At 40.8% G+C, this 144179-nt stretch overlaps 4 protein-coding genes across 9 annotated transcripts in view; 1 reads left to right on the top strand and 3 right to left on the bottom strand.

Moving 5' to 3' along the window:
* The window catches only part of tnxba (tenascin XBa), a 14122-nt gene extending 2010 nt beyond the window's left edge, over nucleotides 1-12112 (bottom strand). Inside the window, exons 1-14 of the mRNA XM_084052978.1 lie at nucleotides 11978-12112; nucleotides 9537-10486; nucleotides 9265-9396; nucleotides 8081-9142; nucleotides 7816-7938; nucleotides 7093-7236; nucleotides 6295-6414; nucleotides 5859-6014; nucleotides 5439-5551; nucleotides 4122-4254; nucleotides 3392-3543; nucleotides 2426-2522; nucleotides 1604-1765; nucleotides 713-876 (exon numbers count right to left, since the gene is read on the bottom strand). Coding sequence (XP_083909104.1) covers nucleotides 713-876; nucleotides 1604-1765; nucleotides 2426-2522; nucleotides 3392-3543; nucleotides 4122-4254; nucleotides 5439-5551; nucleotides 5859-6014; nucleotides 6295-6414; nucleotides 7093-7236; nucleotides 7816-7938; nucleotides 8081-9142; nucleotides 9265-9396; nucleotides 9537-10371 — 3393 coding nt within the window. The 5' untranslated portion in view covers nucleotides 10372-10486; nucleotides 11978-12112. The remainder of the gene's footprint in view (nucleotides 1-712; nucleotides 877-1603; nucleotides 1766-2425; nucleotides 2523-3391; nucleotides 3544-4121; nucleotides 4255-5438; nucleotides 5552-5858; nucleotides 6015-6294; nucleotides 6415-7092; nucleotides 7237-7815; nucleotides 7939-8080; nucleotides 9143-9264; nucleotides 9397-9536; nucleotides 10487-11977) is intronic.
* A 3923-nt stretch (nucleotides 12113-16035) lies between these two features.
* On the bottom strand, nucleotides 16036-44742 carry c4b (complement C4B (Chido/Rodgers blood group)). The gene is made up of 41 exons (XM_084052365.1): nucleotides 44631-44742; nucleotides 43201-43390; nucleotides 42493-42682; nucleotides 41811-41881; nucleotides 41042-41130; nucleotides 40561-40649; nucleotides 40159-40246; nucleotides 39666-39789; nucleotides 38964-39105; nucleotides 38414-38526; nucleotides 38084-38251; nucleotides 37782-37952; nucleotides 37103-37294; nucleotides 36706-36852; nucleotides 36186-36312; nucleotides 35444-35515; nucleotides 34634-34849; nucleotides 34418-34529; nucleotides 34110-34180; nucleotides 33875-34014; nucleotides 33416-33631; nucleotides 31742-31796; nucleotides 30805-30897; nucleotides 30152-30364; nucleotides 29966-30041; nucleotides 29349-29538; nucleotides 28793-28912; nucleotides 28181-28346; nucleotides 27457-27680; nucleotides 25900-26061; nucleotides 25731-25790; nucleotides 25454-25544; nucleotides 23459-23642; nucleotides 22600-22690; nucleotides 22370-22444; nucleotides 21703-21805; nucleotides 20814-20903; nucleotides 18343-18438; nucleotides 17707-17790; nucleotides 16611-16743; nucleotides 16036-16378 (listed from the first exon to the last, which is right to left on the bottom strand). Exons 1-41 carry the CDS (start codon nucleotides 44696-44698, stop codon nucleotides 16237-16239), a joined length of 5244 nt encoding a protein of 1747 aa, XP_083908491.1. The 5' UTR covers nucleotides 44699-44742; the 3' UTR covers nucleotides 16036-16236.
* Nucleotides 44743-57358: 12616 nt separating this feature from the next.
* Nucleotides 57359-94159, bottom strand: LOC311041637 (macrophage mannose receptor 1-like; the record flags this gene model as incomplete). Of its 4 annotated transcripts, none has more annotated exons than XM_084052108.1 (8): nucleotides 57359-58989; nucleotides 82937-86236; nucleotides 86388-86732; nucleotides 88435-88794; nucleotides 89849-90022; nucleotides 90186-90518; nucleotides 91383-91742; nucleotides 93963-94159. In XM_084052108.1, 8 exons carry the CDS (start codon nucleotides 94000-94002, stop codon nucleotides 58610-58612), a joined length of 5292 nt encoding a protein of 1763 aa, XP_083908234.1. In that variant the 3' UTR covers nucleotides 57359-58609. The 4 variants fall into 4 exon arrangements, with proteins under 4 accessions (XP_083908234.1, XP_083908237.1, XP_083908235.1 ...); XM_084052111.1 differs by having other exon boundaries at nucleotides 86012-86236; XM_084052109.1 differs by having other exon boundaries at nucleotides 86400-86732.
* A 5778-nt stretch (nucleotides 94160-99937) lies between these two features.
* On the top strand, nucleotides 99938-141072 carry LOC311041450 (retinoic acid receptor RXR-beta-A-like). Of its 3 annotated transcripts, none has more exons than XM_084051827.1 (11): nucleotides 99938-100084; nucleotides 109490-109654; nucleotides 111427-111580; nucleotides 119366-119545; nucleotides 128031-128188; nucleotides 129229-129376; nucleotides 134779-134905; nucleotides 136041-136082; nucleotides 137228-137319; nucleotides 137661-137766; nucleotides 138622-141072. In XM_084051827.1, exons 2-11 carry the CDS (start codon nucleotides 109526-109528, stop codon nucleotides 138767-138769), a joined length of 1284 nt encoding a protein of 427 aa, XP_083907953.1. In that variant the 5' UTR covers nucleotides 99938-100084; nucleotides 109490-109525; the 3' UTR covers nucleotides 138770-141072. The 3 variants fall into 3 exon arrangements, with proteins under 3 accessions (XP_083907953.1, XP_083907954.1, XP_083907952.1); XM_084051828.1 differs by having other exon boundaries at nucleotides 128028-128188; nucleotides 129247-129376; XM_084051826.1 differs by having other exon boundaries at nucleotides 128028-128188.
* Nucleotides 141073-144179: the final 3107 nt, after the last annotated feature.

Raw genomic sequence — 144179 nt, 5'->3', positions numbered from 1 at the left:
TTTTCTTCAAAACACACTTTTAGCTCCTCCTCCCACATATTTTGTCCAAATTTCACAAAAATCGGTACACATGATCTCTGGACCCATGCAATAAACATCTCCAAGCGGAACTTTGATAGTCCATACCATTCGTCCGTAAATGGCTTCCAAAATTAGCGGGAGGGGCCTGTTTTACAAAAAAGCCCAAAAATCGAAACGTCCAGTCAATCCCAAATTTGAATCACATGTCAAGGGTGGTTTACTCAACGAATCCCCAAAAGTGTTTCTACTTTGATCCATAGGGGGTGCCACAAATGCACAAAATGTAACCGTTTGATGCATAAACATTATTTTGGGGGGGATCAATCCTCTCAAAATGAAACGCAAGTGATCTCAGGAGTGACGTGACAACGTAATTGTCGCAGGCTCCGACAGTATTCCTCCCAGCGTAATCCTCGAGTCCCGGCGGCCGTGACTTGCGTCGGCCCAACCACACTTATCAATTTCCCAGAATTGCGAATATTCTAGGTGGGTCTGCTCTTTTGTCCCTCTACAGCAAACCTCTTCACCGAAAATAGCCGATCTACAAGCTCAGCGATGCGTTGTTAGCTTGTAGATCTGCTATTTTGCGGTTCCCCGCAGAATACTGTAGATTGTTCATGTAAACATGTACCTGATTGTTGCTGTTCATGTAACTATGTACCTGATTGTTGCTGTTCATGTAACTATGTACCTGATTGTTGCTGTTCATGCCGTGGAGGCCATTGAGGTTGGTCTTGTAGCAGTTCTTGTACCACCAGCCACCCATGTAGGCCCTGGCACAGTGGATGCCCAGAGGGTCCGGGTCCTTGTCCCGGGTGGAGAATGGACGCCCGTTATGGTACTTCATAGAATCGCCTAAAGCACAGCAAAATTATCAGACACAGGGTGTAAATTATACAGGCACAGCTGAATTCACCTTTTATCCAATAGTAAACAAAACGTACTTGAGGAAAATATATTTGTGAGTATGTTCGCACAAAATGCAAATATTAAACGCCATTTTTATATGGAGCGATGTAGATCTTTGTATTTATTTATTTTTTGCTTCCACCCCGAGAATAAAGATCACCCTGTATAAATGAGGCATCGACTACTGTATACATGTATGAATAGAATCACCTAAAGCACAGCAAAATGAAAACTGCATGCATTTCCTGCATAAGAAACGTTATTCGTTTCTTATGCAGGAAATGATCAGACACAGGCACTGCAGAACTCTCCTTTTATCCAGTAGTAAACAAATCATACTTTAGGCCCTTTTTGTGCAATTCATTTAATATATTTGTGTCATCATGAGTATATTCACACAAAATGTGAATATTAAACAGCGATAAAGCATTGTCATTTTGATATGGAGCAAGGTTGTTGTTTTTTTACTTGCGGCCTGAGAATAAAGGCATCACTCTGTATAAATGAGGCATCGAATACTGTATATGAATAGTTTTGATGCTAAACATTCGGCGGCAATTTCACATTTTGGGGCGGTTTATTCATCACGCCCCATGGTGTGTAAAGACCTTTAGAATAAATCAAAAGTAAAGTTACAAGCTGCACCAGGACAGATGCTATAATGTAACTGCACCTGCTGTTCCGGTGTAGCCGGAGAGCGCGAGGGCGTAGTGACGGTCCTCCGAGTCCACGGTGAAGTTGGCGTAGTGGGCGTAGACGGTGTCTGGTCCTGACGTCATGTCCACCCTCAGACTCACGGCGCCCATGGTGGTCAGGTTGTGCAGCAGCCCGTTTCCTGATGGTGGAATGGAGAAAAAAGTCGCTTGAATTGAATTTTGTTTGTGGAACGACTGTAGGAAACACTCTTAACAGTAGAGATGTACCGGTACCGTTATTTTCCTTCCCGATACCGAGTACAGATCAGATACCAGTGTGTAATTTAAACAAATCTAGGCAGGTCCCGGGACTATCTGGGTCTATCTGGGACTACCTGGGTTCCTTGAGGTGGTTCCAAATGGACCCTTACAGGTCTGTAACTCTGAGAGTGTACAAATGGAACCAATTGGACCCTTACAGGTCTGTAACTCTGAGAGTTATGAGGGTCCTTGAAATTAAAACGTTTGAGAACCACTGATCAAGGAATAAATAAAAATGCGATTAATAATTGTTACAGTACAATGCAGCTACAAGTTAGTAAAATAATAATATAAATAGTACAGAAAGAGTATAAAACAGTCATGCAACATCAACTGAAGCATTCAAAATATGAATAATATGTAAATGGTACATAATCATGTGATAAATGAAGTGGTATCGGATCGGCATAGACTGACATACTAATTGGATCCTACAAGTTAGGTGTTATAGTGTACTGCATCATCATTGACAAGCATTTCTTGTTTTGTTTTTTTTAACAGAGGATGTAATAAGAATCCGGACGAGCCCCCAACTGTACCGAGCCAGAACTCTTCACTGATGTTTCCAAAACCAGTGGTGTATTCACTCCAGGTTCTGTAGAAATCTGTTTTTCCGTTCATCCTTCTCTGGAACACCTAGATAATGATTGCAAAACAACAAATTAAGACACTGTACAAACTAAACATACTCCTTATCAACAATAACATTGCTAAATCTTATTTAGCTTGCCACTACTTTTTAGAAGCAGCACTTACACAGTGTTTTGGTTCTTTTATGCAAGGAGACTGTTTACAATGTGTTAATTATCTCTGCCAGGCCCAGAGGTAAGGTGGGATATTTAGTTTTCACCTCTGTTTGTCCGTTTGTCTGTGGGGCTGCCGGTCGGATCGGGCTCAAACCATAATCAAATATGAAGGCATAAGTCACAAGATGACAGACGCCATAGACTTGCCCAAATATGGAGTTCCACCAGGGCTGGCAGAGATATTCTTTCTTAATGTATGCTCTGTAAATCGGGATATACACAGGTGCGCTCCATCGAGTGCACCTTTCTAGTTGTTGTGTTGTTTTATTCAGGACACCAAAACCGAATGCACTGGGGATCGGAACCCCCAGGGTGGTCCCCAAATTATTTTGGGGGGTCCCCAGATGATTAGCTTAATGTGCAGCATTGTTTTCTCACTCAACAGTAAACAAACCAACATACAGTATAAGTGTATACAGGGTATCTGCACATTTCTAAAGTTACAATTTAGTGACTATTAAGACCTTTTTAATAACAGATTGGCCAAATTGTCAAAATAATAATACATAAGAAAGAGGCAAACATTGTGAAAATACCCGATCTACAAGCTTGTTGTGAGCTTGTATTCCGGCTATCAAACCAATTGTAATGCCTACAATTCCAAGTGCTTTTCAGGGTGGGGGGTCCCCAGTTCAAATATTATTATATTTGGGGGGTCACAGCCTGAAACGTTTAGGAACACTAGATGAGCTTCCTCACTGTCCAGCCGCCTCCGTCTGTCTCCATGTCACAGTAGACCCTGACAGGGCCTCCCTCTCTGCCGGACGGGAAGATGTCCACCTCTCCTGACTGCAGCGCTCCGTTCAGCAGCTCCTGAGCACACTCCGTGGGGAAGGGGAAACGCAGCTTCCCTGCAACATGACAGTTGGTATATAAGTTAGAGCTCCGCTACTCTACGGCACGCTAAGAAAGAATCACAATGAGGTTTATTGCCGCGTCACTTGCCAAAAATAACACATTTTCAACTACACTTCACTTCACACTTCATCTGCATTGCACCTACTTGTCTTGTTTTCAGCGAGCGACTTTGGTCGTATAAATGATTAATTATTAAAATATTACTTGTATCCAATCCAATCCACTTTATTTATAGCGCACATTTAAAATAACAGCATTGCACCAAAGTGCTGTACACTCAGTAAACAAATATATACTAAAAATACTAAGAGTAAAACAATAAACAATACATGGGGGGGGGGACACACACTAGAGGGTGCAACACATAGACACATTGCCTAACGGAAACAGCTTGAGACGCTCTGAGATGGGATGGAAGCGCGTTCCACAGTTCTGAAGAAACAGAACTGTGATCTATCCAGAAATGACTGTTCAGTAGACCTCAAGACCCTTGGGAGGTTTTTGGGAGGTAGAGGCTCTGATATGTGTGCATTGGGTGCCAACCCATTTAAAGACTCCTATAATCATGTACCTGTGATGAACTCTGTGGTGATGATAGAGGTGTAGTGTCCATCTCTCTCTCCTTGGACCAGAACAAAGTACTTTGACATTGACAGCAGACCTGTCAGCTTATACTCTGTGATGGTGGACTCCAACGTCACCTCCTGAACACACGCACGCACGCACACACACACACACACACACACACACACACACACACACACACACAGACACAGACACAGACACACACACACACACACACACACACACACACACACACACACACACACACACACACACACACACACACACACACACACACACTTATTAATTATTAAACCTACAATACATCGTCACCCTCTTCTGGCGGAGCGAAGTAACTGCTACAATGTCTGAACTGCAATAGTTGGTGGCACATTTAGTGTCCAATCTGACTCAAATAACTTTACTGACATTGTCAACCAGTATGTGTCCTAACCAGACACCACACCAGGGTCTAAATGTCACAGTGGAAGAGTATAGGAGACCACCTCCAACCACTGACACATGTGCTGGTTCTCATTTATTAACAGTTTTAAAATGTGTTATCCGTTCAACAACAAAAAATCCCGGATTGTAGCTTTAACATTCAGACTTAACAGGGGATGATAACCCTAGGCTGATTTTGTAGTTTCTTTTCTAGATCAGGATAGAAAACTACAGCAGGGTAAAACATGGAAGGCTGCATACAGTTGACCTTATAGTACACCGTGATGTACTATAAGTTACAGCTGCAGCTAATCAGATTAATAATGGGCGTGTTACTGTAGATGTAGGTGTGTGAATCATAGGTATAGAAACCTAGATACCTCATTGGCCTCTGCAGTTCATTGGAGCGACCTGTATCGCGGCCGCCATGTTTGGCAAGGCACGCTTCCTGACTACTGGCCAATCACAGCACATATTTTCCGGGACTTGTCAGAATCTAGCTGTATAAACATTTCCTGTTATATTTTTATACAATTAGATTCTGCCAAGTCCCGGAAAGGACGCGCTGTGATTGGCCAGTAGTCACTTTGAGAGGCAGTTTAGTTTGCCTTCCCAAAAATGGCGCCCGCAGATACAGACGCCCCAGAGTCGGAGGAGGTGTCTACCTTTATATGTCTATGGTGTGAATGAGCAAGCATTGACCAGTGGAACACCCATGGCCCTGGGCACGCCCATGTCTAACACGACCATTATTGATTTTATTAGCTGCAGCTGCGTTGCTTACTAGTCTGCCTTGTTTGTTTTTTTATCTGCCGCAGTTTTGGACCTCAAGTGGAAAACAAACTAAGGGTAAGTGTGAATGTTCAGATGACTCTCTGACCTTGGTCTCTTCCCCTGCTACCTGGTACGTCACTCTGTAGCTATGGAAAGGAACAGCAGTTGCTCTCCATGCGATCACCGCAGAGCGAGCAGACACCTCGCTGGCTTTAACCGCTGCGGGACACAATATTAAGCAGTTAGTTCAACTAATAGTCGTACAGATTGTTTTTCCCAAAATGTTCAGGTTGTCCCTTGTCATAAGAGAACTGCCTTTGGGGACACTTCAAGAGTGTGGGGCCCCTGACAACATCATACACCACAGTGTATGCCCAATCCTTAATGATCACACAAATCTATAAACCGTGGCATCAACAACAACAACAAATTTGACATGTTTTCAGCTGTAAATAGTTGCATCTGACACATCTTTAAAGGGTCTTTGTTAACTACAGGCCCATGTTAAGCCATGTTTGTTGTTCACCATTAGCAGTAGTGAAGGTGGTAGAGATGGACGTGCTCTGCAGGCTGTCCTTCTGGCTCAGGGCTTTGACGGTGTACAGAGTGCCTCTCTGCAGGCCTCTCAGGTGGTGTTCCACCGAGTTCCCAGACACCATCACAGTCACCGTCACGTTGGGAGCTGCAGAGTGTGGGGAGGGAGATCAAAACAAAGAAAGAGGTCGATCTCAAACACAATTCATACTACCATCGCAGGCACAATGTTGTTGGCTGCCGAAAATAGCCAAGTTCACAACGTGTCACAGACACAATGCGTTGTGAGCTTGTTGTTCGGCTATTTTCAGTCCGTGACACCATCGTGCATAATTGTATCATGGGCCCTTTCTAATTTAAAGGCATTTCTTCATGTAAGGGTGGAATAGTGGTAGGATTGTGGGATATCGCTAAAACACTTCACTCACTCTTTGAGGACTCGTAGCTGATGATGAAGCGGTCTACCTTCCCCAGACTGGGGGTCCATTGTAGCACAGCCCTAGTGTCTGTGATGTTGACCACTTGGAGATGCGTTGGAGGGGCGGGCACTGCAATCAGGAAACATGACATGTTACTGTCTTGAAGTTCTTCCATGTGTGTCACTGTCACTGCTCAGTGTGTGTTGGAGTTTTATGACAACCACACATTATCACAATATATACAACTATACAAAAAGTTATGAATTATTGAATGTACTGTAGGGCTATCAGTACATTGTGTGCGCTCATTTCCCAATATATACCCTAAAAACATATGTATTTGAACCACTTTCAGTCTAGCGTAGTTTTTCTGTGTTTTTTCACAACTTTTCCATAATAGCCAATCTTGATCGGCTATTTTCTCTATTTTTGAAAATGTGTGCAAGTATCACATAGGGCATAAGTAGTTAAACTTTTTGATTTGGCATTAGTAAATAAAAGTAAACATTTACAGAGTGATAAGAGTTGATAACCCATGTTATAGAGGCTATTTAGCATGGACATGAATACAGGTGTGTGTTGAGATTTCACTTGACCTTTGGTGTGCCACAAATAGTTTTAAAACCACTGAGCTAACTCATGCCAAATGGCTTTGGGAAAGTGCATAAAAGAGACCATAAGGCACACTAAGGTAAGGTGATGAAATGACAAAACAGGACTGATCCCTGAAGGGGAATTGAGTTGCTACAACTAGCAGGAGAAAGATCTGCATAGACCACTATGGAAGGGTTAACCAATTAGGCCTACCTGTGGTGATGGTGGAGGTGAGGGCATCACTCTGGATCTTGCCCTGAGTGACAGTAACACTGACCATGTAGGAGGCCCCAGCAGACAGCTGGGACAGAACCACATGGGACTGCTGTGGGTCGACGGTCACAAAGCTGCTTTGGCCTGCATGATTGGGGGATATGCACACAGCGTCGCAAATATCACCAATAAGCTACTTACTGCAGTGTCAGTACATCATTGTTTTTACACTAAGTAATGTGATCAATGCTGGCAGGTACTATTTAAATCTCATATAGCCCTGTTTGGACCAATTATTACCCTTTTACGCACATCGTATCTAAAAAGTAAAGGTAGTCCGAGACCCTTACAAATGATTGCAAAATAGTCGGAAAGAAAAATGTAACCGACGGGTTGAAACAGACGTTTAAATCGCTTATTTAGTCAGCCTGCTCCATGTTTTCCCATTCAACCCCCGACCACAGGTGTCAGCACTGCTGCCAATTTGGCTGCAATGGGGTTGACATGGGGTTGACATTGGGAAAACATGGCACAGGCTGCCTAAATAAGCGATTTAAACGGCTGTTTCAACCCGTCGCTTAAATTTGACTTTCGGTGACTTCCGCCGGGTGCAACCTCCGCCGGGGCTTGAAGCAGCGGATCCTCATTTCGGAGCTATCGTGGAGAGTGAGGTTCCAAACGGGGCTATAGAGCTCATATAGGTATGAGGTAGTTGTGACAGACCTGTGACAGAGTGAGTGTAGGTGATCCTGAAGCCTGTGAGCGTGGTCTTTGGTTTGGTCCAGGACACAGCCAGAGAAGACTCTGTCACATTGCTGAACACAAGCTCTGTGGCAGGCTCAGGTCCTGGTGTGAGAAAGAGAGAAAAGAAGGTGGTATGAACTAGAGTGGATTCAACTTCACATGTCTACATAAAGTTCTGCAAGAAACTATCTCTAAATAAACAAGTAGTTTTTGAAAGATTAACTTTTATGATCGCTATGATTACCTGTCATCACGGTCACTCTATGAATCTTGGACCTTCGTGCGGCGGCAACACCGTATATGTGCAGAGAATAGCGGGTCAGGGGACGGAGGGAAGTGAACTCCACAGAATGCTCAGTTCCAGGAACAATCACAGAGAATCTCTTGCTCTCGGCTTTACCTCTGGTGGCGGGAACTTTAGTGGTGGAAGTGGTAGCGTTGTTGCTGTTGCCGTGTACCTGGACATCGGTGGCATTCTTGGCTGTGCCTGCCTTGTCGTCAAGAAGTCCTTCCTCTACCTCCTCTTCTTCGTCTTCTTCCTCTTCCTCGCCCTCTGCTCTGTACTCCCTTCTGTTCACGGTGAAGGAGTTGAACATGTCCTGCGGGGCGGACCATGATAGAGTGAAGGTGTAGGAAGTGATGTTTGTGACCTTGACAGAGCCAAGGCCGGTAGCTGGTGCTCTCTTGGTGGCGTCACTTGTTGAATTCACTAGATACTGACTCCTCTGTACGCCTTTCCCTTTCCCAGAAGCTGTCTTCTCAGCCAAGGTGGACTGTTCAAAGGCCTCTTTCCCTGATCTGGTCTTGTTGTTGGATGCTCCGGTAACCTTGGTCAGAATGGTCAGGACTTTAGCCGTACCATTGGATTTCTTCACCACACTCTGAGTCACGTTGATTTGAGGTTGGTCTTTTAGTTGGCTGGTTCTAGCATTGGCTTTATCTGCAGCTCCCTCTTTAACTAGTTTGACATCAGTTTTGGAAAACGTTTTAGCAGTCAGGACTGTGGTTTTGCCTTTGCGGGCCTCCTCGTGCTTTCTGCCCTCGTGTTTCAAGAGAACCTGGCCAACGGTTGTGCGGACGGTTGTTCTGCCACTTGCAGAATCTTTAACAGTTGTTTTGCTAACAGAGGCTCCCTGATTTGCTTGTGTTTTAATGAGACCCACTTTTACATGTGTGGCTTTCTGTTTGGTGTCGACCTCTGTGGCCTTCTTCTGGTCCTTCTTCTGTGTGGTATCCCTGATGGCGTTGCTTTCCTGGTTCACCTGCAGTGTCATGGAATCCACGGTTACCTTCTCTTTCGCAATTTCTGGAATTGAACAGAGCAGAGGTTGGGAGAAGAAGATACATGGGATTATATAAACCTGTCTAATAGCCCTCCCCGGCTCTACCATGTTCCAGTGCATTTGGAAGCTACAAATGAACACTTACTTTTGTTACAGTCGACTCCAGGGGCACATTTATTGCAGTCTGGACCTATGAATCCATGCTGGCAGACACATTTGCCCTTGTCACATCTGCCATTGCCACTGCACTCATTTGGACAGTTGAGTGAGCACGGACCTTGGCACAGACAAAAGGAAACTTGATAAGAGAGGTTGCTTATGAACCAAAGAGAACTGTGGATCATGTCAGGCATAAACCTTCCTCTTTAATGTGTGTATGCGTATTAAATAATTAACAATGAATAAAAAAAATCATACATTTCATCTTCAGGGTGGACATCTCTTTTTCAAGCCTTGCCACGCGTCCTTTGAGCGCGGCCATCTCCCCCAAGCAGCTCCCTGTGCAGGATCCAGGCACCAGGCTGATCTTATGTGTCATCACCAGAGGAGCGCCAGGCTTCAGCTTGATCTCCTGCTCCTTGGTCTGGCTGGGGTCAAAGCCACTTATCACCACCTGGATGGGCTGCACTGGGGCTGGCTTGTCTTTGGCCACCGCAGTCTGGTTGGCGGAGGAGGCGTTGGCCTTGTCTTTGGTGGTCCTTGTGTCTGGCTTTGTCTGGACCTGACTAACTGTGGCTGTGCTCTTGTCTTTGCTGACGGGCTTGTCTTTGTTCGTCTTTGTTTCATCGGTTGTAGGGGACTTGGCGGCAGCCGTCTGGCTGGCTTTGTCTTTGTTGATTGCTGTGCCGCTCGCTGTAGCAGCCTTCAAAGGAGTTGAGTGAACTGTCTGGACCACTGTGGGAGTGTTCTTGTCTTTGACAGTTTTCTGGACGCTGGTCGCTGCAGGCCTTGAGAGAGCGGTTTGAATCACTGTTGCCATGGGCTTGCTTTTGGTGGTCTTTGCTGCGTTGACCACTGGAGGTTTTTGGTTGGTGGCTGGGGTGGCTGAAACGGTCTGATTAACTGTGTTTGGCTTTGGGGTGGCCCGAGGGGTCTGTCTGGCAAGAGTCACAGTGGTTTTTGGTTTAGTGAGGGTGAGCGCGACGTTGGATTTGGTCATGTCACTTCCTGTGGAGTCTCTCCTTTCATTGGCCGGGGTTTGAAGGGAGGGGAATGGGGTGAGCAGGAGGAGAAGGCCTAGAGTAAACAACATTTTCACCGGCCAGTAGTAACCTGAGATGGAACAGCCTTTGGAAGATGTGTATGTACAGTATGCTGTAGGGAAAGTATGAACTCCTCCCTCAGAGACCAGGAGGTTAGGTCCTTTCCTAGGAAAAACAAGAAGTTGAAGATAAATTGCTGCTCAGATGATTGCTTAACTTTTATTACAAGCCACTGAGGAGGTTTGGCTGTGCTGTTTTCACACACCTAAGATTCCATTAATATATAAAACACAGCTGTACGTTATCCACAATGGATATTTCTATGATAGCATACTACAATGTTTGTTGCACGTTATAGATCAAGATCAGTAATTAAAAGAACATTATTTGTTCATACTTCTTTCTCTGCATCACGCTGAAATGAACCACTGATGTTGGTGTACTGTAGATGATGTTCAGTATATACAATTTTAGCAGATAAAAACAAAAAAGCATATATAAAAGCGTATATATAGTATACTATATATACTGCTGAAGTCAACTATGGAGGTTCATTGAATGGCCTGGCAGGGTCAATGAAACCTCAGTGAAGCTGGCACCAACCACGTATGCCCTTTATACTTTGCCATACGGCAAATATGAAAAATCGCCTATCTGTTATTATTTATACTTTTGAAAAATACATACATTCGAAAAACTGAAGAATTGTGTGGCGAAACATATTTATAAAAGTTGCTCTAAATGGAGAAGGCCAGGCAGGAAGGAAAAAGGCTGACTGGTGCCTGTGCTGTGGAGAGGCTGTTGGCTGTCAGAAGACAGAGTGTGCAGAGCGCTAACAGAGCCGTACTGTACGGACCGCTGGGACACTGTATGTCTTTGACTATACAGACCCACAGTTACATAATCCTCTGCACCCGCATATCATGAAACCGCTGGGAGAAATATGTTGCCGTCTCGGTCCTTAAATCTCTCAGGGAATTAAATAAATCGGGTAGTATGTTGGAGATCCATGAAGGAACTCCTAACATCTAGCAAGCAAATATTTTCTGAGCCCACGCATGCAGGGGGTTGTTTATGTTAATTGGGCTTAATGGCTAATTCAGTTTTACGAGTGAATTTACAGTGAGTCACCCTTTGCTTCACTTTACGGCTGGAAATGGACAAACTACCACAGTGATTGGTATATGGAATGTGAAAGATAATAATCAAATTTCAAATCAAATCAAATAAGGTCAAAATTACAATTGCTGAAGCATAATATATTGCAACAAACATAAAACTATAAAGATTGTTACCTCGCACCCAATTAAGTAAGTAATTATGTAGAAACAGTGCTTTTGGATAAATAAAACTGGATTCAAAGTATTGTCCCCTTCCTATTACAGAATATTAAGTCGGAGTCTAATTTGTTATTCACATCTGTCTAATTTGTCATAATTTATCCAAAAATATTACTGTTATCTGGCCACAAGCAATCTACACTACACCACACAGTAAAATCCTCTGTGTTGATTTATCCATTTGTAACTCAGAGAGTTACAGTTGACACTGAGGGATTTATACTGTGTAACTACAGCAGATCAGTGCATTGATTCAGTTGATCAGTATTACTATACTATAACACATACTGTATAATAGAAAAGATCATTAACTCACCTGGATAAGGATTGTCTTCCCCCTCTTGACTTATACTTGTCTTTCTGTCTATCTGCACATTGCTCCCTCCATCTGACAGGGACAGCTCTTAGACGTAGACGTGCTGGAGACTGACGAGGAGAGGAGAGGAGAAAGGACCACCACTAGAAAGGAGGCGAGTGATAAAGTCTGCTCCTACTTAAGGACCCCCCCCCCCTCCTCCTCCTCCTCCTCCTCCTCCTCCTCCACCCTTCTGGTTCCCAACTCTCTGCTTCATGCAGCCACCACAGAAAATATTTGTATTGGACAGGTAAGAACAGTGGCATTTCTGCATAGATTAGCACTCTGTCCGAATGTAATCCTCTGCAGTAAATGTGATTTACAGTAGAGACAATTAATTATTATTTTTTTTTTAATTTGGGGGGGGGGGGTTGTAGTGCTTCCGCAGAACATGGGTTGTAAATTCAATCACATACGTAGTTTGATTATTATTCTCAAAGCAGTGATTTGCTTTTAACACATTAATGCGTTGTCTGTTTGGAGTCAATAGTGTTTCATAAAATGCACAGTCATAGCTGAGTGGGTATAAAGAGGCCGCCTGGGAATTAATCAGAAGGTCACCGGTTCAAAACTTGACTTTCAAAGTGCCCATGAGCAAGACAATAAAACCAATAACTTCTCCCCGGCCACTGCATTAGCCACTTAAGCCAACTTGTTTTTTTCACCTTTCCAAAATATGCAGATCTACAAGCCCCAGAAGGGCTCACAATGTGAGCGTGTAGACTTGTTACGTTATGAACATTTTTGGAATATAATTTCGCTTAGTGGAATGTTTGGGGAATGTCACGTTCTGTTGGGGAAAAAAAAACTGCACGACATGCATACGTGTTTCACTCAACAATGTTTTGTCACAGAACATGAACATGAACATGAACAGCATGAATCCACTGGGTACGGCCTGTATCAGTTGGGAGTTACGTGACTAACACCTTTAGGGGCAGCTTTTTTGATTGAATAAAGCCCTTAGTCTGCGAACCATGATTCAGCTGGAACACATACCTTCACACCACAGGTATTCACCAGCGGCCCTGGCGGACAGGAACCTCTCCTCCATATGAATCGGCTGTTTGTTGGAGCTAATGAGATGTAACTACGTGGGAGTTATGTAAGTGACCAAATATCCAGCAGCCTTAACGGATGCTCTATGAAGGGCGTTGCGTCTTGGACCCAGCGGCCACCCACCAGCCCACCTTTTGTAGACCACATGAAGATAAGTACACTCTGCTCATGCATACTGTACAGTACGTGTACACACACGCACGCACGCACGCACGCACGCACACACACACACACACACACACGCAGGCACTCAACCCTGAAAACATGTGCCAGCCCACATGGACACTGACACGTACACTATGCACGCACGTGTCCAAACACGCATATGCATGCACAGATGTGCCCATCTTTGGCGCGCACGCTCACACCTCTCACCTGTCCAAACGTTATTCATAGCGCCATACGGCAGAGCCAGCTTCATTTAGTCTCTCTTCGGTGGTGTTTTGCTTTATTTACTTTCTTGTATCTTTTCATCACGTTTGATTTCCAGCCACGCAGCTGTTGACAGAAGCTGCCCCCCTGTAAACTTTGTGACCCGCGCTAGAAAGTGGAAAAATACTGGAAAACAATGTGTCCTATCATGTCCCCTACAGGCATGATAAGGTAGTGCATCAAGATTAGCCCCGCATTCGCATCTCGCTGGGTCTGTGACGCGAGCGACGTGCCAAGTACACTTCACGCCGAGATGAAACGGCACAAAGAGCACTTGTCACTCCGGTGCGGACTTCAGAGTGGGTGGTCCCATCTCATTAGCGCCTCCATCTGGTGGCGGCCTCGAGGAGCAGCTCCGCCCTCTCCCTCCCACCCCTCGCTACACCACGGACGGACCACCATCACACCGCTGACCCTGCCTTGGCCTTTAGAAAAATGGCGGGTGTCAGAACCTTCGACGGTCACATACAGAACGTTACGCGGCGCACAGATTTCTACGCGGTCGGTCACACGTGTTTCAGTCTTTTGGCCATAATTCACAGAAGAATGATTTGTACTGTACTTACTAGCTGGGAATAATGGAGGATGTATTTCCCGGATATTCACATTTTGGGTTCCTTTATCAACTGCTCATGTTTTACCATAAGCTCTTATATCTATCAAAGGATTTTGTCATCATTTTGACATACCGGTAAACATGACATGCAGCAGCATTATTATTGGGCACTCAGTTTAAATAGAAATCTAGTAATTTATAAAGAATCATGACGGTGAGAAGGTTTACTGTAGGCTACATATTGCCTTCCTCGTGTAAGCACAATAGGAGACCATTTACAAGCTCCGCTTACCGCGGGGATAAAAGGTGCTTACACACACACACACACACAAAAAGAAGAAGTGACGAACGTTGTGACGCGCTGACGGTGTCGGCTAAGGTCTCCTGAGCCGAGAAGTGTGATGTTGAAGGCAGCGGACTGGCCTGCCCCCTTTATTGATTCAAATTTAATGAGAAGTCTAATGGTAAAGGCTGAAACAGTGCGGGCTTTGAGCGAGCCTGTGATTAAAGTGATGGTCGCTCCTCCGCGTTGCTTACGTTGGACTTGGCTTCACAGATTAGAATAATACACGCACATAAGCCCCGGCCTGTTCCAGCCTGCTCAGCCCCATAGCCCACTGCCCCCACCTCACATTGCCTCCTTCTCATTATAATGGCTGTCTTTAGGGTTACCTGTATACTGGATACATACTGTATGGTACCTTTAGTATCCTCTAAAGCACTGATTATTGACCCTTTTTCATGCATTTTGCATGCATTAATTAGGCCACAGACCCCCATTTGATTCAATTTCTTCTTTTCTCTTGTATCCCTGGGACCCTGATCTACATTGCACTATCCCCAGTGTTAACTTAACTATGACAGTGTACAAATGGAACCAAATGTAAGGGTCCATTTGGTTCCCAACTACCAATCATTTAGCTGTGTGGGGGACCCCCTGGAACCCGCTCAAGGACCCCTTGGGGGTCCCTGGACCCCATGTTGAGATTGGTATGTGAGAGCAGCATTTTGCGTGCTCTCGTGTCGCTATACGAGGCCACCTGTCACTCTGTCACTCTGTAACTCCACCTAGAAGCATCTCAGGCCAGGCTCTTAGGGAGCGCTTGATGTCTATCTGCACCAGTGTTGCCATGTCTGCTTATTATAAGCGACTTTGATTTTTTTGGGGCTTGTTTCTAAAGTGTAGTTTCTTATTTGACATTTTCATGTCAAATTATTTTGTGCTAGGGACCACGTCATACAAGTTTGGTGTCGTTAAAATGTTTCAAAGATATTCCAAATATTTCACTTTTTTTCCTCCAAGATTTATTTTGAAAATAGCCGATCTACAAGCTCACAACGCGTCTCATGGCGACGCGTTGTGAGCTTGTAGATCGGCTATTTTCAAGTAGCCGATGTAATATATCGGTTTAAAAGTGCTTATGTGGCCTATACTTGCTTCTTTTGGGCTTGTTTTCGTAGACCCATGGTTGCTTATTTCTCACAAAATCTGGCAACACTGATCTGCACCACCTCCACCAGCACTCCTCGCCACTCGTCCTCATCTAGCAGATGTGGGGGGAGGGAGGGGGAGAGGGGAGAAAGGGGGGGGGGGCTTTCAGCACAGAGGCCTCTCTCATGTCCTCCACTGCCAAGCAAGAGAAAAAAAAATATCCCGACATAAAAAATAAACACATTTTGGTAGGAAAGCTAAATCACACCAGTAAAAAGCCAACTGGATCTCAACTCTCCGCATGGCTGGACATCAAAGAAAGACACCATGTTTGTGGATGCTCTCTAGCCGGCCCCGTAGCTGTGCTGCGCATAGCGGCGCTAAGCTGGCCTGTTCTTGAGTATAGCCAGGAGCGAGTGATTTGTTAAAAGTGGGCTACGGTTCTGTTCCATTCTAAATATTATGTTGTGTGTTGTATATCTCAGATCACAGTGATTTACTGTACCGACACCACAGCATTTGACAAGATGGCACTTTTTGTATTGGTTAGCATGAAATGTGTTTTGAAAATAAAATGCAGCCCCACAGTGCTATAAGCAGTACACGTTTTTAAGATATGAAACGTTTAAGTCATATTTCAGCAAGTGGCAGAAGTGTTTTATAACTAAATATCCCAGCAGCATTAGCAGTCATGTAAAGCGTTCTGGTAGATGATGTTCTACCAAAGCATTGGGAGAACGTTCACTGTCTGCAGCCGTCTGTTTGGTACTCAGACACAAAGGTGTTAAACCAGAGGCAGGAACGTTTGAGTGAGGACTTTTTACATTCTGTTGCTCCAGGCCTTTGTTCAATCCAAGTGTTAGATTCCAATAGATACTGCATCCTAGAGAGAGAGAGAGAGAGAGAGAGAGAGAGAGAGAGAGAGAGAGAGAGAGAGAGAGAGAGAGAGAGAGAGAGAGAGAGAGAGAGAGAGAGAGAGAGAGAGAGAGAGAGAGAGAGAGAGAGAATGTATGTGAACAGTAGCTTAAATACATATTCAGTTAAACAGTAATCATATTTTTGCTTTTTGGATATTGTTTATCCAAAAAGCGTGTGTGATTGTTGAGGACACTTACTTTCCGTTTGAGTCTGTGGTTTCGCCATCTTTGCCCATGATCAGATATTGTTTGCCTGTGACCAGCTTCCCTTTACACATCAGCCTCTTGGCAAACACACGAGTGTCGCTCAGCTTCACCAGTGTGTCTCCGTCTGTAAGGCACAGTGCACACCGTCACTCACCACCCTTCACCATAGAGTTAAACATAATAGGTGTTGTGAGGGGCGGGGCCTATGTGACGCGTTTGCGTCACCTCCGCACGCAACCCTGTGCGCAAGCTCGTGAGTCGAGCACACTGGTCGAAACCGTTTTCACTCGTTCATCACGTGTCTGGTCCCAGCCATAATAAGCTGCAGTACCTATGATTGGCCAGCATGTCCAATGCTTTTCACTGCTCCCTCTCGGTTCTGGGGGCTTGCCCTTCACGCGTTGGCAACCATTAGGGCCAAAGAAAAATGCTGGCCATGTAAGTTTGTGCAATACACATATATGTTGTTGATTCTCGATGTTTCAAGGTACAGTAGACACGCCTCAGCGACTTGAGTACCATTCTAGATGCTTACAGATAGAGTGGGAATTCAGTCTGTCTATTTCCAAATAGACTTCAGTCAATGTTCCACATTTAGTCCTGTATCACTGGCGTAGCGGTCCAGGCACCTAGGCTCCAAAGTAGCCTGACAGCGTGTCACGGATTCGAGTCCCGATCCCGACGGCCTTTGCTGCATGTCACTCCCCATCTCTCCCCCCCTTTCCTGTCAGACTACTATCCTATCAATAAGGCATACTGTAAAAGCCAAAAACAAAATCTAAACATTTTTTTTTTTTAAACGGTTCAGAAACGTCAATGTACAATGTATGACATACAGCAGTGGTTCTCAAAGTGGGGTCCGGGGACTCCCAGGGGTCCTTGAGAAGTTACGGGTCAGAGTTAGGATTTTACAATGTAGATTGGGGTCCCCGAAATTTTACGAAATGAGGGTCCATGGCATAATGCAAACTGGGGGTCCTTGAAATTAAAAAGTTTGAGAAAGACATACAGGATGAAGGGATAAATTAACCCCCTAAATTACGTGATGAAAATCTCTCTAACAATATGTCTGGTGAGTATTACTTACTTGCCCTGAGTAGCTCCAGTACTCTGGTGGTGTAGAGCTCAAAGTTGCTCTTCACAGAGACATTGAGGACCTCAACGATGAATCCTGAAATAAACAGAGTCACACAGTATCAGCCATGAAAGGATTTTCACTTTACCAAACTCTTTAAGAGTCTGTATTTATAACTAGGCATGTAACGATTCTCTCAACTCACAATACGATTCGAATCACGATACTAGGTTCACGATATGATTTGTCACGACACAAAATTATTTTCCAGACAAAATGACTGAAAAATCTATATATTTTTTACATTTATCTAACACTTATACAGTATTTTTTTTTTTTTTTTTTTTTTTACAATAATGCGTTTTTTCTTATCCTCTTTTCAATACTGTAGCAAATGACTGAAAACATTTTCTTTTAATCAATTCTCTTACAAAGATCCTGTATTTTCTTCTCTTTTTTTTACGCGCCCTCTGCTGTTTGCATTGCGATACATTTTTTATTAAATAGATTTAAATTGTCACCAGTTTGAATCGATTTACGATAAATTGTTACATGCCTAATAATGAATGAATGAATTTCTTATGGATCAGTTGGGGCTTTTGGGGGGAGGGGGGGCTTTTATTTTGGACCCTTCCTTGCTGTACTTACCATAATCTACTGAAGGGAAGTAACAAGCATGTTGCTGACGCTCGAGCTCCTTTGGTTTTTGTGCTCCAGATATGCTCCTCTCCTTATGGCAGGGTCCTCCAGAAAAGAAAAGAATGTATGAAAGAAAAACAACAATAAACAACGACCCTGTAGGTCTATATTCATGTTATTACACTAAGGACGTTTCTCAATAGCTGTGATCTGTACTCGTGTTCTCGTGAACTTATGAAATGTCATCAGTCGCAGCCCAAGCACTGTCCCGATTCAAAGGTTTGCGTCTAGACTCTAGCGTCTAGTGCAGGCCGAAGGCCCGGATGTGAACTTTTATCTTCATCTGGGATCTATCGGGAGCTGTGGATGTGGGACGGCCTAATCTCTCAAGAACAGATTCTGCCCTGCGGTGGAATCTGTCGGGGAGGTTCGTCATAACGTGTGCGCATTGGCTACAAGTGGGCGTGCCTTCAGATCAGGAAGCAGGCCACGCTTTACCCAATCAAATGTAGTGGGCGGGATTCACGTGTCCGTCCACCCTTCCCCCCTCGAAACTAGCCGAAACTAATTTAACAATAGCGTCCTCGGAGCGGACAAAACCACGGAAAGATATTCACATTTTAAATTACTCTTTCATCATAGAAACAAGTGGGCTTATAACCAAAACCATCCATGTTCTCTGGGAGAAGTGGTGTTAGTGTTCCGTGTAGAAATATTGTTAGTGGGAATGAAGACATAGTCGCACCAACCGGAAGTGATGCGCTGAAGGCAGACATGAAACCCCGGTTTCCCTGCGCACTGGTGTTCCATTTGCCTCCGGCCAGACCCCACAGACAATATCACAAACAGCAGAGGTCGCTGTTTTTCATTTTCTGTTGGGTCTGGCTACGCGAGACTAGGGACGGCCAAACCTCCCAGAATGCATTTCCCATGAACCAGTGGCAATGACAAAATGCTACTGTTGTCGTGTCATGTGGTTTTGTCAATGTAGTTTTAAGATTTTCTTTTTTTTTTTTAGGTGAGAATTATTTGTTTAAACTTCAAATCTGTCGATTTATCAGCCTACTTGAAAATTTGCTCCCATGTTTTCGTAGCTGTGAGGTACCGTCCCGCAGCTCTGTTTTGACCCAGGGCCCAGCATTGGCCTTTGAAATTGAGTCTATATAGGAAGTGACAGTTCATATGAATGGCCTAGTTTAGCTGTACCCCTGCTGGTATCAGAAAAAAAAATTCTCAATGCAAGCGGATGGGTTTTTGATGAACTATAGACTTGATTTTCTTACCTTAATAAACATTGTCATAAATACTATATGCTTCCAGTCGCTAGTTTAAAGTGTTCTTTCAATTATCACGATATGCGTTTTGGTAAATTATGGTCCCATTTATTTTAAAATTGACGATAAAGTAGGATATGCTCTAGGAGGGGTCGGGATGATTTGATTGACAAGCTACACAACCAAAAGCATTAATTTCCGGTTGCACAGGATATGGCGTGATATGACGCGATATAGAAAGATGGCGGATTTTAAATTCCTGAACAATCGGCTTCATTTACGGTCTGCAGAAACCAATGGCGTCGCTTTGTCCATTCTTTTTACTGTCTATGGTTTTGACAGAGACACATGCGCGCGCACACGCACACACACACACACACACACACACACACACACACACACACACACACACACACACACACAGCTCATTAGAGATCAGCAGTGTGTGATCACGTGACCTATAGCAGTGGTTCTCAAACTGGGGGTCGGGACCACCAGGGTGGTCCCCTCATGATTTTGGGCGGTCCCCAGATGATTAGCTTAATGTCCAACATTGTTTTCTCTCTCAACACTACACAAACCAACATATGAGTGTATGCAGGGTATCTGCACATTTCTAAAGTGACAATTCAAGGACCTTTTTAATACCTCTAAAATAAATAAATACATCAAAATAAGACCATTACTGCGTCAAAAGTAATCAACAAACTATACTATAAAAAGTGGTCATACATTGTCCAAATTGTAGAACAGAGTCAAACTAAATAAGTTTAAACTAAATGAGTAATGCCTCAACTCCTACAGTACATTCCAAAGTGCTTGTCAGGGTGGGGGGTCCCCGGTTCACATTTATTTTGGGGGGTCGCAGCCTGAAAAGGTTGAGAACCACTGACCTACAGGAACAAGCAAACTAGAAAGATGTGTTCTCTGGTCTCCTGAACTTATACAACGTTCTCCCCCAAGTTAACGTTATGAGTGCATTCTTCCCGAGGACGCAAGTCGGTTCTTTGCGTCGTTCCTGGTATTGAGAAAGGACACACACACACACACACACACACACACACACACACACACACACACACACACACACACACACACACGGTGTGTGTGTGTGTGTGTGTGTGTGTGTGTGTGTGTGTGCGTGTGTGTGTGGGGGGGGAAGGTATGCATGTCTGTGAGGATAGAGGTTGGAATAAAAAGGCCTACTTTCTGCACATTGGCACACATCCCCTGAACAAAGTTTAGAGACCATCTTGCTTCTGTGGGGGGCAGAGTAGAACACAGTGCACTTTCTGTCTGTGGAGGAAAGGAAAACACAGAGACGCAGTGTATTCCCTGGTAAATTAAACACAGATGACCCAGTCCCTTTTTAAAGGTGATTTCACAGAGCCAGAACATACAGTATATCGTTGCTGTCAGGTGGGAAACCTTGTACAGTATAACACTTACTTTTCAGGAAATTGAAAGAAAATGAAGAATAACCTGTGTTCCAGTCAATCCAATGTAGTTATACTTAACTAACTAACTTACAAGCTCTGCTTCATACTTTGCACTTTTAAATTGGCATCCCTATATTGGATATGCCATTACAGGCAAAATTATCTTAAAAGGTAGAGTAAGTGATATTTTTTGGTTAAAACAAAAAGTGTTTAAAGCACTATATTCTAATTGTAATCATTGCTATAGAGTGTTTGTTCAGTAACAGCTCTTTAATAAACAGAAAATATTTTACATTTTCAGGAGAGACTTAATAACTCAGTTAACAGCTTAGATCTTTTATAGTGTTCCAGTTCCAAGTTTGCCTCCTCGCTGCTTTGTGTCATCACTTCCAATTTCCCTTGTTTACCCTGTATCCTGACTGACTTCTCTATCCTGATTGGGTACAATTGGTATCCTGACCTGAAAATGCATTTTTGGTTTAATAAAGAGCTGGAGAGACAGGGAGACTCCTGTTACTGAACAAACACTCTATAGCAACGATTACTATCAGAATATAGAGCTATTTTAAACATACTTTAACAAAACCAAATCACTTATCCTACCTTAAGTACAGTATTTGAGTAAATGTACTTGGTTACTTTGCACCACTGCTTACCTGGCTCATAATAGTCATAGACTGAGGCTGGGGCAGGCTGCAGAAGGCCTACAGGAACACGCTGTACTGCCCCAAATGTGATGCATTCGGTGGGGTTCATGAGCTAGCATGGAAGAAGTACAAAAAAACAGGAAAAAAAACATTTAACATTTCGTTGTTTTCGGGCAGAAACTTCCTATCTCCATTATTTTTGTGTTTTTTCGTAAATTAACACCCCACTTGAAAGCGCCACGTTTCGAGCTTGTGGATCTGCTACTTTTGCTGTTTTTGAATTTGAAGCCTGAAAAGTAACACTTTTGGATATATGAGGTTTCCACCCGATTTACTTTTTAAAGTAAAGTTTCAATGAGAGTGGGCAGTTTCCCTCTTTATTTCGACAGAGAAGAAGCTGAAAGTATTTACGTCGGTACGTGAGAAACACAGAGTACTTGTAGGTATAAAAGCGTATTCCCTTCTGAAATACTGTTGTAAAAATGGATTTCCCAACATAGTTAAAAAAAAAGAAAGAAAGAAAGAAATGTAAATTACAATTGGCACAATAGCATTCATATATTTTGAAACGTTTAAAGTCTTATATATATATATATATATATATATATATATATATATATATATATATATATATATATATATATATATATATATGTGTTTTAAATGTCTCTCTTACCTCGTTGAAGTAGAGCACCACTCTTCCCTGGTTGACTTCATAATGTGAAATGTATTGTTCTGGCATGTCTTTCAGCTGTGGAAACACAGACAAGAAGAGTTCAGAATGGGGAGTGCAATCATTCCTGTTTCGTTTTTAAAAGCTACAATTTTAGTATTGGTCGAGGAGAACCCTAATGATGATGATGATGATGATGATGATGATGAAGATGAGGATGGTACATGACTCACCTTTTCCAGGTCTGTGGTTTGGGCCTCAAAGCCACTCAGCAGTCTGATATCTGCGATGGCCATTCCTGTGAGGTTTCTACTCAGACTGTAACTATACAGACGGACAGAAGGAGAGACAGACAGACGGACAGACAGACAGACAGACAGACAGACAGACAGACAGACAGACAGACAGGTTGATACAGGGCAGTAAAGACAGACACAAAAATAAAATGTGGAGGTACTTCTGTCTGTATAGCCTTGCTGATCAGTCCAGTGGTTTGTGCCATTAGCATATACAGTAGATGGCTTATAGACAGCTAAACTCCTGCAGAGCCACCACAAACATGTGCAATTATGATATAAATACAGTAGCCGCATAGATTAAACATCTGTCAGACAGACAGACAGACAGACAGACAGACAGACAGACAGACAGACAGGTACTGTAGGTGTGTGGGAGTATGAGGGTGCGTGCGCTCAGGGATGCTCCGATGAGGCTCTGTACTTAACCCCTATATGGTTGACCGGAGTGCCTCAGGGCTCTATACTAGTGTATTTTCTGTTTTCTGTTATTGTGGGGAAAGCTTTCGCTGCAAATAGCCGATCGTCACGTTGCGGCGCGTTGTGAGCTTGTTGATCTGCTATTTTCAGCGAAAGCTTTCCCCACAATATGGATGCTAGGGTTTAAGTTTTTAACTGACCTGATACAGACTTCATAGTCCACAGCATTGAGTGTTTAACTGACCTGATACAGACTTCATAGTCCACAGCATTGAGTGTTTAACTGACCTGATACAGACTTCATAGTCCACAGCATTGAGTGTTTAACTGACCTGATACAGACTTCATAGTCCACAGCATTGAGTGTTTAACTGACCTGATACAGACTTCATAGTCCACAGCATTGAGTGAGCTGAGGCTGTGCTGTGTGTCTCTCCTGCGTCTGGTCCGAGCATCGAACCACTCGATGGCTGATGATGGGACAGGCTCCTCCCTCACAGCACCAGCGTCACTCTGATAGTCTTCATCATCATACTCATCGTAATTTTCCTCGATCTTAGCTGGTGAGAATGAAGCAGTCAGAGCATGGGTCATCAATATGTCCGTACACGGACAAATGTGTCAACAAATGTGTCGTTGTCCTTGGCAAATATTAGATTTTGTTTTTACATAACATTATAATGTTCTTTTTGATCATAAGACCCAACTACTGAATGTCAGTCTCCAGGTTTTCTTCAGAATATAAATAAAGGGAACTTTATTATGACCATATTCCATTTGTACTTTCTCAGAGTTACAGACCTGTAATGGTCCATTTGGACCACCTTCAAGTAACGCTGAAGGTCCCTCAACCCACTTTTAGGACCACGGTGTAACACTCTGAATTGATTTGAGTATAAAGGAGAATTGATTTGAGTATACAGGGGAATAAGCTGTTCACTAATGGAGAGGTCGTACCCTCCTTCCGACAGTAGGGGGCGCCTAGCTGCAGGGAACTACACTGATACAGTGACATCTAACCCGGAAGTGAATTCCTAGTGATGCTGGTTAGAGGTCATTGTGATTCTGTGCAGCAGAGTGAACCTGTACCCCTTTTCTTCTGTTTTTCAGGTAAAGTGTGATTAGTTCAGCAAGAGAGAAATGTGGAATAAGTTAATAATGGGAAAGAGTAGTCTGTTGATCTGTTTCACTTAAGAGTCCTGTCTAAAGGCAACATGATTGTTAAGAAATTATCAGACTATGTCTGTATTGTAATTGTACTAGTAGACAACTGAGGTAATATACTAATGAGGTACTGATATGAATGAAAAGAAATAAGACATGATTGGTATGTTGAAAAGTGAAATGTGAAAAGGTTAAATTGGGGAAATACTCAGTTTGAGTATTCAGAAAAGAGAGATGTTAAAATGCCTTTGTTGTTATTTTAGTGGGTAAGATTTAGATTTACAATTCAGAACGTCATTAAGGATATTTGGGAAAACTGTAATGTGGTTAATTGTTCTTTAATATAGTTATGACTTTAGTCAATGTTGATATTGTTATCTGGAAAAAAGGTAAAGTGTCTGGTGACAATTTAAACTGTTTACACTGATACAGTGACATCTAACCCGGAAGTGAATTCCTAGTGATGCTGGTTAGAGGTCATTGTGATTCTGTGCGGCAGAGTGAACCTGTACCCCTTTTCTTCTGTTTTTCAGAAATAATAATAAAAATAATTAAATATGATACAGTGGCTGGCTTATTCCACGTCAGACCTGTAACAACAGCACCAGTATACATTTAGGACTAGCTCTGTTTCTGGTAATATTTGTATGTCCAGGGCAAAAATAGAATTTTGACTCAAATGTTCACCACAAGCCGGCATGGCCATGAACCCTACAGTAAGTCAGAGGTATTAATGATTCTCTCTCCACAGTGCATACATTTCAGATTTGTTTAATTTTTGATTGTGTTCTATGCAAATGTATTATTGTATTGCAATCATTAAAATGATGATGTATGGCTTTATTGAAACCGAATGGCAATGGCACCATCAGTGTCAACAAAATTGGGCAAAGAATAGCAGATGGAACTGCAGCTAATTTGCTTTAATTTGCCTCACTCTGATAAAAAAAACCAAATAGTATAAAATTGTTTAAAAAACTTTTTTGTGTTCTATGCAAATGTATGATTGTATTGCAATCATTAAAATGATGATGTATGGCTTTATTGAAACCGAATGGCAATGGCACCATCAGTGTCAACAAAATTGGGCAAAGAATAGCAGATGGAACTGCAGCTAATTTGCTTTAATTTGCCTCACTCTGAAAAAAAACAAATAGTATAAAATTGTTTAAAAACAATAAAGTCAAATAAATGCCCTAAAGCTCACCAGTATACAGCACTTTGCCCTCCACCTTGACTTGGATTGAAAGGAGTTCACACTTGTCCTTAGGTGCCATTAAATGGTAGACCTTTACAACCTGCCAGAAAGACCGCTTGTTAATTGTGCTATGCCAGGCACTTTCAATAACTTCTGCATCTACAACAACAGGGACGATAAATAATAACTGGAAAGTGATGGATTCAAATGAAGACCTGCATACGCTCTAATATCCATGATGCATGACGGAGATCCACAGACATACAGTAAATCAACACTCACTCACCCTTATCTTGGTTTCCCCCACTCCTGTTAGCTGCATAGTTATCTTGTTCCCCATTAATTTCTAATAACAAAAGACAAGAGAAAAAGAGTGAATGCAAATCCAGGGGTAGACAAATAATTTTCAAAACACAAAAATGGCTGCAGTGTAGGTGAACAGGATGGGACAGGACCTTCAGTTCGGTTTCCACCTTCTCGTTGTTATTTCTCAGTGCCAGGTTGACAACGGTACTCTTTCCGGGGACTGAGAACTGTATGTCCATGTTGGTGGGTTCTAGAGGGGTGGTTCTGGACAGATCATACTCTGAGAGGGCCTCCAAGGCTATGAGGGTATCCTGAACACAGTATTTATGCAGTGTTAACAAACACATATTCCTTTGCACTAAGACTGTGAATGATCCAAGCACCACCGAAGAAGAGTACACCCAGAAACCACGTGATCACAACAAAAATAATCTAGGCAACTTTCATAAAGGATTTATAAAAGTCAAATGTTCTCGGCTTTCTGTTGTTTTTCTGCTGTTTTTCACAAAACAAGTCACATTCAAACGGCCACATAGCTCTAGAATGGAGAATCGCGACCGGCCAATTTCCTTTTCCCTCTACTACGACACCCCCGTGCGTGTAATGAGCCGATCTCCGCGAGGACGGAGGTCACAGAGAATATTCCATTCCAAGGTACAGTAAAATCGCTGTTTTTGCTGGCAAGGGGACCGGAGGCGGATGAATTAATGAATTAATTAATTCCTGGCAGTCAAAGAGTTAAGTCTCTGAGCTCTGTGCAAGTCCAAATTAATTCTCACATTCAAAGGTCATTTTAGACAAATCTGATAGTCAAATTTCAAGAAAAGCCAAGTCATGCATCACAATGTTTGCATGTTGCATTGCATCCATCTCATTCTCAAGTCTATAGCTCTGACCTTTACTTCCCCATAATCGCATATCCATGACATATCATTTGTTTTAATTGTTTTAACAGAAAGGCAGAACTGTGCATAAAGCACTAGGCTACAGTACTAACACTAAGTGTGTTACTGATACACAGACATTTGCATTGTTCTTTGAATAAGCTGTGCCTCTGTGGATTTACTGGATCAAATATGAACACATTTCACACAAGACGAGTCGAGCTGTAAAGCTGTCAAGTTCCAAATAAGTCAAGTCCCACTGTAGAGGAGACCAAGTCTTATCACAACACCTGATTTCAGAGTTCAGTCTAAGTTTTAAATGTGTACGTGATATTCTTTGGTAAAAACTTTGGTAAACGTTTTTTTGTGACAAGTTTAAAGTTCTATATTCTGATAGTAATCTTATTGCTAAAAGTGTTTGTTCAGTTCCAGGGGTCTCCTGATCTCTCCAGCTCTTTAATAAACAGATGACACATTTTCAGGTGGGTTGCCAATTTCAGCCAATCAGGAGAGTGTACCCATTTATCAGCTTCAATCTGATAGTGTTCCAGTTCCAATATTGTCTGCTCATTTCTTTGTGTCATCACTTTCAATTGCACTTGTTTATCCCGTATCCTGTATGAGTTCTCTCTCCTGATTGGATAACATTGGTATCCTGACTTGAAAATGCATTTTCTGTTTACTAAAGCGCTGGAGAGACAGGGAGGCCCCTGTTCATGAACAAACACTCTATAGCAAGGATTTCTAAGACTATTTAACACTATTTTAACCAAAACAAAATAAAAAATGTACGTTTACAGCTCACTAGCACATTCAAATGACCTGTGTTGATTTGAAGCCTCCCCCGTAGTTCTCCTGTGAAGTTAGCCAGCAGGCGGCGCTCTTTGCCCACGCCGTGTCTTGGCGTGCCACTGCTGTGAGGAGGGCGTAAGCCGTGGTCTCTACGGACACGGCCTCCGCCGACGGCGTGCGGGCCCATGTGGTTCTTAACACCTCCTCATTCAGCGCTTCAGCACTGGCTGTCCATGACCTACAACCGTCTTTATCTGGTGAGTCAATGAAACAAAGGGGGAAAACCAGGGTGACCATACAGTATTTTCAAAAGCACAAACATAAGTCTAATTTCAAAAACAGCGATTGTGCAGTAGCGAAAATTGCGTTTGGCTATTTAGCTACTTTTGACAATTTCTTTGACATTTTTTTGTGGACAATTATTTGAACGCTTAGTTAGCACACCTAGTTACAGCACCTTTTAACAGAAGAGAACATGATAGCACTCAAAACAAGTAGGCCTATTTTGATTTTAACTGTGGTGGAAAAAAACAGGACAATTTAGTAGTGAATGAAAACCGGGATGCGGTACAGCTTGGAACTGGGACGTGTGCATGGTCACCATAGTAAAAACGAATGTCACATTAAGACAAGACCGAGTTGAACTTCTATTTCAAAAAATATAAATCATTTTCTGAAATGTTCAATATTCTGGATGTACTTCCTTCGCCCACTGGGAGCACGCACAAGATGTTTACTCTAGATGGAAACGTGCCTGGTTCCGTGGCCAATTTCTGGAGTTTCTTCCAGGCGATGGCAGCATCCTGGCTGTCGGGCAAGCAGATAGAGATGCAATAGGCTGTCATGGCAACAGCATAGGGCCTCTGCAGTCCATCCATGTTTCTCAGGAGGTACGATGTTGATCGAGAGATGCTATTCTCCTAATGAAAAACAGGCAAGTTTTACAGTATACTTTTAGCCACAATTCAGGACTTATTGCTTTAATGAATAAAACATGCTGGTACAGTATTTTAAACAATATAGCTAATACATCTGCGGTTGAAGGTGGTCTCCCTTCTCTTCCACTTATAGACAATTTGACCCTGGTGTCGGGTAAGAACACCTACTGTATTGGTCGACAATGTCAATAAAGTTATTTGCACCGGATTGGACACTAGATGCGAATCCATCTATCTTATTGTAGTTTGGACATTGTTGCAGTTACCTCTCTCCGTCAGGAGAGGGAGACAACGAATATAAAATGTAGTGATGGCTTAATTTGTTTTTGCAGATTTCATATCATTTATTATATTGAAACACAAGAAAACAAAACTAACAAAAGCATCATTGCTGTCGGCATCATGTTCAGAGAGATGTTTCAGCTCACCACTTGTCTTCTCTCTTCCGCCGATGAATTGTATGAATGTATGAATTCCAGGGACCGTTTCAGCGCAATAGTTATGAAAGCAGTCATGGATGCTTCTTGCTCTTTGCCTCCCATGCCTCCCTACAGCAAAAACAGAGAGATTAGGTCATACTTCACCTCCTCAATTACTCACATGCATGTTTCTTGATCACACCACACAAAAACTTCCGCATTAAACCCGGTAAATCATATATGCGTAATTTTATATTTTAGCTAGAATATATATCGTCTCTGTCGGATGGAAAACGTATATGTCCGAAACTGTTCCCTTTCAGGATTCAAATAAAAAAATAGCAAAAGTAGAGCGAAGCGGCTTTTGATGCTTTAGTGTGCAACTGTAGCATGATCAAGTAGGGCGTTAATTTACGAAAAAGAATATGAGAAAACTGTTCGGATTTATAAGTTATTTGTAGAATCAGCCTCGGGTCGAAATGGGTTAAAAGTGCTCAAAGCACTCACACTAGGCAAATACAGTGTCAAAGTTGCATCCACGTTTTATTTGAAAAAGGAGTGTTACCTGCATCTCTCTGTGTAAGACGGGATGTGGGTCGTTGAAGGAGCCGTCTTCACTCTGCACAGAGACCAGGTATCTGGCAGAGAGAGTGATCTCCTCTGGAGATACAAACCAAGTCCTCCTCCCCTGAGCGTCCCTCACTGTCTGGCGCGCTGCCACCATGGAAAGAACTTTAACTACAAGGCCTGTAAGCCTGAGGACGGAGGCAAAGGCAACGAAGAGAGGAACCAGAGAAACAAATGAGGCGGGAAAGAGAGAAAGGAAATGGGGAGATTGGGTTTAGGTTGTGTAGATTAGGGAATAACAATAATATTGTTCTATATGAGGCCAGTGGTTCTCAAACATTTTCATGTGAAGGACTCCCAAATTGATATGTATTAGGTCGTGGACCCTCATCAAAACATGTTTTTCCCAAGAATTTGTTTAAAAAAAATAGTCTACAAGCTTGTAGATCTGCTATTTTTCAACAGCCGAAGTATAGAGTTGTAGTGGTTAAACCGATTGCGATGCAATATTACATACTTTTGCTGGGGACCCCCTTGGAACCCCCTCAAGGACCCCTGGGGGTCCAGGGACCCCACCTTAAGAACCACTGAACTACTTTGAGCAACTTTACTTACCAATAACTTGACGGCCTGTGAAGCCATGCTCCATAAGATCCATCTCCTTTTTTGAAAGTTAAAATTCTCATATAGCCTGAAGAGGAAGAGAATTGTAATTGTCATTGTCTGATTTCCACATACTTTAAAACAATCACATTAAACATGTCTCCCCAAACTGTTTCTCCAAACACGAATCATCCTCACCTTGCTCTGCAGTGTGAAACGCCTTGTCTCTGGTGCCGGCTGGCAGCTGATGCCAAAGCTGACCAACATCAAGGTAGCGGAGGGATATGGCCGTAGGGGCCAACATTTTCATAGTCTGTTCCGCACAACCGTAAGGCAGCCTGAGCAGACCAGAAACGCCCTCGGGAGAGAGGAGGGTCCGGGCAGTACTCTCACCAAAGCCATCGCCTGTCCCTGATTAGATGAGAGCGTGGAACAGAACCATACAGTTAAATATCAACCTCAGAGATGTAACTCCTCACCCATAATCACTTAAACCTGTTGTATGTCAATTATGATCTGCTACAAGCTCAACGCGCTGTGAGCTTGTAGATCTGCTATTTTCACCGAATGTTGGCCTATTTTTGCCGAATGTTCACCCATTATCTCTGAATGTTTGCCTATTCGCCCAGAATGTGGACACTGGGGTTCATGGGGTGAAATCACACAAAGTATTACAACCAGTGTTTTGGTAGATGGAGAGAAAGGAGAATCTACTGAGTTAACCTGCACTTACGCACTGACAGAGACACACACACGCACACGCACGCACACGCGCACGCGCACACGCACACGCACACGCACACACACACACACACACACACACACACACACACACACACACACACACACACCTTCCATCTTGATGAAGATGTTGGAGGAGGAGTCAGGGACAGTTTCAGGTGGCAGACCTCCATCTATGGTGAAGATGGAAGACCCGCTCCTCCCTGCCAAGACGATGGAATAAAAGAGATTTTAGGCAGTTGATTGAAATGCACCGTTGAATCTTTGGGAGAGAACAATGACAATTGTAACTGCTGTCATCGTTTATAAGTTAATAATTTGTTTTATTTCTCTAAGACCAAGTTCATAATAAGGCTGTATTTAAGTTAATGTGTTTATGTACATTATTTCATGGTCATTTGTCAAGTTGTGGTAGTAGGCTACTTTTATTTTGAAGTGTTAAAGTCACGTTCTGTGTCTCGTTGGTCTGCTCTCATGTGAATGGGGTTCACAGGACTTTGTCATTAGCAACTAGCAGCAAGCAGCAAGATGCAGGAGCTCTGTGTCATGCTGGGCACAAGAGACTGTCTAAACTTAAAAGTTTTAAGAAAGGTTACTGTCTTAAGTCATAAGAAGGCTGAAGAGTACTCCCTTTGTGTAGCATGCAGCCAACGAGGTATTTGTTTGTTTGTTTGAACTGTCTGTATTTTACTTTGGTAAAATGCCTATTTTACATGCTGTGCATGACGCTATCTTATGTAACATGCTTATTTTATGTTTATTGTTTATAGTTTTCATGGTGGATTGGAGGGATTTGAAGTCACCTTCATTAAATCAGTAGCAAGGAAACCACTTGTGTCTGTATGTGCTTGGAGGGAGTTACAACAATATTAAAGCACTACTGTCTGAAAGATGAGTTCATTCATGGCACCACTCAGTTTACACACACCTTTGCACTCAAAGGGCCACAATGGAAATAAGCTCTCAAGCTTTTTGTGTTGTGCTTTTGACAGATATATACAAATACATGCTCATGTGAATGCACAAAAACAAATAAAAACATCTCACCATCCAGCTTTACCGTTTTAGCTCCAACTTCCTCTCTCTCCACTATTCCCTCCGTCTAAAACATGAGAGAAATGTGTTGAATACTTCTTTTTTGCTATCGTTGTTATATTTGATGAATGGGTATTTATTTCTAGATTCCTAGCCGGTGTTATTGGTACTTCAAAGAGATTTAGCAATAAAACCAATTCTCATTTGATAGAAATATATATCATGATGAGGTTATCCTACTGAGGGATTATATCTGATGCAGTTAGGCCAGAGGTTATGGGAGGTTTTTAAGAATAGATTATCTGCACAACATTCTCGCTGCTGCCAAAGTACATTTTATGAGTACATTTGGACCTGTGTGGTCTCCATCAAAAACCTTAGCCCACCTAAACCCACATGCAACTAGTTTAGTAATCATTACTACCTTGAATAGTCAGTACAGTACACAAGACCATTTCCTTCTGTTATCAGCTAGATTGTCTTTGATCTACTTTGTGTCTTCTTCATCATTATTATTCACAGGGTCTATTTTATTTGATTTTATTTTTTTATCTTGTTTTATTTCTCCCTGGTTATTGGCTTGTGCTTTCTTCCTATCTGGGTTTGTTTGCTGCGGTCGGACTTTCTCATGTTTGTATGGACTTTGCTGTGTACTTGAGTTTGGATGTGTGCCTTTTCCATGTGTTCACCTGTATTCAGACTGCTTACATGTGTATCCTGCTTCTTTTTCTTCCCTTTTTTCCACTGTGAGTGACTCTGAGTCTTTCTCTCTGCCTGAGTCTCTGATCTTCTGTGTCATTACCATGTCATTTAAGCATCTGTACAACGGTTTAATTTGTACTTTGACACTGATTGTGACACCACAGCATTTGTATATACAAATTGTTGAAAAACTAATGTAAACCGAAATGTTGTTTATTTTTGTTTTGTCTGTTCTGAAATGTAATATTTGAAGCTCTGTGTTAGTTGATTTTCTTTTGTTTGCTCTTGCGTTTTCTACTATGCTACTATGATAATTTATTTTAAATGGCAATAAGGTGGGCAAAATAATCAGCCCATACCTTTTTGGCCAAATAGTCATCTTGTTGACTAAGTTGTACTGTATGTTCAACTGTTTTGTTTAAAAAATCATGACTGAAATAAAAATAAACTAACTAACTAACAGTTATCACCGGTATCACTGCACTACAATGTTTTTAACACTAGGGTGCCGTGCCCGGGAGCTGTATTTAAATTAAATCAGTTGTGTAAGCAGTAACACAGCTAATGGATATTTACAACACACAATGCAAATCAACAGTCTGTGTGATAGCAACATCAGGCACATTATGTAGGCGAAATAGGTCCTTCATGTTAGTGTTAATGGGTGGATTTTTTTTACAGGGGTGTCTGCACTGTTATGCTACTTTTAGAAGTGGGGCAGCGCATCTATACAGCTTTTTTCCCTCTACACCAAATCTCTTCACCAGATCCACAAACTGACAATACATCACTCTGTGACGCTGCTATTATGTGTCACCCTCAGCCCCCCCCCCAACCCCCAGAATATGGATGCTGCGGTTCAATTGGTTAAATCAATTGACCAAAATCAAAATCCTTTAAAAATGTTTGTGCCTGCACTCCCCTTCCACTACACCCCTGGATTTTTATCATAACTATGAATAGAGGGACGTTCAAGCTACTTACCGAAACCTTCAACATCCTTTCAATGGCGTCTATGCCCCACTCATGTGTTATACTGTAGAGGCGTATTTTGACAGGTATCTCCCCCGTTTCCATAGGGACAGCAGAGAAAGAGACCAGCTGGGAGGACTGAGGCTGCACTGTGATGTTAACAAAACTGGTAGAGGTGGCCGAGCCTGGAGAGCAGAGACCTGGGGTTTGAGCCATATGCACCGCTATCTGCAACGAAAGGCAAGTACAGTATTTAGAGCAATTTACAATTTACAGTTTAATCATTTAGCAGACACTCTTATCCAGAGCTACTTATAATAAGCAAGGTGAACACATACATCAAGTGTTACGGGTCCATTTGGTTCCATTTGCACACTCTCTGAGTTATAATACATAACAAACTGGCTGGTGGTTAAAATGTAAAGGATTGAGAGGCTACATTGTACTACTTTGCCATTAAGTATACTGTACCTGCACTTCCTCGCCCAGATAGTTGTAGATGACCGGCTCGATGGCTATCTGCTCGTATCGTCTCACTGAATAAGGCAGTCTCAGAGACACGAATACCTCCTTAAAAACTTTGAACTCGTAGGACTCAGCTACACAAAATCCTGAAGAGATGCGGGGTGAAGCATTAAGTGAATTGCAGTGAATCGTTTCATTCACAGATCCAACTGACGATGAAACAAAGGGGAATCCATCTTACCGTGAGTTGCAGACAGACTGACAGCTTGCATCTCCCATGTGGTGATGGAGTCGGGCAAGATAAAAGAGTGACTAAAAAGAATGTAGTTATTTTGCGTGTGATGATAGTGATTCTGGTATGAATTGTGAATAACTTGATATTCCAGGCCTTTACGGCACCACCTAAAACTCTTTTACAAAGCAATGCTACTGTGCATGCAACAGTAGAATAAGCTTGAATTCCAAGGTCACTCATATTGCAACAAACTACTGTATTTATCTGTCTATTTTTCATTCATGTTTTGTAACTTAAAAGTGTCCAGATCCTACCTTTTTTCACCCTTTACATCTAATACTGTGAATTCAAAGCTTGGAGGGAAATGTCGCCGAATTTCTTGACTGGTTTGGTCGAAGAATTCTTCAACGTCCGACTCACTTGCAGCTATAGGGACGAAAAGGTATTGTTCCGTGATTAAACTCTCTTTAATGATGTTGAAGTTGAGCTCTAGAATTTTAATGGCCTGTGATATGACAAATCATTCTCACTTCGTGCAAAATCTCTCTGAGCGGCCTCTTGCCTTCTCCTCTCTCTCAGCTTTTGTCCTTGGTGGCAGCATTCAAGGAAGGCCTCAGTGCAGCCGTCTGCGCGTGTGTTGAGCCGAGAAACCCTCTGTGCTCTTTCTTCACACGTTCGCTTCATAGGAATGCGCTCAAGACCGCTGGAACAGCACTTTTGTAACGTCTCATCATTGTAGTTTGACTCTGTAGTGAACACATGGGAGAAACATACATGGAAATACATTTAGTTTTGTTTGGGGTTTTTATACGGTTATAGAGTTCAAATCGATTATATTTTTAGCAGTCCGATCTTATGGCAAGGTCCAAATATTGCAACAGTAAGCAGAAGGGTCTATTCAGAACCAGTTTTTATTGTCACTTCTATACTCAGCATACATGGGAGCGAAATAGCGTTCTCTATGGATCATGGCGCTTATCACATTAAAAACACACACATATTTAAAATGATCAGGAACCATCTCTCCATGTGAGATTGGAGCTGATGCTTACTGTAGTTTTCAAACACACTTGCTTATGCCAGTCACACATGGAGTATATAACATGGTTCACATTTATACAACTTAGCCGGGAATCGACCATGGTATAATCCAACTTAATCTATGGCTATAGTTCATACTTGGTTGCAGCAGGACACTTAGTTGTATGACAATATTGTTACTCACCTCTTATTATCAATATTTTGTTTGTTAAGTTCTCTCTTTCAGTTTTCACATTATGAACCACAGTGTAACCTTGGTTTACAAAGATGCCATATATTGATAATAGTGCATTACTTACTTAAGTTTTGAAATGCTTGTCGTAGGTCCAAAGAGCGACTTTTCCGCGTAGGACGTGATTCACAGCCAAACCCTGGGAAAGACATAATATGGTTACGATTTGGCTAGGCCTACTTGGTTCACATCAAAATAATAACAGCATTGGTAACTAGTGTAGTGACTAGTTGATCTACATCTGCTTTGACAAAAATTATGATTGTGATCTTTATAAATACTTCCCCTATAAGTACAAATCAGCTTCACAAGGACATGAAAAACAGTTTTTACATGCATAGATGATCATATCAGCTTTAATACAACTTGCACACTATAATACGAGTTTCACTTTGGCATCATTGCACACGGCGGAAGGAGAAGTGATTGGTCTGCTTTAGTGGGAACATATCAATATTCCTGTATGCCTACATACAGTACATAATGTAGATTTATAAACATTTGTTAGAAGATCTCTATATTTTAACAAAACACTTTCTGTATGGGGAGGATCATAGGTTCAGTCCAATATATCCAGCTTCCCCAGCCAATGTGTCCATGAGCAAGACACCAGAATCCCTATTTATTCACTTATTCTCAGTTGCTCTGCACTTGAATATCAGCCAAATGTTTAAACTATAAAAGATCTGAATATAAAGTGAAACAGCCTGCTGGTCATAGCCAAGTTGTTTCTTCTGTGTCAACCACATATTGGATAGTAAATAAACAATACCAATGTGAAACATAAAGCAGCAAATTAAAAGCCGTACCCTTTCTGTCTACTGACAGCTGTGATGGAGAAAGAAAAGCGAGGCCTGCATCATTCAATGTTGAAACTAGGCCAGATCCTCCGCTATATGAGCAGCCCAGGTCATAGGACATCATAGAGGAAAACACCTGGACACACAAGAGTAAAATGACACACACACACACACACACACACACACACACACACACACACACACACACACACACACACACACACACACACACACACACACAGTCAGTGTAGTTCCAAGATCTGGGCTGTCTAACTGAAATAATAATTACAATAAACATTGTAAAAATTGTATTTGGAAAAAGGGATATTTACACAAACATGGGTGCACGACCCAAGAATGAGTCCCGACCCATTGTTTGGGAAACACTGCCTACAGCCAAGTGTCAACTAGGAGGGGGGTGACTAATTAGTGAAATCACCACAAATCACCTGCTACTGGTTAGAATAACAACCTGCATACACTGAGCCTTCATGATTGGAACTTGGAGGTGAACTTGACCATAGCTTACCTGTTTGGCGGTGAGCTTGTTGTTGGCTTTGAGAGCGTAGATGGCCTTGTCCACGGCCAGTAAGGCTACTTTGGCCCTCTGGCCTTCTAAGTCAATCTTAAATGCTGCTCTTTTCCCAGGCTTAAAATCATGTTGACTTGAGGTGACCTGGTATTTGCAAGCGGTGAATTAAAATCAAAATATACATTTGACATCATCATAAATTTGTGCACACTCATGTCCGTACATTCACACATACTTGAATATTGCGACTCGGTCGCACACGACAAAGTATAAAATAGGACATGGTATTAGGCCGATCACAGCCCCATTGACTTCCACAGTGAAATGAACGATAAGTATTTCAAAAAGTATACAATTTGGGGGAGTTCCCCAACCCCACATTTCTCCTCCTCACCTTGAGCTTGCCCTCACATTCATCCTTGACATCCACCCACACAGAGTCAGCAACGACGTCACCGTTGGAGTGGTGGTAGTAGCCAATCACACGGAAGGATGGGATCATATCGGCTGTGATCCGCAACAGGTGTTTTGATAACGCTCCAGAAGTCAGGGAGCCATGTTTAACGAGCGCCCCTCGGCTAATGACCTGCAACACCCGCACATGTTTAATTAATTCCCTTATTTCATCACCTGTTTCTTGGCTGTGTGTTTTCCACTTCCTGTCGGATTTCATTGGATATCATTTGTCATCTGACCGGTTTCATTGGATTTCATTGGATCAAAAGACAGGACGTGGAACACAGTGAAAAGCCTAGGAAACAGGTGGTACAGTACCTTCCCTTCTAGAGAACAATAACATTTCACAAAACTATGAAAAATCTGTATTTTGGAGAAAATATCTAGCTTAAAATATAACAATCCAAATGTTTTATTCAATTTGTAATTTCATATACATAATAATGCAAGTCTATGACGTATTTATATGTTGTTGTTTTTCAGTAGGTTATTTCTGTTTATTAAAGAGCTGTATAAACAGGGAGACCCCTGTTACTGAACCTTTTAACAATAAACTCTTTGTTTTTACAAAAACGTATCCCTAACTATTAAGATTTAAATAGATTAATAAGTCTTACCATGTAGTATAGAGTCCCATCCTGTGGCTGCCCATTAATAACTTGGTACGTGACACTGAGCTCTTCCCCCACGGAGTGAATGTTGTTGCTGATGCTCATGTACAAGTAACTGTTACTTTGTGAAGGGGCTCGTTCAATTACTTTCCTCTCCTGCTGACCATCTACTGTGACCTATAGGAGAAACAGCGGGAAAATGTAAAATAAAAACAAAGGAAGTGAGGGAACCAAAAAGGTAATCAAAACTGTCAGCAGAAAATATAATCATAGATTTTGAAAGCATTGTATGATTTGACTGCACTGACTTCAACATTAACAGCATTGTTGTTAGAAGTGGGGCTGGCGAGATTAAAGGTGGAAAACACTGCCCCCCGCTGGTCTGTTTCTGCTTGATGAGGCATCTCTACAGATGATACATTAATATGCACTGTCACTCCATCTGCTGGGGAACCATTTGGTTGACGTACCAGCACCTATAATATTACCATATTGAGACACACACACACACACACACACACACACACACACACACACACACACACACACAGAAACATTTCCTTTAGGTGATTAGAAGTCTTATAACCAGCCCATCTTTCTTTTATTGTTTTGCTTTCCATTTGACTAGTCATGCCTACCACCACATCTAGCGGGACCCCAGGAATGAAGTGGGAGCGGGTTCGAGACCAATCAATGGTGTAACGTTGTGAGACGATGGGGAAGGAAATGTCTGCTTCTTGTAGTTCACCACCTGTGTAAATAACGCAGAGTCATGGACGTCATGAACATGCTCCATATGGTGCTGTGAGAACAACTACACAAATTAAATCAAATGGACCCTTATGGGTTCTTTGGTTCCATGTGTACACTCACAGTTACATTAAGACTCAGGATTTGACAGTGTGGATTTAGATAAGGAATGATGTGAGTCCCCACTAAGAGGGGCTCGGACTCCAGGTTCGATTCTACTGCTATCAAAAAGCACCAAAATGCTGTGCTGTGCTAGTGCGGTGCTTGTGTTGTGTTGTGTTGTGTTGTGTTGTGTTGTGTTGTGTTGTGTTGTGTTGTGCAGTGCTGTGCGATGCGGTGCGGTGCTAGTGCGGTGCGGTGGTATAGTGCGGTGAGGTGCTAGTGAGGTGCTAGTGCTAGTGCTAGTGCTAGTGCTGGTTCCTGCATGCAGGGCCTTACTGTAGATGTCAGTGACAGACACGGCCATGTAAAGCTGTGCTCCGCTCTGCTCCAGGTCAGACAGTTGCTGTTTCACTTGATTCTGTAGATGCTCGTTCAGTTTAGCTGTCGATATATTGTATCTTGCTTCACCCTGCTGGATCTGTAGAAAGTGTGTTTTAAAATGAAGTAGATTGAGGAGTCACTTGAACACAAAGTGCACAGTCTACGCAAGCTGGCAAGATTCCAAGACTAAGAGCCTCTAGAAAGACAGTTCCCTCTAATGATCTACCTTGTCTATTGACATGACATTTGAATGTTTGATTATTGTGGTTTATCAGCTCAGTGGCCTTGTGGTTAGTGTGTCCGCCCTGAGGTTGGAGGTCGGCCCGGGTCATACCAAAGCCTATAAAAAAAACTCCCATCAAGGGTTGGATTGGGGGTCCTGTAACATAGCGTCATGTCCAGGGGATGTACTTGTACATCAAGCTGCCTCACACTACAGAAGCAGGAGATAGGCTCCTGCCCTATGGGCCGCTAGGCAAGGCTTACTTTCTTACTTTTACTGTGGTTTACTGGACAAAACAGAGAGGCATGTTTCTAATACATGTGGATGTATACAGTAACTTGATTCCAATTTTGAATTTGTTTAAGTTAAAAGTTAAACTAACAGGAAGTTTCAGTGTGTAGATATTTTTTGGTGTTTAATTTAGTTTTCCTCACCGAGCCAGTCATCTCCAGTCCCCTGATGAAGACAGGCTTTACTTTTGGTCCTTCATCAGAGCCTGGTATTATCACTCCAACACGGCTATGGTAGGCTCCTTTCACCTTCTTACCAAACGAGTACCTGGAGGTTAACATGTTTAAACACTGTCAACAGTGACATGAAGTAAACATGTTATTAAACACTATGAACACTGACATGAAGTAAACATGTTATTAAACACTGACATGAGAATAAAACTACTCTGGTACTTGAGATGAGCAGCCCAACAGTTAATCTGTCTGCTCATTCCTACTTGCTTTGTCTTCTTATTTTACCTTATTTCTGTTCTTTATGTAATTACAATCTGGTATTAGCGCTTTTATTATCTTGTATTGCTGTTGTTAATCGACACATTCAATATTGTGATACTTTTAAGTCATATTTCCCAGCACAAAGTGATTTGCAGGGTAGTCAGGTATGTAATATATACACGTTAAGTCCAGTACTTACAGGGCTGTGATGGTGAAATCCAGCCACTCTGCGTTCAGGAGCACATAGCTCTGCTCTGATTGGATGTTCACCTCGAAACTTGGCATCACTGACGTGAACGACAAAACATTGAGCAACGTTACCTATGTGTTCACAGTGTGCATGTGAACGTTACCTATGTGTTTGTGCGCGCGGCCGGGAATTTTAATGTTAGGCTTAGGTCGTGGTTAGATAAAATTTAGTATTTAGACCAGCAGGTTAAATAAAACTGTATTGATCCTCTACCGTATCTTTCCACATCAGAGGATGTGTATGAGTCTGATGAAGAGGATGTGTATGAGTCTGATGAAGATGATGTGTATGAGTCTGGTGAAGAGGATGTGTATGAGTCTGATGAAGATGATACCAAATTTATCTACTCACCAAATTTCTGGACCTTGAACTCTCTAGTTGCAATGTTTGATTTAGAATCATCGTCTTCATAGTGCGCCTCGATCTTCCATGTACCCATTCTGTACAACAAACCATACATCAATGATAAACCTGACACATGCAATGCATATATATCATTGCTGTCGGGCAGAAACATCATATCTCCATATTTCAACTTTTTAGTTTTTTTCCCGTAAAGTAACGCCCTACTTCGTCATACAAGAGTGTCGCACAAAAGTAGTGGAAATAGCCGATCTACAAGCTCACAACGTTGTGGGCTAGATCTGCTATTTTCTGCTATCTGCTATTTTCACTCTCTTAACGAAAAATAGATAAAAATAGACAATATAGACTTTGTATTACTGTGCATTGTATTACTGTGTCGATTGCTAAAACTGCGATCAACGCGGTATAGTACGATAACGTCAACTGTGGCTTGTGAGCAGATCTACAGTATAGGTCATCAACATACTCTGACACATCGGGGATGTTGAACGAGTCACTCAGTATCCCTCCGTTGGCTAGCCGACTGGTCTTCAATAGTCTGTTTCCGGCGGCATTCTGTGGGAGAAACGTCAAATTAGCTGAACTTTACTGTAAAAATGACTATTTACTAATTACTATTCAGTCCGGGAACACTCATAGCGTGGCACCAAGTGCCGCATTATGAGCTTGTAGATCTGCTTTTTTTTTATCGTGAAATATTGTGCAAATCTTTGAATATAGATCTTTTTAAAGTGAACATTTGTAACTATCAAATGTCTCAACAAATGTCTTAATTTTTCTGAAAAGCTATTGTTGCTATATCAGTGGTGCTCAAACCTTTTCTTGTCATTGACCCCCCAAAATGATTTGTTTTTTGCCACCGATCCCCATCAAAATATGTTGTTCCAGGGACCCCCCCCCCCCCTCCAGAAGCAAAGATTTTAGTTGAAAATGTTGTACAAATGTTCAAGATTTTTCAAAAATAGCAGATCTTTAATCTCATAGCGTGGCACTCGTTGCCACGCTATGAGCTTGTAGATTTTTGAAAGTATAAAAATAATGGTTAAAGCTAAAATCTAAAATGACACAGATGCGTTCCCGGATTGTCGTGTGTCCCCCCTCCGAAAATAGCGAGCTGCAAGCTCGAGCTTGTATATCTGCTCAACACTGTTCTACGACAAAATAAATCAGTCAGAAATTGCATTTAATCAACAGCAACTGTGAACCAATCAGTGCACAAATAGTACCGTACTCACAATTATAGAGAAGTGGAAAGGTTCCTGGTGTGGTCTCATGGTGTGGTCCAGGGTGAATATCCTGTACCTCACTAGCAGATATAAAATTGTATTAATGGTTCATTTATATTCTCCAAAGTGCATTACATGATTCATCCATTCACACACCAGTAATCTCTCAAGAACAGATTCCGAGCTGCGCTACTGTCAAAAAGTCTAAGGAAAAAAACAGCAGAGGGCGCAGTTTTTTTTTTTTTTTTTGCACGATGCAGTTCCCAGATTGACACATCAGTGACAGCCTGCCATGCAACTTGCTCATCGGTGAGCAGTATAGTAAGTGTCTTGCTCAAGGACATATCGACGCTAACCCACAGGGGAACCGCGGAATCGAACCGGGAACCTTGCGATTCCCAGTCCAGTCGGCCGCTCCACCTCCTGAGCCACTGCCACAATAACTATTGTACAGTAGTTGAAACGACTAGCAAACATTGAAACATCAACCTGATGTTGTCACTCTCGTACTGTACATTATGTATACATCATTGGTTCTCAAAGTGGGGTCCGGGGACCCCCAGGGGTCCTTAGGGGGGATACCAGGGGTCCCCCGGCCACATTCATATCAATTTGGGGGTCCTTGGCACAAATACGTTTGAGAACCACTGGTATAGATCAAACCTTACGTCATTTAATTCTCTCTCCTTACCTTTCTGTACGGGGGTGTAGATGGGCTGGTCGGTCTGGATAAAGATGTAGCCCCTGTGTTTGGACAATAAGACCCGGGTTTGTTTGACTCGTCTCCCGTTAATCTCAGGGAAGGAGTCACTCTCTGCCACCAACATGAGGTACGGAGTTCCTTTGAAGGCGGGCAGGTCTGACATCTTCTCCCTGTTTATCTATATAAACAAGACATTGACCTTTATGTAAATACTTTGAAAAGGACAAGGCACCGAGTGAAGGAAGGAGGGCAAAGACAAGGGAGGCCCTCACATCCAGAGTTTGGGCCGCTTCGTGGCCCTCACATCTATGTCGCCGAGATCCATATATGGAGCTGACTGATTTGTTTGCGCCTGATGTCTAAAAGGTTTCTTTTTTCTGTTTTGTCAAAAAAAAAATCCTTGCGGACTTGTTTCCATTGAGGTCCTTTGAGGTTAGACAACACACTCCATATTTGGGCAATTCTGCATTGGGAACTCCTTCATAAATGGTTATGGCCAAATCATAGTGACATGAGTGCGACGACAAGGTCCATTAAATATAGGATTTCCTATATTAAATGGACCACGTCGTCGTATGTATGAGAAGAAGTTTTGCTTGAATAATAATTTCGGTAGGATCCGAATCATCCGATGCGTTACATGTTTGCAACAATGTGTGTTATTTGTGCTCGTATGATGTGGGTGGTGTCTGATACCATGAGCTCCACTGTTTTGATCTCCACAGCCTTAGAACAGGAGGTGGAGACTCTGTCAGACATCCGTCTTCCATTCCTCTCGTCCTCCAGGTAGAGGCTGACCGGTCTGTTCAGGTGGGACCCTCCCATCTGGACAAAGACCTTCTCTTTGACCCCCAGGTGGAACACATTGGGAGCTGAGATGAAGAATCTGGACATTTTGGACAGAAACAGATTAGCCTTTGTGTTTACACGGTCAAATCCCAAGTGTTCATTCATCCATTTGTAACTCTCAGAGTACAAAATGTAACCAAATGGACCCATTTGCTCAATGACCCATTTGGTTGGTTACATTTGTACACTTTCAGAGCTGTGTAAAAGAGATAGTTCACCCAAAAAAAAAAAAAATCTATCGGTTAGTCCATGGAGACTTGAATTCATGGATATTATTTTAGTTTTTGTCGCATTTCTAAGCCAATAATTTGATGACCAGCGGACCGGTAGGCAGCGGTTCCGTTAGGAGACTCAAAAGAGACTCTTTGTGTCTCCTACCGGAACCGCTGCCGGTCATCAAATCATTGGCTTAGGAATGCGACAAAAACTAAAAAATATCCATGAATTCAAGTCTCCATGGGGTGACTAATCGATTGAAGAAAAAGTAATTTTGAGGGTGAACTATCCTTTTAACACTCGCAAATTGTGTATAAAAGAACCATGCTTCTCTGCCTAAAACATGAAGGTGCATGATTGTGTCCAACCTATCTACATGTACCATGTACATAAATCATTTTATATACATGGTTTACATAAAATGTATTCTACATGTTTTTTTTACAAGTAGGTACAAGGCGCTTCAATAAAAGTAAATAAATCATTTACATGAAAACAAATGCACACAAACACAGGTGCAAACAGTATACTGTACACTGTACACATGCACGCACGCACGCACGCACACACACACACACACACACACACACACACACACACACACACACACACACACACACACACACACACACACACACACACACACACACACACACACACACACAAATAGGGACTTAGACCTTTGACATTATTGGCAGCTGCAAATTTTGCAGCTGCCAAAACTGTTGCAAGTGTGTTTTGCATGGACAGATTAGCCTACTAAATTTAAGAGAATACCACCAAATATAAATGCAATGTCTTTGTCTTTATCTAACCTTAGGAAGCATTAGAGGAATGAAGTATGGAAAGTTCTGAATTCAGACGCTTGTGGGCACCTTAACATGATACTGCCAGTGTTACAATCCTTTGCCTGTTGTGTTTTTTGAATGAATGTTTAATTTGTAATGACGCTTGTTAATTTGCACTTTTTATATATCTGAAATATAATGCCATGCCATGAGAGTAAAGGTAGAGAAAGTGATATTTAACATAGAGCTAATAACAAAAGCGTTAACATTTACCTGTCCTGTGCACTCACACAGCCCAGGGCGAAGATGAAGACCAGGGCAGGACCAATGGGAACCTCCATTGTCGTCCAGCTTCTGAAAGGTTGTGTTCTTGTGATGTGGTGGGTGTTGGGTTCAGCTGGGTGCTTTTATAAGCTGTTCTCTCTCTACCCCTCTATTTCTCAATCTGTGAATTCCCCCTCTGCCTGCCCCTCCCCCCAATGTGTCTCTGGAAGCAGATGTTGTGTTTGTGTTTGTTTTCGTAGCTGGTCATGTAAACAGATGTACCTGTATCATTGGTGTAAAGTAACCAAGTACATGTACTCAAGTACTGTACTTAGGTACAATGTTTTGGTATGTTTTACTTTACTGGAGTATTTCCTTTACTAGTTACTTGCAGATATATATTATTATATTATAAAACATAAATTAACCACTTTAGCCCTATTTTATACATCGGCTATTTTAAAACATTTTAGTACTTTTATTTTTGGTACTTTAAGTATATTTTGATGCCAATACTTTTGTACTTGAGCACAGGCCTTTTACTTGGAACAGAGTATTTTTATATTGTGGTATTGGTACTTTTACTTAAGTAAAAAATCTGAGTACTTCTTCCACCACTGACCTGTATAGGCTACCTCACAATATACGGTTCGAACAGATGTGGGGCTATAGACTTGAGACAACACATGTAGCCTACTGCTTTAAGACTACAGTAGGTTAACTGATAATCACTGATGATCCACTTGGTTGTAGTTACTTCTTTATCCTGCACTTTAGTGTAGTTGTTGTTGGACAATGGTTCTCCAGGGGTCCTTGAGGGGTTCCCAGGGGGTCCCCAGCAAAAGTAGTTAATATAGCATAAAATGCAGTTCAACCAGTATAACCCTGCATGTGTACCTGTGGCTGTTTGACAGTAGCCGATATACAAGCTAAACATTGTAACAACCCAAATTGTTTTATTGTGGTCCCACTCCCTGGCACAACATATTTTCAGATGGGGGTCTGCAGCAAAACACATGTTATTTTGGGAGTCCTTGACATACAATACTGTAAGGACCACATGGTGTTGGATGTGCACACCAGTAACCTTTTGTTTTGTCAATCACTGAACTCATAACAGGCCAGACTGTGTCTTTTTTTGGATGCTGTGTCTGTCATTTCACAATCAGTACACAATCCCTTCAATTTCGATTTCCCCAAAATCATGTGACATGAAGGAATTCTGAAGCCATTCCACGTCGCCCCCTGTTGGACAACTGGGTGATTTGCAAATGATTCATTCACCAACATGTTTTCATGACTTTATATGAAATGTAGCCTATATACCTATCGCACACGTTAGACCCCTTTACCTTTGTTTTCTCTCTCAAATCAATCAGATTTATTATATTATCTTGTAGTAGTACTACTATATATTGCAATTTTACCGTAGCGCTAGGTATACTCTTAGTTGCTTGTTTTTAAGAGAATGCAAGACTTATGTTGATTAGTAGTTTCCTGGCCTACCTATGTTGAATGCACTTATTGTAAGTCGCTTTGGATAAAAGTGTCTACTAATTGACTGTAATGTAATGTAATGTACTATTACTACTAATAACAATAATGATAATAATACACTTTATTTGTAAAGTACCTTTCAAACAAAACATGCAGCTAAGCATTTTACATTAGAGATAAGAAAAAAAAGAAAGAAAAAATTGAAACCGATTTAAAAAATGCAAACAAGAAAATCTAAGTGCTTTGCATTCAAAGAAGAAAACAAGAATATATATAGTTTTGAATAGCCAAAGACATCTAAAATGACAAAGATACTTTGTCTAAATGGGTTAAGTAGAGTAAATAATCACCCAACAAGATTGTGACATTTATAACACAGGTCTTCACAGCTGATGCACATTGAAAGCTTTATTCGTGCTGAATTCATCGTGTCCTTGTATAGTAGCCTGATTGTGGGTCAAAGGGAATTGAACAAATATAGCAGTGCCAAGCTTTGCTGACCATGTGCCGTCCTGCCAAACCCAGACAGGCTGAAAGGAAACGGCTCAGTAGGTTACTCTTACCAAACCAAATGGCTCTGTAATCAGTGGTGGAAAGCAACCAAGTGCATGTACCCAAGTACTGTACTTAAGGTCTTTTCTTTTACTTGACTTGAGTATTTTCAAATTTCAAATACTTTTACTTCTACCCCACTACACCTCAGAGGGAAATATTGTACTTCTCCACTACAATTATTTGCACACTTTAGTTACTAGTTACTTTGCAGATTTGTATTATTATTCTTACAAAACAGCCCTATATTCAGCCCGATAACTTTGGCTGTTTGAAAATAGTCATTCTACAAGCTCACAACGCCTGTGAGCTTGTACATGTGCTATCAAAGGATTTTCATACATTTTAAAAACTGCTGAAATGGGACATTCTGCATAATGAGTACTTTTACTTTTGGTACCTCAAGCATATTTTGATGGCAATACTTTTGAACTTCAAGGTAGAGTAAGTGATTTACTTTGGTTAAAATAAGTGTTAAATAGCTCTATATTCTATAACCACCCCTGACTGTAATACTGTTTCCAAGTTCACGCACAAATTCAACCTCAACTTGCAATAATGAAGATAGAGAAACCTGAGACATATAGAGACTTTATTTCTTTAATGTTTCCACGTTGCAACCTCAACACTGTAGCTGCAATAATAAACAATAACAAAGAAATGATTAAAAAGAAAAAAGCAACAGCGTGCAAATGCACTGCATGTGTGTATAAATAACTATTTTACATGTTTAGTCTATGTTTATGTACAGTCACACGTGTACAGTATATATATATATATTGTGTGTGTGTGTGTGTGTGTGTGTGTGTGTGTGTGTGTGTGTGTGTGTGTGTGTGTGTGTGTGTGTGTGTGTGTGTGTGTGTGTGTGTGTGTGTGTGTGTGTGTGTGTGTGTGTGTGTGTGTGTGTGCGCGCGCGCGTGCGTGTGTGTGTGCTCCAGAGTCAAGGAAAGGGTTAAACCTGGTACCAAACCACCAGATTTGTAGATTTAAGTGGAACACTTTTAACCACATGAACCCCAGCGCCCCTATTTTGGGCACGTCATACTAGTTGAACATTTGGCGTAAATTAAAAGGATTAGTGCTAAGACAAAGACCGCTAGAAACATTGGTTCTCAAAGTGGGGTCTGGGGACCCCCAGGGTCCTTCAGGGGGTTCCAGGGGGTTTATAATTTATAAATATGATGAATAAAAATCTGTTTAACCACTTTAATCACGTAGAAATTGTCTATTTGAAAATAGCCGATCTACAAGCTCACAACGTGTGGCCATGCAACGCATTGTGAGCTTGTAGATCTGCTATTTTCTTTTTTTTCTTCTTTTTTTTTATCCCACGATTTTGTAACCCTTAATTTTTCACCCAGTGCCAATCTTCTAAGTGATCCTGGGCACTACACTCCCCTCACCAGCCTAGGGAGGCCAGGGCCGAGCTCATGCCTCCTTCAATGCATGAGAGCCAACTGACCTTCTTGTCACCTGACAGGAGGGAGTTTCCCTGGTTGGACGTAGCGCGTGGAAGGAACACGTTATTCCAACCAGTTCCCTTCTCCTCCATCAGGCGCCCCGGCTGTCATGGGGGAGGAGTTTAGTGACCAGGATTACTACATGTTTTTGTGAGGGTATCAACTACCCTGAGAGACATGGGGAGAACATGCAAACTCCACACAGAGTGGGCCCTTTCACCAACCCCACCTAGGCTAGATCTGCTATTTTCCCCCAAAAAATTGTGAAAAACATTTGTTGAAACATTTGGAATATTTGACACATTTTTAACAACACAAATCTTGTATGGGGGTCCCTGGCAAAAAATATTTTCAGATGGAGGTACGCGGTCAAATACATGTAGAGGTCAAAAGTATGCGCTAGAAACATTGCAAGATGCCACCAAGATCGGTCCGTGCCTTCTGTAACTCTACAATGTAGAGATCTTTTTCATTTGCATGAACAGATGGGGAGATAAATCAGGTTAAAGTCCTGCAGTATTAACAGATGTAATGAACATGACTTGAGTGCGCGGGTGGTGCGGGGGTACCCGTCCACCACCGTGGAGTCTAGGGTTCGAATCTGGTTTGGCCAAGCGTCTATAGCATGTACGAACATAATCTCAAAACTGGAGATAGATAGCCTAGATATTAAAAAAACACATTGTCTATCGGGTGGAAACGTCATATGTACCTCAACTGTTACTATTCAGGATGCAAAAGTAACTTTTGATGCTTTTGTGTGATGCTGTAGTAAGCTCAAGTAGGGCCGTTAAAGTTGCACTATGTAACTTTCCTCTTCTACCCCGGATTTGAACCTGGTTTCCTGTGCAAGTGCTGACATTTTGACCATTGAGCTAACAGAGCCTGCCTGCTTGCTCAGGGGATACACTTAATATTGACCATCAGGTTCAAATTCGTGTCAGATCCTGTGTCAGGGTGAGACTTGACCTTTGACACGATCTAAATGTCTCAATAGAAGAGCAGGGAGACAAAATACAACCACCCCATATATAAGTTATATTGTATTAACCTACTCTACCATACAGATTGGACAAAATTACATTTTATTCATCAAAACAAAGTTGCATAGTGCTGCTTTAAGTAAAAGTATCAATACCACAATATAAAAAGTATTGGCATCAAGCACCAAAAGTAAAGACACTCAGATCTTTCAAAACCATTTTGAAAACGGATCTATAAGCTCACATCGCGATGTGAGCTTGTAGATCTGCTATTTTTGAATAGCCAAAGTATAAAGCAGGGCTTGATTGGTTCATTTGTGTTTTGTATTAATAATCTAAATCTGCAAAGTAACTACACCAACTGAAGCTGTTAAATAATTGTAGTGGAATAAAAAGTACAATATTTGCCTCTGAGATGTGTTGGAGTAGAAGCATAAGGTATCATAAAAATGGAAATACTCAAGTAAATTAAATGCATCTCAAAATTGTAACTTGAAGGAATAGTTCACCCCAAAAATTACTTATTTTCTATCAATTACACAACCCATGAAGCCTTGAATTCATGGACATGGGGAAAAAAATTGACGCATTTAGGACAATAATTTGATGACTGTAATCAATCTGTTGGAGACTCAAAGAGTCTCCTTTGAGTCTCCTACCGGAAACACAGCCGGTCATCAAATTATTGGCTTATAGGAATGTATCAAAGACAAAAAAATGTCCATGAGAATGTCCAAGGCTTCATGGGTTGTGTATTTGATTTCGAAATACGATTTTTGGGGTGAACTACTGCTTCAAGTGCAGTACTTGAGTAAATGTACTTTAGTTACTTTCCACCGCTGTTATCCATCATGGTCCTTGTGTCAGGTCGCCGGCCCGGGGCTATAGCGGAGGGCCTGGGGGATGATGTCCATCCACAACTCCTGAATATGCATCAAGGAACACAAGAATTGCGTTTGGACAATCACACCCTGACTCCCTGTGGCGTGGTGGGATGATGAATAGAGTCCTCGAGGCCATCCATACACCCCCCCGGCTGTCAAAAACCTGCAATGCATGGAATTATTAAGTATATTAACCTATTATACTGTGTCATTTTAGATGTTTAGCTATATAACCATTATTTTATACTTTGGGCTCTTAAAATAGCAGATCTACAAGCTCATAGCGCGGCACTCGTTGCCGCGCTATGAGCTTGTAGATCTGCTATTTTTAAAAAATCTTGAACATTTTGTGCAAATCTTTGTAATATATATATATTTTTAAAAACAACATTTTTAACTTAAATCTTTGCTTCTGAAGGTCCCTGGAACGAATATTTAACAAATGTTTGCTTTAAAAAAATATATATTCAAAGATTTACACACATTTTCACGATTTTTCAAAAATATCAATAGCAGATCTACAAGCTCACTCGGTGCCGCGCTGTGAGCTTGTAGATCTGCTATTTTTGAATAGCATGGGTTAAGGTATCACATACTGTAAGGTTACACCAACAACTATCACTATATACAATAGACACATTAATGTAGAGTAGAGTAGGTATGTAGAGTATTGGCTTAATATGAAATTCAATATGATCAGTGAAAATGTTTGTGAACCAAAAGAAAAGAAAAGCACAGTTTTAAACATTATGATTGGAAAATAAATCAGAGGATGGAAAAAGTCAACATAATCTACCAGCAACTTGTCTTAATTGGGAGAGAGACATTTGGTTGCAAAGGTTTCTCTCTCATTCAGCTATCAAATGAGAACGTCACATAAAGCCATCACTGTTTTTTGTCTCAACAAACTAATATAAGTTTGAGTGATAAAGGTATGATATCATTCCTTATAGCTGGCTTTCAACATCAATTGAATGGATGACCCGCTGATGCAAAGTGCACAGAGGCCATGCTCATACTTACATCTTGGTTGCACACAGTCAATACTCAATAATAATCCTGAAGAAGTGTTTGTTTGTTATCTAGCTCTATGTGCACATGAGACAACAAAATGCCTAACTTTTCACACCAATATAATATAGTCCCAAGTCGTTGCACAGCCTGCACTGTCCCGCGTCCGTCCCGGAGAGCTGTGTGTCCCGTCTGGCTGTCCATGTCCTTCTCTCTCTCTCTCTCTCTCTCTCTCTCTCTCTCTCTCTCTCTCTCTCTCTGTCTTCCCCTCTGTCATCTCATTTCATGCAGCACTGGGGTTACCTAAGAGACTGGGCCTCAATGGAGAAAATCTCTTTTGCTACAATTAACTGTGAAAGTGACAGAGGGCGGGGAAGGAGGGAGCTACTGAGAGAGAGAGAGAGAGGGGTGCAGAGAGAGAGAGAGAGAGAGAGAGAGAGAGAGAGAGAGAGAGAGAGAGAGAGAGAGAGAGAGAGAGAGAGAGAGAGAGAGAGAGAGAGAGAGAGAGAGAGAGAGAGAGAGAGAGAGAGAGAGAGAGAGAGAGGGGGAAACATGGAAGTGCACATGGCAGTAGGAGAGATGATAACTTAAACCTTAATATTTGCCCTCATTTGGGCGGGCTGTACAACATACAGAGACTCCAGAATCATAGGGCATTGGCAACAGAAAAAGTCTGTTAACCTGAGACCTGAGACCAATTCTACAAATGCCTTCTACATCAGTGATTCTCAAACCTTTTCGAGCCAAGGACCCCCAAAATGATATGTATTCGGTCACAAGGACCCCCTGCTTGTGCCAGGGACCCCCAGAAGAGAAGATTTGTGTTTTTTTTTTTTAATAAAAAAATAGCAGATGTACACGCTCACGCGCTGTGAGCTTGTATATCTGCTATTTTTAAGAACCACTGTTCTAAACCAGTGTTCTACATCCTAAGAGTTCTATGAAAAACTTGTGCTATAAAAATGTTGCTATAACATACAGTACTGTAGCTAAAATCTAAAATGACAAAGATGCTTTCCCGGTTTTAATTGGTTAACCACTTTGAACCTGGTATCCCTATTTTGGGCATGTCATCATTATTGGTGACAATTTAGTCAAATTTGAAAATAATTCATAAAAATAACTACAATCAAATCAAATGAAAAAAAAAAAAGATTTACAAAAGACAAAAAAAAAAAGTTCAGAAATGTTAAAAAGTTCAATTATAGAAAAAAAACGGCAATGCGACGCATTGTGAGTTTGTAGATCTGATATTTTCACTATACGTCCCACAACGAAGTATTTATAGGGCTTAAGTGGTAAAAGCTGATTTTATGATATTATGAATCAATGATCAGAAACGTGTCTTAAGTTGTTGGTTTCTCTTTAGGTTTGACACCAAGTCCAACGAATTCCAAACCCAGAAAAATAGACGAAAACTCAGTCAAACTGGTTGATCTCTGATTGTTGTATGCAGACATGTTTTTGTAATTTTAAATAAATATATATTTATATATGAGCATATTGACATAATAGCCTAATGGCATTGCTCGCTTGTGATTTAGGATTAGGCCAAATTAGGTTGCATTACACTGATCCCAGTGAGGGCGAGTTAACGCCTGGCGCGCTTCGATCTCCGCAAGCTGTGGAGGGGAGTGACCAGCGGGTTACCATGGAAAGGCGGGCACAAAAGGGTGTGGCGTGGGAATGTCTCCAAGGGTCAGGAGTGAGGGTCAAGGGGTCGGGAGGTCACAGCTAGCCGGACAGCACACAAGAGGAGATGAGGGTGAGAAAAGGGGGAGGGGAGACCGACCGACCGACCGACCGGACCCGATGGGACATTAAACCCACATGAACCCCAGCGTCCCTTTTCTGGGCAGGCCACGATGAGCGAACATTCGGCGAAAATGTGGCGAACATATAGCCGATCTACAAGCTCACAACACGTCCGCGGCGCGTTGTGAGCTTTGTAGATAGTGTGCTTTTTTTTGGTTGCTATTTGACGTACAAGAAAGTGTATAGGGTTTAAGTGCTTAACATTGAACTGATGGGAGACGAGCCGACCAATGAAACGTAAGCTGTGACACACTGGTGTCTAATGGTCCGTGGTAATTGACAAGTGACATGCATCTCATTATGGATGCAAAAACTGCTGCTGCCAATGCACTGCGAAATCCTGAGTGTCCATTTTAACCCTGAGAGGGTAAAGATGGACCCTCAGGGTTAAATCTACATTTCACAGTGTACAATTTTTACGAGAACTTTTCTTCGGAAATGAATATCACTGCAAAATGTTTGTGTTGCTTTGGTGTGTATAGCCTATTTCCAGTGTCTATTTTTAAATGGGACATAGCTAGATGATTGTTCTTTAGGCTTGAAAATGACACTGCAAGGGCAAGTTTATTTTATAGCATATTTCAACAACAAGGCAGTTCAAAGTGCTGTACACAAAACATTAAGCATTAATATATTAAGACAGAGCATTAAGAGTGTATGTATCATCTAAGAACTGGAATATGTGACATATTAGCAAAGACTGGAGCAGCAGCATTTTGAATCAACTGCAGGCGTCTGATCAATTTCTAGGGAACACCTGTAAAGACACTGTTACAGTAGTCAAGTCTATACTGTAGATGAATGCATAGACATGTTTTTTCCTAATCTCGCTCAGACATAAATATTTGATATTTACAATTTAGGCATTTAGCAGACGCTCTTAATCCAGAGTGATTTACAGTAAGTAAGCAAGGTGAACACAAGCTAATACATCAAATTCATAGAGACAGTGTAGTAGTGCCTCAGTAATCTAGGATCATAGGTACACCAAGAACCTAGCATCAGTCTTAACATTATATTATCAATAAATAGATAGCATGTACATTGAAACTATCCCTGGGACATACTAGCATCATGTCCAGCAGGTGTACTTTTACATCAAGCTGCCTCACGCTACAGAGACAGGAGACTGCCCTATGGGCCTCATGGCTCGGCAATGCTTACTTACATTGAAACTATAGGATGCCAGGTCAACAAATGAACCTGGCATCTGTCTGATATATTCTTAATGTGGTAGTAAACAATGACAATGGCCCTTAAAAATGATCTTGCATGAATTGGTCGTTCAAAACCCTCACCACCGTTATACTGCAACCAACCATGAGGTTTGAACTGAGTAACTCTTTAAAATCAATTTGTACTTTTTATTTGTATTTGTTGAACCAAATTAGAGAAAATAACATATACGTACACTGCTCTCTCAAACTGGTGGTTATATAACATCGTGTTTGGGGAAATAACAAATGTACAGATTGATAAAATACACTTTTTCACAGTGAAAGTACACTTTTAGTACACAGTAGAATCCTCAGTGGTAATGTATCCATGTGTTACTCTGAGAGTGTACCTATTTTGCTGTGAATGCACGACGTTGAATTTAGTTTTAGTGGAACTTAATCTATAACATACCTAATTTATGTGTTGATTATATTTTATATTGTTAAGCTCAAGCTACAAAGTAACTAAAGGTATCAAATTTAACTAAATGTATCTATTTTTTTAAAGGAGTATTGTAGAAGTAGAAGTATAGTGTGTCTCTGTCGGTGGAAATCTCAATGTCCAACTGTTACTTTACAGGACTCAAATTCAAAAGTAGCAGATCTACAAGCTCAAAACGCGTCGCTTCGCGCCGCGTTTCGAGCTTGTAGATCTGCTACTTTTGATGCTCTTGTGTGACGCTGCAGTGTGATGATAGCATGAAGTAGGGCGTTGATTTACGAAAAAGCACAAAAAGTTAAAATATGGAGATAAGAGGTTACGATAAAGTAGCAGAAAATGTAAAAATGACCTCAGAATTGTATAAACTCAAGTATAACTGTCGTTACTTTTGCTCCAGTGGCTTTGACTGGAGCATGCTGCAGGTTTCTCATGATGACCATGATGATGGACAGACCCAGAGAGAGCAGACAGAAGACCCTGGTGTCCTCCCTGTGGCTGCTAGTGAAGGTCAGGTCAAGCGAGGGCAGCAGGCAGTCTGGACCCCCGCACTCCCAGGCACCCCCCCACCCCCAATACCCCATCCCCCCATCCAGCACCCCCCCCCCCCCCCCCCCCCCCAGCCCGGTGGTCTCTCCAGAAAAAAAAAGACAATCTAGGGGCCCAGCTAGGGCCCGGGGGGTCAATATGCAAATAGTCACCCCGAAGTGAAAGGCAGAGGGGAGCAGATCAATGTTTCTCACATCAGTGGGCTGCCCATGACTGTGAATGTCTCCTCCTCCTCCTCCTCCTCCTCCTCACTGTGCCGTGCTCCTGCTCCGCGCTGCGTGAGAGAGAGTCACCGATTCAATGACATTCAGCCTGTTCCCTCACAATGGAAGCCACCGGCAGCTGGATGTCAATGGATGGATGGATGTCCCATCACATCAACTCTTACACCAGTCATTCTCCAACCCTTTTCGTTTTGATACGCATTAAGGCCATTGATTCTCATTAGACTTTAAGGATACTTTAAGTATCAAAATGTACTTAAAGTATCAAAAGTAAAAGGTACTAAAATGTTTGAAAATAGCCGATCTACAAGCTTGTCTGCGAGCTTGTAGATCGGCTATTTTCAAATAGCCTATGGGCCCTATCTTCGCCGGTGCCTTACCCATTATCCTTTACTATTTTTAAAAACATTTTCAACCAGCCGTCGACACGTTGTGAGCTTGTAGATTTGCTGTTTGAACTATTTGAAAATGTTTTTAAAAATATAAAAAAATGGTTTAGGGATAATGGGTAAGGCACTGGCGAAAATAGGGCCCATGTATAAAATAGGGCTAAAGTAGTTAATGTACGTTCAATAATATTATAATTTATATCTGCAAAGTAACTAGTAACTAAAGTTTTCAAATAGTTGTAGTGGAGTAAAAGTATAATATTTGCCTCCGAGAGGTAGTGGAGTAGAAGTAAAGTAAGAAGAAAGCATATCATTCCATTCACATACCATGTGAATGACATATGTTTGACATTTAAAATCTGTTTCAATATGCAAATAACGCGACCTGTATCGTTAGAAGGATGCATTCCAGATAATGTAAGGAGTGCTGCTTTCTTAAATGTGCACAAACAGGTTTATTAATTGCAATGGTACAGCACAGTACATCATACTGTACACGAACATCTTTGATAAGGCTTTCAGAGGCCTTTCAGCTCAGTTTGTTGCCTTTTCATTCTCTCACTGTCTCTCTCTCTCTCTCTCTGTCTCTCTCTATGTATGCGTGCATGACAGGAGATAATAAAACACCTTTCTATCTACTTAGATAAAGCCTAATGCAAATTAATTCATATTAATATATAATAAATGCAAATAAAATACATAAAAACATTATTAGAAAACAATTGATAGCATGTTATTTAGACAGACATGTGTGACAAGCTACACCTATCAGGAGATATGACCCACTGGTCCTGTTGGTGTTCTTTTCTATCAAGTGACAACTCTGCATGCCAGAAAATGTATGCATTGAATTGTGAACTCCTTGGACTTGGAAAGGAGCCAGCTTAGGTTGTTCGGCCATCTAGTATGAACGCCTCCCGAGGGTCTCCCTAGGGAGGTCCTCGCCGCACGTCCCACTGGGAGGAGACCCTGTGGCAGACGGTCTCAAAGTGGGGTCCGGGGACCCCCAGGGGCCCTTGGGGGGGGACCCCTGGGGGTCATGTTAAAATGTGTTAATATAGCATCACAATCATTTTAACCACTTTAACCTTTTATACTTTGGCTTAGAGTGCCGCGCTATGAGCTTGTAGACCTGCTATTTTTGGAAAATTGTGAACATTGTGCAAATCTATATTTTTTAAGCGAACATTTCTAACTCAAATCTTTGCTGCTGGTGGGGGTACCTGGAACAAAATATTTTGAGATGGGGGTCCGCGGCCAAATGCATATACTTTTGGGTAATCTGAGTTCCCAGAAGTTTTCGCCGGCTCGGCGAGGAACTTCTGGGCCAGAGCCCTGGTATTTGTGGGCGGGATGTACCTTACGCTCTGAATCTGAGCGGACACGCCTCTTACCGGTCTGAGAGCTGTGCAACTCGTCTAAAAAGTCCGACGAGAGGCAAACAGCAGTACACAACAATGGCGGCCGAAATTTCTCAAGGGGAAATTGCTTCCCGTCGATCCTATTTAGATGCAACACCCACTGCATGTGGATCCCGCCCCCTTTTCTTCATTGGCTGTTGATTTGAATCACAACGCAGTGGCCGCGCCCCTGCTGTCCAAGCTCCGACGCTAACCCTCCCAGACTAACTTTTGGGGGTCCTTGACATGAACCACTGCATTAGGCCACGGACCCCCATTTGTTTTATCTCTGGGACCCCCCAAGCTACACTGTTAAGAGGTTTATCATCATGCCTGCCGTTCTACCTGTGCTTAAAATCAATTCTATCTTTTCTATATCGTTGCTGTCGTGCAGAAACCTCTTATCTCCAACTTTGTGTGTTTTATTCGTAAATTAATACTACAGCGTCACACAAATAAGCAACAAAAGTAGCAGATCCAGCTTGTAGATCTGATACTTTTGCCAATTTTGAATTTGAATCGTGAAAAATTATAGTTTGGGACATATGAGGTTTCCACCCGACAGAGACAATATTTTTTTCATAAACCCCGTTTTTCATCTTACACTGTGAAATCCTCAGTTTAATCCTTAGTTTAACTGACCAAATGATCTTTATAAGATATAATATCACATTTTTATTATTCAGATTTTATTGAATTTTACACTTAAAAAAAACTATCACATCAGGATCATAAATAATACAATAAAGCAAACACAAACAATAAAAAGCACATATTAAGATGGTCTGAGAACAACGCGCTGAGAACAGTAAAATCCCATGTACACTGTATGCGCGCATAATTAACTACTAAACAGACTGAATCTGGTTCTAAACAGACTTATAGACTCTGCGTTGCTGTTAGGATTGTACCTGATAGATGTGTACAAAAAGATGTAAAACAAATAACCACAGACATCTCTAAAGAAGTCATTTGAATTCCAATAAGGGCGGTTAAACGGGCAAAAAGAAAGAAAAAAAGAAATCAACAGCAACACTGCATTTAACGGATACCCCTACTGGTTAAGGCTGTTTTCCTTAACCAGTAAAGGAAAACAACATGAATAGGCCAACTAAAAACAAAACAGCTAAAATTCATTCCACACAGAAAGGCAAACGATGCCATGATATCCACCATGACCAACTGATAGAGCGGTGACTGTCAATCTTTTGTTCATTTCGAGGACCCCCCCAGTTTGATGTGCATTAAGGCCGCGGACCCCCATTCGGTGCATTTAGTTTCATGCCGTGCCTTAGCATGGGGTCTAGTTATCTCTGGGACCACAATCTGCACACTGTAAAATCCCACCTAAACACTGGGGAGTGTTCATTTAATAAGGACCCTTGAGGGTCCATTTGGTTCAATTTGCACACCCTCAGACTTACAGACCCATAGGGTCCATTTGGTTCACATCAGTCATTTAGCCAGGACCCCCCCTCCCTCCCTGGAACCACGGCAAGGACCCCTGGGGGCCATAGAGCGTAGTCTCACCATGTTTTGTTTTTTTTCGGAGGGGGGGGTGGGGGGGGCTAGCATGTGAGGCAGATGAAATTATAGTTCTCTGTTTCGGCCAAGCCGACCCACCGCTGCCCTCCAGTGGCCTCAATGGCCCCTGCTGGCACTGTGACCTCACAGTGCTGTTGTAGGCCCTGGCCCTCCTCCGGCCCGTGTCCCGGGGCCCAGTTCTCGTAGCCGCAGCCGTGGTGCGAACCGACCCAGAACCAGAAGTGGAACTTGCAGGTGTAGCGGAGGCCCAGCCACACGTAGGGCGTGGTGGCGGCGCGGGCTTTCTGGGCCACCATGCGCTGGACGTCGGCGGAGGTGACAGAGACCAGGTCCACGTGGTGCTCCCTGCAGTAGCTCACTGCCTCGAGCCACGTCCTGCTCTCCCGGATTAATACCAGGTTGTCTGGTGGGGGAGGGAGAGATTTCAACATTATTCCGCGTTAATGCATCATGTCGTTGTTGTCGGGCAGAAACCTCTTATCTCCATATTCTAACTTTTGGTGTTTTTTTTTCGTAAATTAACGCCCCTACTTGATCATACTACAGCGTCACACAAAAGCATCAAAAGTAGCAGATCCTCAAGGTGAAAAGTAACAGTTTTTGTACATATGAGGTTTCCACCCGACACAGACGACATACTGTGTGACATAATAGTATTATGTAATACAGTGGTTCTCAACCTTTTTCCATCTCAAGGACCCGCTAATTATATATATATATTATATGTATTTGTATTATATTGTATAAATATGTATTATATTATATGTATTTGTATTATATATATATATTATATGTATAAAACTCGTGTCTTCGCGCCACGTTTTGAGCTTGTGGATCTGCTACTTTTGCTAATTTTGAATTTTAATCCTGAAAAGTAACAGTTTGGGACAGTTTTTGGTTATATATATATATATATATATATATATATATATATATATATATATATATATGGCTGCAGACCCCATCTGAAAAGGTAATATCTCCCCTGCTTGCCAAGGGAAGATATTACCACTGTACCACTTGTCAACCAGTAGGGGTCCTACTCAACACCAGGGTCCACATTTCTCAGTGGGAGAGTAGGGATACCACATCCAACTACTGCAGTTGATTTTTGATATTTCACTTTCAAAACATGTTTGGGGTCATTTAAACGTCTACTCAGGCTTTTGTGTTTCACCCCAGAAAAGTTGCTTGATTCAGTAATTAGATATTTGATATTCTTTTTATATGACACGCCCCCTTTCCTATACAATCTTCATAATACGTGAGGGGGACATGTTTTTTTTTTATAATTTATGTTAATTTCTTTTATTCTACAAAATAAATGAAACATTTAATTGTAAAAACAGCCCCCTCACGTATTAGAAGGACAATATCACTCACCAGAACCAAGGACGGGTGTTTTCAATGAATCTATCATGGTTAAAATGGAGTTTGAAGTTACAATGGATCTAAATAGGCAGGGTACGTGTCTGATAAAATTAATATCAAATATCTAAATACTAAATCAAGCAACTTAAAAACTGTCTAAGGTGCTCACAATAGCATGAGTAGATGTTATAATGACCATGTTTGAAAGTGAAATACCCCTTTAAACCCTAAGTTGATGGGGTTCCCCAGGGTCTACACTTTTTTTCCTCAATACCAAACCATGTTGCCAAAATTGATCAATCTACAAGCTGATAACCTGAAGTGTAATTTCAGAAAGAAAAAACTAGAGGGTGGGCAAAAAAAGTGACCTATTATAAAATTATATACATTAAAACAAGTTTTGGATTGCAACTTTGAAGTAAATACGTTTTGTGCATTTTGGTTTGATAAGTGACCTCAACCTTGAACGTTTCCAGAGGGGGTTACAGTGGAGGAGTGTGCAGTGTGGAGTGTAGTCTTCTCTGATGATGCACGGATGTCACCTGGACGGTGATGTATTTCACGATCAGTTTCAGTCTCTGTGTTTACATTGACGAGCTCTGTTATTGAGCTGAGAAATGTCGCATTGTGTGCGGTGTCCAATGTAGTAGGTTCAATTTCTGTTACATTTTGATCCAGACTATTTACAGTTGTGTTTCTGTTTGTTAGTTGTGGTGTATTAACAACAGTGTTTGGTTGATGTGTTGTAATGTTTGATTGTTGGGGTCTATTAGTGGTTGGTTCAAATGTTGTAATGTTTGATTGCTGGGAGGGTGCATTAACTAAAGTGGTTGGTTCAGGTGTTGAAAGGTCTGATTGCTGGGAGAGTGTATTAACTAAAGTGGCTGGTTCAAGTGTAGTAAAATTAGATTTTTCAGAGGGTGTATTAGCTACAGTCATTTGAAGTAGTGTAATGTTTGATTGTTGTTGTGTAACTACAGTGTTTGTTACAAGTGTAGTAATGTTTGATTGTTGGGGTGTATTAGTAGTAGTTGGTTCAATTGTTGTAATGTTTGATTGTTGGGAGGGTGTAACTACTGTGGTTGGGTCAACTGTAGTAATGTCTGATTGCTGGGAGGGTGTACTAACTACAGTGGTTGGTTCAATGGTAGTAAAATGTGATTGTTCTGAGAGTTTATCAACTACGGTCATTTGAAGTGTTGTGATGTTTGATTTGTGTTGTGTAACTACAGTGGTTGGGTCAAGTGTAGTAATGGTTGATTGCTGGGAGGGTGTATTAACTACAGTGGTTGGTTCAAGTGTAGTAATGGTTGATTGCTGGGAGGGTGTATTAACTACAGTGGTTGGTTCAAGTGTTGTAATGTTTGATTGTTGGAAGGGGTTATTAGCTACAGTGGTTGGTTCACGAGTTGTAATGTCTGATTGCTGGGAGGATGTACTAACTACAGTGGTTTGTTCAAGTGTAGGAAAATGTGATTGTTCTGAAACTTTATCAACTACGGTAATTTTAAGTGTTGTCATGTCTGTATTAGTGGTTGGTTCAATGGTTGTAATGTTTGATTGCTGGAAGGGTATAACTACTGTGGTTGGGTCAACTGTAGTAATGTCTGATTCCTGGGAGGGTGTACTAACTACAGTGGTCGGTTCAAGTGTAGTAAAATGTGATTGTTCGGAGGGATTATCAATTTTGGTCATTTGAATTGTTGTAATGTTTGATTTTTGTTGTGTAACTACGGCTGTTGGGTCAAGTGTAGTAATGGCTGATTGCTGGGAGGGTGTATTAACTACAGTGGTTGGTTCAAGTGTTGTAATGTTTGATTGTTGGGAGGGTGAATTAGATACAGTGGTTAGTTTGCGTGTTGTAATGTTTGATTGCTGGGAGGGTGTGCTATTTACAGTGGTTGGGTCAGGTGTTGTAATGGCTGATTGCAGGGAGGGTGTATTAACTACATTGGTTGGTTCAAGTGTTGTAATGTTTGATTGTTGGGAGGGTGTATTAGATACAGTGGTTAGTTTGTGTGTTGTAATGTTTGATTGCTGGGAGGGTGTGCTAACTGAAGTGGTTGGTTCAAGGGTTGTAACAATTGATTGTTCTGAGAGTTTATCAACTACGGTCATTTGAAGTGTTGTAATGTTTGATTGTTGTTTTGTAACTACAGTGGTCGGTTGATGTGTTGTAAAAGCTGATTGCTGGGAGGGCATATTTTGGGGTGTAGTCTGTGGTGTAGTTATTTGTGTAGTCTGGGGTGTAGTTTGGGGTGTAGTCTGTAGCGTAGTTGATACAGTCTGAGTTGTTGTTGCTTCCTTTGTGGTTCTTTCAACAGGTTTTGTTGTTGTTTCCTTTGTTGTTGTTGTTGTTGTTGTTGTTGTTGTTGTTGTTATTGGTACAATTGAGGTTGTGGTTTCAAAAGTGCGCTTGGAAGTAAATGTTGTTTCTGGGCTGGTTGTGGTCTCAGGAAAAGAGGTGGTGGTTTCACAAATAACTATGTTAGAAGCTGTTGTTGGACCAGTTGTTTCTACTTTCGGTGGCTTTGTTGTTGATACAGCCTGAGATGTTGTTGCTTCCTTTGTTGTTGTTTCAATAGGTTTGGTTGATGTTACAGTTGTTGTTGGTACACGGGTTGTTGTGGTTAAAACGGTGGGCTTGGAAGTGACAACAGTTGTTTCCGGGATAGGTGTGGTCGATATGGAGGTTGTTGTTACCAGAATAACTGTGGTAGAAGCTGTTGCTGGACCAGTTGTTTCTACTTTTGGTGGCTTTGTTGTTGATACAGTCTGAGTTGTTGTTGATTCCTTTGTGGTTGTATCAACAGGGTTTGTTGTTGTTTCCTTTGTTGTTGTTGTTATTATTGGTACAATTGAGGTTGTGGTTTCAACAGTGCGCTTGGAAATAACTGTTGTTTCTGGGCTAGTTGTGGTCTCAGGAACAGAGGTGGTGGTTTCACGAAAAACTGTGGTAGAAGCTGTTGTTGGACCAGTTGTTTCTACTTTTGGTGGCTTTGTTGTTGATACAGTCTGAGTTGTTGTTGCTTCCTTTGTGGTTGTTTCAACAGGTTTTGTTGTTGTTTCCTTTGTTGTTGTTGTTATTGGTACAATTGAGGTTCTGGTTTCAACATTGCGCTTGGAAGTAACTGTTGTTTCTGGGCTAGTTGTGGTCTCAGGAACAGAGGTGGTGGTTTCACCAATAACTGTGGTAGAAGCTGTTGTTGGACCAGTTGTTTCTACTTTTGGTGGCTTTGTTGTTGATACAGTCTGAGTTGTTGTTGATTCCTTTGTGGTTGTATCAACAGGGTTTGTTGTTGTTTCCTTTGTTGTTGTTGTTATTGGTACAATTGAGGTTGTGGTTTCAACAGTGGGCTTGGAAATAACTGTTGTTTCTGGGCTAGTTGTGGTCTCAGGAACAGAGGTGCTGGTTTCACGAAAAACTGTGGTAGAAGCTGTTGTTGGACCAGTTGTTTCTACTTTTGGTGGCTTTGTTGTTGATACAGTCTGAGTTGTTGTTTCTTCCTTTGTGTTTGTATCAACAGGGTTTGTTGTTGTTTCCTTTGTTGTTGTTGTTATTGGTACAATTGAGGTTGTGGTTTCCACATTGCGCTTGGAAATAACCGTTGTTTCTGGGCTAGTTGTGGTCTCAGGAACAGAGGTGGTGGTTTCACCAATAACTGTGGTAGAAGCTGTTGTTGGACCAGTTGTTTCTACTTTTGGTGGCTTTGTTGTTGACACAGTCTGAATTGTTGTTGCTTCCTTTGTGGTTGTTTCACCAGGTTTTGTTGTTGTTTCCTTTGTTGTTGTTGTTATTGGTAAAATTGAGGTTGTGGTTTCAACAGTGGGCTTGGAAGTAAATGTTGTTTCTGGGCTAGTTGTGGTCTCAGGAACAGAGATGGTGGTTGCACGAATAACTGTGGTAGAAGCTGTTGTTGGACCAGTTGTTTCTACTTTTGGTGGCTTTGTTGTTGATACAGCCTTGGATGTTGTTGATTCCTTTGTGGTTGTATCAACAGGGTGTGTTGTTGTTTCCTTTGTTGTTGTTGTTATTGGTACAATTGAGGTTGTGGTTTCAACAGTGGGCTTGGAAGTAAATGTTGTTTCTGGGCTAGTTGTGGTCTCAGGAACAGAGGTGGTGGTTTCACGAAAAACTGTGGTAGAAGCTGTTGTTGGACCAGTTGTTTCTACTTTTGGTGGCTTTGTTGTTGATACAGTCTGAGTTGTTGTTGCTTCCGTTGTGGTTGTTTTAACAGGTTTTGTTGTTGTTTCCTTTGTTGTTGTTGTTATTGGTACAATTGAGGTTTTTGTTTCAACATTGCGCTTGGAAATAACTGTTGTTTCTGGGCTAGTTGTGGTCTCAGGAACAGAGGTGCTGGTTTCACGAATAACTGTGGTAGAAGCTGTTGTTGGACCAGTTGTTTCTACTTTTGGTGGCTTTGTTGTTGATACAGCCTGAGATGTTGTTGATTCCTTTGTGTTTGTAACAACAGGGTTTGTTGTTGTTTCCTTTGTTGTTGTTGTTGTTGTTGTTGTTGTTGTTGTTGTTATTGGTACAATTGAGGTTGTGGTTTCAACAGTGCCCTTGGAAATAACTGTTGTTTCTGGGCTAGTTGTGGTCTCAGGAACAGAGGTGGTGGTTTCACTAATAATTGTGGTAGAAGCTGTTGTTGGACCAGTTGTTTCTACTTTTGGTGGCTTTGTTGTTGATACAGTCTGAATTGTTGTTGCTTCCTTTGTGGTTCTTTCACCAGGTTTTGTTGTTGTTTCCTTTGCTGTTGTTGTTATTGGTACAATTGAGGTTGTGGTTTCAACAGTGGGCTTGGAAATAACTGTTGTTTCTGGGCTAGTTGTGGTCTCAGGAACAGAGGTGGTGGTTTCACGAAAAACTGTGGTAGAAGATGTTGTTGGACCAGTTGTTTCTACTTTTGGTGGCTTTGTTGTTGATACAGTCTGAGTTGTTGTTGTTTCCTTTGTGGTTGTTTCAACAGGTTTTGTTGTTGTTTCCTTTGTTGTTGTTGTTATTGGTACAATTGAGGTTCTGGTTTCAACATTGCGCTTGGAAGTAACTGTTGTTTCTGGGCTAGTTGTGGTCTCAGGAACAGAGGTGGTGGTTTCACGAATAACTGTGGTAGAAGCTGTTGTTGGACCAGTTGTTTCTACTTTTGGTGGCTTTGTTGTTGATACAGCCTGAGTTGTTGTTGATTCCTTTGTGGTAGTATCAACAGGGTTTGTTGTTGTTTCCTTTGTTGTTGTTGTTATTGGTACAATTGAGGTTTTTGTTTCAACATTGCGCTTGGAAATAACTGTTGTTTCTGGGCTAGTTGTGGTCTCAGGAACAGAGGTGGTGGTTTCACGAATAACTGTGGTAGAAGCTGTTGTTGGACCAGTTGTTTCTACTTTTGGTGGCTTTGTTGTTGATACAGCCTGAGATGTTGTTGTTTCCTTTGTGGTTGTTTCAACAGCTTTGGTTGTTGTTTCCTTTAATGCTGTTGTTGTTGTTGGTACACTGGTTGTTGTGGTTACAACAGTGGGCTTGGAAGTAACTGTTGTTTCTGGGCTAGTTGTGGTCTCAGGAACAGAGGTGGTGGTTGCACGAATAACTGTGGTAGAAGATGTTGTTGGACCAGTTGTTTCTACTCTTGGTGGCTTTGTTGATGATACAGCCTGAGACGTTGTTGTTTCCTTTGTGGTTGTTTCAAAAGGTTTTGTTGTTGTTTCCTTTAATGCTGTTGTTGTTCGTACACTGGTTGTTGTGGTTACAACAGTGGGCTTTGAAGTAACTGTTGTTTCTGGGCTAGTTGTGGTCTCAGGAACAGAGGTGGTGGTTTCACGAATAACTGTGGTAGAAGCTGTTGTTGGACCAGTTGTTTCTACTTTTGGTGGCTTTGTTGTTGATACAGTCTCGGTTGTTGTTGCTTCCTTTGTGGTTGTTTCAACAGGTTTTGTTGTCGTTTCCTTTGTTGTTGTTGTTATTGGTACAATTGAGGTTCTGGTTTCAACATTGCGCTTGGAAGTAACTGTTGTTTCTGGGCTAGTTGTGGTCTCAGGAACAGAGGTGGTGGTTTCACGAATAACTGTGGTAGAAGCTGTTGTTGGACCAGTTGTTTCTACTTTTGGTGGCTTTGTTGTTGATACAGCCTGAGTTGTTGTTGATTCCTTTGTGGTAGTATCAACAGGGTTTGTTGTTGTTTCCTTTGTTGTTGTTGTTATTGGTACAATTGAGGTTTTTGTTTCAACATTGCGCTTGGAAATAACTGTTGTTTCTGGGCTAGTTGTGGTCTCAGGAACAGAGGTGGTGGTTTCACGAATAACTGTGGTAGAAGCTGTTGTTGGACCAGTTGTTTCTACTTTTGGTGGCTTTGTTGTTGATACAGCCTGAGATGTTGTTGTTTCCTTTGTGGTTGTTTCAACAGCTTTGGTTGTTGTTTCCTTTAATGCTGTTGTTGGTACACTGGTTGTTGTGGTTACAACAGTGGGCTTGGAAGTAACTGTTGTTTCTGGGCTAGTTGTGGTCTCAGGAACAGAGGTGGTGGTTGCACGAATAACTGTGGTAGAAGATGTTGTTGGACCAGTTGTTTCTACTCTTGGTGGCTTTGTTGATGATACAGCCTGAGACGTTGTTGTTTCCTTTGTGGTATTTTCAAAAGGTTTTGTTGTTGTTTCCTTTAATGCTGTTGTTGTTCGTACACTGGTTGTTGTGGTTACAACAGTGGGCTTTGAAGTAACTGTTGTTTCTGGGCTAGTTGTGGTCTCAGGAACAGAGGTGGTGGTTTCACGAATAACTGTGGTAGAAGCTGTTGTTGGACCAGTTGTTTCTACTTTTGGTGGCTTTGTTGTTGATACAGTCTTGGTTGTTGTTGCTTCCTTTGTGGTTGTTTCAATAGGTTTGGTTGTTGTTTCCTTTGTTGTTGTTGTTATTGGTACAATTGAGGTTCTTGTTTCAACATTGAGCTTGGAAGTAACTGTTGTTTCTGGGCTAGTTGTGGTCTCAGGAACAGAGGTGGTGGTTTCACGAATAACTGTGGTAGAAGCTGTTGTTGGAACAGTTGTTTCTACTTTTGGTGGCTTTGTTGTTGATACAGTCTGAGTTGTTGTTGCTTCCTTTGTGGTTGTATCAACAGGGTTTGTTGTTGTTTCCTTTGTTGTTGTTGTTATTATTGGTACAATTGAGGTTGTGGTTTCAACAGTGCGCTTGGAAATAACTGTTGTTTCTGGGCTAGTTGTGGTCTCAGGAACAGAGGTGGTGGTTGCACGAATAACTGTGGTAGAAGCTGTTGTTGGACCAGTTGTTTCTACTTTTGGTGGCTTTGTTGTTGATACAGCCTGAGATGTTGTTGTTTCCTTTGTGGTTGTTTCAAAAGGTTTTGTTGTTGTTTCCTTTGATGCTGTTGTTGTTGGTACACTGGTTGTTGTGGTTACAACAGTGGGCTTTGAAGTAACTTTTGTTTCTGGGCTAGTTGTGGTCTCAGGAACAGAGGTGGTGGTTTCACGAAAAACTGTGGTAGAAGCTGTTGTTGGACCAGTTGTTTCTACTTTTTGTGGCTTTGTTGTTGATACAGTCTGAGTTGTTGTTGCTTCCTTTGTGGTTGTTTCAATAGGCTTGGTTGTTGTTTCCTTTGTTGTTGTTGTTATTGGTACAATTGAGGTTCTTGTTTCAACATTGCGCTTGGAAGTAACTGTTGTTTCTGGGCTAAATGTGGTCTCAGGAACAGAGGTGGTGGTTTCACGAATAACTGTGGTAGAAGCTGTTGTTGGACCAGTTGTTTCTACTTTTGGTGGCTTTGTTGTTGATACAGCCTGAGACGTTGTTGTTTCCTTTGTGGTTGTTTCAAAAGGTTTTGTTGTTGTTTCCTTTGATGCTGTTGTTGTTGGTACACTGGTTGTTGTGGTTACAACAGTGGGCTTTGAAGTAACTGTTGTTTCTGGGCTAATTGTGGTCTCAGGAAGAGAGGTGGTGGTTTCACGAATAACTGTGGTAGAAGCTGTTGTTGGACCAGTTGTTTCTACTTTTGGTGGCTTTGTTGTTGATACAGCCTGAGACGTTGTTGTTTCCTTTGTGGTTGTTTCAATAGGTTTGGTTGTTGTTTCCTTTGTTGTTGTTGTTATTGGTACAATTGAGGTTTTTGTTTCAACATTGCGCTTGGAAATAACTGTTGTTTCTGGGCTAGTTGTGGTCTCAGGAACAGAGGTGGTGGTTTCACGAATAACTGTGGTAGAAGCTGTTGTTGGACCAGTTGTTTCTACTTTTGGTGGCTTTGTTGTTGATACAGCCTGAGATGTTGTTGTTTCCTTTGTGGTTGTTTCAACAGCTTTGGTTGTTGTTTCCTTTAATGCTGTTGTTGTTGTTGTTGTTGTTGTTGTTGTTGTTGGTACACTGGTTGTTGTGGTTACAACAGTGGGCTTTGAAGTAACTTTTGTTTCTGGGTTAGTTGTGGTCTCAGGAACAGAGGTGGTGGTTTCACGAATAACTGTGGTAGAAGCTGTTGTTGTACCAGTTGTTTCTACTTTTGGTGGCTTTGTTGTTGATACAGTCTGAGTTGTTGTTGATTCCTTTGTGGTTGTATCAACAGGGTTTGTTGTTGTTTCCTCTGTTGTTGTTGTTATTGGTAAAATTGAGGTTTTGGTTTCAACAGTGCGCTTGGAAATAACTGTTGCTTCTGGGCTAGTTGTGGTTTCAGGAACAGAGGTGGTGGTTTCACGAATAACTGTGGTAGAAGCTGTTGTTGGACCAGTTGTTTCTACTTTTGGTGGCTTTGTTGTTGATACAGCCTGGGATGTTGTTGTTTCCTTTGTGGTTGTTTCAACAGCTTTGTTTGTTGTTTCCTTTAATGCTGTTGTTGTTGTTGTTGGTGGTGGTGGTGGTACACTGGTTGTTGTGGTTACAACAGTGGGCTTTGAAGTAACTGTTGTTTCTGGGCTAGTTGTGGTCTCAGGAACAGAGGTGGTGGTTTCACCAATAACTGTGGTAGAAGCTGTTGTTGGACCAGTTGTTTCTGTTGTTGTTTCCTTTGTTGTTGTTGTTATTGGTACAATTGAGGTTGTGGTTTCAACATTGCGCTTGGAAGTAACTGTTGTTTCTGGGCTAGTTGTGGTCTCAGGAACAGAGAAGGTGGTTTCATGAATAACTGTGGTAGAAGCTGTTGTTGGACCAGTTGTTTCTACTTTTGGTGGCTTTGTTGTTGATACAGCCTGAGATTTTGTTGTTTCCTTTGTGGTTGTTTCAAAAGGTTTTGTTGTTGTTTCCTTTGATGCTGTTGTTGTTGGTACACTGGTTGTTGTGGTTACAACAGTGGGCTTGGAAGTAACTGTTGTTTCTGGGCTAGTTGTGGTCTCAGGAACAGAGGTGGTGGTTTCACGAATAACTGTGGTAGAAGCTGTTGTTGGACCAGTTGTTTCTACTTTTGGTGGCTTTGTTGTTGATACAGTCTGAGTTCTTTTTGATTCCTTTGTGGTTGTTTCAACAGGGTTTGTTGTTGTTTTCTTTAATGCTGTTGTTGTTGTTGGTACACTGGTTGTTGTGGTTACAACAGTGGGCTTTGAAGTAACTGTTGTTTCTGGGCTAGTTGTGGTCTCAGGAACAGAGGTGGTGGTTTCATCAATAACTGTGGTAGAAGCTGTTGTTGGACCAGTTGTTTCTACTTTTGGTGACTTTGTTGTTGATACAGTCTGAGAAGTTGTTGTTTCCTTTGTGGTTGTTTCAAAAGGTTTTGTTGTTGTTTCCTTTGTTGTTGTTGTTGTTGTTGGTACACTGGTTGTTGTGGTTACAACAGTGGGCTTTGAAGTAACTTTTGTTTCTGGGCTAATTGTGGTCTCAGGAACAGAGGTGGTGGTTTCACGAAAAACTGTGGTAGAAGCTGTTGTTGGACCAGTTGTTTCTACTTTTGGTGGCTTTGTTGACGATACAGCCTGAGATGTTGTTGCTTCCTTTGTGGATGTTTCAACAGGTGTTGTTGTTGTTTCCTTTGTTGTTGTTGTTATTGGTACAATTGAGGTTCTGGTTTCAACAGTGCGCTTGGAAGTAACTGTTGTTTCTGGGCTAGTTGTGGTCTCAGGAACAGAGGTGGTGGTTTCACGAATAACTGTGGTAGAAGCTGTTGTTGTACCAGTTGTTTCTACTTTTGGAGGCTTTGTTGTTGATACAGCCTGAGACGTTGTTGTTTCCTTTGTGGTTGTTTCAACAGCTTTGGTTGTTGTTTCCTTTAATGCTGTTGTTGTTGTTGGTACACTGGTTGTTGTGATTACAACAGTGGGCTTTGAAGTAACTGTTGTTTCTGGGCTAGTTGTGGTCCCAGGAACAGAGGTGGTGATTTCACGGATAACTGTGGTAGAAGCTGTTGTTGGACCAGTTGTTTCTACTTTTGGTGGCTTTGTTGTTGATACAGTCTGAGTTGTTGTTGCTTCCTTTATGGTTGTTTCAAAAGCTATTGTTGTTGTTTCCTTTGTTGTTCTTGTTATTGGTACAATTGAGGTTGTGGTTTCAACAGTTGTTTTTGAAGTAACTGTTGTTTCTGGGCTAGTTGTGGTCTCAGGAACAGAGGTGGTGGTTTCACGAATAAATGTGGTAGAAGATTTTGTTGGACAAGTTGTTTCTACTTTTGGTGGCTTTGTCGTTGATAAAGCCTGAGATGTTGTTGCTTCCTTTTTGGTTGTTTCAACAGGTGTTGTTGTTTTTTCCTTTGTTGTTGTTGTTGTTGTTGTTGTTGTTGTTATTGGTACAATTGAGGTTGTGGTTTCAACAGTGGGCTTGGAAGTAACTGTTGTTTCTGGGCTAGTTGTGGTCTCAGGAACAGAGGTGGTGATTTGACTAATAACTGTTGTAGAAGCTGTTGTTGGACCAGTTGTTTCTACTTTTGGTGGCTTTGTTGTTGATACAGTTTGAGTTGTTGTTTCTTCCTTTGTGGTTGTTTCAAAAGGTGTTGTTGTTGTTTCCTTTGTTGTTGTTGTTGTTATTGGTACAATTGAGGTTACGGTTTCAAAAGTAGGCCTGGAAGTAACTGTTGTCTCTGGGCTAGTTGTGGTCTCAGGAACAGAGGTGGTGGTTTCACGAATAACTGTAGTAGAAGCTGTTGTTGGACCAGTTGTTTCTACTTTTGGTGGCTTTGTTGTTGATACAGCCTGAGTTGTTGTTGTTTCCTTTGTGTTTGTTACAACAGCTTTGGTTGTTGTTTCCGTTGATAATGTTGTTGTTGGTACTCTGGTTGTCATGGTTACAACAGTGGGCTTGGAAGTAACTGTTGTTTTTGGGCTAGTTGTGGTCTCAGGAACAGAGGTGGTGGTTGCACGAATAACTGTGGTAAAAGATGTTCTTGGACTAGTTGTTTCTACTTTTGGTGGCTTTGTTGTTGATACAGCCTGAGTTGTTGTTGCTTCCTTTATGGTTGTTTCAAAAGCTATTGTTGTTGTTTCCTTTGTTGTTCTTGTTATTGGTACAATTGAGGTTTTGGTTTCAACAGTTGTTTTTGAAGTAACTGTTGTTTTTGGGCTAGTTGTGGTCTCAGGAACAGAGGTGGTGGTTTCACGAATAAATATGGTAGAAGATTTTGTTGGACCAGTTGTTTCTACTTTTGGTGGCTTTGTCGTTGATAAAGCCTGAGATGTTGTTGCTTCCTTTTTGGTTGTTTCAACAGGTGTTGTTGTTTTTTCCTTTGTTGTTGTTGTTGTTGTTGTTATTGGTACAATTGAGGTTGTGGTTTCAACAGTGGGCTTGGAAGTAACTGTTGTTTCTGGGCTAGTTGTGGTCTCAGGAACAGAGGTGGTGATTTCACGAATAACTGTTGTAGAAGCTGTTGTTGGACCAGTTGTTTCTACTTTTGGTGGCTTTGTTGTTGATACAGTTTGAGTTGTTGTTTCTTCCTTTGTGGTTGTTTCAAAAGGTGTTGTTGTTGTTTCCTTTGTTGTTGTTGTTGTTATTGGTACAATTGAGGTTACGGTTTCAAAAGTAGGCTTGGAAGTAACTGTTGTCTCTGGGCTAGTTGTGGTCTCAGGAACAGAGGTGGTGGTTTCACGAATAACTGTAGTAGAAGCTGTTGTTGGACCAGTTGTTTCTACTTTTGGTGGCTTTGTTGTTGATACAGCCTGAGTTGTTGTTGTTTCCTTTGTGTTTGTTACAACAGCTTTGGTTGTTGTTTCCGTTGATAATGTTGTTGTTGGTACTCTGGTTGTCATGGTTACAACAGTGGGCTTGGAAGTAACTGTTGTTTCTGGGCTAGTTGTGGTCTCAGGAACAGAGGTGGTGGTTGCACGAATAACTGTGGTAAAAGATGTTCTTGGACTAGTTGTTTCTACTTTTGGTGGCTTTGTTGTTGATACAGCCTGAGTTGTTGTTGCTTCCTTCATGGTTGTTTCAAAAGCTATTGTTGTTGTTTCCTTTGTTGTTCTTGTTATTGGTACAATTGAGGTTGTGGTTTCAACAGTTGTTTTTGAAGTAACTGTTGTTTCTGGGCTAGTTGTGGTCTCAGGAACAGAGGTGGTGGTTTCACGAATAAATGTGGTAGAAGATTTTGTTGGACCAGTTGTTTCTACTTTTGGTGGCTTTGTCGTTGATAAAGCCTGAGATGTTGTTGCTTCCTTTTTGGTTGTTTCAACAGGTGTTGTTGTTTTTTCCTTTGTTGTTTCCTTTGTTGTTGTTGTTGTTATTGGTACAATTGAGGTTACGGTTTCAAAAGTAGGCTTGGAAGTAACTGTTGTTTCTGGGCTAGTTGTGGTCTCAGGAACAGAGGTGGTGGTTTCACGAATAACTGTAGTAGAAGCTGTTGTTGGACCAGTTGTTTCTACTTTTGGTGGCTTTGTTGTTGATACAGCCTGAGTTGTTGTTGTTTCCTTTGTGTTTGTTACAACAGCTTTGGTTGTTGTTTCCGTTGATAATGTTGTTGTTGGTACTATGGTTGTCATGGTTACAACAGTGGGCTTGGAAGTAACTGTTGTTTCTGGGCTAGTTGTGGTCTCAGGAACAGAGGTGGTGGTTGCACGAATAACTGTGGTAAAAGATGTTCTTGGACCAGTTGTTTCTACTTTTGGTGGCTTTGTTGTTGATACAGCCTGAGATGTTGTTGCTTCCTTTGTGGTTGTTTCAAAATGTGTTGTTGTTGTTGTTTCCTTTGATGCTGTTGTTGTTGGTGGTACACTGGTTGTTGTGATTAAAACAGTGGGCTTTGAAGTAACTGTTGTTTCTGGGCTAGTTGTGGTCTCAGGAACAGAGATGGTGGTTTCAAGAATAACTCTGGTAGAAGATGTTGTTGGACCAGTTGTTTCTACTTTTGGTGGCTTTGTTGTTGATACAGCCTGAGATGTTGTTGCTTCCTTTGTGGTTGTTTCAACAGGTGTTGTTGTTGTTTCCTTTGTTGTTGTTGTTGTTATTGGTACAATTGAGGTTGTGGTTTCAACAGTGGGCTTGGAAGTAACTGTTGTTTCTGAACTAGTTGTGGTCTTAGGAACAGAGGTGGTGATTTCAAGAATAACTGTGGTAGAAGCTGTTGTTGGACCAGTTGTTTCTGCTTTTGGTCGCTTTGTTGTTGATACAGTTTGAGTTGTTGTTTCTTCCTTTGTGGTTGTTTCAAAAGGTGTTGTTGTTGTTTCCTTTGTTGTTGTTGTTGTTGTTATTGGTACAATTGAGGTTACGGTTTCAAAAGTAGGCTTGGAAGTAACTGTTGTCTCTGGGCTAGTTGTGGTCTCAGGAACAGAGGTGGTGGTTTCACCAATAACTGTGGTAGAAGCTGTTGTTGGACCAATTGTTTCTACTTGTGGGTGCTTTGTTGTTGATACAGCCTGAGATTTTGTTGCTTCCCTTGTTGTTGTTTCAAAAGGTTTAGTTGTTGTTTCCGTTGTTGTTGGTAGACTGGTTGTCGTGGATAAAACGGTGGGCTTGGAAGTGACAACAGTTGTTTCCGGGATATGTTTGGTCGGTATAGAGGTTGTTGTTACCAGAATAACTGTGGTAGAAGCTGTTGTTGGACCAGTTGTTTCTACTTTTGGTTGCTTTATTGTTGATAAAGTCTGAGTTGTTGTTGCTTCCTTTGTGGTTGTTTCAACAGGTATTGTTGTTGTTTCATTTGTTGTTGTTATTGGTACAATTGAGGTTGTGGTTTCAAAAGTAGGCTTGGAAGTAAATGTTGTTTCTGGGCTGGTTGTGGTCTCAGGAACAGAGGTGGTGGTTTCACGAATAACTGTGGTAGAAGCTGTTGTTGGACCAGTTGTTTCTACTTTTGGTGGCTTTGTTGTTGATACAGTCTGAGTTGTTGTTGCTTCTTTTAGGGTTGTTTCAACAGGCCTTGTCGTTGTTTCCTTTGTTGTTGTTGTTATTGGTACAACTGAGGTTGTGGTTTCAACAGTGGGCTTGGAAGTAACTGTTGTTTCTGGGCTAGTTGTGGTCTCAGGAACAGAGGTGGTGGTTGCACGAATAACTGTGGTAAAAGATGTTCTTGGACCAGTTGTTTCTACTTTTGGTGGCTTTGTTGTTGATACAGCCTGAGATGTTGTTGCTTCCTTTGTGGTTGTTTCAAAATGTGTTGTTGTTGTTTCCTTTGATGCTGTTGTTGTTGGTACACTGGTTGTTGTGATTAAAACAGTGGGCTTTGAAGTAACTGTTGTTTCTGGGCTAGTTGTGGTCTCAGGAACAGAGATGGTGGTTTCAAGAATAACTCTGGTAGAAGATGTTGTTGGACCAGTTGTTTCTACTTTTGGTGGCTTTGTTGTTGATACAGCCTGAGATGTTGTTGCTTCCTTTGTGGTTGTTTCAACAGGTGTTGTTGTTGTTTCCTTTGTTGTTGTTGTTATTGGTACAATTGAGGTTGTGGTTTCAACAGTGGGCTTTGAAGTAACTGTTGTTTCTGAATTAGTTGTGGTCTTAGGAACAGAGGTGGTGATTTCAAGAATAACTGTGGTAGAAGATGTTGTTGGACCATTTGTTTCTACTTTTGGTGGCTTTGTTGTTGATACAGCCTGAGATGTTGTTGCTTCCTTTGCGGTTGTTTCAAAAGGTTGTGTCATTGTTTCCTTTAATGCTGTTGTTGTTGGTACACTGGTTGTTGTGGTTACAACAGTGGGCTTTGAAGTAACTGTTTTTTCTGGGCTAGTTGTGGTCTCAGGAACAGAGGTGGTGGTTTCACCAATAACTGTGGTAGAAGCTGTTGTTGGACCAATTGTTTCTACTTGTGGGTGCTTTGTTGTTGATACAGCCTGAGATTTTGTTGCTTCCCTTGTTGTTGTTTCAAAAGGTTTAGTTGTTGTTTCCGTTGTTGTTGGTAGACTGGTTGTCGTGGATAAAACGGTGGGCTTGGAAGTGACAACAGTTGTTTCCGGGATATGTTTGGTCGGTATAGAGGTTGTTGTTACCAGAATAACTGTGGTAGAAGCTGTTGTTGGACCAGTTGTTTCTACTTTTGGTTGCTTTATTGTTGATATAGTCTGAGTTGTTGTTGATTCCTTTGTGGTTTTTTCAATAGGTTTTGTTGTTGTTTCCTTTGTTGTTGTTGTTGTTATTGGTACAATTGAGGTTGTGGTTTCAAAAGTAGGCTTGGAAGTAACTGTTGTTTCTGGGCTAGTTGTGGTCTCAGGAACAGAGGTGGTGGTTTCACGAATAACTGTGGTAGAAGCTGTTGTTGGACCAGTTGTTTCTGCTTTTGGTGGCTTTGTTGTCGATACAGCCTGAGATGTTGTTGCTTCTTTTGTGGTTCTTACAACAGGCCTTGTTGTTGTTTCCTTTGTTGTTGTTGTTATTGGTACAATTGAGGTTGTAGTTTCAACAGTGCCATTGGAAGTAACTGTTGTTTCTGGGCTAGTTGTGGTCTCAGGAACAGAGGTGGTGATTTCACGAATAACTGTGGTAGAAGCTGTTGCTGGACCAGTTGTTTCTACTTTTGGTGGATTTGTTGTTGATACAGTCTGAGTTGTTGTTGCTTCCTTTGTGCTTGTTTCAACAGGTATTGTTGTTGTTTCATTTGTTGTTGTTATTGGTACAATTGAGGTTGTGGTTTCAAAAGTAGGCTTGGAAGTAAATGTTGTTTCTGGGCTAGTTGTGGTCTCAGGAACAGAGGTGGTGGTTTCACGAATAACTGTGGTAGAAGCTGTTGTTGGACCAGTTGTTTCTACTTTTGGTGGCTTTGTTGTTGATACAGCCTGAGATGTTGTTGTTTCCTTTGTGGTTGTTTCAACAGCTTTGGTTGTTGCTTCCTTTAATGGTGTTGTTGTTGGTACACTAGTCTGTAGCGTAGTAATTTGTGGGGTAGTTCGGGATGTCGTTTTTAGCGTAGTACTTTGTGGTGTCGTTTGAGATTTTGTCTGTAGTGTAGTACTTTGTGTTGTAGTCTGTAGCGTATTACTTTGTGGTGTAGTTTGGGATGTTGTCTGTAGTGTAACTAAAGTGGTTAGGTCAAGTGTTGTAATATCTGATTGCTGGGAGGGTGTATTGACTAAAGTTGTTGGTTCAAGTGTTGTAAAATTTGATTGTTCAGGGGGTTTATTAACTACAGTAATTTGAAGTGCTGTGTAATTTATAATGTTTGATTGTTGTTGTGTAATTACAGTGGTTGGTTCAAGTGTTGTGATGTATGATTGCTGGGTCGGTGTATTAACTAAAGTGGTTGGTTCAAGTGCAGTAAAATCTGGTGGTTTGGAAAGTTTATCAACTATAGTCATTTGAGGCGTTGTAATGTTTGATTGCTGTTGAGCAACTACAGTGGTTGGTTGATGTGTTGTAATGTTTGATTGTTGGGAGTTTGTATTATTTAAAGTGATTGGTTCAAGTGTAGTATTGTTTGATTGTTGGGAGGGTGTATTAACTACAGTGTTTGGTCCAAGTGTAGTAATGTTTGATTGTTTGGTTGTATTAGTGGTTGGTTCAAGTTTAGTTATGGCTGATTGCTGGGATGGAATACTAACAACAGTGGTTGGTTCAATTATTTTAATGTCTGATTGCTGGGAGGTTGTATTCACTAAGGTGGTTAGGTCAAGTGTTGTAATATCTGATTGCTGGGAAGTTGTACTAACTGCAGTGGTTGGTTCAAGTGTAGAAACATTTGATTGTTCAGAGAGTTTATCAACTACAGTGGTTACTTGATATGTTGTAATGTTTGGTTGCTGTGTAGTTACAACAGCCTTACCTTCACGTGTTGTAATCTTTGACTGTTGGGAGTTTGTATTGACTGCGGTGGTTGCTCCAAGTGTAGTAAAATGTGATTGTTGGGTGGATGTATTGACTGCATGTGGCTTTGTTGTTGATATAGTCTGAGTTGTTGTTGATTCCTTTGTGGTTGTATCAACATGTTTTGTTGTTGTTTCCTTTGTTGTTGTTGTTGTTGTTGTTGTTGTTATTGGTACAATTGAGGTTGTGGTTTCAACAGTGCGCTTTAAACTAACTGTTGTTTCTGGGCTGGTTGTGGTCTCAGGAACAGAGGTGGTGGTTTCACAAATAACTGTGGTAGAAGCTGTTGTTGGACCAGTTTTTTCTACTTTTGGTGGCTTTGTTGTTGATACAGTCTGAGTTGTTGTTGCTTCCTTTGTGGTTGTTTCAACAGGTATTGCTGTTGTTTTCTTTGTTGTTGTTGTTGTTATTGGTACAATTGAGGTTGTGGTTTCAAAAGTAGGCTTGGAAGTAACTGTTGTTTCTGGACTAGTTGTGGTCTCAGGAACAGAGGTGGTTTCACGGATAACTGTGGTAGTAGCTGTTGTTGGACCAGTTGTTTCTACTTTTGGTGGCTTTGTTGTTGATACAGTCTGAGTTGTTGTTGCTTCCTTTGTGGTTGTTTCAACAGGCCTTGTTGTTGTTTCCTTTGTTGTCGTTGTTGTTGTTAAGGGTACAATTGTGGTTGTGGTTTCAACAGTGTGCTTGTAAGGAACTGTTGTGTCTGGGCTAGTTGTGGTCTCAGGAACAGAGGTGGTGATTTCACGAATAACTGTTGTAGAAGCTGTTGTTGGACCAGTTGTTTCTACTTTTGGTGGATTTGTTGTTGATACTGCCTGAGATGTTGTTGCTTCCTTTGTTGTTGTTTCAATAAGTTTGGTTGTTGTTTCCTTTGTTGTTGGTACACTGGTTGTTGTGGTTAAAACGTTGGGCTTGGAAGTCACAGCAGTTGTTTCCGGGATAGGTGTGGTCGGTATGGAGGTTGTTGTTACCAGAATAACTGTGGTAGAAGCTGTTGCTGGACCAGTTGTTTCTACTTTTGGTGGCTTTGTTGTTGATACAGCCTGAGTTGTTGTTGTTGTTTCCTTTGTGGTTGTTACAACAGCTTTGGTTGTTGTTTCCTTTGATGCTATTGTTGTTGGTACTCTGGTTGTCATGGATACAACGGTGGGCTTTGAAGTAACTGTTGTTTCTGGGCTGGCTGTGGTCTCAGGAACAAAGGTGGTGGTTGTACGAATAACTATGGTAGAAGCTGTTATTGGACCAGTTGTTTCTACTTTTGGTTGCTTTGTTGTTGATACAGTCTGAGTTGTTGTTGCTTCCTTTGTGGTTGTTTCAACAGGTTTTGTTGTTGTTTCCTTTGTTGTTGTTGTTGTTGTTATTGGTACAATTGAGGTTGTGGTTTCAACAGTGGGCTTGGAAGTAACTGTTGTGTCTGGGTTAGTTGTGGTCTCAGGAACAGAGGTGGTGATTTCACGAATAACTGTGGTAGAAGCTGTTGTTGGACCAGTTGTTTCTACTTTTTGTGGATTTGTTGTTGATACAGCCTGGGATGTTGTTGCTTCCTTTGTTGTTGTTTCAATAGGTTTGGTTGTTGTTTCCTTTGTTGTTGGTACACTGGTTGTTGTGGTTAAAACGGTGGGCTTTGAAGTGACAACAGTTGTTTCCGGGATAGGTGTGGTCGGTATGGAGGTTGTTGTTACCAGAATAACTGTGGTAGAAGCTGTTGCTGGACCAGTTGATTCTACTTTTGGTGGCTTTGTTCTTGATACAGTCTGAGTTGTTGTTGATTCCTTTGTGGTTGTTTCTACTTTTGGTGTATTTGTTGTTGATACAGCTTGAGTTGTTGTTGTTTCCTTCGTGGTTGTTACAACAGCTTTGGTTGTTGTTTCCTTTGATAATGTTGTTGTTGGTACTCTGGTTGTCATGGTTACAACAGTGGGCTTTGAAGTAACTGTTGTTTCTGGGCTGGTTTTGGTCTCAGGAACAGAGGTGGTGGTTTCACCAATAACTATGGTAGAGGCTGTTATTTGACCAGTTGTTTCTACTTTTGGTGAATTTGTTGCTGATACAGTCTGAGTTGTTGTTGCTTCCTTTCTGGTTCTTTCAACAGGTTTTGTTGTTTCCTTTGTTGTTGTTGTTGTTATTGGTACAATTGAGGTTGTGGTTTCAACAGTGAGCTTGGAAGTAACTGTTGTTTCTGGGCTAGTTGTGGTCTCAGGAACAGAGGTGGTGGTTTCACCAATAACTGTTGTAGAAGCTGTTGTTGGACCAGTTGTTTCTACCTTTGGTGGCTTTGTTGTTGATACAGTCTGAGTTGTTGTTGCTTCCTTTGTAGTTGTTTCAACAGGCCTTGTTTTTGTTTCCTTTGTTGTTGTTGTTATTGGTACAATTGAGGTTGTGGTTTCAACAGTGCGCTTGGAAGTAATTGTTGTTTCTGGGCTGGTTGTGTTCTCAGGAACAGAGGTGGTGATTTCACGAATAACTATGGTAGAAGCTGTTGTTGGACCAGTTGTTTCTACTTTTGGTGACTTTGTTGTTGATAGAGTCTGAGTTGTTGTTGCTTCCTTTGTGGTTGTTTCAACAGGTATTGTTGTTTTTTCCTTTGTTTTTGTTGTTGTTGTTGTTATTGGTACAAATGAGGTTGTGGTTTCAAAAGTAGGCTTGGAAGTTACTGTTGTTTCTGGACTAGTTGTTGTCTCAGGAACAGAGGTGGTTTCACGGATAACTGTGGTAGAAGCTGTTATTGGACCAGTTGTTTCTACTTTTGGTGGCTTTGTTGTTGATACAGTCTGAGTTGTTGTTGATTCCTTTGTGGTTGTTTCAACAGGTTTTGTTGTTGTTTCTTTTGTTGTTGTTGTTATTGGTACAATTGAGGTTGTGGTTTCAACAGTGGGCTTGGAAGTAACTGTTGTTTCTGGGCTAGTTGTGGTCTCAGGAACGGAGGTGGTGGTTTCACGAATAACTGTGGTAGAAGCTGTTGTTAAACCAGTTGTTTCTACTTTTTGTGGATTTGTTGTTGATACAGCCTGAGATGTTGTTTTTTCCTTTGTGGTTGTTTCAACAGCTTTGGTTGTTGTTTCCTTTAATGGTGTTGTTGTTGGTACACTGATTGTTGTGGTTACAACAGTGGGCTTTGAAGTAACTATTGTTTCTGGGCTAGTTGTGGTCTCAGGAACAGAGGTGGTGGTTTCACGAATAACTGTGGTAGAAGCTGTTGTTGGACCAGTTGTTTCTACTTTTGGTGGCTTTGTTGTTGATACAGCCTGAGATGTTGTTGTTTCCTTTGTTGTTGTTTCAATAGGTTTGGCTGTTGTTTCCTTTGTTGTTAGTACACTGGTTGTTGTGGTTAAAATGGTGGGCTTGGAAGTGACAACAGTTGTTTCCGGGATAGGTGTGGTCGATGTGGAGGTTGTTGTTACCAGAATAACGGTGGTAGAAGCTGTTGCTGGACCAGTTGTTTCTACTTTTGGTGGATTTGTTGTTGATACAGCATGAGATGTTGTTGTTTCCTTTGTGGTTGTTTCAACAGCTTTGGTTGTTGTTTCCTTTAATGGTGTTGTTGTTGGTACACTGGTTGTCGTGGTTACAGCAGTGGACTTGGAAGTAACTGTTGTTTCTGGGCTAGTTGTGGTCTCAGGAACAGAGGTGGTGATTTCACGAATAACTGTGGTAGAAGCTGTTGTTGGACCAGTTGTTTCTACTTTTGGTGGCTTTGTTGTTGATAAAGTCTGAGTTGTTGTTGCTTCCTTTGTGGTTGTTTCAACAGGTTTTGTTGTTGTTTCCTTTGTTGTTGTTGTTGTTGTTATTGGTACAATTGAGGTTGTGGTTTCAACAGTGGGCTTGGAAGTAACTGTTGTTTCTGGGCTAGTTGTGGTCTCAGGAACAGAGGTGGTGATTTCACGAATAACTGTGGTAGAAGCTGTTGTTGGACCAGTTGTTTCTACTTTTAGTGGATTTGTTGTTGATACAGCCTGAGATGTTGTTGTTTCCTTTTTGGTTGTTTCAACAGCTTTGGTTGTTGTTTCCTTTAATGGTGTTGTTGTTGGTACACTGGTTGTCGTGGCTACAACAGTGGGCTTGGAAATAACTGTTGTTTCTGGGCTAGTTGTGGTCTCAGGAACAGAGGTGGTGATTTCACGAATAACTGTGGTAGAAGCTGTTGTTGGACCAGTTGTTTCTACTTTTGGTGGATTTGTTGTTGATACAGTCTGAGTTGTTGTTGCTTCCTTTGTGGTTGTTTCAACAGCTTTGGTTGTTGTTTCCTTTAATGGTGTTGTTGTTGGTACACTGGTTGTCGTGGCTACAACAGTGGGCTTGGAAATAACTGTTGTTTCTGGGCTAGTTGTGGTCTCAGGAACAGAGGTGGTGATTTCACGAATAACTGTGGTAGAAGCTGTTGTTGGACCAGTTGTTTCTACTTTTGGTGGCTTTGTTGTTGATACAGTCTGAGTTGTTGTTGCTTCCTTTGTGGTTGTTTCAACAGGTTTTGTTGTTGTTTCCTTTATTGTTGTTGTTATTGGTACAATTGAGGTTGTGATTTCAACAGTGGGCTTGGAAGTAACTGTTGTTTCTGGGCTAGTTGTGGTCTCAGGAACAGAGGTGGTGATTTCACGAATAACTGTGGTAGAAGCTGTTGTTGGACCAGTTGTTTCTACTTTTGGTGGATTTGTTGTTGATACAGCCTGAGATGTTGTTGTTTCCTTTTTGGTTGTTTCAACAGCTTTGGTTGTTGTTTCCTTTAATGGTGTTGTTGTTGGTACACTGGTTGTCATGGTTACAACAGTGGGCTTGGAAATAACTGTTGTTTCTGGGCTAGTTGTGGTCTCAGGAACAGAGGTGGTGGTTTCACGAATAACTGTGGTAGAAGCTGTTGTTGGACCAGTTGTTTCCTCTTTTGGTGGCTTTGTTGTTAATACAGTCTGAGTTGTTGTTGCTTCTTTTGTGGTTGTTTCAACAGGTTTTGTTGTTGTTTCCTTTGTTGTTGTTGTTTTTGGTACAATTGAGGTTGTGATTTCAACAGTGCGCTTGGAAGTAACTGTTGTTTTTGGGCTAGTTGTGGTCTCAGGAACAGAGGTGGTGGTTTCACGAATAACTGTGGCAGAAGCTGTTGTTGGACCAGTTGTTTCCACTTTTGGTGGCTTTGTTGTTGATACAGCCTGAGATGTTGTTGCTTCCTTTGTGGTTGTTTCAACAGGTTTGGTTGTTGTTTCCGTTGTTGTTGGTACACTGGTTGTTGTTGTTAAAACGGTGGTTGGTTCAAGTGTTGTGATGTCTGATTGCTGGGTCGGTGTATTAACTAAAGTGGTTGGTTCAATTGCAGTAAAATCTGGTGGTTTGGAAAGTTTATCAACTACAGTCATTTGAGGTGTTGTAATGTTTGATTGCTGTTGAGCAACTACAGTGGTTGGTTGATGTGTTGTAATGTTTGATTGTTGGGAGTTTGTATTATTTAAAGTGATTGGTTCAAGTGTAGTATTGTTTGATTGTTGGGAGGGTGTATTAACTACAATGTTTGGTCCAAGTGTTGTAATGTTTGAATGTTTGGTTGTCTTAGTGGTTGGATCAAGTTTAGTTATGGCTGATTGCTGGGATGGAATACTAACAACAGTGGTTGGTTCAATTATTTTAATGTCTGATTTCTGGGAGGTTGTATTCACTACGGTGGTTAAGTCAAGTGTTGTAATATCTGATTGCTGGGAAGTTGTACTAACTGCAGTGGTTGGTTCAAGTGTAGAAACATTTGATTGTTCAGAGAGTCTATCAACTACGGTTATTGGAAGTGTTGTAATGTTTGATTGCTGTTGTGCAACTACAGTGGTTACTTGATATGTTGTAATGTTTGGTTGCTGTGAGGATGTAGTTGCAACAGCCTTACCTTCACGTGTTGTAATCTTTGACTGTTGGGAGTTTGTATTGACTGCAGTGGTTGCTCCAAGGGTAGTAAAATGTGATTGTTGGGTGGATATATTGACTGCAGTGGTTGCTCCTAGTGTAGTAAAATATGATTGTTGGGAGGGTGTACTATCTGCAGTGGTTGGTTCTTTTTTAGAAATGTATGATAGTTGGGAAGGCGTAGTTACAGTGGTTGTTTGAAGTGTAATGTTTGATTGTTGCGGTACAGTAACTACGGTTATTGGTCCTTTTGTTGTAATGTTTGAGCGTTGGGAGTTTGTATTAACTACAGTGGTTGGTTGGAATGTAGTAATGTTTGATTGTTGGGAGGGTGTACTAACTACAGCAGTTGGTTCAAGTGTTGTAAAGTTTGATTGTTGGGAGGGTGTACTAACTACTGCAGTTGGTTCAAGTGTTGTAAAGTTTGATTGTTGGGATGTACTAACTACAGCAGTTGGTTGTTGTGTAGCAATGTTTGATTGCTGGGAGGTTTTATTAGCTACAGTGGTTGGTTCAAGTGTAGTAATGTTTGATTTTTGGAAGGGTGTAACTACTGTAGTTGGTTCTTTTGATGTAATGTTTGATTGCTGAGAGGTTGTATTAACTACAGTGGTTGGTTCAAGTGTTGTAATGTGTGATTGTTGTGAGGGCGTATTAACTACAGTGGTTGGTTCAAGTGTAGTAATGTTTGATTGTTGGGAGGGCGTATTAACTACAGTGGCTGGTTTGAGTGTAGTAACGTTTGATTGTTGGGAGGGCGTACTAACTACAGCATTTGGTTCAAGTGTAGTATTGTTTGATTGTTGGGAGGGTGTATTAACTATAGCAGTTGGTTTAATTGTTGTAAAGTTTGATTGTTGGGAGGTTGTACTAACTACTGCAGTTGGTTCAAGTGTTGTAAAGTTTGATTGTTGGGATGTACTAACTACAGCAGTTGGTTGTTGCGTAGCAATGTTTGATTGCTTGGAGGTTTTATTAACTACAGTGGTTGGTTCAAGTGTAGTAATGTTCGATTTTTGGAAGGGTGTAACTACTGTATTTGGTTCTTTTGTAGTAATGTTTGATTGCTGAGAGGTTGTATTAACTACAGTGGTTGGTTCAAGTGTTGTAATGTGTGATTGTTGTGAGGGAGTATTAACTACAGTGGTTGGTTCAAGTGTAGTAATGTTTGATTGTTGGGAGGGCGTATTAAATACAGTGGCTGGTTTGAGTGTAGTAACGTTTGATTGTTGGGAGGGCGTACTAACTACAGCATTTGGTTCAAGTGTAGTATTGTTTGATTGTTGGGAGGGTGTATTAACTATAGCAGTTGGTTTAATTGTTGTAAAGTTTGATTGTTGGGAGGTTGTACTAACTACTGCAGTTGGTTCAAGTGTTGTAAAGTTTGATTGTTGGGATGTACTAACTACAGCAGTTGGTTGTTGCGTAGCAATGTTTGATTGCTTGGAGGTTTTATTAACTACAGTGGTTGGTTCAAGTGTAGTAATGTTCGATTTTTGGAAGGGTGTAACTACTGTAGTTCGTTCTTTTGTAGTAATGTTTGATTGCTGAGAGGTTGTATTAACTACAGTGGTTGGTTCAAGTGTTGTAATGTGTGATTGTTGTGAGGGAGTATTAACTACAGTGGTTGGTTCAAGTGTAGTAATGTTTGATTGTTGGGAGGCCGTATTAACTACAGTGGCTGGTTTGATTGTAGTAACTTTTGATTGTTGGTAGGGCGTACTAACTACAGCATTTGGTTCAAGTGTAGTATTGTTTGATTGTTGGGAGGGTGTATTAACTATAGCAGTTGGTTTAAGTGTTGTAAAGATTGATTGCTGGGAAGTTTTATTAACTACAGTGGTTGATTCAAGTGTAGTAATGTGTGATTGTTGGGAGGTTGTAGTAACTACAACAGCTGGTTCAAATGTAATGTTTGATTGTTGGAGTGTATTGACTGCAGCAGTTGGTTCAAGTGTTGTGATGTTTGGTTTTTGGGAGGTTGTAGCAACTACAGCAGTTGGTTCTTTTGTAGTAATGTTTGGTTGTTGGGAGGGTGTATTCACTACAGTCGTGGGTTCAAGTGGTGTAATATTTGATTGCTGGGGGGATGTAGTAACTACAGCTGTTGGTTTGATTGTAGCAATGTTTGATTGTTGCGAGGGTGTACTAACTACATCAGTATGTTCAATTGTTGTAAAGTTTGATTGTTGGGGTCTAGTGACTATAGCAGTCTGTTGTTGTGTAGTAATGTTTGATTGTTTGGAGGGTGTATTGTCTACATCAGTTGGTTCAAATGTTGTAATGATTGATTGTTGGGGTGTATTAACTACAGTGGTTTGTTCAAGTGTTGTAATATTCGATTTTTGGGAGGTTGTAGTAACTACAGTGTGTGATTGATGCATTGTAATGTTTGATTGTTGGGAGGGTGTATTGGCTACAGTGGTTGGTTCTTTTGTAGTAATGTTTGGTAGTTGGGAGGGTGTATTAACTACAGCTGTTGCTTCTTTTGTTGTAATGTTTGACAGGTGGGAGTGTGTATTAACTACAGCTGTTGGTTCGAGTGTAGGAATGTTTGATTGTTGGGTGGGTGTGCTAACTACAGCAGTATGTTCAATTGCAGCAATGTTTGATTGTTTGGAGGTTGCATTAACTACTGCAGTTGGTTGATGTGTAGTAATGTTTGATTGTTGGGAGGGTGTATTTACTACAGTGGCTGGTTCAAGTGTAGTAATGTTTGATTGTTGGGGTGTAGTAACCACAGTAGAGGGTTGATGTGTTGTAATGTTTGATTGTTGGGAGGGTGTATTGGCTATAGTGGTTGGTTCTGTTGTAGTAATGTTTGATTGCTGGGAAGGTGTATTATCTACAGTGGTTGGTTCGAGTGTAGTAATGTTTAATTTGTGGGAGGTTGTACTAACTACAGCAGTTGATTCAAGTGTTGTAATGTTTGATGGTTGGGGTGTGGTAACATCAGCAGTTGGTTCAAGTGTAGTAATGTTTAATTGCCGAGAGGGTGTATTAACTGCAGTTGTTGGGTAATGTGTTGTAATGTATGATTGTTGGGAGGGTGTATTACCTACAGTGGTTGGTTTAAGTGTAGTAATGTTTAATTGCTGTGAGGGTGTATTAACTACAGTGGTTGGTTGATGTGTTGTAATTGGTGATATTTGGGGTGTATTAACAACTGTAGTTGGTTCAAGTGTTGCAATGTTTGATTGTTGGAGTGTAGTTGTTGTTATAGCAGCAGTAGTCGTTGTCATCGTCGTCGCCATTGTCGTTGTAGGATTAGAAGTAGATATTGCTGTAAAGTTAAATAACATTCACATTTAGAGAAAGACAATGAAGCCCCAGTACAGTCTCATCCTGAGAAATGTAATGCTACACAATAATGTGATATAATTTAAATAAATCATTAAATGTTTGCTCGCTTCCAGACAGTTTATAACACTCACAAAAACACTCACCGCCTTGACAAATAAAGTGCCGTGCTCCAGAGCATCTCAAGTCATTCCACTCTCCCCTGTCCCTGAATACAGCAACAACACAGTCCTGATCGCGTTGATAGTTAGGTTGACCGCGCTTCCAGAAACGGAACGAGGAACTGCTACCATCTGACCAAACCCAGGGGTCTCTGAAGAGGCCGATCCACACAGTGTGGTTGAGCGAAGCCGTCTTCACTGCCAGGTTCTCCCATGCTGACTGGATGCTCACCAGGTCACTCAACATGTTCCTGCAGTACCTTTGCGCTTCTCTCCACGTTTTCGTCTCTGGGTAGAACTTATGCCCAGTGGCGCCACCTGTAGGTGCAAAGGTCCATTACGTTAAATACATAATTATGCTATGCTACACTGGAAGCTTAATGTATTTGAATCCAACATTTATTTCATTAATTATCTCTGTCAGCCTGAAGACAAGGCCCCTCCTTGCCTTGATGACTGGAAGTATTAGACCATACTGTAACGCTACTGTAGTGTTAGACCCTGCTGTAACACTGCTGTAGTGTTAGACCCTGCTGTAACACTGCTGTAATCTCTCAAGAACAGATTCTGCTCTCCGCTTGAATCTGTCGGGGGGGTTCGTCATATCGCGTACGCACTGGCCTACAGGTGGGCGTGCCTTCAGATCAGGAAGCAGGTCGCGCTTCCTGCCAATAAAATGTAGTGGGCGGGATTTACGTGTCTGCCGATCCTTCCCCACTAGAAACAAACCGAAACTCATTTAACAATAGCGTCCTCGGAGCAGACAAAACCACGGAAACGATCCATGTTCTCTGGGAGAAGTGGTGCTAGTGTTCCGTGTAGAAATATTGTTTGTAATGAAAACATAGTCGCACCACCGGTAGTGAAAGGCTGAAGGCAGACCAAACCCCGGTTTCCTTGCGCACAGGTGCTCCATTTTGCTCCCCCCAGAGCTAAGTGAAATAGTAAAAAACAGCAGAGGGCGCTGTTTTTCCTTTTTTTATTTGGCGATGGGTTCCCAGATTTACACTGCTTTAACACTGCTGTAGTGTTAGAGCCTGCTGTAACACTGCTGTAACACTGCTGTAGTGTTAGACCCTGCTGTAACACTGCTGTAGTGTTACACCCTATAGTAGGGTCTAACACTACAGCAATATTAAAGCAGGGTCTAACACTACAGCAGTGTTACAGTAGTGTTACAGCAGGGTCTAATTTGCTCTATTGTTAAATTATTTGTAACTGTAATTGTATTCTTGCTCTGTAAAGCACTTTGAGCTGCATGTCATGTCATGAAAGGTGCTATACAAATGAAGTTTATTATCATTATTATTAATTCTACAGCAGTGTTACAGCAGGGTCTACCACTACAGCAGTGTTACAGCAGGGTCTACCACTACAGCAGTGTTACAGCAGGGTCTACCACTACAGCAGTGTTACAGCAGGGTCTAACACTACAGCAGTGTTACAGTAGGGTCTAACACTACAGCAGTGTTACAGCAGTGTCTAACACTACAGCAGTGTTACAGCAGGGTCTAACGCTACAGCAGTGTTACAGTAGGGTCTAACACTACAGCAGTGTTACAGCAGGGTCTAACACTACAGCAGTGTTACAGCAGGGTCTACCACTACAGCAGTGTTACAGCAGGGTCTAACACTACAGCAGTGTTACAGCAGGGTCTAACACTACAGCAGTGTTACAGCAGGGTCTAACACTACAGCAGTGTTACAGCAGGGTCTAATTCTACAGCAGTGTTACAGGAGGGTCTAACACTACAGCAGTGTTACAGCAGGGTCTAACACTACAGCAGTGTTACAGCTGGGTCTAACACTACAGCAGTGTTACAGTAGGGTCTAACGCTACAGCAGTGTTACAGTAGGGTCTAACACTGCACAGCATTGTCTTCATGCTGAATCGTTGATATGTCAAAAGACTATTATTCAATTAATCAATACAAAGTAACTGATATAATAATCGCTAAGAAGATAATAAATACCTGCAGCCCTAAAAGCCCATTGTTAACATTAGCATGATTTCACTCACCATCACAAACAAAACTTCTTCTCGTGTCGCAGTCACTTTCGAACCACTGTCCGTATGGATCCATCGCCCCGCAGGTGTCCTCGGCTTCATTGTTCTGTGGTTCTCCCAGCCTCCAGTTCAAAAAGTCCAGCGTCTGATCGGGCAAAGCCCAGTGCCACGCCCGCTGTCCAATCTCCAGTCCTATCCAGGCCCTGACGATGTCGCTCCTAGCGTCTGATATCAAACGGTCCATCTCTGCCGAGTTGCCGACTGTAACCAGGTCAGTGAACCCCGTCCTGCAGAATTGCTTTGCATCCACATAGTTCTTAAGGGAATAGCTGTAGGAGTATGTCGGGGAGTTTGACGTGAAACTGAACAACTCTGTGAAGAGAGCACAGAAAGCACACTTATGTAGAGCAGGATGATGCCGATGGTAATGTTAATAGAATGTTTTATTCAAACATGTACGCCTTAATGTTATGCCTTTATTTCATTAAATCAAATATTTAAATAATGCAGGTTGAAAAGTACAATTTATAATGATGCTTGTAGTGTTAAGGGAGCAATATCATTTTGTGATGTATGCGGTAGATGACATGAGTCTGTCGGGTAGGCCTACTTACAGTATTATTATTATTATTATTATATTAAGAATTAACTTAATTGTCACAACACAGGTACAAGTGAGGTGAAACTCTTATTTATGCAAGCCTTCACGTTTAAAATAATTAGAAGTGAAATAAGCATTAAAAGGCCTGAAAATAGCAGCTTGTTAAAGGAGTAGTTCACCCAAAAAAATACTTATTTTCTATCAATTACACACCCCATGAAGCCTTGAATTCATGGAGATTTGTTTTTGTTTTTGATGATCGGGTCATCGGTCAATAGGAGACTCAGTAGTGAGTCTCCTACCGGAGACTCCGCCTGACCTTAAATTATTGGCTTAGGAATGCGACAAAAACAGAATAATCTCCATGAATTCAATGCTTCATGGGGTGTGTAATTGATAGAAAATAAGTGCTTTTTTGGGTGAACTACTCCTTTAATATTAATAGAATATTTTATTCAAACATCCGCCTTAATGTTTATGCCTTTATTTAATTAAATGAGATATTTGGAATAATACAGGTTAAAAGGAAATTGGTAAATTAGTTTCCCATACACAGCCGGCATGTTTATTGTTCATTGAAATACCATATTGGAGAACATGATATGCTGCCAGGCTTTAAGTACTCTAGAGTATGTTTAGGGTCCGTGTTTAAAGAGCCACCACATCAGCAATAGTAATTAACGGCCAAATGAGGGCCGCATAGCGTCTTCACATCAGGGATACTTTATTGGGAAACACAATACACACACACACACACACACACACACACACACACACACACACACACACACACACACACACACACAGTTTTGCATTACTACTTACTTTTGAGGACATCAACATTTTGATGTGTTGTAATTGGTGATATTTGGGGTGTATTAACAACTGTAGTTGGTTCAAGTGTTGCAATGTTTGATTGTTGGCGTGTAGTTGTTGTTATAGCAGTAGTCGTTGTCATCGTCGTTGCCATCGTCGTTGTAGGATTTGAAGTAAATATTGCTGTAAAGATAAATAACATTCACATTTAGAGAAAGACAATGAAGCCCCAGTACAGTCTCACCCTGAGAAATGTAATGCTACACAATAATGTGATATCATTTAAAGAAATCATTAAATGTTTGCTCACTTCCAGACAGTTTATAACACTCACAAAAACACTCACCGCCTTGACAAATATAGTGCCGTGCTCCAGAGCATCTCAAGTCATTCCACTCTCCCCTGTCCCTGAATACAGCAACAACACAGTCCTGACCGCGTTTATAGTTCGGTTGGCCGGGCTTCCAGAAACGGAACGAGGAACTGCTACCATCTGACCAAACCCAGGGGTCTCTGAAGAGGCCGATCCACACAGTGTGCTTGAGCGAAGCCGCCTTCACTGCCAGGTTCTCCCATGCTGACTGGATGCTCACTAGGTCGCTCGACATGTTCCTGCAGTACCTTTGCGCTGCTCTCCACGTTTTCGTCTCTGGGTAGAACTTATGCCCAGTGGCGCCACCTGTAGGTGCAAAGGTCCATTACGTTAAATACATAATTATGCTATGCTACACTGAAGCTTAATGTATATTTGGATCCAACATTTATTTGATTAATTATCTCTGTCAGCCTTAAGGCAAGGCCCCTCCTTGCCTTAAGGCCTGACAATTAGGGCTGCAGTTCTATCGCTCTCTCTTCTTGCAATTATTCTATTGATTACCGTTTCAATTAATCGATTGCTAGAGAAGCGAGTTTTTTTATATTTTAAATTAAAATGTAAATAATATTAAAATATGATATATATATATTATATATATATATATATATATATATATATATATATATATATATATATATATATATATATATATATATATATACAAATGAGCAATTCCTGTGCACTTCTGGAATGGAGGAGGTGCTGGCCCGGGTAAGCAGGTAATGTATCAGACAGGTGAGATGAGGCCGCACACTCCAATGATGAGATGGACTTTTATATTTTCATTGCTTTTATTTGTGCACAACGCGTTTCGCCTTTTGGCTTCGTCAGGTGCATTCCCTGCTAAACTAGGGCCAGAATGCACCTGACGAAGCCAAAAGGCGAAACGCGTTGTGCACAAATAAAAGCAATGAAAATATAAAAGTCCATCTCATCATATATATATATATATATATATATATATATATATATATATATATATATATATATATATATATATATATATATATATATATATATATATATATTCATGCTGAATCGTTGATATGTAAAAAGATTATTATTCGATTAAGCAATAAAAAGTAACTGATATAATAATCGCTAAGAAGATAATACATAGTTGCAGCCCTAAAAGCCCCTTGATGACATTAGTATGATTTCACTCACCATCACAAACAAAACTTCTTCTCGTGTCACAGTCACTTTCGAACCACTGTCCGTATGGATCCATCGCCCCGCAGGTGTCCTCGGCTTCATTGTTCTGTGGTTCTCCCAGCCTCCAGTTCAAAAAGTCCAGCGTCTGATCGGGCAAAGCCCAGTGCCACGCCCGCTGTCCAATCTCCAGTCCTATCCAGGCCCTGACGATGTCGCTCCTAGCGTCTGATATCAAACGGTCCATCTCTGCCGAGTTGCCGACTGTAACCAGGTCAGTGAACACCGTCCTGCAGAATTGCTTTGATTCCACATAGTTCTTACGGTGGTAGCCGTAGTAATATGTCGGGGAGCTTGATGTGAAACAGAACAACTCTGTGAAGAGAGCACAGCAAATACACTTATGTAGAGCAGGATGATGCTGATGTTAATATTTCATTCAAACATACGGCGTAATGATATGCCTTTATTTAATTCAATCAGATATTTAAATAATACAGGCTAAAAAGCAGTGGTTGGAAAAGTACTCGAATGTTTTACTTAAGTAAAAGTATCAATGCTGCAATGTAGAAGTATTCCGTTACAAGTAAAAGTCCCAAATTCAAAATCTCACGTTGTGAGCTTGTAGATCGGCTATTTTCAAATAGCCTAGCCCTAGGTATAAAGGGCTAAAGTGGTTAATGTATGTTTTTATAATGTAATAATCTATACCTGCAAAGTAACTAGTAACTAAAGTTTTCAATTAATTGTAGTGGAGTAAAAGTACAATATTTGCCTCTGAGATGTAGTGGAGTAGAAGTAAAAGTATAGACAATTGGAAATACTCCAGTAAAGTAAAAGTAGATCAAAGTTGTACTTAAGTACAGTACTTGAGTAAATGTACTTAGTTACTTTACACCACCACTAAAAAGTACAATTTATAACAATGTTTGTAGTGTTAAGGGACCAATATCATTTTGTGATGTATGCGGTAGATGACAGGAGTAGGTAGGCCTACTTGTGGAGTTCGTAGCATATAGTTTGTGTAGTGAGATGGTCAAAATCAATCAATTAACTTAATTGTCACTATACAATACACTATACAGGTACAAGTGAGGTGAAACGCTTATGTATGCAGGCCTTCACGTTTGCAGTTTAAAAGAGTTAAGAAAGAATTAGAAGCGAAATAAGCATTAAAAGGCCTGAAAATAGCGGCTTGTTAAAGGAGTAGATCACCCAAAAAAGTACTTATTTTCTGTCAATTACACACCCCATGAAGTCTTGATTTCATGGAGATTTGTTTGTTTTTGGCACATTCTTAAGCCAATAATTTGATGACCAGGTCATCGGTCAATACCAGAGACCCCGCCTGACATTAAATTATTGGCTTAGGAATGCGACAAAAACAGAATAATCTAAATTAATTCAATGCTTCAAATGGGGTGTGTAATTGATAGAAAATAGGTACTTTTTTGGGTGAACTATTCCTTTAATGTTAATAGACTATTTTATTCAAACATTCGCCTTAATGTTATGCCTTTATTTAATTAAATCAGATATTTAAATAATACAGGTTAAAAGGAAATTGGTAAATTAGTTTCCCATACACAGCTGGCATGTTCATATTGTTCATTGAAATACCATATTGGAGAACATGATATGCTGCCAGGCTTTAAGTAGTCTAGAGTATGTTTAGGGTCCGTGTTTAAAGAGCCACCACATCAGCAGTAGTAATTAACGGCTAAACTAGGGCCAAAAACGTAGCAGAACAAGCTCTCGCATTACCGTCTTCACATTAGGGATACTTTATTGGGAAACATAACATTTCAGATTACCTGATGAAGGACTCAGGACCGAAACATTGTGTTTCCCAATAAAGAATCTCTGATATTTAGCATTTGAAGGTGGCATGTGCGGGAGCGTTTTCTGCTACATACAGTAGGCTATTATTAAAACCTGAAAAGAACTAAATTCTGGTAATGGAGTGCCCCAGAAGCGACCAAATTTGCAAGGTAAAAAAAATGCCCTCCAGCCTGGATGCAGATAGCCCAAACCTCCACACACACACACACACACACACACACACACACACACACACACACACACACACACACACACACACACACACACACACACACACACACACACACACACACACACACACACAGACAGACACATTGTAACAATTTAGTCCACATAAAGGAGAGCATACAAGGACGCAAATATTAAAGGTACTGTTAAGGATACATTCACAAAATCATGGCATATGTCTTCATGATACAATAAGTAATATCACTCTCAGACCTCTATGGGTATGAGTAATAGCATCTCTGCCATATGTGGCGGCTGCCAATTATGGCGGAGACAGCACAGTACTTTTGCCAGCCTTTTTTGGCATCCCAAGTTGCTGAAACCACACACACACACACACACACACACACACACACACACACACACACACACACACACACACACACACACACACACACACACACACACACACACACCACACACACGATTCCAACACTCTGTCACAAGCAGAGGGCTTAACTCTTTCATACACAAAACACAGGGGGAAGCAATGTAGAGAAAATGCTTTAAAAAAGAAATGCAAACCTGAAATGAGCAGAAGTTGCAGAATCAGACCTCCTTTCATCTTGATGATGATGATGATGATGATGATGATGATGATGATGATGATATCAAACCTCTGTCTGTGTCCTGATGACACACTGAAAACCAGACATGATCTTCAGCAGTGACTTAAACGTCATGACCTGCAGTTAGAACACATTATGTATTGTGACCTGTCACCAGCTCCGCTCACAACCAAATGACTAAATGACTAACGCGTTGGAGCCAGGGATCTGTTTGACGCGCTGTAGACAGTAGGTGTGTAGCAGGAATGTCACTCAGCTTGTTAAGTAAGCACTAAGTGGTGGTGACACAGAGGTGGAAGAATTACTTAACATATGTAAAAGTATCAATACCACAATTTGGAAATACTATTAAAAAGTAAAAGGCCTGTATTATACAAATTCGACTTGAATAATAGTAAAACATAAAAAGAAAAGAAAAAAGAAGATCTACACGCTCACAATGAGTCACGTTGTAGATCGGCTATTTTCAAATTGCCCAAGTATAAATAGGGCGTGATTAGGAAGTGATTAATCTGCAAAAGTAACTCAACAAAAGTTTTCAAATAATTATAGTGGAGTAAAAAGTACAACATTTGCCTTTGAGATATGTAGTCGAGTCAAAGTTATAAAGTACTTTTTTTTTTCTTCTCAAGTTACGCTAAAGGTTCCTCAAAAGTGATACTGAAGTGCAGTACTTGAGTATGTGTACTTAGTTACTTTCCAGTACTGTGGTTAAATGTGGTTTGCATGGTGTGCCTTTCACTCATTATGCTGCCACGCCACAGCTACAGTACAGATGCTGCTTTGTTGCTGCTGGAGGAAAATGACAGGAGAACAGACAGGCTTTCCATAATATGAAAAACATTAACCACCGCCTACTGTGGCCTGCTTTGTGTGACGACATTAACAAGCTGTTTACAGCAGAAACATTAGATTATTCCCCTGAGATAGAAACCAGTGGTGGAAAGTAATACATTATTACATTTACTCAAGTAGCCTACTGTACGTAAGTAAGTGCAATTTCGAGGCACTTTTACTTTACCCCATTAAAACCGGGAAAGCATCTGTGTCATTTTAGATTTTGGCTATGTATAGCAACATAAGTTTTTCAGAAAACTGTTAAGTTTTTCAGAAAACTGTTAAGTTTTTCAGAAAACTGTTAGGACTTAGAAGGTATTTGTAGCATCGGCTTCAGGTCTTAATGGATTAATTGAGTGTTTTCAATACTTCTACTCCACTATAGAGTTCTAAAGTCAGAGAGAGAAGGATGAGGCTTGCAGGGCACCGCGTCAGGCACCCAGAGCGAGGCAAGCAAAATGACACTATGGGAGCCAACCCAGGGCAAAGCCAGGAAAGGCAAGAAGCACCACCTACGTACATGCACTGCGGCGCGACCTTTGCGTTTTTTCCCGGGTTTGTTACCTTTTTGTTTGTTTTTTTGTTACTTTAATGCGTTTAATTCGGTTAATTTGGTACAAAATAAGTACTCCATGAAGTGCAGATGTCAGAGTTTTTTTCTGTTTCTTTTTTTGTGATGAGTTTGTGATGTGCTCGTCATTTCTCATGGGTGCTTTAGCCCGGAGGCAACCACAGTATCCGCGCCCTTGGGCACGACAGCTTAGCTAACAAGTTACAACCCTGTAGAGCGCAAGACCCGGATGTTACATACGAGAGTATGGAGGGCAGCGATTCAGGAGTGAGAAATAAGTTAAATACTGTAATTGTGATAGTAATCATTGTTATAGAGTGTTTGTTCAGTAACAGTCAGGGGTCTTCTCGTCACTCTAGCTCTTCAGTTAAAGGACAACTTCACCCATTTTCAACCTATCTTCATATATAGATCCTTACTAATGCTCCTGATAACATTGTGTAATTCTTTTGTATTCAGTCTTTCTCATAGGAGGGCTGTGGACACTTCAAAAACCCGTCTACCAGCGACATCATCGTTAGGAAGGTTTTATTTTTCTTCAGTATTTTTTATTTAGATTTGTATTAACGCAAGAACAAGGCTTCCATTATAGCATGCTAACTTTTATGCCCACTTTACTTTGCCTATCTTTAAATAAAAAGTCAATATCAAGCTGTATGTTCATATACAATTGGTCCTCACTAATGCTCATTAAAAGATTGCATAATTTCTGTCTAGTCATGTCTAGTCACTGTGTTTCAGAAGAGAGACAGTCCAGAAGCCTGTCTACCAGTGACATCAACGGGAGGCAGGTTTGGTCATTTCAAACAAGATTCCATTTTTTTTCTTTTTTAAGAACAATGGTTTCCATTTCAAAATGTTTACTTTCCAGGAAGAGAAAGGCTGAGAAATCCCCGGCGATGACGTCATTGGTAGGCAGGTTTCCGAACTGTCCATAGCCCACCAATGACACACAGAGTGAGTAGACAGAAATTGTGCCATATTAAGATGAGTATCAGTAAGGACCATTTATATGAAGATAAGGCTGAAAATGAGTGAAATGGTAGGTAAGTAAGCCATGCTGAGCCATTGTGGCCCATAGGACAGGAGCCTATCTCCTGATTCTGTAGCATGAGGTAGCTTGATATCAGTGGTGGGAAAAGTATTCACATATTTTACTTAAGTAAAAGTATTGGTATCAAAATGCACTTGATGTAGGCCTACCAAAAGTAGAAAGTACTCATTATGCAGAATATCCCATTTCCCAAGTTTTCAAATATCTTTATATATCTATACCTCACTGAGACAAATTGCCCTATATATATATATATATATATATATGTGTATATATATATATATATATATATATATATATATATATATATATATATATATATATATATATATATATATATATATATATATATATATATATATATATATATATATATATATATATATATATATACACATATATATCTTTTTATTATAATATTATATAAAAATCTTTTGCAAATAGCAGATCTAAGCTCACAATGCGCTGCATTGACACGACACATTGTGAGCTTGTAGATCGGCTATTTTCAAATGGACGAAATGTATATACTATATAGGGCTGAAGTGGTTAATGTATGTTTTGTAACAATAATCTAAATCTACAAAGTAACTAGTAACTAGTAAGTTTTCAAATAATTGTGGAGTTTTTCAAGTTTTCAAATATTAAATTGTACCTTTTTATTGTACTTTTATTAAAAAAATAAAAGTACAATATTTGCCTCTGAGATGTAATGGAGTAGAAGTAAAAGTACTTAAAACTGGAAATACTCCAGTTTTAAGTACTTGAGTAAATGTATTTAGTTACTTTACACCACTGCTTGATATACATGTACACCCCCTGGCCATGACACTAGTCTGTTGCAGGCACTTATCCCCCAATCCCCCCAATCCAACTCCTAATGCTGAGTAGCAAGGCATTGGGTCCCATTTTTATTGTCTTTGGTTGTGACCAGGCTAGGGATTGTTGTACCCCGACCTCCCAGTGTCAGGTCAGACACTCTAAGGCCATTGAGCCGAAATGAGTGAAGTGTTCCTTTAAAACTCATCACTCAAGAGTATGTATTTGCTGTGCCCTCCTACAGGTGTGTGCAGAGCAGTTGGTGGGGTATTAACATTTAACAAAGGTGTTTGCTGACCACTCAAAGGGAGGAAGGCTAAGAATGAAGAGCAACAGGTTTTGCAGTGAGTGTGTAGACCATTCATTGCTGAAAGAGGAGGAAGTTATATTATAATTTCCTCGTCTTTCAACAAGATCAACTTAAAGTGACCTTACAGGGCCTTTAGTCACATTACCCCTGGGGTCCTTATTTTGGGCATGTCATTTTAGGGGACATTTTTCAAACTGTTTCAAAGACTGACTGACACTAATTGTTCCTACCTCAGGTGGCCTCGTAAGAGCATCAATGCAGTTTAAATGCAAAAAAACAATAGGCCATGTCATATTTTCCATTCATCGTTTATAATTTAGTTGAGCTTATAGCATTTATCAGACACACCTATATTTGGTATGTAGACTGACAACATTACAGCTGAGGAATGTGATAATTTGATATCTGCCTGGCACGCACGCACGCACGCACAAGCACCCACACACACACACACCCACCCACACACACACCCACACACCCACACACACACAAAGCTATGAGCTGGTCAGCCACTGCTACGTCCTGTATTGGTTCTTATCTAAAATGAACACTGAGGATTTCTTCCAGAAAAAAATGGAATTGCCTTGTAGTATAATAATAGATACATCTATTTATCTTATTATTATGTAGAGATCTTCATCTGATAAGTCTCTATAAAATATATATCTAGATATTCAGTGTAAAACTCTCTTGGTGACATCATGGGTGTCAGTCACTGCCAGTGCTTGTGGTAGGGAATAGCCTAGTTGTTTTTCTTTTGATAAGTGCATTTTCATATTCGATGGAGTTTTTTTTGATGCATTATGAAATATATGAGGGGCAGTTACATAATACAACTATTGCAACAATTCAGATACATTTATTTAACCGTATTTTAGTTTTATATATTTGCATTTAGCTATGTATGCATTGAAGGATTGGTTCAGGCCATGTAGCCATGGGAGTCAGAATGCCCTTTTAGGGTGCTTAGTTAATATTATGCGCACAGGCACAATGCACAGGTTGGTCAGTGTGTGTGTGTGTGTGTGTGTGTGTGTGGTTCTACATGAAAATAACATCAAACAAACAAACAATCAACATCAATACATAATTTAGCAGACAAACATAAACAGTAACACATTGGTCAACTATCATGCAACATATAGGTCAAGTGCAGTGTTATATAATTCAAACAAACCTAAATAAACATTATAAAACATACATCTTTACTCACTGGTGGTCACAGACAGCACACTCTGACTTTTTACTGTAGTGCACAAACCTCACTGAGACAAATTCCCTCAAATGTAAAACTATAGCAGATCTACAAGCTCTCAACAAGGCATCTGCTTGCAGATCTGCTATTTTTCTTGTTGTTCGTCATTAACCCATAAAACCGTGAAAGCATCTGTCATTTTAGATTTTTGCGTTGGCTATTCAAACAGAAGACATACAAGCTTGCAGCACTAAACGCACTGCACAAACATTTTTGAAAAATGTTGAAAGTGTGAGAACTACGGATTTAGACAGCATTTGTAGCCTTAGACCTTAGGCCCTAGGTCTTAATGGGTTAAGTGGTTAACCACTTAAACCTCATATGGGTAACCGGAGTCCCACAGGGCTCAATACTTAGTGTCTTTTCTGTTTTCTGTTATTGTGGGGAAACCTTTCGCTGAAAACAGCCGATCGATAAGCTCACAAAGCGACGCAACGCGTCGCGTTGTGAGCTTGTCGAAATAAGCTTGTGAAAGATGGACTAGAAATAGTTACGTAATCTTTCACTCAAGAGGGGCAATGCCCGTCGGCCGTCGCATGTTGATGATGTCATTTGTCCATGTGTGATCTAGCCCTATGGAATTTATGGAATACATGTGCAAATACATGTAATAATTCCTAAAGTTAATATGAGCATCAAATCAATATCTAAAATATGTTTTTATTTGCACATGCATTCCATACATTCCACAGGGCTAGACCACACATGGACAAATGACAGCATCAACTTGCTACGGGCATTGCCCCTATTTATTAAATAAATCAAATATTTAAGCTATTTTTTATTTTACATTTGAGTTACAGAGGACAATTATAATGTATTAATGCAAATTTTCCCTTATAAGCCAGGGATCCTCTTTTTTTTTTTGAATCTACAAAATGATATAATGCAAGGTAACAATCAGGCAATAACCGTCCAAATAACCAGTAAAGACTGATTGTTTAATAAGTTGTGAACATGGTATGTGTGGTGGTGGGTGGTCCCATGGGAGACATGTTGGCTCCAGCAGGGGGACGTCACGTGACGCTGGCCTGGAGCCAACATGGCGTCCCTGTCTGTGTGTGTAGTGTGTAGTGTGTAAACAACAACAGTATCACAGTATATCACAGAGTGTGTGTGTCGGCCTCCTCCTCGTTCCCTCCTCGCGTCACTCCGCGTCTCTCTGGGAATAACCTTTTACCAAACCAACACCAGTAATGTGATACAATAGCGATGTACTGAAGGTGTGTCTGGTGAGTAAAAACGCTGTTTCCGTTCAAAACCCGCACAGAATGTGCCGATGTTCGCTCTTTTTCTGCCCCGTTTAGCCCACTGAGCTAGCTGGCTAGCTAGTTAGCTAGCTGCACTACCAGAGCTAGCGAGCTAACGTTAGCCAGTTAGCAGCGTTGCCATGTCTGCTTATTATAAGCGGATTTGGGGCTTATTTGGCGGTGAAGTTGCTCGTAAATATTGGTGGTTGCGGTTATTACTATTATGGTTTCAACTAGCCGCAAGCAACTCTTAAGATCCTATGTTTAATATCTGGAACCTAGAGATGCAATACCAACTAGCCATGGTTCACGCGACGCTCGTCTGTCACAAGCGTCTTGGAACCACTTGTTCCTGGTTTTTGAATTGTCTACATTTACAACCCGTACATCTACATGAACGTTCAGATTTCAAATATAAAGTGCTGACCCCAAAACCACGGATGTAACAAATTAAAGCGCCCTGGTTTAAGTACCCGTATCTTCCGTTTTGTTCCATAAAAAGCATTTTAATCCGATCGGTGGCCATTTTCTCCAAGTGCTTTCTATTAACCCTATCGGTTGGGAGGTGTACTGCACTCTGATACATTATAACTATGGAAAAAAAAAGATCAGATTAAAATGCTTTTTATTGAACAATACGGAAGATACGGGTACTTAGACCCAGGCGCTTTAACGTTTTACATCTGTGGCGTTTTACATCTGTGGCTATTTTTGAAATCTGAACGTTTGTAGATGTACGGGTTGTCATGATATGACAGTCATGTTTCAGGGCTACAATACCAACCCTTGACAGCCCATACATCCAAACAGAAAAGTCCTCCTATCTGATTGTGTTAAATGACGTTAAATTCACCAACATTGCAGCTGTACGGAAAGCTTGATTTATCCTCTTTCTATCTGCAAGTTTTTGTTTCATAAAAATCCACCATAGACATGTATGATCTACTTTCTGTCAATAAATTCCATGCAGGTTTGGAGAAGCGCTCGTTTTGAATAACCACACCGTCCTGCTGCCTCCTGCATTATTATGTGACATTTCAAAGGTGGTAGTCAGCGGAACCATCGAGTGATTTACAACGAGCGCTTCCAAACTCCAACACTTGGAGTTTGAATCACCTGCATGGAATTTATAGACATAAAGTAGCTCATAACATGTCTCTACGGTGGATTTTTATTAAGCAAAAACTTTGCAGATAGAAAGAGGATGAACCAAGCTTTCCGTACAGCTGCAATGTTGGTGAGTTTAACCTTGTTTGATACAATCAGATGATCAGACTTTTTTTGTTTGGATGTATGGGCTGTCAAGGGTTGGTGTTGCAACTCTAGATTCCAGACATTAAAATTACGATCAAAGAGTTGCTTGCCAGTGGTTCTCAAACATTTTTCATGTCAAGGACCCCCAAATTAATGTGTTTATCTGCGGACCCCCCCATCTAGAAATATGTTGTTCCAGGGACACCCATACCATTATTTGTAGATTGTATTAGGCTCTGTTTAAAAAAAAAATCCACATTTTGCACTTTTCCCCCCAAGATAAAAAATAAATAAATAAATAGCCAATGTACGTTATGTTTAAAGGGAGAAAGGCGCTTTTTTTTTAGGGCTTGTCTTCATAGACCTGGTCGCTTGTTTCTCTCGCAACACCTGGCAACACTGCCAGTTAGTTAGCTAGCTAGCTGTAGCTAGCCAACTAGCTAGCTGTACACACAACGTCAGTTAGTGACGGGGTGCAGCTGTTAGTATCGTAACGACTAGTTAAATAAAACACGCATTTATTTATCGTTGAAAACCCCAAGTGTTTATTCAGACGGACGTCGTGCGCTCGAGCCACTAGCGTTGCATCGCATTTAAACGGTGTTGTGTGTGTGTGCTAGCTTCGTGCTAATGCTAACCTAACGCGCGTATCGTTGGTTTTTTTTTTTTTTTTTACGAGCTCGTTGTGGGTTTGAACACGTTTATGTGGACCAGTGCTTCTCAACCATTTTAATGTCAAGGACCCCCCAGTTTGACATGTATTAGGCTGCGGACCCCTATGTAATGGCATTTCTATCCCTGGGACCCCAATTTATATTGAAAAATCAATGTTAATTTAACTCCGAGAGTGTACAAATGGAACCAAATGGGGTCCATTTGGTTCCATTTGTACACTCTCTGAGTTACACACCCACAACGGTCCATATGGTTCCTATATGCATGATTTAGCTGGGGACCCCCTGGAACTCCCCCAAGGACCCCTGGGGGTCCCCCGGACCCCACTTTGAGAACCAATGATCTGGACAACACACACACACACACACACACACACACACACACACACACACACACACACACACACACACACACACACACACAGAGAGAGAGCAGGACAACTAACGTGTTGTTTTGAGTCGCTACTAACCTTTCTATTTTATTTTTTTAATGACCAGCCTATTGCACATTAATTAATTAATGCTGGTGTCACAACGATACAGAGTTACAGACCCCTAAGGGGGTTTAAATGACAAGCTTAATGCATGTATGCAAGTATTAATACATGTATTTAATTAGAGTCAATGGTATAGATACTGTCTTCTAAAAATAAACACATACTTAAAACTAAAACGTTTTGGGGGCAAGATTGTACTATAAAAATAGGCATTTTCAACTGAAACGGTTCTCATGGCCACATTTTGTCAGGTGAATAAAACGCAATTTTCTGTTGCAACGAAAAGCCCAATACTGTATTTATACTCTGTAGTATTACGGTGTGTCACTGGCCAACTAACGCACATTAAAGAGCAGATCTACAAGCTAACACAATGCGTCATGGACCTGTAGTACCTTTTTTGGGGCGAGCAACACCGTCGTACTGCAGGGTATAAATGTGGTTAGTTGTTCATTTCATTGCCATGATGAATAGGATAGACGCAGCCAGGCTAGTATAGGAGAAACATCAAACCTTTTCATGTCAAGGACCCCTAAAATGATATGTATTTGGCCGCGGACACTCATCTCAAAATGTGTTGTTCCAGGGACCCCCAGAAGCAAAGATTTGAGTTACAAATGCTTGCTTTAAAAATATGTATATTCGAAGATTTGCACAATATTCAACATTTTTCTTAAATAGCAGCTACAAGCATCTACAGGGAAAAAAAGCAGATATACAAGCTCATAGCGCGGTACTCGGTGCCGCGCTATGAGCTTGTATATCTGCATTTAAGTGGTAAACATTATTGTGATGCTATATTAACACATTTAGCTGTGGACACCCTGCAACCCCCCCCCAAGGACCCCTGGTGGTCCCCGGACCCCACTTTGAGAACCAATGGGATAGAGAAGCAGCCAGGCTAGTATAGGAGAAACATCTGTACAGATAGGATATAGATGCAGTAGTCAAAAGTAACTAAGTACTGTACTTAAGTACACTTTTGAGGTATTTTGTACTTTACTGGAGTATTTTTTCAATACTTTTACTCCTACTCCACTACATCTCAGAGGCAAATACTATACTTTTACTCCACTACAATTATTTGAAAACTTTAGTTACAAGTTACTTTCTAGATTTTGATTATTATTACCGGTACAAAACACATACATTAACCACTTCAGCCCTATATACACTTCGGCCATTTGAAAATAGCCGATCTACAAGCTCACAATGCGTCGCGAATCCTCGCGATGCGACGCATTCATTGTGAGCTTGTAGATCGGCTATTTTCAAAAGATTTGTATACATTTGAAAACATGAAATGGGACATTTTGCATCATATGAGTACCGGTACTTGAAGTCAATTTTGATGCCAATACTTTTTTTACTTATACTCAAAGTCCAATTCCTGACTTTTACTTGCAGTATTGATACTTTTACTTAAGTAAAACATGTGAGTACTTTTCCCACCACTGGATAGAAGTAACCAGGCTAGGAGAAGCAGCTGAACAGCAGCATCAGGATGAAGCAGGCTAAGGCAGGCAGCAGAGGGTTGTATAATAAAATGTTCTCTCAATGTTCCCGTATGTGTGTGTATGAAACAAGGATCCATGCCTTTTTTCCTCCTTTTTTTTTTCTGCAAGGAGAAACGCCTCCTGCAACTGAAGGGGGAAAGTAAAGAGCACCAACACACATTTACCCCACCAGAAAATACCACACCAAACCACACCACACTGATTAATGGGCTTCACATTAACCCATTAACCCATTAAGACCCGAGGCGATTCTTTAAAATGTTTTCTAAATCCAAACAGTTTTTTGAATAAAATCAACAAAAAAAGAAAAGTTCAAGGTTTTTCAAAAATAGCAGATCTACAAGCTCATAGCGCGGCACTCGGTGCCGCGCTATGAGCTTGTATATCTGCTATTTTTGAATAGCCAAAGAAATCTAAAATGACACAGATGCGTTCCAGGTCTCAATGGGTTAAAGGGATAGTTCACCCAAAAAAAAACTTTTTCTATCCATTACTCACCCCATGGAGACTTGAATTCATGGATATATTTTATTTTTTTGTCATATTCCTAAGCCAATAATTTGATGACCAGCGGACCGGTAGGCAGTGGATCCGGTAGGAGACACAAAGGAGACTCTATCTCCTACCGGGACCTCTGCCAGTCATCAAATTATTGGCTTAGGAATGTGACAAAAAACTAAAATATATCCATGAATTCAAGTCTCCACGGGGTGACTAATCGATAGGAAAAAAAGTAATTTTGGGGGTGAACTATCCCTTTAAGACCGGGAACGCGTAACAATTTGTGCAATTCTTTGAATATATATATTTTTTAAAGCGAAATTTGTAACTTCTGGGGATTCTACAAATGTCTTCTAACATAAGTTTTTTGAAAAAACCTATGTTGCTATAATCAGTGCTTCTCAAACCTTTTCATGTCAACATGATGTATTTGGCCACGGACCCCCATCTCAAAATATTTTGTTCCAGGACCGCCCAGAAGCAAAGATTTGAGTTAAAAATGTTCGCTTTACAAGAATATATATATTCACAGATTTGCACCCATTTTCATAATGTTTGAAAAATATCAGATCTACAAGCGCGTAGCGCGGTACTCGGTGCCGCACTACGAGCTTGTATATCTGCTATTATTTAATAGCCAAATGTGTAACATCTGCGTAATGACAGATGTGTTCCCGGTCTTAATGGGGTTAAGACCTGAGGCCGATTCTACAAATGCCTTCTAAATCAGTGGTACACACACACACACGTGAGCTTGTATATCTGCTATTTTTGAATAGCACAACTCAAAAATCTAAAATGACACTGATTCATTCCCTTTTATAACGGGTTAAGCAAGGAAAGGATGGATGTGGATTAGGTCTAGAAAATGTGAAAAATGAAAACAAAACACAGAGAGAGAGAGACAGAGATGAAGTCTTAGCCAAAAATAATAAAAAATTGGCACAGATTTTGTTTGAAATTAAAGGAGCACACATCATTTCCTAAGGTGTAGCTATTTCTTCCAGAAATCAAGTCCAGACAAATAACTAAATGTGCGTCTGATTGTGGAGGTCTAAAAACAAACACCTCACATTTGGTTATTTTATTTGGCTTCAGATAAAGCAAGGAACGAAGGGGTAGAATGTGGGTTAGTTTTCAATAATGAGTAAAATAACAAAAAAGGCGAGTCTAACGATCACACAGTTTTCAGGTATCTCTGTTTTCAACTTTATTGTCACATCACAGGTGTAAAGAAGTGCGTGGGCTTATGTTTTTGTAGAAGACTTCTCGTCGTTTGTAGTAGTTTTCAGTTGGGATGCACCGAATATTCGGCCACCGAATATATTCGGCCGTATATGCCCAAAAAAAGCATATTCGGTATTCGGCCGAATATATTTTAACTTACGGTAAATACCAAATGTATATATATTTTATAACTCATCTCAATATGGACCCATAGTGATTATAAGTTTTGCCTCAATCATATATATATATATATATATATATTTTAAAGAATCATATTCGGTTATTCGGCCAGCTGTCTCCTATATTAGGTATTCGGTTTCAGCCAAGAATTTCCCATTTGGTGCATTCCTAGTTTTCAGGAAAGGGAAGACGTCTAGAGATAGAAAGAAGGAACGAGGAAAAGAGGTCAGATATTCATATATTCCAGATGAGTATTTTGTGGCTGTCGAAACCTCTTACCTCCATATTTATTTATTTTATTTTTCGTAAATGAACGCCCTACTTGATCATATTACAGCGTCAAACAAAAGTAGCAGATCTACAAGCTTGTTTTGAGCTTGTTGATCTGCTACTTTTGCTATTTTTAAAATTTGAATCCTGAACAGTTTTGGACATGAGATATCCACCCGACAGAGATGATATACCGGTACATAATACAAGGAGGTCTGCTGAAATCAGGTCTATGAGCAGGTCTGTTTAACATTTGAGGAGCAATTTAACAAATAATGTTTAAGTGTTCCTACTCAGTAGAAAAAAACCTGTTAATTTAACTCTGGAATGAAGTGTACAAAATGTAACCCTTTTCATGTGTCCATTTGATTAGATGTGTACACTTGCAGATCTGTACGGGTCCATTTGGTTCTTAACTACACAAACACTGGAGATATTACTGTGGCTTTTTCTTCCAGAAATAATGTTAATTAACTTGTATATTAGATACATCTATTTATTGTCTTATGTGTAAATCTTCCTCTGATGCGTCTATACATTATTTATCTAGATATTCCTTTGGTGTGGTGGCTGTCAGTCACTCAGAGTAAATGCCAGGCTAGTGGCAGCCAGGGGAGTTTCTCTTTCACTAAATGCATTTTCATGTTAGATGGATTTTCTTTACAAATTCTGTGAGCTCCGAGAAGCAGACTATTTGTGAGACTGTTTGGCGGAGCTTCTATTGAAGATGGTATTTTCTTTCGCTGTCATCATGCTTCTCTGCAATAGGTTTTCTTTCTGTAATTCAATGAAGGAAACATTTGCATTAGAAAGCATAGACCTTTCCTGTGTTTGTACAGTACAGCTGTAGTCAGTGACCTGTAGCACTGCATGTCATTCATGTCTGACATTCACCCATGTTGCTTTGTTTTAAAGATACGCAAGTTATTTTTTATTGCATATGGATTCTTATTAGGATAGGATAGTGGAGAGAGACAGGGCGCTTGGCAGAGGACAGAGAGGAGCTGCACACTTTTGCAGTTGGGAATCGAACCGATTGGTTATCTCTGACTCAGACACCTGTCCACCCATTGCCACTATTTGCCAAATCCCTCATAATATGAGGTTGTGGCTCGTGGAATAAAAACGTTTGAGAACCCCTGATCTACACGTATGCCCCTTGTCTTGACAGTTTGTTTACTCAGTGTAACTGAAACTCTTTGAACTACCAACACTGGCAATGCAAAACCCTGTAAAGTGGATCATGTTTGAGTTATCACGTCAGTAAAACCTTTTTGTTTTAACCCATTGAGACCGGGAACAAATGTTCGCTTTGAAATAATATATATTCAAAGATTTGCATTAGTTTTCACGATAAAAAAATAGAATTGCAGCTTGTATAGCAGATCTACAAGCTCATAGCGCGGCACCGAGTGCCACGCTATGAGCTTGTAGATCTGCTATTTTTGAATCAAAAATCAAAAAAATGACACTGATGCGTTCCCAGTGTTAATGGGTGAAGGGTGGAATCAGTATCAGGGAGGTATTTGGGTACAAAGGTGGCGGTTTCTACTGTCAGCTGTCCCAGTCCGTTGGTTGCTTGTATGTGTTGGAAATCTCGAAATTTAAACTGACCCAACTGAAACGCTGTCACTCTGGCTGAGATAATCGGGTAAATGTCTAAAATGTTATGTAATTTAACCCATTGAATCCGGGAACGCATGTCTGTCCTTTTTAGATTTCGTTGGCTGTTCAAAAATAGCAGATACACAAGCTCATAGCGCGGCACCGAGTGCCGCGCTATGAGCTTGTAGATCTGCTGTTTTTGAAAAAGCGTGAACATTTTTTCAAATCTTTGAATATTACACCATTGAACCAGCAACAACATTTGAACATAATGTTCTCTTTGTAATGTTCTCCCCCACAGCCAAGTATGTTACATGCATTAACATCTGGTATGTTGTTACAATATAATGAATGTCAGTGTGGCAGGTGTAGCGGACTACATTACACTAATACATCACGCTGCTAGGCTGCTACACCTGCTGCCTCACCCACATACATATATGACGCTGTGGCCACCAACAGCCCCTCCGCCGCGCTCTTAACCCATTGAGGCCTGAGGTTCCGATTCTGCAAAATGTCTTCCAACGTTTTTCTGAAAAAATGTATGTTTCTATATCAGTGGTGCTCAAAATGTTTCATGTCACGGACCCCCAAAATGATATGAATTTGGCCGCAGACCCCATCTCAAAATATTTTGTTCCAGGGACCCCCCAGAAGCAAAGATTTGAGTTCATGTTCGCTTCAAAAGAACACATATATTCAAAGATTTGCACACATTTTCACGATTTTTCAAAAATAGCAGATCTACAAGCTCGTAGCGCGGCACTCGGTGCCGCGCTACGAGCTTGTATATCTGCTATTTTTGAATAGCCAAAGTGTAAAATAATGCTTTTTTTTAGCTCAAATGAAAAAGTGACACGCATGCGTTCCAGGTCTTAGTGGGTTAATGTGAACATACATGAGCTATTCCTGAACCTCCACTGGTCAGTCACTCTGCAGTGCACAGGGCCGTCCCGATTACACATTTAAGTTGACGATTACTTGTCACTCACATAATTGCGAATAACGATTTAACAACTGTGTGTTTGGCATTGAACATCTGAACATGTGAATAGAAAAATAAATCTGTTCTTTAGTCTTCGTTATGAAACATTTCACAGGGAAGACGAATAACTTAAACGTACAAAGAAATGATTGACTTTGGCCCGGAACGGTTGGCGTAACCGTCCGGGCACAGGGGCTGGTAATCCAGCCTGGACAGCGTGTCGCGGGTTCGACTCCCGATCCCGACGACCTTTGCCCGCATGTCACGCCCCCCCCCCCCCCCCCCCCCATTTCCTCTCAGCCTTCTGTAATCTATCAATAAAGGCAAAAAGCGAAAAATAAATCTTTAAAAAAGAAATTATTTATAATATATATATATATATAATAAAAATAGCAGAAATAGCTGATATACGTGGCTATATCTGCTACTTTTTTTTTACATTTATATTCTTACTTTTTTCAACATGCATTTCAACAAACATTACAAAAATAATCGCAATTATCTCAAACAATTGCGATTTAAACGATTACGTAATACTTGTGACAGACCTAACTGGTCATTCTGCAGTGCATGGTAAAAAATGCTTTCCAAACTAATTCCGCGGACCAACATACATTTGACCGTTTCAAGCCAGCTATTTCATTAATGGTGTCCTTTTCTTCTTCTTCTGTCCCCAGATTGTTGTCCCACAGACAGGTCGTAGATTAACAGCCATGTCCTCACAACAGAACATCAGCTCGGCCTCCAACAGTCCCACCACCACGCTGGGCTCCCCCTTCTCCGTCATCAGCCCCTCCATCGGTGGCTCCCCCGTGGGCTTCGGGCCCATCAGCAGCAGTCACGTGAGAAGATGTGTTTTTATATCGTTGCCGTCGGGTGTCGGGTGCAAACCCTGTATATCCAAAACTAGGGATGGGACCATAATGGTTATTATCGTTTATCGTGATTAAAAAAACGCTCGCAATAATCGTATCGCAGAGATTTAAATTTATTGTGAATTTGTCCTCCGTAAAACGCACTTTATACAGTTTTTTTTTTGTTTTGCAGTGCGACACGTTGTGAGCTTGTAGATCGGCTATTTTTGGCAAATGTTCCACCCCAGACTATGGATGCAGGGGTTCAAGTGGTTCACAAAAGTGGCATTTAAAGAGTTTTTAAGCATATTTTGATTATCGCGATAATATCGCAAATTACAATTATTTTGGTCACAATAATCGTGACATGAAATCTTCGTATTGTCCCATCCCTATCCAAAACGTTCCCTTTTTATTATTATTTTAAAATAGTGAAACAGGGGACCGGGACAGGGGGCTTCAACAGGGGGTCCTCAGAGTTACTACAGGGGGTCCGCCAAATCGTTGTGCGATATGATTTATTTTTTTCACCATAACCACTTGAACCCTAACATCCCTTTTCTGAGGACAACTGTAGCCAAAAAATAGCAGATCTACAAGCTCACAACGCCTCGCGCTGCGAGGCGTTGTGAGCTTGTAGATCGGCTATTTTTTTGGCAAATAGGCGTTTGGTGTAGAGGGGAAAAAAGAGCAGACCAAGTAAACAAAAAAAGTCAAATCTGAAACATAATTTTATACAATATAGGGGGGGGTCCCTGCTTCATCTCTCTCTCAGTTAGGGGGTCCTTGGCCTGAAAACGTTGAAGACCCCTGAAGTAGGGCATTACATTTACGAAAAATACATAAAAATGTTGAAATGTGGAGATGCAACGTTTCTGCCCGACAGCGACAAAAGGCGAACGGAATAAGGGTCGATTATAGCAATTTACAATTTGGGCATTTAGCAGACACTCTTAATCCACAGCGATTTACAGTAAGCAAGGTAAACACGAGGTAATACATTAAATGCATAGAAATAGTAATCTAGGATCATAGGTAAACCAAGAACCTATCATCATTCTAAACGGTATAATATCCCCCCCAAAAAAATTACATTGAAACAATACACACTACAATGCCAGGTCTACAAATGAATCTGGCATCTGTCTACATAACATGCTATCTAAATTACATTTTAGCCTTTGCATAAGCCTGCAAGGTCGTCAAGGTTGAGGCAAGTGATAAGTTATAAGAGCAAAGTGTTAGGCTATGGAAAGTAGGTGGTTCTGTATCGAAGCAGCGTTGATTTCGTCGACTAAAACTATGACGAAAAATGTTTGTCGACTACCTTTTTTCACTGACGAACACTAAATAAAAACTACTAAATATGTTGACAATTTCGTCAACAAATAAAAACAAGACTAAAATGTTAGTGAGGGACTAGTGGAGAAGAGATCCAGTAGAACTAAAAGTCAAGTCATTTTATATTTGGTTGCGCTTGGGCGTCGCGCTCTGAAAATAGCAGATCTACAAGCTCGCAACGTGTCGCAGATCTGCCATTTTCAACATGCAACCAAGTGTAAAATCAGCCATTACGACGCCATCAAGGCACCGCCAAAATACATTTCAGTCGACTAAATCAACTGTAGATTTAGTCGACCATAATTCTATGATATTTGGTCAACTAAAGCTAGACTTAACAGTAAAACATTTCAGAGTACTAAAATATGATTACTGAAATATGTCTCAAACTAATTGCATTTTGTCTCCGTATTGCACAGATCAATTCTTCAGTGTCCGTTTCGGCGATGCACGGCATCAGCAGCTCTGAGGACGTGAAGCCACCGTTTGGCCTGAGGCCCATGGGTGCTCACAGCCCGGGGATAATGCTCTCACAGAAGAGACTGTGTGCCATCTGTGGGGACCGCTCCTCTGGTGAGTGAGGCCAATTAGAGACGTGGAAACGTCCGCTAATAAGCAACGCATTCATTTCAACGATCCACAAGTAGGTTTAACCAAGTGGAGGATGGAGAATGCCAATAATATTCAAGATGTGTTTGCTTTAGTTGTCTTTTTTTTCTTCTTCAGCAAGCATCAGGACATTTTTGTTAATTGTGCTTTTCCTCAAAGACAGCAAAAATGTATGAATCAATAAAGAAATAGTGCATAACAATAGTCTGATAACAAACTATCACTACACCTAGGCAAAACTGAATCCATTCTTTTTGGGTCCAGAAAAAAAACAGAAAAGGCCAAAGATGTCACGGTCAAAGTGGGCGACAATGTCATCATCACAAGGAAAGATGAAATGACCTCCCTGGGTTGTATCTTGGAGGCAGTGTTAATTTTGGCGACTAAAAGACTAAGGTTGTTGATATTTAGTCGACTAGACTAACACTAAGACATTTGCAGAAGACTAAAATGGGACTAAAACTAAATGGTGTGTTATTCACAAGTAAGACGCGCGAACGCTGGAAGCGAACGCAGCTGGAAAATATTGTGTATTTACGGACTGTGTGTGTGTGTGTGTGTGTGTGTGTGTGTGTGTGTGTGTGTGTGTTAGGGGTGGGGAAATTAATCGATTCAGCAATTAATCGCGATTCGGACATGCGCGATTATAAATCGATTCATAAATGTCAAAAATCGATTTTTTTAATATAAAAAATATATATTATATTTTACACATTATGTTAAAAAAAAATCAGTTTCATCCACTTCCTTTTTCCCTCAACCTTGTAGAACCCAACATGCTGCCATATACTGGCTTTGAATCCCGAAGGGGCCGTTCGAATTCGTTTTTCTGTCATATTTTCCCTTGTGTTGTGTCTCATGAGTTTGTTTAGAGAGAAGCGCGTCCACGTGTGTGCACGTTTGCAGTGTGCGTCAGGATTAAAATGTCCGGTATGGCGCCACAGCGCAGTCGCAGATTAGTTCCCCCCTTTCGCGGATGGAGTGAAAGGGGGGAACTATTATGAGACTGCGCTGTGGCGCCGTACCGGACATTTTAAGGTGACGCACACTGCAAACATACCCACGCGCTTCACTCAAAACAAACTAGCTAAACAAACTTATGACGACACACCGAGACACACAAGAGAAAATATGGCAGAAACACCGAGAGAAGCAAGAGAAAATATGACAGAAAAAACAATTCGACCGGCTCCTTCGAAATTCAAAGCAAGCGTATGGCAGCATTTTGGGTTCTACGAGATTGAGGGAAAAAGGGAACTAGATAAAAGTCACACCGTGTGCAAGTTATGTAAAGCCAAAAATGCATATTGTGGGAACACGACTAACATCAGGAACCATATTCAACGCTGGCACCCTGAGTTGGGAGAAGAACAGCCAGTTGTTGCTGCAACCCAAACAACGATCCCAGACACGTTGACAAAGCTGCCCATACACTCGCAAAAGGCGCAGCGAATTACAAAGTCCATCGGGGCTTTTATTGCCAAGGATTTGCGTCCATACTCAGTCGTTGAGAACGATGGATTTCGCGCTATGTTGCGCACTTTGGAGCCACGGTACGTCGTCCCGTGTCGGTCAACCATTAGAGATACAGTCATCCCCGCACTCTACAACGATACCAAAGATTTAGTTTTAGAGTCTCTAAAAAAAGCAGAAAGGGTTGCTATAACTACGGATGCGTGGACATCGGTTGCCACAGATTCCTTCATCACCATAACTGCACACTTCATCAGTGACGAGTGGCAGCTCATCTCTCATGTACTCCAAACAAGGAGAATGACAGAGCAACACACAGGAAAAAACCTGAAGGAGATGTTAATAAAAGCAGGAGAAGAATGGCAGTTCAGTACAGATCATTTGGCTATAGTTACTGATAATGCCACAAACATGGTTTCTGCAGCTCAAGAGGGCAAATTCCTGCACGTAAGGTGTTACGCCCACACCCTAAACCTGGCCTCTCAGCGAGCACTGAAGCTGCCCCTTATTGTGAAGCTGTTGGGGAACATCAGGCGAGTGTCAACATTTTTCCACCGTAGCACCATTGCTAAACACCAGCTTGAGGTAAAGCAGAAGCAACATGGTTTCAAGAAAACAAAGAAGCTCAAAACAGATGTGTGCACCAGATGGAACAGTGCCTATGAAATGGTGGAGAGATTTCTGTTGGTACAGCCTTCAATCACCGCTGCCTTGCTGTCACCTGAGGTGAGAAAGAAGGAGTCAGACATTGCCATCTTCAGCACTGCAGATATCTCTAATGCAGAAGCATTTGTCCAGGCCATGAAGCCGATGTTGGATACCACAACAGTCATGTCAGAGCAGAAAAACCCCACCATCTCACTGATTGCTCCTTTACATGCACAACTGATTCAGGACACAGGATATGCTTCTGGACAATCATCACTGGTCAGGGACATAAAGCAGGCCATCAATACAGACCTCAAGAAGCGGTACACCACTGAGGAGGAGAAAAACACACTTCACACAGCCTCTGCTGTTGACCCTCGGTTCAAGAGCCTGCCTTTCCTTTCTGAGGAGGAGAGAGTGGCTGTGTATGGAAGAGTGGTTGCTGAGGCCGCCTCACTAGAGGTAATTCTGCCATTTTATGTAAAAAATGTATCTAAAAAATATACATCATTGTTTAACTTATCCAAATGTACAAAACATATCATTTTTTGACATTTAATATAAAAATAGCTTTGTGTTTTGTTTACCCATCTGTCACTTTAGATTTCCTTGGCTATTCAAAAATAGCAGATATACAAGTTCATAGCGCAGCACCGAGTGCCGCGCTATGAGCTTGTAGATCTGCCATTTTTGAAAAATCTTGACTTTTTTAATAGATTTTTTTCAAAAAACTGTTAGGATTTAGAAAACATTTTTAAGAATCGCCTCAGGTCTTAATGGGTTAAGTTAAAATGTGTGTATTGAAGATATTGACATTGTTAATTAAAATGAAATGTGTTTATCTATTCTTCTCATTGAGTTTGTGTTCACCTGTTCTTCTCATTTTTTACTGTTATCCTACAGCAAGTGGTGAGAGTTGAAGAGGAGGAAGACCCAGAGCCCGACTCTGAGAGAGAAGACCCAGAGACCGATGAAGAAGAGCCTGCTCCCAAAAAAAGGGCACCCTTATCTCTGCTAGAGAATCTGCTGGGGGAGACCTTCAGAGAAACTACATCAACGCAGCCTGTGTCAGCGTATGCCAGAGCTGAGGAGGAAGTGGCCAGGTACCGCTCTGTTCCATCACTCCCTCTCAAAGGGGACCCTCTCAACTGGTGGAGGAAGAATCAGGAGGATCTTCCTCTGCTTGCAAAGTTGGCTAAGAGATATCTGTGCATTCCAGGCACCAGTGTCTCCTCAGAGAGAGTCTTCTCTACTGCAGGGGACATTCTGACTGCACAGAGGAGCACCCTCAAGCCAAAGCATCTTGACCAACTTCTGTTCTTAAACAAGAACATGCACTAACTTCCATGTATTCAATGGCATGGCAGGATTTTGGTTGAGGTCAGAAGAACCCTGAATTGTCTTCATTAGAAAAAAAGGTGCTTTGTTTATTCAGGGATTTAATGTTCAGTTACTGAAGTGTCATTAAGGAAGCTTGGGGTCAGTTATTTGCAGTTTGTTTGCACAACAGGAGCATTTGGTTTACAGTATTTCTTTATTTGTTAATATTGACATCTTATGTCATTAATATTATTGTTTTGAATGTTGGTACAGAATTTATTATTTTTTAAAGAAAGCTGCTAAATGTTTTGTATTTTGTTCTTTATTACATTGCTAATTGCACACAGTAGCAGTGTTTTTGGTTGGTCATCAGAATATTGAGCAGCCTTTGTTTTGTATAAGTCAGTATTATTTTCCAATTAATGTTCAGTTACTGAAGTGTCATTAAGGAAGCTTGGGGTCAGTTATTTGCAGTTTGTTTGCACAACAGGAGCATTTGTTTTAAAGTATTTCTTTATTTGTTAATATTGACATCTTATGTCATTAATATTATTTTTTTGTTTTTTGAATGTTGGTACAGAATTTTTTTTTTTTTTAAGAAAGCTGCTAAATGTTTTGCATTTTGTTCTTTATTACATTGCTAATTGCACAGAGTAGCAGTGTTTTTGATTGGTCATCAGAATATTGAGCAGCCTTTGTTTTATATAAGTCAGTATTATTTTCCAAAAAATGACTGTTGGGTTTCTGCAATTGTTCATGACATGTTGGCAAACATAACCTTCCACACATCTCTTCCATTTGTTTTTATTTTCAATAAAAGATAATGGAAGTAAATGAATATGTTTTCATTATGGGTCATTAGAAAGCACTTTGTTTATTAGTCGCACAGTGAGGGGGAAATAAATCATGTATTGGAATCGCAATGAATCGGGAATCGCAGGAATCGCAATAATCGCAATAATCGCAATTTAATTGAATCGTAGCGCTCAGAATCGGAATCGAATTGAATCGTCAGGTACCTGGCAATTCCCGCCCCTAGTGTGTGTGTGTGTGTGTGTGTGTGTGTTTTGACAGCACTCTGGCGCCACTCTGTTGGTTGCACACAGGCAGTGCAGTGCACACATACTGCACACAGACAGACAGACAGACAGAGACACAATGAGAGCAGAGTTTCATAGTATGCTCCACTTGGGCGGAGGCGCCTCCTTCCGCGTTCGCAAAAAGACTAAGACTAAATCAAAATTTGCTGTCAAAATTAACACTGCTTGGAGCCCATCGTCTTAATGAATGTGGAATGCTCTACCAACAGGCATAAAAAAGTGTGACTCCTTACCTTCCTTCAAAACCGCTCTGAAAGAGCCCCTACAGGTGGCTGCAAATTGTAACTGGCCCTTGTAAAAAGTAAAGTCTAAGCTATCACCGTCACCATAACTTTTTTTTTGCAAACTGTTAATAAAGTATACGATCAATCAAAAATACAATTTTGTGTCAATCTAAATAAATAAATCCTAAAACTAAATTCATTCATGACATAAAAAACTAGCATAACCAGATAAAAGATGGTATAAAAACAAATTTACACTGCTCTTCAGAAATGCATAGAGTTCATCTCATCTAATGCATAGCAATGGATAACTTCCAAGTCCATAATGCTAGCCAGTGGGAGGATTAATGAGAGAGGGCAGGATAACCACTTGAACCCTAGCGTCCTTATTATGGGGTGAACAACGATCGCTTGCAGGGCGTTCCACTAGCCAACACAATGTCCAGCTGGGTCAAACAAAAGCAGCCAGTCGGGTGCACGCGTGTGCATGCAGGGTGTTTATGGCTCTATTCTTAGCATTACGTCCATGAGCAGCTTTCTTCAGATGAAAAACATTTAACTTTAGATAGGACACCTAGGGCAAATACATGCCTTTTTGGCAATATACAAGACCTCCCACGTTGGGTGTCTACCTCCTTCTCAGGGGAGGTCCCTGGTTGTGTGGTTATAATATAAATATAACTCAATCATACTGTAATTACACGAAATGTAAATATGAACTTAGTATTTTTGTATCATTTTGTATAAATGAACAAACGTATTCTTTCTAAAAGAAAGAAGACGGATTCCTGACTTGGACTTGGTGTTCTTCACCTTTTCTGTTACATTGTAATAACATCAAAGAAAAGCGTTTAATTAACATGAAAGGAATGAAGCTATATCAATATGGTACGTTTATTGAGACCATCATTATTATTCACGCACGTGACGAGTTGTGTGCCTACTTATCCATTATTCTGTTGTAATAATCATGATCAGTATACCACTTAACCCATTAAGACCTGAGGAGATTCTTAAACATTTTTTATAAATCCGAACAGTTTTTTGAAAAAAATCGAAACATTTTTTTTTTTCAAGATTTTTCAAAAATAGCAGATCTACAAGCTCATAGCGCGGCACTCGGTGCCGCGCTATGAGCTTGTAGATCTGCTATTTTTGAATAGCCAAAGACATCTAAAGTGACACAGATGCGTTCCAGGTCTTAATGGGCTTATGAACCTATGAATCCCCATACAATCTTGTATATTTTCGGCACACCAACCTGTTCTGTGACTAGAGACGATGCAGAACGAGCCCGGTTTCTACCTCGTCGCACGGTTAACGTAGGCGATCTACAAGACCTCAACGCGTGCGGATGGCGACGCGTTGAGGGCTTGTAGATCGGCTCTGTTACCCGCGCAACAGGCGATTGGAGCGGTTGTTGGCTTGTAGCTTCTCAGAGTCTACTGTAAACAATTAGGGCTGTCACGATTTCAAATTTAAGTTGACGATTAATTGTCACCCAAATAATTGCGATTAACGATTTAATTGTGTGTTTGGCATTGAACGTTTGAACATATGAATAAAATAAATATTTCTGTTCATAATAAATAAATTGCACAGGGCAGATATGAAAAATAACTGAAATATACAAAGAAATTATTGCATATTTAATGATATAATCATTTTATACATGTAAAAATAGCTGATCTACAAGCTCTACATATAAATAGCTGATCTACAACACGTCACAAAGTGACGCGTTGTAAGCTTGTAGGTCTGCTATTTCTGCTTTTTTTAATATTTAAAAATGTTTGAACATTTTTAACATGTAGACGATTATGCAAAAACATTTTTTTTCAAATCAATCACACAGGATGTCTTGAAATGCACACATAGACTTGTATTGTAGCATTGCAGAGCAAGCATGAACAAAAGTTAAAACATGTTTTGTATAATTTAGTGGTAAAGTAAAACCAGTCTCTCCAGTGTTTCAAGGCTTGTCGTCAGACCGTCAAATATCTGCCTACATACATTAACCACATTGGCGTAGTTAGATTAAATTAAGTGTGCACCGAACAGCTGTAGCCTGTTAAACTTGATTGGTCGGCTCTTAAATGCTCTTAAATTACTCTTTCAGATGACTCGGTGAATCGCGGGGTGATTGACAAGTGCACGCACACATATGCAGTTAGTGACAGCATCTTTTGTTTTCTTAACAAAGTGCCCTGACAGACGTAGGCTACGCAACTGATGCAGAACTCGGAAGTGCAGGGCGCTCACAAAGCAGAAACACTTAACAAAATAGGGAATGATATATAAAGTAGAAAGTAGTAGAAAAGTAGCCGGCGGCTTGTGTGTATATCAACAGGATTTAGGTTTAAAAAAAATGAGAAGTCATTAAGACCGGGAACGCATCTGTGTCATTTTTTGATTTCTTTGGCTATTCAAAAATAGCAGATATACAAGCTCATAGCGTGGCACCGAGTGCCGCGCTATGAGCTTGTAGATCTGCTATTTTTTTTTTATTTGTGAAAATTGGTGCAAATCTTTGAATATATATATATTGGCCAAACACATATCATTATGGGGGTTCCTTGACATGAAAAAAGCAACATCATTTTTTTCAAAAAACTGTAGGAATTTAGAAGACATTTGTAGAATACCCAGAAACAAAGATTTGAGTTACAAATGTTCGCTTTAAAAAACATACATGCAAAGATTTGCACATATTTTCACGTTAAAAAAAAAATAGCAGATCTACAAGCTCATAGCACATCACTCTGTGCCGCGCTATGAGCTTGTAGATCTGTTTTTTTAATAGCCAAAGTTTAAAATAATGGTTAAAGTGGTTACAATCTAAAATGAGAGATGCGTTGTTGCCGGTCTTAAAGGTTTAATGTCGTCTTCTGTTGCCGCTTCTACAAGTTGAACTAAGTATCTTAATGCGGAGCCTCAGTTGACATCTTCTTCACTAACCCTCACCAATTCCTCTGCATTTGTAGGGAAACACTACGGAGTGTACAGCTGTGAAGGCTGCAAAGGCTTCTTCAAGCGCACCGTGCGCAAAGACCTGAGCTACACCTGCAGGGATAACAAAGAGTGCCTGGTGGACAAGCGCCAGCGCAACCGCTGCCAGTACTGCCGCTACCAGAAGTGCCTGGCCATGGGCATGAAGAGAGAAGGTACAGTAGCAGGGAGGTGGGCTAGGGCAAGGGTTCCCAAACTTTTCAGGCCGTGACCCCCCCCCAAAATAATCATATTTGAACGGGGACCCCCCCCACCCTGACAAGGACTTGGAATTGTAGGCATTACATTTACGTTTGACTCGGTTCCAAAGATAGATATTGTGAAAATAGCCGAACTACAGGCTCACAGCGCCTCGCACTCGTCGTGATCTTGTAGATCGGCTGTTTTTAACAAAGTTTGCCTCTTGCTTACGAAATATTTGGCCAATTTGGTATTAAAAAAGGTCTTAAAAGTCATTCAATTGTAACTTTAGTTGATACCCTGTATGTACTTATACTATATCGTCGGTGTCCAGCCAGGACCAGCTAACTCCATTTTCATTTTTTTTTTTTTTTCATAAATCAAGGCTATTGAACACCCTTTAGGTCTGTGTAAAATATCAAAACATTTGAACCAATGAAAAGTATTAAAAAGCGCCTCTGACGAAAACTTCCAACTCCATTGGATCCTCAAACTGTCCGTCAAAAACAAACAACTCCCCCCTCTCCTCTACAGCGCTGCTTTTCAACAGCATGAGTAGAGCGCGTTGCGCAGTGAACGAGGAGGAGGACCACGTAAACAAGCTCCCCGTAGTCTGTTAAAACTATGCAGTGTACCTGTTTATCAAACTTAGCACTGACGCTAATGTTATGAAAACAAGTAATTATATTTCTAAAATCTATTCAGTGTTTAATGAGGAGAGCAATGTGACAAGAAGAAAGGCGTTCATAGCATTTCTGTCGCGCTATTCTACTACCTCTTTGCAGAAGTTATTGTAATATTTAAAGTCCTGTTTATTGTTGTAGGCCTATATAATAAGTGGCATGAAGCATCAGGGCATTAATTCACACGTTGTTGTGATGCATTGTGAGCTTGGAGATCCATTGTTAGCTTTTGAGAATTTGTACCCTTTTGAAAAATATATATACATATTATTTTAAAAACACAAATCTTCTCTTATGGGGGTCCCCCTGGGCCAACATCTTTTCCAGAATGGGGTCCAGGGCCAAATACATACTAATTTGGGGGTCCCTGACATGAAAATGTTAGAGAACCGCTGGGCGAGTGGTTCATGTTGTAAGGCTGTAGAACAGTGGTTTTCAACCAGTGGTCCTTGGGGGAGTACCAGGGGGTCCCCAGCAAAATTAGTAGTAATCATTTTAACCACTTAGTTTTGGCTATTCAAAAATAGCAGATATACAAGTTCATAGCGCGGCACCGAGTGCCGCGCTATGAACTTGTAGATCTGCTATTTTTGAAAATTCTTGAAAATGTGTGCAAATCTTTGAATATTTACAATACATTACATACATTTTTAACTCAAATCTTTGCTTCTGGGGGTCCCTGGCACAAAACATTTTCAGATGGGGGTCCGCGGCCAAATGTATATCAATTTAGGGGTCCCTGGCATGAAAAAGGTTGAAAACCACTGCTGTAGAAGAATCAGGTCATTGTGGCTTGTGGAGGCTCTGAGACGTGTTGTTTTTGCCGTGAGCCGACCAAGGAAAGAACACAACAGGAATGGAAGGAGGGGGAACCCTTTAACCCATTATTAAAAGCATCCGTGTGTCATTTTAGATTTCTTTGGCTATTAAGAAATAGCAGATATACAAGCTCATAGTGCCATGCTATGAGCTTGTGGATCTGCTGTTTTTGAAAAATTGTGCAAATCTTAGAATATATCATTTTTTTTAAAGCAAACTTTTGTAACTCAAATCTTTGTTTCTGGGGGTCCCTGGAACAAATCATATAATTTTGGGGGTCCTTGACATGAAAAAAGTTTGAGCACCACTGCAACATAACCTTTTCAGAAAACTGTTAGGATTTAGAAGGCATTTGTGGTCCTCAGTTCTTTAAAAATATATATATTCAAAGATTTGCACACATCTTCATGATTTAAAAAAAATAGCAGATCTACAAGCTCATAGCTATGAGCTTGTATAGCTTCTATATTTGAATAGCCAAAGAAATCTAAAATGACACGGATGCTTTCCCGGTCTTAATGGCTTAATACCTGAAGTGTCCTGACGGTAGCTGTTCAACTGAAGTCAACTCAGAGATAGAATGTTTTTTTAAATGGCCTGGCTCATTGTCAGCTACACTGATTCCAAAATAACCTAATTAGTGGAGTTAGATAATTGTCCTCAAATAGCCCTGGGTTAGTGCTTTTGTAATGTATTGGTGGGTGTTGGAGTTTAGCCAACAAAGGGGTAGACATTGGGGTAGATTTATGTAACTAACCCCTTTTATCTTTCTTGTCCTTGTTTTCTCTCTTTTTGTCCTCTTCCCTCCTTACATACTGGTCCAAAATGAAAGTGCTGCTACGTGTACTGGAGATGAAAAAGATGAGGGGTATTAAGTCTAGAGGAAAGATATTTCCATGTTCAGAACAGAATGTTCAGAACAGAATTGTGGGGACACGTTCAAATTAAAAAATGAATTTCCAGGGCACAGGCACACCACCAACTTGTCATCTGATATAATTAGTTTGGAGTTGAATGCAAAATATAAAGACAAAATGCGAAGTACATTAATAAAGATAATAATTATTATTTTAACCCATTGAGACCTGAAGCCGATTCTACACGTCTCCTAAATCTCAACAGTATTCTGAAAAACCTATGTTTCTATATCAGTGGTGCTCAATCTTTTTCAAGTCAAAGACCCCCAAAAGTATATGTATTTGGCCGCAGACCCCCATCAAAATATTTTGTTACAGGGACCCCCCAGAAGCAAAGATTTGAGTTAAAAATGTTCGCTTTAAAAAGATATATATTCAAAGATTTGCACACATTTTCACGATTTTTCAAAAATAGCAGATCTACAATCTCGTTGCGCAGCACTCGGTGCCGCGCTATGAGCTTGTATATCTGCTATTTTTGAATAGCTAAAGTGTAAAATAATGCTCAAATCTAAAAATGAGACAGTTCCAGGTCTCAATGGGTTAAAAAATAACCCCCACAGTGATTAGGCTATATTCAAGACAATAGAATGTGTTAACATGCTAAAAATACAACGTCCCCCTCAAAAAAACAAGAACGAAATAATTAGTATGCTTCAAGGTGGTATTTTTAAAAGGGATTATGCCCATACGGACCGGCTACAAATGACTCATCAGGAATCTCAACCGTTTTAGCCACTCTCACAGTTTGCATATCGTTAGCCTCACAGCATAATTGCCCAAGTAATGTTTTGGCCAAATTGATATTTCTGCCAAACTCTACTCTCCTAACACTGCTGCTTCATTGTGCCTTATTGCCTATGTCCACAGCCTATCAGAATGCCTGTTACTTTCCAAAAGGACTTAGGCAGAGTTTAAGGCAGGATGTACTTGGGCAAAATGAGTTATTTACTCATGCTTGAAGTCACCTAGATGATGTATAGTAGGCAGGAAGTGATTTTTAGTTTCTTCTTTCCTGAAAACCTTAAAAAGATGACTTAGGCAATTATCCTGTGAGGCTAACGATATCATCTCTGTCTGGTGGGAAACCTCCATATCCAGAACTGTTACTTTTCTGGATTCAAATTCAAAGCTTTTTCGTGCTTGTAGATCTGCTACTTTTGATGCTTTTTTTTTGTGACGCTGTAGTATGATCAAGTAGGGCGTTAATTTACGAAAAAACACAAAAAGTTTGAATTTGGAGATGAGAGGTTTCTTTGCCCGACAACAACGTGGCCGGATTTTCAACGGTCTCAGTCCAGAATGCAACTTTTTTTTTTTGCCATGTGTCTGGCATTGCAACCAGGCTCGTCAACCCATTAAGACCGGGAACACATCTGTGTAACCACTTAAACCATTATTTTATACTTTGGCTCTTTTTGAAAAATCTTGAACATTTGTGCAAATCTTTGGAAAACAAAATAATAATAATAATAATAATCTTTGCTTCTGGGGGTCCCTGGAACAAAATTATTTGAGATGGGGGTCCGTGGCCAAAGACATATCATTTTGGGGGGTCCTTGACATGAAAAAGTTGGAGCACCACTGATATAGCAACATGCTGTTAGGATTTAGACAACACTGTTAGATATGTATTTGGCCGCGTATTGTATTTTTTGAATAGTCAAAGAAATGTTAAAATGACACAGATGCGTTCCCGGAGTGAATGGGTTAAACTGGCTTGTCTCTTTGTCCACTGCACCTCCTTTTTCCTTTCCTTTTCCATTCCTCTACCTGTGCCTTTCTGACTTGACTTCTGTCTTCATTATTTTTGGCTGAACTTCTGGCATTTTTTCCACACTTTTTTCCACACTATTTAAACATTTTTTTTTAATGAGAATGAATTCTCACTCACTCACTCTCTCTCTGTTAGGTTTACGACTACCAGTATCTATTTTCTTCGATTAACCCATTCAATCCGGGAACGCATCTCTGTCATTTTAGACTTCTTTGGCTATTTAAATCACAATTCTTTTAAATTGTGAAAAATTGTTAAAATCTTTTGAATATATATATATATCTTTAAAGCAAACATTTGTCACTCAAATCTTTGCTTCTCGGGGAGTTCCCTGGAACAAAATATCTTACAAATGTTCGCTTTAAAAATATATATATTCAAAGATGTGCACACATTTTCACGATTTTTTTGGTTGTAGATCTGCTATTTTTGAATGGGTTAATCGGATAATCAAAAGGAGTGGGTTTTTGATTATCTTTTCTTTTTTTTTAAACACCAGTTGTAGAAGTTGTATTGTATTAACATACTCTACCATACAGATTGGACAAAAGTACATTTTATTCATTAAAAAAAAGTTACATAGTGCCTCTCTACAAGCTTGTAGATTTAGATTCTCTCTCGTCCCCCAAAATGTATTGTTATTGTTTCATTTTTATGTTTGAAATGATCAACTAAATCAGGGGTGGGCAACTTTGATGATGGAGAGGGCCACTATATTTCCACACACACTCCAGAGGGCCACATTGCACATACTGTCGGGCCATTCTATGTCACACAAAAGTAGCAAAAATAGCCTATCTACAAGCTCAAAACGCGTCGCAGTGCGACGCGTTTTGAGCTTGTAGATCAGCTATTTTTGCTATTCCTTTTGCTATTTGATAACTAAATTTGATAACTCAATGGCTGCGTTTACATGGACAGGTTTATTCCACTTCAATTCGGAATGAATGCTCATTCAGAATAGAAATGCTCATGTAAACGCATCGGTATGGCCATACCGGTCTGATCCGAATGAAATTTCATTCGGGTTTGAAGGGCTGGTATATACCGATAGAATCGGGCTACATTGCCCATGTAAACGCACTGGTATCAGACTGGTATACATTTGTTCTTTTGCGCATGTGTCATTGTCTAGCGCGGTGCTTCTGGGTGGGGGGGGAGAGGCGCAAGCCATGTGGAGTCTGGCGCTCCAAGTCGCAGACGCGCGTAGTTCTCCGCCGACCGGCTCCTCCTCCGGGTCAGCAGCAAATATAACAGGAGCTGATTTTGCTGCATTAAACTCATCAATAGCAGACCAATGGCCGTAGCCAGGATGCGGTGTGCTTCCATTATCAAACCTTCTCTCTACCTTCTCTCTCTTAACTTGTTTTATTGTCTCTCTTCTCTTCTTCCTCATTTACCTATATAGCTGGCAGCTTTGATTGATTGTGAGCTGTGGCTTGTTATTATTTCTCTCTGGCAGGCCTTGGCTAAACGTACATGGATCTTTTAAACGGATATTTTAGTCCTCCGTTTTTAAAAAGAATCCCTGGCCACATGACAAAGATAAACAAAAATCCCTGTCCACACGTAGACGCAGAAACGCATCGATCAGCTGCATGTTTCAATTTTATATCAGATTTTATATTTACATTTATTTTATAATTATATATATGAGGGGCCAAATACAAATACATTTGTAATCACATGTTAAGGCCCAATACTGCAATAGCTGCATTATTTTAATAGCATACGTGAACAGCAGACGTGAACATAAACGAAAACAACATTATTAGGGCTCAGCTGCAGCGCAAACAGTAGCCATGGTTCACATGACGCTGTCGAGTCTCTGGTTTATAGTGGTGTTCGTTTTTTTTTTACATTGCCAACTCTCACATGTACATAAACGTTCAGATTTCAAATATAAAGTGCTTACCCCTGAGCCATGGATGTTACAAGGCAATCCGGACCGTGATAAGTACCCGTATCTCCCGTATTGTTCAATAAAAAGCATTTTAATCCCATCGCCGGCCATTTTCTTTTTCTGTTCTTTTATTTTGGTTATGTATCAGAGTGCAATACACCTTCCAACCATTGGTGTCGCATGGTTGAAAGCATCGGAGACAATTTGGAGAAAATGGCCGACGATCGGATTAAAATGCTTTTTATTGAACAATACGGGAGATACGGGTACTTATCGCGGTCCGGATCGCCTTGTAACGTCCGTGGCTCAGGGGTAAGCACTTTATATTTGAAATCTGAACGTTTATGTACATGTGAGAGTTGGCAATGTAAAAACATCGAACACCACTATAAAGCAGGGATTCTCGGCACCGGGGCGATTGTGTTTTAGGACGACAGACCCCACATTCAATCTGTGTGCGCGCCGTGTGTTCTACTTGGCGCAGAGAAAGAGGGTTTTCGTCACACAGTGAATGAGCTACTTTTCCCACCACTGTCTTATTATTAAGTATGACATTATTTAGCCATAAATGAGCGTGCCTTGTTTCATAGACTGTAAGTGTTGCTCTCTCTCTCTCTTCATTTATTATGACCATGAGCGGTCCGGTGTTTATGTATTATTGTATTATTTATTATTATAATGACCATGTGCGAATGCGCGATGACGTCATCGTTTCTCAAAATCTCCGGATTACATGTCCACACAGATCCACTGAAACGCATGTTTTGGAAAACCTTCACTTATTTATCCGTTTACAAAAATATCCGTTTTAGCGGCCAAAAACACCGTTTGCGTGTGGCTGAAAGGCCCAAACGCACTCAAAAATGTGCGTTTAGAAAAAGATCCATGTACGTGTAGCCAAAATTGTTATTATTCATTACCAAGGCTGCCAGAGGTAATACATATGTTTACCTGTCAAACACCCCCGCCCCCTCCCCCCGTCCCCAACCTGGCCCGAAGCACTCTGCGCATGACCAGAGTTCTATTCCGAATGAATGCTTTGCTCATGTAAACGATTGAGGAACAGGAATACTTTTATTCAGGTGCCATGTAAACAGTTGGGTATACATTTCTATTCGGAATGATTTCATTCTGAATGAATAAATATTGTGCATGTAAACGCACCCATTGAGTGCCAGAATTGCCAGAATTATTTCAGAATGATGTCCCAGTGCCAGAGTTTTTTTCACAGAAAACAAAAAGTGCTTAGGAAGCGAGATACAGCCTTTTTCAGTTCTAAGTTAAACAAGGAGTGGATGGAGCTGCAAATCTTCAGATGATGATATCTTGGGTTCTGAACATGTTTTTCAAAAAAACAACAAAAAAAACCCTTTTTTAAAACTTTTTTTTCAAAAACACGTCAAACACGTCATTGGCATTTTGAGCCATAGCGGTAAAAACATGTGTGAAACACGTTAATGGCACTCAATGAGTTAATTTGAAATGCATTTAGTTATTCTTATTAACTTAGTTAACTTTATGAACTTAATTACAAATACATTGGACATAAAAAAGGACAATAGAATTTTAATGCTAGTCATTAAGCTACTCATATAGACTGAAGTAATTAAAGCGGGTCATGTTTGCACGTTTGGAATTGTAAACAGCTGAAATCAATAATATATCAGTATTCCGATATTAACCTGCGGGACGCATTGAGTGAAGGTGGGGGCCGCGTGTGGCCCCCGGGCCGCCAGTTGCCCGTGTGTGAACTAAATCAATCAGTTTGATTAACCGTCAAAACCCTATTCTCTTCCCCCTTAATAGGCTCTATTCACAGCAGCCATATTATCACTTCCTTCACAGGTGTTACCAATGATACTAATGAAGGCTCTGTTCCATTTAGTCTAGCACAGTGGTTTCCACGACCCCCATAACTCTGAGAGTGTACAAATGGAACCAAATGGACCCTTACGGGTCCATTTGGTTCCATTTGTACACTCTCAGAGTTACACACCTGTAAGGGGCCATTTGGAAGCCCATGAGGGTCCCTGGACCCCAACTGTAGACCCACTGGTGTAACAGAGTGTTTCCAGTGAGGCAACATGCACAATATCAGCACCCTGACTCTGTTACGACCAGAATGTAACAGAGCCTTCATTAGTATCATTGGAAACACCTGTGAATGTCTTCATAACATGGCTGCTGTGAATAGAGCCTATTTCTCTCTCTCTCTCTCTCTCTCTCTCCTCTCCTCTTCTCCTCTCCTCTTCCAACTCTTCCACATTAACAACGGTGTTTTATTCCTGTGTGGTCTTTCCCTCCCCTCTGTAAACCACCTGTGTGTTTGTGCTGCCCTGGTGAACTTGGCTGCCACAGCAGTGCAGGAGGAGCGGCAGAGGAACAGGGAGCGAGAGGAGGGCCTGGAGTGCAGCATGGCCGTCAACGAGGAGATGCCCGTGGAGAAGATCCTGGAGGCCGAGACGGCCGTGGAGCAGAGGACCGAGCTCCACACGGACGGAGGCTCGGCCGCCAACTCCGTGAGTTTTTCTTTTTTCGCCGGCCTAAAAAGCTCACCCCCAAAAATGACTGTTTTTTCTATGGATTAGTCACCCCCATGGACACTTGAATTCATGGGTATTTTATAGTTTTTCGTCGCATGCCTAAGCCAATGACCAGCAGCGGTTCCGGTAGGAGACACAAAGAGTCTCCTTTGTGTCTCCTACCGGAACCGCTGCCTGCTGGTCCGCTGGTCATCAACTTATTGACTTAGGCGTGCGCCGAAAACGAAACAATATCCATGAATTCAAGTCTCCATGGGGGGACTAATCGATAGGAAAAAAAGCATTTTTGGGTGAACTATCCCTTTCACCCATTAACCCGTTCAGACCTGAGGCCGATTTTTAAAAACGCCTTCTAAATCCTGTTTTCTGAAAAACAAAACGATGTTGCTATATACTGTACACAGCAACAAGAACCCCAAAAGGGGTTCCCAGCTTAAAAGTTATAGTTACGTATTGGGGTTCCAGGTCTAAATGGGTTAAGACCGGGAACGTATCTGTGTCATTTTAGATTTGAGCTGTAACCATTTTATTTTTTGGCTATTTTAGAAAAATCGTGAATATTTGTGCAAATCTTTGAATATATATATTTTCTAAAGCGAACATTTGTAACTCAAATCTTTGCTTCTGGAGGTCCCTGGAACAAAACATTTTACAAATATATATATTCAAAGATTTGCAAAAATGTAAGATCTACAAGCTCAGTGTGACTGTGAACAGCCCTTTACACCAAAACTCTCCACAAGCTCAGAGCTGGAGCTTGTAGAGCTGCTATTTCCCCCTGAATGTTTGCCTATTATGACGTGCCCAGAGTAGGAACGCTTAGAGGGTTCATGTGGTTAAAAATGTTCTGTTTTCATCGTTGTCTCGTCAGCTCAGCGGGCATTTGGGTCACAATATTAAAGAGTTTAATATAAAAATGTTTTATGATGTTTTTTGGGGGGGGGGAATATGTGTTTTAATAAGTGAAGGGATAAGCTTTGCGGATGAGGGCATTTATTTAGATTGATGGTTGTTAGTTGGTTTGGATCTTTCAGCCCCATGATGCAGTCACCAACATCTGCCAGACTGCAGACAAACAGCTGTTTGCCTTGGTGGAGTGGGCCAAGAGGATCCCCCACTTCTCCGAACTCCCTCTGGACGACCAGGTCATTCTCCTGCGCGCAGGTAGGAGGCGCTCGATCACAACACAACAAGGCACTTCTAATCACTAAACCCATTAAAGGGCAAGCCCACTTTGGTAGAGGTTTGGGTTGTGTAGTTACCTTGCCATGATGTAACTACAAAGGTGGACAAGAAATCTAAAATAATTGCCACATTGATTAGAAATTGATCATTCAAAATATGCTCCTCATTGACTTGATTGATTGTACGGTAAAACAGCTCTCAAAGTCACTCTTTTAGCACATAAACAAACTTGTCTGAATCAACTTTGTTTGTGTTTGTTTACGTGCGAAAAGAGTGACTTTGAGAGCTATTTCAACGTACAATGTAAGTCAATGAGGAGATTTTGAATTACCTCCAAAAAAGTCTTCTTGCCCTTTACAACCGGGAAAGCATGTCATTTCAGATTTTTGCGCAGGCTATTCAAAAATAGCAGACGTACAAGCTCAAAGCGTGTCACATCTACAGTTTTTTTCAACATTTTAGAAAAATCATGCAAGCTTGAGAACTACTGATTTAGGCCTTTTAGACTTAACCCATTAAGACCTGGAACGTATCTGTGTCACTTTAGATTTCTTTGGCTATTCAAAAATAGCAGATATACAAGCTCATAGCGCGGCACCGAGTGTCGCGCTATGAGCTTGTAGATCTGCTATTTTTGTTTTTTTGTTTTTTTCATAAAACTGTTAGGATTTAGATTTTGCCTCAGGTCTTATTGGGTTAATGCGTTACACCGTATATACTTAGTTGACCGGGATGCCTCAGGGCTCTATACTAGCTCTGCTCCTTTTTGTTTTTATTTACTGAACCTTCTACAGAAATGTATTTGCCGAAAATGGCTGATCTACAAGCTCACAACGTGTGTCACGTGCTATTTTCTCCGAAAGTTTGCCCAGAATAGGGATGCTGGGGTTCAACTTACTAGAGAGTGCATATATTTTCAGATATCGTCTCTGTCGGGGTGGAAACCTCCATATGTCCAAATCTGTTACTTTTCAGGATTCAAATTCAAAAACAGCAAAAGTAGCAGATCTACAAGCCCAAAACGAGTCGCTTTCGCGCTGCGTTTTGAGCTTCCAGATCTTTGAAGGCTTTTGTGTGACGCTGTAGGGTGATCACGTAGGGTATTCATTTATGGGAGAAAAAACACAAAAGGTTAGAATATGGAGATATAAGAGGGTTCTGCCCGACAACAACGATATACAGAACCAGCATAACTAACCCTGAACATTAACCCATTCAATCCAGCAATGCATCTCTGTCATTTTAGATTTCTGTGGCACTTCAAAAATAGCAGATATTGTAGATCTGCTATTTTAGAGAGATTGTAAAAATGTGTGCAACTCTATGAATATATATTCTACAAATGTCTTCCCAAAACTATATGTATTTGGCCGTGGACCCCCATCTCAAAATATTGTGTTCCAGGGACCCCCCAGAAGCAAAGATTTGAGTAAAAAATGTTTGCTTTAAAAATATATATATTAACACACCGGGTGCCAAACACGGTCTGAACCGTGTGTTTACATAGTGGCGGTTCGGTGCCGAACACGGTCTGAACCGTGAGTTTAGTCTTTTTGTTTTTTTCGTTTTTCTCCGTGCGGGCGGGGCTAGAGCAGCTCTGGGAGCACCCATTGTAATCCTGCAAAGGAAGTGCCAGATCGCTCACCGGAAACAAAACAAAAATTCCCATCCGCTTCCTGTCTATTTCCTACTTTGAAACGCCTATATCTCCGAATCTGTTTCCTGTGGGGAAAACCGGTCATGCGCGATGCGCGATCCCCCCCCGTTGTAACTCGCAAGGGAAATGTTATGGTTCCAGGCTGTAGCCAGGCTCATGACACAACATGAATCGATGCTTTTTTTCGTGTGGATTTGCTCGTCGAGGAGTCTACAGATTTAAACAGTAAAGCGCAGTCAATGGGGAGAATGGGGAGAATGGGGAGCACAATTTTTTACAGTAGCAGATATACAAGTTCATAGCGCGGCACTCAATGCCGCGCTATGAACTTGTATATCTGCTATTTTTGTATAGGCAAAGAAATCTAAAATAATAGAGATGCGTTCGCGGATTTGAATGGGTTGACCTGAACGGGAAACAAAATAACGAAACGACCTTTCAAAGGAATGGATGACGGTACAACCATACACCATGGCGTGGTGAACTCAGTGCTGGGACGCATTTTGCATCCCCTGTCCTCCTGATTTCTCCAGGCATAATTTATTCATAAAACCGCAGTATTTCGTTACTCAATGTTTATTGTACTGCGGGCATGAGAGAAGATCCCAGACTGTAATTTGTCATCGCTCCTTTTGAAAATTGCACGGTTGGAATTATATTACAGTGAGCTGACTCTGCATGAAGAACCCAGGAATACCAGTTTCCTCAGGCTCATCTAAAGCAGTGGTTCTCAAACTCCTTTTTTTTTTTTAAATGTCAAGGACCCCCAAATGAATATCGTGGTTGTCGGGGCAGAAACCTCTCATCTCCATATTCTAACCTAGTGTTTTTTTTTTCATAAATTAACCCATTAAGACCTGGAACGCATCTGTGCCATTTTTTTGATTTGAGCAAAAACGTATTATTATACAGTTTGGCTATTCAAAAATAGCAGATATACAAGCTCATAGCGCGGCACCAAGTGCCGCGCTACGAGCTTGTAGATCTGCTATTTTTGAAAAATCAAGAAAATGTGTGCAAATGAATATATTTATATTCTTTTTAAAGCGAACATTTTTAACTCAAATCTTTGCTTCTGGGGGGGTCCCTGGAACAAAATGTTTTGAGATGGGGGTCGGCGGCCAAATATTCTGGGGGTCCTTGGCATGAAAACGTTTGAGAACCACTGATATAGAAACACATTTTCAAAAAACTGTTAGGATTTAGAAGACGACACAGGGACCAAGATTTCCTTTGTGTTGTTAAAATGTTTTTGTTTTTTTTAAATCAGATTTTTTTCAGCATTTTCAAATAGCTAATGTATAAAGGGTTTAACGTGATTAAACTGATTTCAATGCTATATTAACTCATTCTGCTGGGGGTCCCCGGACCCCTCTTTGAGAACCAGTGATCTACACAGGATGAGCCTTGTTGTTGTTGCTTTGTCTTTATTAGATACTAATTATATATTCTAGATGGTGCTTCTTCAACCACTTAACCCACACAAATGTTGTAGATTATTTCTAAAACAGCCGACATGTTTGAAATGTGTCGCAAGAAGCAACACGTTGCAACGCGGTTCTGAGGGACAACATGCACGCACACACACACACACACACACACACACACACACACACACACACACACACACACACACACACACACACACAGACACAGACGTGCACGCACCGTGCATGAATTATGTAACAACCTCCTTCAATGTATTTGAAACGGGGGTTTCCAACTGGTGGTCCGTGGAGTCTAGATTTATTTATTTTTCTTTCTTTCCCATCATTCTGTATTTTGTTTTGGAGAAACTTTGACCACAAACTGTTGATATTTGTGTGATATGAGGACAGTGGAATTAAGAACATTATTGTTGCTAATATTATCATTACTATTATCATTACTATTAACAGTGGTCATTGAGGAGGCTTGTGCTTTAATTCTAAAAGTTCTTCACGGCCGGCACGCACCAGAGAATGTGCGCACACACGCGTGCATGTACACGCACACACACACTTATAGATCCAGTCCTATTTTAAAGCTTGCGTATCCGCGCGCCTGGTGTAGCCGGAATCGTTGATATCCATTGGAACTTTCCAACCGCGATGTACGCGCGCAGTAAATTCCACGCATACGCACGCTTTGAAAAGTCCGGCGTGGTCCGGGCGTCAAGCTTAGCTACTACAGAAGAGGATCAGATCATTGACGTGTCCACAGACTCTCAAGAGGCTCATGTATCAAACACAGTCCTTTTGTGAAGTTCTGCATGAGCTGTCAGGCACAATTCCACAGAGCTTACAGTAATGGCAAACCTTTTGTAACTACATGCTGTGAGAGTGGTTCTTCCGCACTGACATACATGAAGTAAAACTACAGGGCAATGGACACTCTGTGCCTGTCTGTAGACACACTGTGAAGCTTAAGAAAACCCCTAAACTTAACCCACACATCTATGAGCTTTCATCAAAGCACGAAGGCTCGTAGCCGAAACGCGTAAGCGTCCGTTTATTGGTGTGCGCTAATAAAGAAAAGTGGAAATGTGAGTGCTCTGTCCACATTTGATCCTTGAGTCAGAATGGTGGTCTCCCCTCTCTGACTCACAATGAGTTGAAATACCTAGAGTGAAACGATAGAAAATAGAGGTTGTGTTCCGTCTTCTCACTTTTTCATCTACATCTCTCATTCTCCCCTTCCTCTCTCTGTCAATGCAAACACACACACACAGGCAAAATGCACATGACCTGTTACTGATGGCATTTATATGTCACATGAACTGTTACTGATGGTATTTATATGTCACATGAACTGTTACTGGTGGTATTTATGTCACATGAACTGTTACTGATGGTATTTATGTCACATGAACTGTTACTGGTGGTATTTATGTCACATGAACTGTTACTGGTGGTATTTATGTCACATGAACTGTTACTGGTGGTATTTATCCCCATTAACACATTGGACGCCAGAGGTTAATCTCATAATGTACCTACCAGTGCCAAGCTCTTTTTGTTGTTTTTTTGTTTTATTCATGTCGTCATAGCCCCCGCTAAATCCGTTTAAAATCCGCGTTCATTTGGTTCGACACAAACACGGGATCCGTGAAAAACAAATACAAAAAAATCCGAGCCGATCCGTGCCGCCATCTTGAAGTTACAGGCGAGAACGTTAGACAGGACGATGCGGTGAGGAAAACAACAAGGGAGATAAATCCATTCTAAGCTGACGCCCAGACAGGAAACGGATGCGAGCGAAAAAACCGGAACCAGTTTTATTCCGTTTCCGGTCGGCCCCGGAACCGGAAATGGGTCGAAAAAAATTCCGGAATGTGCACTTTTTCGATTTAACATGGGAAATGCGAGTCGCGTAGATCTACGCGACTGGCACACTGCGGCTTTAAATCGTTTGGCATAGATCTACGCGACTGGCACGCGATGTGTTAAGACCTGGAACGCATCTGTGTCACTTTAGATTTCATTGGCTATTCAAAAATAGCAGATCTATAAGCTCATAGCACGGCACCGAGTGCCGCGCTATGAGCTTGTAGATCTGCTATTTTTGAAAAATTGTGAAAAATATTTTTTTATATTTTTTTCCAAAAAACTGTTAGGATTTAGAACATTTTTAGAAGCGGCCTCAGGTCTTAATGGGTTAAATGTCACATAAACTGTTACTGATGGTATTTATATGTCCCATGAACTGTTACTGATGGTATTTACGTCTCTATTTCCTTGCTCAGGGTGGAATGAGCTGTTGATCGCGTCCTTCTCTCACCGCTCCATTGCTCTGAAGGACGGCGTCCTGCTGGCCTCCGAGCTGCACAGGGACAACGCGCACAGTGCAGGGGTGGCGGCCATCTTTGACAGGTACACCCACACCACAGAGACCGCAGCGCTTTTCAGCACTTTGAACCACTTTAGACCTAGAAGACCACGCCTTGTCATAACAGTGGCGTCATGCAAAAATAGCATGTTAAAGCGGAACTATGTAACTGTTTTTTAATGAATACATAGTGCCGCTTTATAGTTAAATAGCAATTCAAATCTCACCATCGGCCATCCCATGTGACGTGTAATATTCTACATTGTATGTACCCTTGGATGATCTATCTTTTAACCCATTTAATCTGGGAACTCATCGGTGTCATTTTAAGATTTCCTTGGTTGTTCAAAATTGGCAGATATACATTTTTAAATCATGAAAATGTGTGCAAATCTTTGAATATACTGTGTATATACTTTTTAAAGCCAACGTTAATCTAACGTAAATCTTTGCTTCTGGGGGTCCCTGGAACATAACATTTTGATATGGGGGGGTCCGTGGCCAAATGCATATCTAAAAATGTTTTCTAAATCCTAACGGTATGTTGCTATATATCAGTGGTGCTCCAACTTTTCCATATCAAGGACCTCCAAAATGATATGTATTTGGCCGCGGACCCCCACCTCAAAATGTTCTGTTCCAGGGACCCCCCAGAAGCACAGATTGGAGTTAAAAATGTCCTCTTTAAAACATTATATATTCAAAGATTTGCACAAATCTTTAACCATTTTTTCAAAGAATAGCCAAAGAAATGTTAAAATGACACAGATGTGTTCCGAGTCTTAATGGATGAAACAAATGGCCATTGTTTTGTGACTGTTCATGATTGTATTATGACTGACACTGTGCTGCTATTTGGAGGGGGGGGGGGGGTTGCTACCGAACAAAGCTTTTGTTGTGTTTTTTTTTAACCCATTAAGACCTGAGGCGATTCTTAAAAATGTTTTCTAAATCCTAACAGTTTTTTGAAAAAAAAAAAAAAAAAAAAAAAAAGTTTTCAAGATTTTTCAAAAATAGCAGATCTACAAGCTCATAGCGCGGCACTCGGTGCCGCGCTACGAGCTTGTAGATCTGCTATTTTTGAATAGCCAAAGACATCTAAAGTGACAGAGATGCGTTCCAGGTCTTAATGCAATGGCGATAACCATTTGAACTTCTAACACACTTTACCCCACCCAGGGAGAGCGTGCAGAGTGCAGAGGTGGGCGCCATATTTGACAGGTAATCAATTCTGACTCAATGGATTCAAGTTCTCAGTTCTTGGCCAGATCAGGGCAATATTTCCACTTAGGCATTTATTTATTAGAACATTCTGATATATTTACTTTCTTCCGGGGGAAAATGATATTTGTGGTATAGTTGTGTTTTATTTGATTTAATTGCAATTCTCTGTAACAACAAAGAACAAGTGAGGCAATGAATCACTTCCAAACTGGCCTAGACCTATGGAAGGAATGTGACAGAGGAAGCTCCTTGAATGAATGCATACAGAAAAAAAACATTTAAAGGCCCCATGAAGCAGTGCACGGCTCACTGAACATCTTCCAAAGGCGAGGAACAATAAGAAGGGTGTCTTCATACTGTACATGATGCAACACATGCATGATGTGTTGCGTGTTCCTGCTCATGGCAGCACGTTGACAGCCTTCCATTGTTCCCTGCTTTCCAGCCTTTTTGACGTGTGGGTCCTTTATCACTTTCTTTTTGTAGGATTGCACGTTATTGCGCATCTACATGCTGTCCCCCGTCTTTGTCTGACTCACACAGAACAACCTTCAACGTAATTAAACAATAGAAAAGAACGGTTGCTTCTTCTCTCTGTCTTGGCGAATACATGCACACACACACACACACAAATGAGAGCAAATGGCTATTTTATATTTTTATGAGTATACAATACATACAATATATTATAATAGGTTGATGTGCTATGGAAACGGTAAATGATCTCCACTCGTCGCCTTGGCGTGGACTGTCTGGTTTTAGAATGTTGCAAAGCACAGTTTTGGGGGATTCTGTTACAAGTGGTTGCATGTTTCAACTCAACTCATAGCAAACCGTTGGTCTGAACTAGAACGCTAACATCTGATTAGCATATTGATGTGCGTTCGGTGTGATCTGGAGAGGCGTTTAAGACATGTTTGGAGAGGCGTCAGACTTAAATAACAAGCATAGATAGGCCAAAATATCTCAATAACGGCAAAAGGTATTAAACACGTTCTTCAGTAAGGAAGTCCTGTCAAAGTAAGACACCCACATGTTAAATACGTGTTGTAGCATAGTTTTTTTTTCCTGCATTAATACAGCTTCCTTTTCCATATTTTCTCATTTTTTTGTTTTGTTTCTTTGTGTCTGACATGATTCAGGGTTCTTACTGAACTGGTCAGTAAAATGAGAGATATGCAAATGGACAAGACAGAGCTGGGCTGCCTCCGAGCCATTGTCCTCTTCAACCCAGGTAACTGATGATGAAGGAAAGGGTGTGTGTGTGTGTTCGTGTGTTACTATACTTGTGAGGACCAAATGTCCCCGCAAGCATAGTAGAATATGAGTAATAGACATTGTGAGGAACCATTTTCCTGGTTCTCACAAGACAAGTGGTTGTTTTATGGTTTATAGGTTTACAATTACAGTAGGTAACAATTCAGGTTGGGGTAGGATTAGACATTTAGAAGTTAGGTTTAGGGATTAGAGAAATAGCTTTATGTTTGATTCACACTTAGTTGCACACCGGTGTGTGGAGTACTGAAAGGTTGCTGACCTGTGTTGCTCTGCTCTTCATGCGTTTTGCCTGGTCAGATGCTAAAGGGCTGTCCAACACCAGTGAGGTGGAACTCCTCAGAGAGAAAGTCTATGCATCACTGGAATCCTATTGCAAACAGAAGTACCCAGAGCAGCAGGGAAGGTAAGAGAACAACCACCACCACCCCCTAGTGTTCACAGTTGACCTCGGATTCACTTACATTTCTGCATTTCTGTACGTTTTTGCGCACACACCCATCCATCTACATGCGTCATATGTTTCACAAACACATGTTTTATTTTCTGCAGCCATACATTCATTATGTACCTTGGCTATTTTGGGCATGTCATTATAGGCAAACACCCCCCAGACAGTTATTATTATTTTTTTCACTTCATGACTATGATAGACTGTAAAAAAAATATGGACGAAAGGGGCCCCATTGGTTTCTTCAGTCCAGTATGCAAATATGGGGCGGGCTTATCACCACAGGATTTTTATTAATCCGCCCCATTGGAAATGCAGGATCCACACAGAGCACTCAAAAGTATTTAGATTTCTATTTTTAGAATCGACAGGAGCGCGAGTCGAAAAATCGGCACATTCTTAACCCATTAAGACCTGGGACGCATCTGTGTCACATTTTGATTTGAGCTAAAAAAAAGCATTATTTTACACTTTGGCTATTCAAAAATAGCAGATCTACAAGCTCATAGCGCGGCACCGAGTGCCGCGCTACGAGCGTGTAGATCTGCTATTTTTGAAAAATCAAGATTTATATTCTTTTAAAGCGAACATTTTTAACTAAAATCGTTGCTTCTGGGGGGTCCCTGGAACAACATATTTTGAGATGGGGGTCTGTGGCAAAATACATATAATTTTGGGGGTCCTCGACATGAAAAAGTTTGAGCACCACTGATATAGAAACATATGTTTTATAGGAGACATTTTTAGAATGGGCTTCAGGTCTTAATGGGTTAACATCCCTAACGACGACGTGTTTACATTGTGTCCTAGGTTTGCCAAGCTCCTCCTCAGACTGCCTGCACTGCGTTCCATCGGCTTGAAGTGCTTGGAGCACCTCTTCTTCTTCAAGCTGATCGGCGACACGCCTATTGACACTTTCCTCATGGAAATGCTTGAAGCCCCCCACCAGTTGTCCTAGATAAGTGGGGCGAAGCAGTACTGTGGTCGGTGAGGGGGTGGGGGGTAGATAGATAGATAGATAGATGTACAGTAGACGGAACGGATGGATGTGGATGGATGTAGTGGATGCTTGGGGGTCTCTGGGAATGTGCTGGAGTGGGACTGCACTTTTAGTTCTTTTGAAGATTCAGCGATATTGTCTCACTGCTGTCTGGGTTTCACTGTTTTCTAGTGCACCGCAGATTGGCTCTTTAGACCAAACCCAAGACTTGCCATGATCTATGAGGCTGGTGCTAACGTGTTAATGTTAACTTCATGAGTAACTGAGATACAAAAATAAAAAAAAGTATTTTTTAAAACATTTAATTGGAACCTTTTTAGTTCCCTTTCTGGCTTACTGGAGCTAAAAATCTGGGTATACATTTTTATAAAAGAAAAAAACAATGCTTTTTAGACTCCCCTCAAATGATAAGCTTCTATTAAATGTCTCATGATCCCCAGAACCTATTTTTAAAATGAAGGTAGCCTGGATCATGGATATGCAATGAGGATGTATTTCTTTTTTCTCCTTTTTTTTTTATATAAGTTGTAATTTGAACCAGATATGACGTTTGGGAGGGTGGGGTTATGAAAAAAAAGTTTTAATGTCAATTCTTGGTAGAGTATATTACTGTACCAAGTATTAACTGTGTACTGTGTCCAACCATTGCTCCTAAGTGTGTTTGTATCCATCCTTTGAAATGATTTTAAAAGGAAAAAAACAAAACAAAAATACCTTGTGACAGTGAATCTGGGATACAAGACAAATGGGTGTTTTGCAAAAAACTGAACAAGGCCAGGCTTGTTTTGTCTGTGTTGAGTGAGGATTAGCTTTATTTGTCTGGTTAATATGCTATTAGTGTTTTATTTTACTTTGCTGTTTTGTAAAAAAAAAAAAAAAAAATCTAATCACTTTGCAGTTAATGATTAGACTGCACTGCACACTTGCTAATGTACTATTTTTTAAAAACTTAAAAAAAAAAAAAAACTTCATTAACCACTTGAGCCCTATTTTATGCTTTTCAAAAGTAGCTGGAAAATGGCTCACAGCGCATCGCCATGCGACGCGTTGTGAGCTTGTAGATCGGCTATTTTTTCGCCACTTTTGAAAAAAATGTTTGAATCTGTTTTCGCCTGTAATGACATGGCCTAAAATAGGGACGCCATGGTTAATGTGGTTTGAATAAAAAAAACACGCCGCACCGGCGTGTTTGTACTGTGGTGCTATTGGTGCTATTCCACAAGAGAATTAGAAACGTCATTGGGTGCAGACATTCACCAAGCTACAAACTCTAAAAGAAATTATGCAAGAAAACGAAAATCCCTCAGCGTAAGAAAAAAACAAAAAGATGTAGCAATATATGAAAAGACAAAAAAAAAAGACAAAAAAACAACTATACCGCATAAGCTCTCTCTCTCTCTCTCTCTTTGCCTGTCAAGCCGTTCAGGTTTTTTTTTTACTAAGTAAAATCATTTTCTGGTGGAAAGGGAATAACTCCAGTGTGTTAATTTATCTAAACAAGGTACTGTGCAAAAAGTAATTGTTCAGGGAAAAAAAAGAAAGATATATTAATAGATTTGAATAATGAACATAAAGGAGACAGACAAATTGTGTAATGATTATTGATATGCCCTCTCCTCGCTTGTAGTGTTCAGAGTTGTTTAGATCCGATCACGTCTTATACGTTCACACTGGATTCCCTAAAGCTTGATTTATCCTCCCGCCACACAACGGCGTTGCTCGGCGAAAACGCCCCGAGCTTGTAGATGGGATGTTTTCGCCGAGCGATGCCTATAAGCGACACAGTCGTGCGGGGCGGAAGTATAAATCAGGCTTAAAAGAGTCTCATTCAAACTTAATCCTTCAGAACTTTTTTGGCTTCTCTTTTTTGGTGCTCACTTACTACGCTAGTTCTATTTCCTGTTGGTTTATTTTGTTTTCTCTTCCCTTTCCTTCCATTTTTAGATAGCTGTGTTTGTTCATCTTAAACTGTCTCTGCCTAGTTTATTAAAAAACAAAAACAACAACAACAATCATGTACACATCCATGACACCTGTGGGCATATAGGAAAGAAAAAAAGTTTAAAAAAAGACCAAATATGAGTTCTGTATGACAAAAAGCGTTGTGTGAACATCCAACATCATGATCAAGTTGTTACGGAGCTGTCCTTACGTTGTTGTCATCCAACTCCATACGCTCTAGGAAACATTAGGTCGGTGCGTGTGAGTGACTTGCAGCATGGGTTGTGTGTGGACTAAAAAAATAAAGAGGCTTAACTTTTCTCTCGCTTCTGTCTTCCTTCTTTTTAATGGAATATTTTGTTAACAGTGCTGGTAAAAGTACTCACATTTTTTTTACTTAAGTAAAAGTATCAATACTGCAATGCAGAAATATTCTGTTACAAGTAAAAGTACCAGTATTCAAAATTGACTTGAAAAAGTTTTAAAAGTACAAAAGTATTGGCATCAAAATATACTTAAGTACTAAAAGTAAAAGTACGCATTATGAACAGTTCACAAGCTCACATTGTGAACTGTTCAGCTTGTGAACAAGCTCACAACGAAAGCTTGTAGATCTGCTATTTTCAAATGGGCGAAGTATATTATAGGTCTGAACTGGTTAATGTGTGTTTTACAAAGTAACTAAGTTCTCAAATTATTGTAGTGGAGTAAAAGTACAATATTTGCCTCTGAGATATAGTGGAGTAGAAGTAAAAGTACTGAAAATTGGAAATACTCCAGTTAAGTAAAAGTTCCTCAAGATTTCACTTAAGTATAGTACTTGAGTAAATGTACTTAGTTACTTTACACCACTGTTTATTAACAAGTTGCAAACAGCACAGCAAGTACAATTACGAAAGCAATGCTGAAAGGCCTTGATGGCTTGTTACCATTGTGGTCCTATTCTATGAATTCATCATAAAGACATAGTCATAGGTAATAGATCGTTGCTGTCAGGCAGAAGCCTTGTATCCATATTTCATATTTTTATGTTTTTTCATACATGAATGCCCTATTTTATAATTGTTCTACATTGTAGAGAATCTAAACGCTTGTAGATGGGCTATTTTTGCTAATTCAACTGTTTATATATTTTCCTAAATGAATCCCCTTCTATCCCTAAGTGTCGCACAAAAGTGGTGAATTGGCTATTTTCTATATTTCATACATTCTTATATATTAATAAAAAGGAACGGTTTTAGACATACAAGGTTCCCACCCGACAGCGATGATATATTAATAGTGGTATAAATGTCCACCGTGTGGTCCGGGGCCCCCTAGGGGTCCTTGAGCAGGTTCCAGGGGGTCCCCAGCTAAATCATTGATAGTCAAGAAACAAATGGACCCTTATTATTGCCCTGTTAGAGAGTGTACGGGTCCATTTGGTTCCATTTGTACACTCAGCATCATATGATGTTGTCAGGGGTCCATGGCCTATTCCTTTGGGGAGTTGATGCAAAAAGGGGTTTAGTTTATTATTGAAGGAAGGAGTAACCATTATTTTATACTTTGGCTGAGATGGGGCTGAGATGGGCTGAGATCTACAAGCTCGTAGTGCGCCACCGAGTGCAAATCTTTCAATATATATATATTTTTTAAAGTAAATATTTGTAACTCAAATCTTTGCTTCTGGGGATTCTACAAATGTCTTCTAAATCCCAACAGTTTTCTGAAAAACGTATGTTGCTATAATATCAGTGGTTCTCAAACTTTTTCATGTGAAGGACCACCCAAAATGATATGTATTTGGCCGTGGACCCCCATCTCAAAATATTTAGTTCCAGGGACCCCCATGAAGCAAAGATTTGAGTTGCAAATGTTCCCTTTAAAAATATATATTCAAATATTCGCACAAATGTTCAAGATTTTTCAAAAATAGCCAAAGTATAAGATAATGGTTTAAGTGGTTACATAGATGTGTTCCCGGTCTTAATGGGTTAATTGTGAAAATATTTGCCAGTGCAACTACATAGTGACGGTCCCTATGTTCAGTGCGTGTGAAGAAGGAGGTGCTGATTCCCAAAATCGTACCCCCCACCGCGAGTCCATATGACAAAATGGTAAATTGTGTATTTATATAGCGCCTTTGTCCAAGGCGCTTTACATAGATTGTGCATTACATTCACCCATTCACACACACATTCACACACCGATGGCAGAGAAAACTGTGTAAGGCACCAACCTGCTCATCGGGGGAGCAATTAGGGGATCAGTGTCTTACTCAAGGACACTCCGGGGGAGCCCGGGATCGAACTGGTTCCCAATCGGCCGCTGTACCTCCTGAGCCACTGAGGAAGGTTCGTCATGTGACACACGTGAAGTACATAGTGAAATACTGCTTGGAATTACAATGTTCTACACTCTTATAAGAAAGTAAAAGCATAACTTTATTAATGAACATGACCAACAACATGTACACTATCAGTTCCTGCATTGACACAATAGCATATGAAAAAAGTCAAAATGAAGTCATGCAAAACAAAATGCCATGCAGTACTATAACTGTTAAAGGACGACTTCACCCATTTTCAACCTAATATAATAGATCCTCACTAATGCTCCTGATAAAATTGTGTAATTTGTTTCTACTCAGTCTGTGTCTCATAGGAGGGCTGTGGATGCTTCAGAAACCCGTCCACCAGTGACATAATTGTTACAAAGTTTTTTTTTCTTCAATATTTCAAATGTCTTATTTTGATTTGTATTAAGGCGAGAACAATGGCTTCCATTAAAGCATGCTAACTTTCCAGGAATAGAAAGCCTGTAGTTTCTATTAGCTTGGATTCCCCATCGATGATGTCACTGGTGGACGGGTTTCTGAACTGTCCACAGCCATCCTCTGAGACACAGACTGAGTGGACAAAAACAGTGCCATATCATCATGAGCATTAGTGAGGACCAATTATATGAAGACAGGTTGAAAATGGGTGAAGTTGTCCTTTAAAAGAACTGTTAAAAATAAAGTTATACAATTCCTTTATACTTTATTCTTGTTAGCCTAAATTGTTCACAGCAAAGCTATCTGTTTTTGTATTTGTTGCAATGAGTAGATGAAATGGAAGTGGTTGGATTCAATATATGTAATTTGTTATCCCCGGGTCAATAGAATAGCTCAAAACAAAAGAGAGCCTATAATTGATCATTGATTTGATTGATATGCTGCATGCCATAAGTGTAAAGTGGTATTTTCTAAAACTTAATTAATCTAATCAAAGAGCAGCTGTGGACAAAATACTGCATTGTTTGAGAAACTTGTTGAAAACCTTAGACTTTTTTTTTTTGTAGTTGAGAACAGCAAATGTACATCATAAAAAACTAGACGCGTCGCAATTCCGGGGAAATTGCAAAGTGTGGTTGCGCCGACGCCGGTCCCCCTATGGGTCAAAGT

This window comes from Gymnoscopelus microlampas, assembly GCF_963454915.1.
Source record: "Gymnoscopelus microlampas genome assembly, chromosome: 3".
NCBI lineage: Eukaryota > Metazoa > Chordata > Actinopteri > Myctophiformes > Myctophidae > Gymnoscopelus > Gymnoscopelus microlampas.
This window is presented reverse-complemented; position numbering and strand designations above follow the sequence as displayed.

What these genes read in the sequence shown, in the direction of transcription:
- LOC311041450 (XM_084051826.1), top strand. Translation starts at nt 109,526, where the DNA reads ATGTCCTCACAACAGAACATCAGCTCGGCCTCCAACAGTCCCACCACC. An exon ending in CTGTGGGGACCGCTCCTCTG is followed by an intron (nt 111,581 to 119,365) that starts GTGAGTGAGGCC and finishes CTGCATTTGTAG; the next exon opens with GGAAACACTACGGAGTGTAC. An exon ending in TACCCAGAGCAGCAGGGAAG is followed by an intron (nt 137,767 to 138,621) that starts GTAAGAGAACAA and finishes ATTGTGTCCTAG; the next exon opens with GTTTGCCAAGCTCCTCCTCA.
- c4b (XM_084052365.1), bottom strand. Translation starts at nt 44,698, where the DNA reads ATGGAGGTTCCCATTGGTCCTGCCCTGGTCTTCATCTTCGCCCTGGGC. An exon ending in GATTTCACCATCACAGCCCT is followed by an intron (nt 39,790 to 40,158) that starts GTAAGTACTGGA and finishes GTTAACCTCCAG; the next exon opens with GTACTCGTTTGGTAAGAAGG. An exon ending in CACAGGCCGTCAAGTTATTG is followed by an intron (nt 29,539 to 29,965) that starts GTAAGTAAAGTT and finishes CTCCGTCCTCAG; the next exon opens with GCTTACAGGCCTTGTAGTTA.